At 38.2% G+C, this 117,102-nt stretch overlaps 3 protein-coding genes across 5 annotated transcripts in view; 2 read left to right on the top strand and 1 right to left on the bottom strand.

The window, feature by feature from the left end:
- LOC139689417 (collagen alpha chain CG42342-like) overlaps window positions 1-8,215 on the top strand; it is a 542,037-nt gene extending 533,822 nt beyond the window's left edge. For all 3 annotated transcript variants that reach the window (XM_071586532.1, XM_071586531.1, XM_071586530.1), the window contains 2 exons: window positions 4,050-4,210; window positions 6,327-8,215. In XM_071586532.1, coding sequence (XP_071442633.1) covers window positions 4,050-4,175 — 126 coding nt within the window. In that variant the 3' untranslated portion in view covers window positions 4,176-4,210; window positions 6,327-8,215. The remainder of the gene's footprint in view (window positions 1-4,049; window positions 4,211-6,326) is intronic.
- A 4,277-nt stretch (window positions 8,216-12,492) lies between these two features.
- Window positions 12,493-41,808, top strand: LOC139689405 (BBSome complex member BBS2-like). Its single transcript, XM_071586506.1, has 13 exons — window positions 12,493-12,626; window positions 20,600-20,824; window positions 20,986-21,174; window positions 21,800-21,982; window positions 24,856-25,078; window positions 26,210-26,424; window positions 29,255-29,311; window positions 34,119-34,301; window positions 34,537-34,686; window positions 36,856-37,071; window positions 39,654-39,820; window positions 41,460-41,608; window positions 41,684-41,808. Exons 1-13 carry the CDS (start codon window positions 12,510-12,512, stop codon window positions 41,782-41,784), a joined length of 2,175 nt encoding a protein of 724 aa, XP_071442607.1. The 5' UTR covers window positions 12,493-12,509; the 3' UTR covers window positions 41,785-41,808.
- A 7,839-nt stretch (window positions 41,809-49,647) lies between these two features.
- LOC139689437 (metal cation symporter ZIP8-like) lies at window positions 49,648-114,450 on the bottom strand. Its single transcript, XM_071586560.1, has 8 exons — window positions 114,193-114,450; window positions 73,164-73,323; window positions 66,791-66,960; window positions 61,660-61,779; window positions 59,447-59,626; window positions 56,936-57,101; window positions 50,873-51,057; window positions 49,648-49,782 (listed from the first exon to the last, which is right to left on the bottom strand). The coding sequence occupies exons 1-8, from the start codon at window positions 114,448-114,450 to the stop codon at window positions 49,648-49,650; spliced, it is 1,374 nt and encodes a 457-aa protein (XP_071442661.1).
- Window positions 114,451-117,102: the final 2,652 nt, after the last annotated feature.

Here is a 117,102-nt window from a genome sequence, read left to right as displayed (position 1 = left end):
GATGGTAGACCACTCAGTATGATGACCCCCTACAAATTCGTAATCGATGGGAGCACTAATACCAGCCAACTGTTGCATAGAACATTATCTCCATAGCATAAGATTCCAAGCTCTCATAGTGGTCCAATCTTACCCCAAATGGTATCCTTAGCAATCCAAGCCATTTGGTCAACCCCTTATCCTCCTCAGCTGCTGTAAGGCTATCCGAAGCTTCCTGAGACTTTTTGATGATCGTACATGAATCAAGCAATGTGGCATGATCATGAGGCAAATTTTTGCTCTTGCCCTCAGCTCATTTCTGCTCTTGCTCTCAAGAACAGTCATTAACTCTAGCAATCCCAAAAATCTTCATGTACCACATGAAGTACCTTGAGAAACTTCCAATTATTTTAGTTGCTGGTACCCTGAAGTTTTTCAATAATGAGGATTTGCTTGCTTTGAGGCAGGAGGCTATCTCTACCACACTGACAATCAACTGCTTTCAGTTGATTAGCATGCTACTGATTGTCTGAATGAAGGGAGGAATGGATATGTTTCAGATGAATTCGCGTGCCAAAAGCTAATTCATAATGATGTAATTTTTATTCAAAATATTATGAACAGCATGATAGTGGACGAGTAGGTGGGGAAGGTTTTCTGCTGCTTCTGCGCTGTTATTTTGATGACCCAGTTGTCATTGAAACCAGATTTTGGTATGCCTATGGACTGAGGATGTTGTCTCAAATTTAAGAAAGACCCTTTGCATGTAGCATACTTCCGGGCCCACAAGTTGCACTTTTTTATTCCATAATGTGCTCTAAAATCAGCCTGCATCTAATTGGTTCAGGGGTACATGTATATGACTTCGACCAATAAGCACAAGGCAATTCTACAGAAAAATGTTAAAAAGTATTTTTCCCCTCATCAGGCATAGAAAATTGTTGTCTTGAGTACAAATTTCAATAATGTTACTGTTTTGAGTAAGTGTTAAGCAACAGTGTTTTCATATTTTGTTGAAAGTACTTTCTAAAAAAATTTCCAAATAAAATGGAAACTTATACAATGTAATGTATTTAGTTTCATCTTGCATATTGTGCCGCTACAAAAAAATATTAACTGTGCTAATGAGGATGTTACCCTTCTGCTAATACATACGAGGGCGGTTCAATAAGTACCCGTGCTTGACAACAAAGGAGGTTCCTGAGGGAAGTTTATGTTATCATCGTGTGCTGCCATCTATCAAATGACGGTGAAACAAATTTTAGACAGATCTAAAGGTTAGGTTGGATTTGGCAGCCATTCGAGTAAGAGGTGTTTCGTGATTTTCGCAAAGATGGAAAAAGAGCAGTATTGTTCGGTAATTCGCTTTTTGTTTTTGGATCGGAAGAGATGCCTGGAGATAAAAGCAAAGTTGGATGCTGTGTATGGGGACACTTTGCCATCCATGACCACAGTTAGATGCTGGTTCAATGAATTTAAACGTGGGCGAACATCTGCTTTTGATGAGGAGTGACCAGGACGCCCGGCAGATGTGGTTACCGAGGAAATCATTCAAAAAGTCCACACCATGATTCTCACTGATCGACGAACGAAAGTGCGCAAAGTAGCAGAGGCCGTGGGTGTGTTGACTGGAAAGGCAATTAATATTTTACATGATAAGTTGGTGATGAAAAAATTTTCGGCCTGATGGGTGCCGTGATTGCTCACGGTGGACAACAAGCTGATCCGGCTGTCAACTTGGAACTAGCCGCCAAACTGCATTAACTACGTTATGAATTGCTGCCTGACCCCCCATATTCACCCGATCTGGCTCCCTGTGACTTTTTCTTATTCCCTAACATGAAGAAATGCCTCGCGGGAAAAAATTGAGCTCAAACGAGGAAGTTATCGCCGAGACAGAGGCGTATTTTGGAGAGTTTGACGAATCCTATGTTTTGGAGGGGTTAAAAAAATGGCTGGAACGTTGGGAGAAGTGTATCTTTCTAAAAGGGGACTATGTTGAAAAATAAAAAAAATGTTTTAAAAGAAATTGTTTCTTCATTTCTAACACGGGTACTTATTGAACTGCCCTCCTATATGCACTGTATCTCTCCCGATAAGCTCGAAGTCTGCTGGCATTCAATCCTAAGTACGAGACTGTCGTACGTACAAAACTGTCGTAGTATGACAGTTTTGTAAAGGCATAGAAAATGGTTGCTTTTATTACAAAGTTCAATTATATCAAAATAATAACAGAAACTAAGTGTTGCATAAAAAGTTAAATGATGATGATCTTAAGAGAGGCAATTGTCATACAATATTGAATTTAGACTTGAAGTCAATAGAGGTTAAACATGCACTTAGTAAATTCAGATGAGTGAAAAATATATGTTCATATGCTCTTAGATGGTCAAAGCTTCCACTGAAACTGCCACTTGAATACAAAAGGAAGGTTATTATGTATGAACTAATGGCATCATACCAATGAGGAGACTGAACTGGGCCTCAATTTCTACTGCTTGTGATTAAAAGTCCTGGCAGAAAGGTAAAAGTAGGCATCAGAATGTCTCTTCAAAATGTGAAATTGACAATGTGCTACATGGAAGTGGGATCACATTTTGTAAGAGGTAAGTGATAACCCCAGGGTAAATAACTGTGGAAATGATTAAGCAGCAGTGATGATGAATTACTGGGATTCTACATTGCATAATAGTGATAATACTAAACATTGATATGGCTGTATCTGTCTTATGTACCTTAAGTAAAATTTACCTGTGCAGTTTTATTCAAATTCTTTGATCCTTTTCTTTCTGATCCCGATATATTTTGTTAATTCTAACCTGAAAAATGAATGTGAATATAATGGGTTGGAAAATATGGTATATTACATGATTTATTGCAGTTGTGAAAAAATTCCTTCCAGCGTTCCCTCAATTTGCATCATGAGGTTTGCTCCTTATTTCTCTCTTCAATATCTATCTTTCCCAGAGTGCAGTCATTCCATTTTGTTCATATTTACAAGTTCCAAATGGGGATTATTTTTTATAAGTGGCTACTTGTTCATCTACTCCACAGTGAGGAAGATGATGAAAGTCCTCCGATAAAAAAGGGTTAATAAACTTTAACTCATATTGATACTTAATGAGAAATTCCTACATCATGCCCATTATTTTTTTTATTTCATTGTTATCCAATGCGTGATAAGGCTTCTAGTTTGAATAATAATTAAGAAGTACTGTAAATTAAAATATTATTTTACACACTTCATGTCATTTTTTCAATTTGATTAATCCTTTTGTAGAGATTAATATCAAAGAGCTGGAAACTACTCCATTATCACTTATGTGGTTTCATATTTCAAAAGTAGAAATTGCTATTATTTCCAAAGGTTTGTAGGCAGCACTGGTTCACTGAAAGCTGATTAAAAGCAAAAAAATCTGTTATGTTGGCATTAAATGATTTAATAGGATGTTGATCCTTTGGCTGCCCTCGTATGGTGCCCTTAGAGGCTGCAGTGCCTGCCAGCAATTGAATGACAGCATTTTGAAAGTTTTCTGTTTTCTCCAATATTTACTAATATAATTGTTATTAGAGGGTAGGGGAGGGGTTTGTGTTATGGGAGGACTTTGGTGTGATTTCATATCAACATTCATCATTAACACAGAATATATTTGGAGAGGATAGAGAATGAGTATTCACTTGCATTTATGAAATACAGGTATAGTGTCCAAAATGTCATAATTCGATGGCAAAATGGAAAGGATTCTGAGGTGGATTATATCCCCAATGATTACTTGCAAGTTGCAATACAATATGTTTCAAAAACAAACTTTGTTTGGATGATAATGGGTTTGTTGCAGAAAACATTTATGGTTGAAGTGATTACGAAATTAGTTTATCGGAAGTGAGGTTATTATAATTAAATGCTGTTCCTTCTGATGAAATAAGCCTTTGTAACTGACGCAGCTAATTTTTATTATTCCATAATTTGAGAATCATTTTATCTATCTGAAAGAACTTTCTGTTAGAAATTAAAACCACGTGTTATTTTTATGCTGTGTTACAATATCTCAAATATTACATTCCTTCAGGGCTACTCAGTTCCTGTCACTACTCCATCAACATATATTGCCACACCAGAGCCCCAATCAGAAGTGGATTATGAAGAAGATTATGAGGAGTATGCTGATCCACATTACCATTCCACAAACAATTAAGCAGCTGTGAGGGATAATACTTACTAAATTGATAAGTAAGTAATATATTTAACCTTATTTTTCTGATATGACTTTGCAGATATATATATATATATATATATATATATATATATATATATATATATATATATATATATATATATATATATATATATGTATATGTATATATATGTATATATATGTATATATATGTATATATATATATACATACATGTGTGTGTGTGTGTGAGTAATTTAATAAATATTGGTATTTACATGTATTAGCATCTAACCAGCATAAACGTTATGCCCTTCTAAATTGAATTCAATCATTGAAATAAATTTTTCTTAAATGTTGCATTTTTCTTTGAAGTGTGCATTATTTTGTATTCCATGATTACTCAATTTCTGAAATTTTCTTCTAATGAATAGATATGTCTCCTAGGTTTGAGAAGAGTTAAATAAAAAATTCAAGGTTGACTAAATAACATCTGAACCTATCCTCTGCCTAAGTTTCCCAAAGTTATCATCAGATCCAGAATCAGGAGTTTTGATTTGATTTTTTTTCATAATCATTACCAAAATGCATGATTTAAAAATATTTCTTGGACGCATTATACAAAGACCCAAAAACATTCAGTATTCTTTTATTTACTAATTTTGAATGTGAATTGTTGCCTTAGTTTCCAGTCCAGTAGTTTAAAAAGGGTGGCTATTTTTATCAAACCTTTTGGTGTGCTGCTATTGAAGCAGTTTTAGCCGTGAATTTAAATGAATGATATTAAATTGAAGTAGGTACTTCCAAAATTTTATTTTTGGCCTTCTTTTCAAAACTGATCCAAAATCTTAGGTCATGCTTCAAAAGAACCACCATGATTGGTTCATATACATGCAAGTAGGTATCATAGAAAGCCTTTGATTTGATACAAATAACAAATTATTATGCATTTAAAATCAAGCTTTGAATAACCAGGGAGCGTTGAAAAAAATATTCAAATGAGTTGGCATTTTTACTGCAGTAATTGGAAATATATCAGTAAAATTTCAGGAAGAACAAATCTAAATGGCATGCCATTATTCATTATTTAACTTGGTATATAAAATATGAAAGTGTTAGATTGCAATTTTTTCATGAGCATTCCCTTAATTATCATCATGCTAATTATTATTACCTGAATCCCTTTTTACATGAGGTTATCAATTAATATATTTGCATTTAATCCATAGTAGACTTTACATAATAGGCAATTGGAGTTACAAAGGTTTTGCTGAATGTCAATAAATTATCAATAATTGACTACATATTTACTTTAAAAGAGTAATGAAGTTAATGGCAAAAAGGGGAGAAGATCAATTAAGAGGATTAATGAAAATGAAAGAGGTATTGAAGGAATTCTGGCCTGGCTAACTTAAATTAGGATTGAGAATTCAAAGAGTTTTTGAAAGAAAATGAACATTACAGAGAACCAAATCTGAATTTACTTTTTAGAAGTTGTCCAGGAACATGTTCAGATAAAAAAAGAGTTTATACAAAATGCTCTCTCAATCTTGTGGGGTTTAGCCCATGCATTAATAAAATCTATTGTCATTCCATATTGAATTATCTAGGAAACCATTTAGAAGACTACTGATGCTTAGATGGGGCTGCAAGTTAATTCCTAGTATATTGAGATCCATCAAATATCTCTGCGGGAACTGTGGCATGTGGAATACTCATGGTCATTTACTATAGATGTCCTCTGGATTCCATTTGATTACTTATGAATCCCAACCCTGGGGAACATTTATTATCCTTGGTATTATGTTAATCATAATATTCCATTAATCTACTCGCTTCAATGTCATCCCCCTCCTCTTTAAACCACAGCCTTAGTAACCTCAAGTCCTGTGGCCTTTGTCTGATTTCAGTAATTCATTTGCATGGCATGAGATTAGTGCATAATCAATTTTTTTGTAAATTAGACTTTTGAATCATTTAGTTTATTCTGTAGGGAAAATAAACATCGTTTTCCTTGCTTTTTAAGAAACCTATGCTTCAGTTTTCTTATAAATTTTATGTTCTCTAAACTTTAATTGCATTGAACTCTCCAAGAATTTTCATTTTAGCTCATAAAAATGATTTTTATGCTCAGAATTTCTCTTGTGTGTAATGAATGTTATTCCTCATTCCAGTTCCTAACACAAGAAGAATCTGTTGAACTTGGGATGTGATTAGTGAGTGTTATATTTGTATATATGTACTTATCATAATGTGTGTACAGAATAACTTGTTTGGGAGTCAGTTTAGATTCCCTTCTCTTCATGACTATCATGAAGAAATGGAGACATTCACCATATTCAAAGGATGAAGAAACATGACATACTCCATGACTAATTAGTTAAGAAGGAGAAAGTGCTTTCATAATTAAACACACTTGTTCAGAGTGACTGTTCTTGAGTGGATACAGACCCTGGAAAGAGCTGTATATAGTTTCATATGTGGTTCCAACATTTTGCACCATAGCTTTAAAATTGAATTAACTAAGGGCTGATTTTGGATGCACATGTTGAGAAAATCAAGACTCAAGTTATTTCATGTGAACTAATGGTGTTTGTTCCTTATCGATACTCCAGCAGCTTGGTCATGCAGATTTCTGAATGGAAATTTGCAAGAATTAAGTGCTAAAACCAGTATTTACAAAGACTTATATTTATGAAATCTGGCAGAGTTAATTCATATACATATGTACCATGTGAATAATTTTAAGCACTAAATTGTTTAACACAAGCTGTGTAACTGTTATGTAGTTGTGCAAATGATGTGGATTGTGGATTGCTCTTGAATCTGTGCATTGAAGAGTACCTAGGTTAAAACCCCATGTTAAAATACTGTTGACGAAATGAATCTTTTGTCTCTATGAAAACTGAAATTATATATTTAATATGGACGATTTTCTTTACCTTTAGTTTGCTTACATATTTTTGAGGTAGTAAGCAAAGAATTCCTGTCAAATCAATATGGTATTGTTTAAGCATGGAAGAAAGAATTCTTTCAAGTTTCTGTTGGCATAAAATTTGAATTAGGTACCCCAACTGTGCATTTTATTTTAATGGATGTGACATGGCTCTTCACTGCCGTAAAGTAATATATTTAGTGAAGCCATAATTTGATACATCATAAAACCCTTGCATGCAGGATTTACAATTTTTAAAGAATCATCAAATCAATATCTGCCATAATATTATTTTGTTCAAATTTGTTTCACTGAAATTTGACAGATTGGAGAATCAAATAAATTTCAAATAGTTAAAGGTTTTCTTGGCTCATTGCAATTTGGTGGTATGTAATGATTGTTGGACAATTATTGCCTTGTTTTAGGATTGCCTCTAAAAGTATGTGCTGCTCATCTTCTCAAAATTCAGCCTTAAAATCAATTAGAATGTTATTTTTGGGGTTATTGGTATGTGTGTTATTTTTAATGTTGTGGAAATGCATGTTATTCTTCTTATTGTATTTTCATTTAATAGGGCAAGCTATCAAGCTCATGCTATAAGTCCTTTGACAGCTTTCTTATTTAGCATTTTACGTCATCTCATAAAATTTTACCCTTGAAATTTCTGATTAAATGATGTGTTAATACTCATATACATTAATCAGCATATACCTTTTTAAAGTTTGAAAAATAGTTTTTTTAGTAGGTACATCTCCTTTTTAAATGGCAGTAAAAATTCCCCAAAGAGATGCTGTCATCTCAAATTCTCATGAAGGGTATAAAAGTAAACATTGATAATTTTCAGTGCACATTTATTGATTAAAAATAAAGTTGTAGTAAGTATGTCATTTTGTGAATATATGCTACAGAGTAAAGCCCACTAAAAGAAGTGTCTTATTAGCTTTCAGCTCAGGTGCTTCAGATGTTTCATTTTTATTTCTTGACAATTCAATTGTAAATAAATAATTTTGGACCATTTATATACAATGTCATCCTTCATTATTCATTTTCATATGCATATACCTCCTACTTTCACCAATGCTGATAGCCAATCTTCAGATACAAATTGTCATACTTGGAGTATGTACAGCCAGGACTATCCAGATGTCAAGTAGTATGTTCCAATAGTTTTGGAATAAATTTTTAATCATTTATAATCCATATGAATTAAATTTATGATGCTGTAAAAACTGAAAAATAAGATCTGGTGACCTCATTTCCTTATCCCCAGACATCTCAAGAAGGCAGCAGTGCATAGATGGCCTATCTCAGAAAATTCAAAGAATGAATAAAAGAAATGCTTGGCCTGTTTTGTAAACAAAAATGCCAACCAGACAGACACTCTATCACTGAAATAAAGGACAGAGAATTAATGCTCTTGAGCAGCTAGCACATGTGCAAGTTTTTCATCTATTGCAATTGTGGAATGATTTTTAATATGATGCATTTTTGACTAATGAATCTTTGCACACTTTCCACTCCCGCTTCCTGGGCCTTCCACTTTTCATTCACTAAGTGCTTATAAAGGGGTTCCTCGACTTCCCTCTCCTTATCTTTCCTTTCAGCTCATTGGCTCCCCCACTAATGAGTTCCTCCTAATCCTTCCTAGAAGTTCCACCAATCTCTCCCTTTAGTGTGTACATGGATATAAGTAAACTTTCTGCATGCACTTTACCTGGTCATGATATCTTGCATAAAAACCTAAGTCATATTTAAAATAAAATGTTGGGCACAATAGCAAGTGCTTATGGACAAGTAATTTTACTCAAATAGACTTCCCACTGTTTTGCCTGAAATCATGAATTTCAAAAGGGCATCTTTCTGCCCTTATTATCCAGTCACTCTCCCAACTTCTTCTCAAGTTAATAATCTAGCCTTAATGCGTTCAATAGTATATTGTAGTAATTATCAAAGACTTTTCATTTCCACAGGAAAGAATTTATTATTGTTGGCTGGTTTCAAAGTCTGATTCTTTTCTTCGTACTTTGCAAATGGATTTCCTCAAGTATCAGCCTCAATCATCTCTAAAATATATTGCATTGGTGGGAGATATGACACTTGAAGTGGCTTTAGTATAATAAGATTAGTGCAATTATATTTCTCATAGTGATAATTACATTCAGAAATAAACACATCAGATTGAAATTTACTTCATACATTTATTTAATTTTAAACCTTTCATGCCTCAGAATGGAATTGCACAATTATGTGTACCTTTGTGTATAAAATTGCTTTTTGTCACTAACAACTTGCATATTTCAAAAAGTTAAAATGTACCTATCACAGATTCTGGTTAAACCTCCATGTATGTTATAGCTGTGAGGGTGGGTGCAACAGGATGAGGATAACATGTCTGAAGCCATGTGAGAAACACATTCCGGTAGTGAAATACTTAGGCATTATCTGACAATAATAATAATAAATTTATTGGTCCTGTTGATATGTTAGTACATATATAGGCCTTGTCAAATATACATTAAAATAGTAGTACATATTACAAGATTTAAACATCATACAGCAATATTAACAGTCATTTAAACAAGAATTCTTTTACATTGTAAAAACAATTGTCAAGTAAATATTTTTTTAATTTAATTTTAAAATACACCAGTCTTTGCTCATTTTTTATTTCTATTGGCAAATTGTTAAATAATTTACAACCCATATACGTAGGCCCATTGCTGAACATAGAAAGTTTATGAGAACTTGTTACATAATTGGATTTTTTTCTGGTATCATAGTTATGCACATTTTTATTTGTTTTTAAGTTAAATTTACCTTCAAAAGTTTTTACAAATAATATGGATTCATACATATAAATGCAGGATAGAGGCATAATCCTCAGCTTTTTAAATAGGCCTCTACAGCTCTCTTTTTGACTAGCATTACAAATTGTTCTTATTGTCCACTTTTGGAGTTTAAAAATTCTTTCAGATGGAGTGGAATTTCCCCATGCCACTATGCCATATTTCAATCTGCTATAGACATGTGCATAATATAGACTTATGGCTGTGTCAGTATTCGTAAGTTTTTTCATCCTTCTGATTAAATAACAACCAGAGGCAATTTGAGATGCAAGATTATCAATGTGACTATCCCAACTAAGACATTCATTTAAGAACAAACCAAGGAATTTAATACCTGTTGTACGTCCTAGACTGTTGTCTGTAAACTTAATGTATGGACTACAGTCAATTTTCTTCTGTGGCGTATGAAACAGCATATAGGATGATTTACTCTTATTTATTAGAACCTTATTATTAGAACACCAACTCTCCATGTTTGTGACAACTTCCTCAGCTGGTAGAACCACATTTCCTGCCTGCTTTAACAGATGATTGGTATCGTCTGCATACATGAATACCTCACCATTTAAAAATCTATGGTGTCTCAAAATTATTAAAAATATTTTTAACCTTTACTACATTTGGAGTATTAATTTTCCTAGCATGAATTTTAATGGCATACTCGTAATCGTTAGTCAAGAACCACTACTTGTATTGTGATGTTTCCAAGTTCTAGATCGTAGTCCAATGTAGTTTTTATTCTCTCCCAAGGTCTACTTGAAATGTCTGCCTCATGTAGTCCAAATCATCTGTTTGGCATTGGTTTTGTCCTCTGCCAATTGGGCCATGATGTTACACTTTCCATGTCCCCATGATATATGAAGGTTCTTGGTGATAAAACTCCTTTTGTTGAGGCCCAAATTCTAATTTCCAGCTCTTTCTTTAGGGGTTACTGTAAACCCTTGCTCCCTTATCCTAAGTGAAACCTTTTTTGAGTGCCTCAGGTGCTCTTGCTTGAATTTAATATACACCGCAAGACCATCCAGACTACTTAGCATAAATATTTGATATCATGGAAAATGTTGTCCAATTCTCTTTTCAGGGTTTATTATTTTTTGAAAAAATTTCAAAGGTGTATCTCAGTTCTCGCACAGGGCAATGAATACTAAAGGAATTCTACCATGATAAGGGGCATTTAATGGCATGTAGAGTTAAGATAATTTGCAAGATAATTTAAGAAATCAGGTATGAGCACATCTGCAGTATCTACACAATAAGTAAATGGGGAATTCCATGGATTTTGTATTCACCCTCTTTTTCTTGTATGTACTGCAGATTTTTCATACTTAAGGAAATTAAGGTAAGTCTGTTCACATTTAACAACATATAAATGTGACACCAAGGGATTATTTTCATCTTCAGTATCCTAGTATCCTTTCATATATAGTCTTACTATTATTTAAATCTAGATATTCCTGTTTTTCAAACCTACTGTTTATTCTAGCATTTCAGCCTTTCTCTAATTATTGATCATGGCTCTATCAAGCCCCATTCATTGTATGTATATTGAATTTAACTTATTTTTGTGTTATTGGAACTATTTCGTTTATAAATTGCTTTCTATTATTCTATTCTTCCCAATAATATTCCTGAATACTGGCTTTTACTTATTTCTTCATGGAAATTTTCTTTATTAATATTTTATAAGTTGCATTACTGTACCTTGTCCTCCAGTGAATATCCCCATGCCTCTTGTCATTGTAACACCTCCAGGAATGATCATCAACTAACAATTCATACAGGATGGGGAATCATTTCAAGGAAGTCTTATTTCCTGGCTGGGAAGTTATTTCCTGGAACTCCCCTATAGAGAGTTCCAGGGATTTCATCATGGGAGATATTTATTTCCCCACATGGAACAATGCTTTTCCTGCTTAGAAATTAATTCCCCTTGGGGAAATGAATGAGGAATCTCAAGCACCCAAGAGAGCATTTTCAATAGATAAGTAAAATGCAGTTTAAGCCATTTCAATATGCATTGATTCCGTTTCACTTTTTTGAGACAATATAAATGATGAAATAGCAATAAGACAAATATGACTGATGGTAGTATAACTCATTGTGCTTCAGTACTACTATGAACACATCCAGAATAACTGCCATGGGGTTGCTTTAATCTGATGATTAACTTAAATGAAATGCTTTGTTAACATTGGCTGCACAGTTAAATTTATTCTTCAGTTGGTGTATTCAAATCAACCGCATTTTCTGCAGGTACGTAAATTTGCTGCTAAGGGTGCTAATGGGCATGGATTTTATTGCCTTGCACGCGTATTACCAGTGCCATACTGCGCGCGCTTTGATGGGATACATTCGAGCGTAGCCAGCGATCTATTGCATCGATGGATATGGTCTAATTTGGCAACATTGCTTTGTGATCTTCTCTCAGCTGGTTTCTCTGGTAACCATGGTAACCGCTGGAATAACAAACTCATGTGGAGTGTGGTTGCTTTTATCGTAGGTAGTTACGTGCCCAAAATTTTTTCTGCATTAACTGCTCCCTTCTTATTGTTACAAGCGCACGCCTACGATTTGAAATGGAATCACCCAGTTATAATTTTCAACTAAATCAAAAAATCGTGCCTGGCTTTGTGACAATTGGAAAATATGATGGCGTTCATCCAGCTCTTTCCACGGTATCATCCTCAAATAAGGTGCTTCGCGTTTTTTTACTGCGTAATATGTTTTTGCACGTTCACAAGATGTTTAACATTTATATATGCCATGATTTCGTAAGTGGTATAGCAACGAACATTTTGTTTTACTCCTTCAAAGTGGTCAATATTGGTCGGGTAAAAACTATTTTCTGATTGTTTACTAATTGTATTTATTGTTTGTCATCCCAAATAATAGCCAAATTCTCAGTGACACTTAGTTTGTAAATATCAAGTTTAATGATTTTTTAATAAAAAAAACTATATTTAATAAATTTTAAAAATAAATGATACCTTTTATAAATGTCGCCGATTTTGCTGTCATTTTCGCGGTACGCGAAGAAAAACTCGTAGGACTGGCAAACATATCATTGATTTGTATTTTATTTCCTTTGAGGTGTAATTAGTAGTAATTGTAGTAGCCTCGTTGATTTCACGTTGAGTTACTTTTTTTTAAGACGCTTAAGTTTTAAGAAAGGGATGCGGGATCAAGATGAAAGTAGGAAAAAGACGGATGCAACTATTACTCAGGATTTCCCAGTGAATCGCGCATACATAAGAGTTCTTGGGGTTTAGTCTTCTCCCTAGAACATGTGTACTATTCATGCGACATGGCGTACCACCACTTCAGAGCTCTGGGTTCATGCATAATTTACCTTCATATTACCCCTTTCCAGAAACTGTAAGTAAAAAAGCCTAGTTCAAATCATTTTGGTAAAGAGCGCATTTTCATACTTATTTTTTGTTTTTTGCATACTTATTTCACCTCTTATCACATTAAGTCGTTGTTTCATACTTGCTCCTCTGCCTGTGAAACTTCCAATCTTACTCAGGTCTCATTTTCAGAGTGTCTTTGACTCAGTCATGATTTTCTGAGTAGACCTATACCACATAATTCATCACTCGTCTCATTCATGTTTCGTGATTCAGCTCGCCTATTCTTTCAATATAACCAGGCCAGCAGACGTCTGTTTGTTGAGCAGAGGGTACTTCTTTCATTTGTTTATTGTGGGGATATCCGGTTAATTCCTTCATCCTCCACACATTCCTTCTATCTCCTCTACCTTTATTACAAATACTCTTTATGTCCCTCATACCAATCATGTTATATGCTACATTATACTAATCCTGGCTTATCTTATTTTCGCTCCTATGCATTTATGTTGGAAGTAGCTTACCGTTATATATTGCCTTCTCCTTTAGGCAACAATATTTTTATATACTCCACATACTACCAATTACACTCTATTGACATTCATAACATTTTAAATCCCTACAGTTGTCATCATATTTCACAAGTATACTGTGTAAGTAACACATAATATATTTTAAAATTCATCTTGTGCAGTATTCACCCACAGTTGGATTCTCTCTGATACCTCACCAAAATTATGCTGGGCTACTTGTTAATCTTTTGGGCTCTCAGTTGGCAAAGTGCATCATCAGCATTTAAATGGATGGGTATATTTTCATATCAACTTTTTATGCCTACCTCATCCATGTATTCATCTGTCACACATAAACACACAGTGCATTGCAATACTTTTTACATGTGGAACTGCTCCTGATACTCTTTGAAATTAGAAACAGGAAGATGATGGGTCATGGAGAGGAGCAGGAATATGGCAGAGTCAAGCTATCAAGTGGAATGGTATCATGAATCATCCTTAGGTTGGAAAAGGAATAAACGCTGAGGTAATAAGTGTTGCTTCACTGAGGGAGTGCAATAGGGATGGGAGCTGGGGTGGTATTGGAACGTGTAAGTACATGGAGAAAAAATCCCATCTTGGTTGATAGTCATTTCAGAATGCAGATCACCATGAGAGGTAAAATCAGCAATTATGCCTCCCTTTTTGGAGAATGTTACATCATCCTGTCAATTACAAACCAAAGGCTTTTCTACCACTGAAGAAGAATTTCCAGCATGAGCAAAGTGATTAAGAAAAATTATGAATAGTATTGAACATAAAACTTAAAAATGACAGTTTTAATTGATTTTGATCAGGTATATTTAAAGAGGGCATTGTGTGCAATTCTCCACATCTAACTTTGGGAAACATATTTTAGTGCAAAATACATGTAGACATATTAAAATATTAGGATAGCCTGCTGTATCAAAAATAATTATGCTGCTAAGATATTTGAGTATCCTATTGCATCTGCTTCTCAAGTGAAATGCCTTCTTCCTGACTCTAAAAATTAACCTCATTTATTGAGATGCTTACTGATGAGGGTAGCCACTTAATTTATTTGGCCATTTGATTGGTGATGCCTTATTACGAGAAATAAGGATCGATATGACCAAATTCCCATTATCATACGCAAAATACGAGGGTCATCCGGAAAGTAGTACCCGTTCGTGCCGCATGAAGTGCTGACGACGCGAGTAGCCGCTGGACGAGGTCAGATAGCTTCAGTGGCTTGTCTGCCTTCTCTGAGCCAAGTTGCGTGACGCTAGCATTGCCTGTGTTGTTTCTGTGATTGTTTACAATGTTTAAAAAAATTGAGAACGCCGCCAGTTGTGAAGTGAGGGCAGTGATTAAATTCCTCAATGCAAGAAACGTTCGCCCATGTGATATTCATCGCCAATTAAAGGAGGTGTATGGAGACAATGTAATGGACGAGTCGTCTGTTCGGCGGTGGTGTCGCAACTTCAACATGGGGAGGGGGAACACACACGACGATGAGCGTTCGGGGAGACCGTCTGTCATTACAGACCAACTGGTGAGCTCAGTTGACGAATTCGTGAGGAACGATCGGCGCGTCACAATTGATGACATCTGTGAGCATTTTCCCAATGTTTCTCGAACAATTGTTCATGAAATTGTTAAACACCATCTGCATTATGCAAAAATTTGTGCAAGATGGGTCCCTCGCGTATCTCAATGAGCTGGCGGCGAAGGACTATGCAGCAGGAATACAGAAACTTGTCACACGTTATGACAAATGCCTTAATTTGCTTGGAGATTATGTTGAGAAGTAGTTTAAAGTATCCTCTTTCAAATAAAATTTTTTATGTCTGTTAATATTTACTTTTGTGTCTTTATTTCACGAACGGGTACTACTTTCCGGATGACCCTCGTAGTTTCCTCACATTTGAGCCTGATTGTCAATCTGTTGCATCGTAACAATTGTGGCTTTGTTGATATATGCCATAGGTTTGGTTGATGCAGGGAATTGATCATCCCACCCAAATAATTCTAGGGAGGGATTGCCCTTCCGACATCAATTTTACTATGGACGTAGTGAAATAAAATTTCTGTGCAGCCTTGTTCCCCCAAGATTTGGATGTAAGCCTAAGTGGCAAAATCCATTGCTTTGTGACAAAATATTAGGATAGTTGAATAAATGCTTTTCCTGGCATATTTTTTCAACTCATAAATATCAGTCAATCCCCATTGTGTGAATTCTAAAATTTTAAATCCATCACCCTCTTTTCTGCTCTCTTTAACATTGTTATCAGCATAGCCTTGGATTGCTCTTCTAAGAGCAATGGTTGACAACCCCTACGGACTAGTTTTGAATCCCCTAGCACCACATAGACTTTATGGAAGAATGAAATACAAGTATTACAAAGGAGAATTAGAGTTTTTCAATCTTTATCAATAATTGGTTAGTTGGCTGGACATATTCTCACAGGCTGATCCTAAGTTTGCAAGGAGAATTCCCCCTTTGGTATGATTGTAAATGACCTCAGCTCTTGGTTGAGTCCCCTCAAAATAAATGGGTTTAGGTGATATTTTGTGCTACTATCACGACCGTATCAATACAAAGGTTTTAGGTGAGGGTTGAGTTAACATTGAACTAAGCTGGAAAGAATAAGAAATTCACTTGTTAAGGTGAATGGGATTTTGATTTATCTGTGCCACCTGTCTATTACCATGAATTTATGGTGACCAGGAAATTAAATTTGGATTATTGATTAAATTTCCTCAAGAGAACCTGTGAAAATCTGATAAGAATCCAAATGCTCTCCCATCTATGCTGCCAACCTACCTGTTATATTATAAATGATATTTTAAGAATTTGGTTAAGTACCTAAGGTGTGGGATTATATTTACAAAGCCAATTGAAAGTTTTTAGTTTCTTTCTTTATGAAGCCTTTCTTTGTTTTTTAACAGTATGTGTACTTAAAAATACTTAAATTTTTGCTTTACAGCATAAGAAGAAATTAGTTGCTTTCAAGTCTTATCCTCTTAAAATCTACTGATACCTCTGCTGTCCTTCAAAATTTTAGCAAATTTCCAAAGATGTATCAAAAATAAATTGTAAAAAACAAATATCTTACTATATGTAATATATATAGTAAGAATATATAGAATATGCTTGCTTACGAAATGAAAATGGAGTGGTTATGTATGTTTGCTATTAAAATTCTGGTTTTTGCTAGTACTGTGCTTTGGTATGGGCTTCCTCTGATAAAACTGTGTCTAGGCAGGATATGTAGCATATATTCATTGTGCTAAACCTTTTTACCATGTTTAAAAACTGCTTTTCCTTATCCTGCATTTTTTCTCTGCACTTTGATTGCTGAAAAATTTCAAAATGCTTCATTCTTTGTGCTGGAGAACATTAAAATCATTAAACCATTTGCTGGGCAGTACCTTTTAATTGCCTGCATGTTTTTGAAGGGTGATTCTGTAATTTCTTTGATTTAATTTTAATGTATGTTTTTCTTTATTAATTTAAAGGTCATTTGCCCATTTTTGATCATTGCTGGATTCTAACCCATGACATTTACTCTAGTAAAGTATTTTTCAGGCGTTGAAATATACTCGTATATCATCCACAATGCCAGAAAATATATACTTATGAGAAAACTGAGGAATATTTCTATCTTTGTTGTAAGAATAACCCCAGGTAAAAGTTTGAAATATCATAGAAGCACTCACTTGAAACTTTGTTTATGCGTGAATTTCCTTAGGTGTTATGCAAGTAGGAGGTGCTTCTTCATAGTATCAGGTGGAAAGACATTGATAGTAATATAGGGGCAGCAGTAAGAGAGCAGACCGAACTGCTGATAAGAGAACTGCTTGGTTTCCACCTGATTTCCTTGTTTGGTACAATAAGATTTACAATCTGTCATGTATGCACCTTAAGTATTCTTATAAGTTTTATATCAGCATATTTTTAACCATGCAGGCAAGGACATTTCTCCTTTTTTGCTAAACTTCACCCTTTACTGATTCATCACTCATGACCTGCATCAACTGCAATGCCTAGTCTGCCTCATGATTCCTTGATTCTTCCTCTCAAACTAACTTCTGAAAATTATTATGACCAAAGTTTGGTTTGATAGGTGAAGGTAGTGCTTTTCATGGGCTACTTTTTGCAAATAGTTTGGAAGAGAGATTTCCTCAATAGATTTATCTTACTTCTGTGTGCCATTGAGACAATTGTAGGTTCGGTACATACCTGATATGAGCACTGGACCTAAAACTGCCCCATCAAAGGCCATTGAATTTAGATAGTTCCTTGCTCCATGGTATACCCTATATGAACAATCTTGAAAACAAAAATCTTTGCTTGGCTTACCGTACAACATAAAAGATACAAATGGTACAGCACCTAAATAAATGAATGAATAACTACACACTGTTGGTAAAGACCGAAAATTGGTGTGCATCTTATTTTTGTACAATTTATTTTTTACATATTATGTATTGTAGCACTATATGTAAAAAGAGTAGGTCAATTTATGACAGCTACACATGTTTTATATTTTAACCCATTACATTTTTTTATGTAGTAAGGAGATACAAAAATTAAAAGTTAATGTTGTATCAGATGGTGTTCATTTCTATTGGTGGTTTATTCAGCTTGGTATTACAAGTACTGATAGACACATTTAGTGGTATAGGTGTGGGAATTGAGCGCTGAATTTGAATGGAGGTTATTTTGATTGTTTTGAACGGTGGCGTTGTGTTGACTGAGATACCAATGAGGTCTGAAATTAAGCAAAAAAGAAGAAATGTCCATGTTGGCATGGTTAAAAGTATGTTAACTTGAGACTAATTATGTAGGGTTTTGGAAAGTAGATTAGTCTGTAGATGTAGTAGTTGGCTGTGAAATTTGGCATATCTAATTGAAGTTAAGTGTAGCATTTCATAAATAAGATACAATTTGGTTGGAAGCTTTGGTATAAAAGCAAGGCCAAACTGTGAGTGACACCTACCTGGTAAGTAATTATAATTATATGTCTTAAACAGTATCTACCCCATTAATTATGATTGACTGGAACCTTCCTCAATAGCCATTATTGAAAATTTGATCATAGGTTATGTTGTACAGTCCTTAACCATAGAATCAAGTTTTATAAAAAAATAACAGAAGAAGTTGAATTGGAAAAAATGATACCTTCCCATCCAAGATGAAGCATTAGACATCTATCCCTTCCCAGATACTATATTCATGATGTGGTGGAAAGGTTTGCTTGTTCCAATCAACCACTACAATTGAACTATTGGCATGATTCATCGATCCGAATTCTCATGCCGGATGGATTGAAGAATTAAGGAGCCATGCAAAATGTCCAAAGAGCTCCTTTATTTCAGTGAGGTAGCCGAAAAAGCTTCTTGACACAATGAGGAGGCTATAAAAACAAAGTGGCAAACAAACAAACAATACCATTCTTAATCTCGGCAACTTCAGTACTCTGCGCACTGGGGCAATTGCTGCTCCTGGCAGTGGGAAAGACAAATTCTTACCTGTTGTCATAAATTCCTTGCAAACCTAACTTGATAAGAGGCAAGAACTGAAACTTTTAGAGTAAGGGTATGGGAGTCTATACATATTAGGATGATGTTATGGTCAAGGAGGCTAGTGAACAATGAATAAGATTTGAAGAAAGGAAGGATGTATAAAATATATGTGGATTAAATAATGGGTTTTGTGTTAGCACTGTCTTCCAGAGCTCATTGCATGCTTCTTGGTGTGCATCTTATTTTTGTACAATTTATTTTTTACATATTATGTATTGTAGCACTATATGTAACAATACTTTTCTAATAGTGTAAGTCTTCTAACAGTAATTCTTCTACAGCTTTTTTCCAAAAAATGTATTTACCACTACCAGGCCATGTTGTATACTTAATTTATGCATGTAATCTCTCCACCTTTTTCATTTCACATAGCTAACCCCACACTGTCTCCTCTCTCTTCTTTTGGCCAACTTCTGGGATTCTTAACATGTCCTTTCTCGCTTCCACTACTTCCTCATAGATATGATAGCCATGAGGGCAAAGAAAGAATTAAGGTTATTGGCAAATGCTTTAAGTTCAGAAGTGTGGGTATGGAAGGGGGCTAAAGGGGTGCCAGTCCTTCCCTCCCTCCAAGCTTCAAAGTTTTTACCTCACAAATTTCACCAAGAACACCTCATTTTGGTGCTAATTTAGTGGGATTTGGATCTTTTGGCCTGGTCAGATTATTGACTAATTGACTGGGCCATTGATTTCAGGTAATTGAAATTTATATTTTACTTAGGTTTTGTTATTAAACTGTCAAAACTCTAAGGAACTAATCCTTAAAAATTGTCATTATTGAACTGAATTACTGCATAGTGTCAACAAGATTTTTTTACTGCGTAGCATTCTAGCAAATAGTTGACAATGATCACATGTTTTGAGGGTTGCTTAATCTCAACTTGATATTTTCCCCATCCTTTCACCCTGGCTATAGTATAATCCATGGTAATTTTTCTTGCATCAAGTTTAACCCAAAATACAAATTTACAAAGAATATATTACACATGCAAATAATATTTTACATGTTACTTCCATGAATTCAAGTGTACACGAATAAATAACCTCCATTTGCTCTCTGTATTCCTTGAAATGAGGTCAGAAATGAATGGGACATTTAACCATGATGTTATCCTCTGTCAGTAGTGAATTGCATTTTTCTTATTTTTTTGCTGTTTTCATAAGTATTTTTTGTAATTGATTTTTAATATACTAAAAATTATTTGTTCAAAGGTAATAATTTATCATCCAAAGAAGGAAATGAGAACAAAAAAAGGAAAGAACTATCTCAGTAATCAGGATAATGAAATGACCACAATGAACATTAATCAAGTGGTGACATCAATCTGTGCAGGTTGTTTGAGTGAAAGCGGAGATAATGATGTTCTTTTGGTTGGGACTGCATCATATTTACATGCTTATGATGTCCACAAGAATGTTGATGTTTTTTACCAAAAGGTGAGTTTTTCTTCTGTTGTCATTTCAGGTGCAACAATTATTCTTCATTCATTGGTTTATGTACATTTTTAAAAGTGTTTCCCGGCTACTTTTATATTATTGGGAAATTTTTCAGATTTAAATCCTGTTTTGCATATGTAATTTCTTTTTATTTGATCTAGGTAAAAGATGGTGTTAATTCAATAGCAATTGGTAACTTTGGCCAGAAAAGGTATCCATTGGCACTGGTTGGTGGAAACTGTTGTGTTCAAGGGTTTGACTTTGCCGGAAATGAAGTATATTGGAATGTAGTGGGAGACAGTGTCTGCTCGATGGCATTAGTGGATTTTGACAAAGATGGTGAGAATGAAGTAAGTAAAAATCCCATGTGATAAACTGGAATGTTCATGCGTAAACCAATGTGCACCTCGTCGGCCTTCATTCATTACTTTAGTCATCACATCAGCTAAAATCTTATCTGGGAAAATCATTTGTAATATATAAGGTCAGGCTGGGTCCAGCGAATGCTCTTTAAGTACCTCCCTATTTTATTTCATGAATGAAATAATTACCTCAGTGAAATTCTAAGTATATTCCCATAAACAGCAACTTCCCAAATCCATTTTCTGTCACCTTTATAGGAGAGCAGGACTAGAATCCTGAACAAGGGCAATCAGATTAAAAATGAATAAATTGTTTCCGTGCTGGTTTGGTCATTCTTCTCTATTATACAATAAAACTAAACTTAAGCAAAAACATTCTAAAGAAGAGGAATGGGTTTCAGTGCCATAAGAGTCCATGTATCACTACTTAGGATCTCTATTCATATAAACATTAAGTTTAGTTCTGTGTAACCCAATTCTCAGTTAATTAATGCTATGAAAAATTAATTTTAGGATGTACCAATGAAAATTCCTTGGCCTCTTTGTTAGCTATATAATTACTCATTGGAGGCTACCAGTATAGCTATACATTATTTTTATCTCGAAATTTCAGTTGGTGGTTGGTTCTGCGGATTATGAAATCACGGCCTTTAAAAATGAAATGATTGTATCCGAGATAACAGAAACGGAGGTTGTGACATCACTTGTACCATTGAATGGAATTTCATTTGCATATGCCCTGTCAAATGGAACTATTGGGCTGTATGATCAACTTCAGCGGTGGTGGAGGGTTAAGGTATTGCATTGTCACCGTAGAACTGAATATATATTTGCATTTATCATTATGATCTAAAATTTGGGTATACCTCCTCTTTGATAAACGTCTGTACAAAATTTTATTGTTGCTGGTTATCAATTCAAGTATCAGTTTGTGGAGCTTCTCCAAGTTGTCTGCCTATCTCTTGATTCCCTCAGAGCTCCTGATGGAGCTCTGAGGGAATCAAGAGGGAACCTGAGGGAACCCTCTGAGGGAACCATTTTCTCTTGCCTGCTTCTCCCAGTATCCCTCTTCTTTTTTTAAGTTTCATCCCTCCCTAGAGTACTTAGTCCTTTGATACTCTGCTTATCCATTTTATTTTCAGCATTATTCTGCAGAACATTTCCATCACTTCCAATTTCTTTTCCCTGTCGCTCCTATTACCCGTTTCACATCCATAGAAGAGTGCAGTCCATATATAACTCTGAACTAATATCTTCTTAATGCCTATGCTAGTACTGTTGCCACTAGTAGTCGCTTCTTCTTAGGAAACTGGCCTTATTTTCTATTTTTATTTGGCTTACTATATCTCTCTTTTCTTCTTTCATCACTATTAATCCTGCTTTCTAAATAGCAGAACTCTTCCAGTTGTTCCTGTGTGTCTTTCCCTAGTCTCACCTACTTTGACTGCTGAATTCTACCCTAGTTTTAATCTTTTTTATCTTGGAGATGGTAGTTTTTCTTCCCTATTCTCATATTTTCTGGTGTTATTGTAAGGTTCATCTCTCTTCTCTGTAACTATAGCTGTGCTGTCCTAAAATTACAGAAAACTTACCCTTTTTCCTTGAATTCATATGCCACCTCTTATCTTTTCCTTGATCTCATTAATTACCATCTCAACGTGCACATAAAATATCAATGACAATAATGAACCACCCTTTTTACTCCTATCTTTATGGTAGCTTCTTTCCTAAATTTGCTGTATCTGATCACTGGGGCCTTTTCTCTATGTTGAGCATTAACTCTGCTGTCCTTTTAGTTTATTCCAATTACCTGTATGCATCATAAAAAATTTCAATTTCAAATTTTTGTCAAAATATAAAGTTAATTATAGTAGCTATAGTATCTGCTGGTATGCTGGCCATGAGGTTTAGCATGTTGCCCTGATGGCACTTAAGGTAAAACTAATATTTATTTGCCAAGAAATCAAGATATGATTCAACCAGGTGATTGCAAAAGATAAAAAGCAAATTAAGTTGTAACACAAGGTACCTTGTGTAAACAAGAGGCTTCTTATTTGCCATCAGAAAGGTTTGCTATTTTGTTCCATTAACAAAGTAGGGAGTGAGGTACATGATCACTTGAATTTCATGAATACATGGGAAGGCCCAGAAGTACCCAGCCTGGCCTAGAGATGGCACTAGCTGTTTGAAAAATATCACTGTATTTGAAAGTATGCAATCTATAAAGCATATTTTTCATGTTTGAAGACGCCACATTGTTTAGTATTTGTTGGGCAGCCATCAATAGTGAAATTTTTCAGTGAATTTGTGAAAATGTAGAAATGTGGTCATCGCTAAGAGATACAATCCTTTTATTTGGGAGGCTTCAGCCCAACCAATATAAAAGCTGAACTGTACTCTACTCTGGGTGAGTATGCTCCTTTGTTTACAACAGTAAAATAATTGGTAACAGAGTTTAAACGAGGCCGTACGAGCTGCCAAGATGAGTCGCATTGGTCGACCAAATGAGGTGACAACTCCCGAAACGGTGAAGAAAGTCTACAAAGTGATACTGGATGATTGTCGACTGAAAATGCACGAGCTAGCAGACATATTAGGCATTTCAAAAAGGATAGTACATCACATATTAACTGAATATTTGGCCATAAGAAAGCTTTGTGCAAGATGGGTGCCACGTTTTCTCGCTCTTGAGCAAAACCAGTGTCATGAAAATGTTTCAATGGAGTTGATTGATTGCAAGGTTTCACAGCAACAAAGCAGAATTTTTGCACCGTTTCATAGCCATGGATGAAACGCCATCACTTCACACCTGAGACAAAAGAACCATCAAAGCAATGGATTCAAAAGGGCATTCAAAACATGCTCCAAAGAAGGTGAACACCGTTTCATCTGCAGGCAAGAGCATGGCGTCGATTTTCTGGGATGCGTGTGGGATGATTTTCATTGACTATCTTGAAAAAGGAAAAACTTGTCACGGCAAATATTATGCAAACTTATTGCAATGTTTGAGTTAAGAAATTAAGCAAAAGCAGCCGCATTTGGCTAAGAAGAAAGTTTTGTTTCATCAAGAAAATACACCAGCTCACAAATCTGGTATCGCAATGGCCAATGTTCATGAATTAAAGTTTACATTGCTGCCTCATGCACCCTATTTGCCAGATTTAGCCCTCTCGGATTGTTTACTTTTCGAAAACTTGAAAAAATGGCTCGGTGGTCTAAGATTTTCCTACCGTGAAGAAGTGATGTCGGCAGTTAATTGCTATTTTGAGGAGCAAGACAAAGAAGGTATTGATTCTTATTACAAAGAGGGTTTTGAACTTATTGAGTATTGCTCGGAAAAGTGTATAGAGATGAAAGGAGATTATGTTGAGGGAAGGAAGTATTGTTATATATAGCATAGCATGGTGTGACAAATGTTGTATGTAGGTATTGGGATATGCATGTTACCCTCGTGCACTAGCAAAGCCAAATGGCACCCTGACGTATGTATCCTATGTTATGTGTTTATATTTTAATAAATATTAACATAATTAAATTGTCATAACAGAATTATATTAATGGAAAAATATTTATCTAATTTGAAAAAATCAGTTATTAAAAGAGCTAAATTGGTTTTGGGGATAGATAATAATGTCATTTTATTGAATTAAATGAATTATTGTATTCCAGTCTAAAAATCAAGCAGTATCCATCATTGGATTTGATATTGATGGAGATGGGGTCGAGGAATTGATCACGGGATGGTCCAATGGAAAAATTGATGCCAGAAATAGCCGCTCTGGAGATATAGTTTTCACTGAACACATGAAGGATGGTGTTGCTGGTCTAGTTAAAGGAGATCTCATGATGTCTGGAAAGGATGATTTGATCTGCTGCTCAGAAAATGGAGATGGTAAGTAATATTGTAAGGGTTCTACACAAATATTTAGGTGTGGTTGAAAATTCAGTGTTCAAAAGTATTAGTAGTAAATGAGCCTAATAATCTAAGGGTAAAGGCAGTGGAGTAGTGCAGTTCACTGCTGACCTTACTGTGGGGTGGGGTTGAAAATAAGTGTGTGTATGCAGTTGAAATCAAATTTCAATAACTCACTTCCTCTCATCAATTTTTCATAAACTCCAATCCTGTTTAATCCTTAGGTGTTCCATTTTATATGCCAAATTTTGTCTGTATTATGATGTCAAAAAATTAAATGTTTCACTTACTTTAAAAAAAGTCCATCTTTGCTGACCAAGAAATTGAAAGTCATGGCACTTGGTGCTTCCTTTCATTGAGGTGACCTGCAAAACGCAGTTGATCCGATGCACGATTATCCATCCTTACTATTCATCATCTCAAGAGCGTTACCCTTTGACTGGCCATCAATGTGGATTAGAATGCAAAATAGACTGGCCATGGCCATTGTTGAGAGTGATCATTAGTGAGAGGTGTTTTTATATATATTTTCCATGAACTCAGTTAATGGAAAGAATTTCTTGCAGCTAATGTGGAGGTAGCTTGATAGTGAGTGTCCATCATTAGTGGTTTCACAATATATTTTGTTAAGATTGTTGCTAGATTAAGGTAGGGATAGATTTTTGGTGTGGAGAAAAGAAAATGATTCCTCCAAATCCTTTTTCTATAGAGTATGGCTGTTGGCAAAGGTCAGAGACCACGCACCTTGGCGGTGTGCTGGGTGTCACTCTCATGATTAAATCCTAGTCCTCTTCCCTAGTATCTCGATATTTGTACGTTTCTGTTTTCATCAGATATCTCTTCTAGATACAGACTTAATTTGATGATGAATTTAAGGTTAATCCCAGTTTCACTGCAGCTCCTGAGGAGAAAATTAGTCAGGGTTTAGTATAATATGTATCTAAGTTGTTAATGCTATTGTTCAGGTTGAGGTATTTTTTATGGTGCTGGATGATTATCCTCCAATTACTCATTCAGTTATCTTGGAATGATTAAATGGCTATAGTAATTTTATTGAGTTATTTTGACTATTAATGATGGTAACATTCTCTTTCAAACTCCTGCTTCCAGTGATGGGTTTCCAAGTGGGCCAGCCTACAACCTTCCTGCAGAAGTGGCAACCTGGCATTGAAGAAGAGACTGTTCAAGACATGATGCTTAAGCGTAAAGATTTGTTACAAGAGCTGAAAAATTATGAAGGGAATGCTAAATATGGTGACAACTCATTAAGCAATGAGGACAGAAGTTCAAGGGGAACTCCATTGGAAGAATATGGTGTGATTCCGGTAATCCTGAAACTCTTTATTTAAACTAAGTACTGCTGATACTTTGTAATCATAAAATTTGACTTAATATCACTTCCCCAAGCTCCGATTTTTGCTCATCTTCAGATTTTCGCCTTTGAAATAAATGTTATAATAGTGAAGTGGATCACAGGGTCAAAAATCTAGTTTCAATCATTTTCAATAAATGATTAATATTAGCTATCTTGCAGTGGATCCAACACAATTTGCACCTTAATATATGCTCATTTTATTAATATATCATATTATTGAAACTGGATTTTAAGTTTTTACCTCAGTCATTACAGTTGATCCATTCCCACATTTTCCCAATTTTTTAGACCCTTTTATATCCATCAAATTAGCTTCTAATGTAGTTTATGCTAAGTCAATCACTAGTGAATGGTATGGTTATATCCAAATTAATATGGTCAAATATTTAAAACAATGTTTCTTGGGATGTACAGTTCTAGCATAATGAACACGTCTACCAATAACATTTGGTAGTTTATTTAGTTTATACATTAATTGGCTTTTTTCAGACTGATCCTTTATCCTCAATGTCCAGCATATACGCGGGCTGCTCGACAGATGAATCTTATTGGCTTTCTGCCAATGCTGATCTGGGGATATTAATGCGCTCCCAATACAGAGCCTTTAGCTGATGAGACAAGTGAAATTTTCCCGGCAAAGCTTCGTTTAGGAAATCGGAAACAAATTCAGTGCCACATGAACTTGGCTCAAAGGTAATACTCCCAAACCAAATAATTTGAAGAGCCAGTTTTGTGTTTGGAAACAGTTTGGTTTGAGGACATGAAAATGGCTCTTGAAAATCTTAGCAATACCTTGCACATCGTGCTATCGGCATTAAGACATGCTTTTTAAAACAATTGAGTATAGGGATTATGTCTGAAAAAATTGATGGATGTCTTGCACCCAGTGGCATAGATGGAAGGAGTTGCCCCACCCCAATCTCCAAAGTCTGACCCAATGCACATTTATCACTGAGAGCCACTGATTTGCAGCGTAATTTAAGGGGAGGTTTGATGTCTTGGCCAAGTCAGACTGTTGATTAATTGGCTGTTCATATGGTTGAATGTTCAGATAAGAGATGATGTATAATTTTAATGGCAGCTCTCTTCCTTAAATTATGGGAATTCTTTGAAACCACTCTTTAAAAAAATTCATTTGTTCAATGAATGACTGGATAGTGTCAGCAAGGATTTTTAACTGCGTTAGAGTTCTAGCAGAAAGCTGGCAAAAATAACATGTTTTGTGGGTTGCATGACATGAGGTGTATTTGGCCCCTTAACCCTATTGCTAGGGTGATGCCACTGCTTCCAAGCAGTATGTATTTTAAATTGTTGTTCTGGAGAGACAGAATTCCTTTATATCTTTTATCTCTTTTAGTTTCATCTAGGCAAATCAATGTACGTTGATTTTCGTTCAATAAGTCCTGAGGAAAAAATAGAAAATAATTTTGGGTAGATTTTTTATTTATCAACGTTATTTCCTTTTGGATCATTGCACTTTTCACAGAGTTTCTTTAACTTTTTTCATCCAAAAAGTAGAATTTTGGAAGTTTCTTAAAATAAACATCTGTGTTGGCAATTGTCTCCTCATTTGATGTGAATCATTTTCTGCCAAGCCATAATTTTTATGTTGAATTAGAAAAAGCTCCTGGGAGCCAAAACTAGTGAATACAGTGGATGTTGTTATGATCTGAACTTTAAAGTGATAATTTTTGCCATTAAAAACCCATGCATTTCCTTGGAGAAAAAGAATATTTTTCTCTACCAAATGAGAAATTTTTTCATTTATTTACTCAACTGTTGCAATATTAATGGGCAATACTCTCCATTTATCGTTTGTTTTTTCAAGTTGTCGATGTAGATGATTCCACATGGGTCCCAAAGAACGTGCCCGTCACTTTGTTGGATGATTTTACCATCTTTGCCTTCTTCAACAAAATTTGATTCATCAATCACTCAAAACTATTATGTGGATTTTGTCAATCATTTCAGAGGAAATTAGGAAGGAGTGTTAAATCACTTCCGTTAATTTTTTTCCATTCTTCTAAATAAACAAAAGTTTGTTGCTTCAATTAACTATGAAAATGAAACCATTTGCTGGATATTGTTGAAACTTAAACAGCAATCTAGAGAAAGATGAGGCCTACTTAAAACAATCCTTTTCCGATAATTTGAGTGCCATCTCTTGGGTTTTCTAAGGAGTTATTGAAGGACCCATATATCCATTAAGTAATGTATTTTGTCCTTATATATCAGACTTTGACTAATTATTTTTTCCAAATACAGTTTAGGCATGTTTTAAGCATGCATTGCCATTGCCAGAAGTGAAACCGACTTCATGAAAAACCAATTGGCTCCATATGAAGTCGCTCCATCAATACTTTCTCTGTGGCTCTTCCTGATTTTAACGCGGGAGTTTATTCATTGAAACACATTTTAGTGAAGAATCATACATTTTTGCCATAATTGATTGCAAGTAGTATTTATCAATCCACTTCAATATCTACTCTAGCCTTACCTGAATTGCTCTTTTGTTTTTTAATTTGCTTATATTCTCTGGATATAGTGACATTTTGGTAATTTACCAGAAAATTCATCATACACCTAGGAAATAGGCAATTATTTACTGGGAGCTGCCCAAATAGTTGTGATTGCTGGGAGCATAAGAAGATTAGAATTTGGAATTCAGTAATGAGTAATAATTTTCTAATTTTTAATTGATGCTATCATAGTGAAATTTAATTTAGATAAAATATTTGGAGAAAGAATGTTTATTCATACCAATCTAATCTTTTGAACAGGCACACACAAGGCTTCAGACAAGAGTCAGCATAAGTATGGGAAATTCTCAGCTAAAGGTGAATAATATTTTGAAATCAGTAGGAGCATGTAGAGTAGAATATTTTCTGATGAATTTAATCACAAATAAAACACTACAAACAGATATACTTATCTATTAATAATTGGTGAAAAAATCTCAATCAAGCAATTATTTCTTGCATGGCTCATTCTTACTAGACTTTTTATTAACTGGTGTGAAAATGAAAGATCCAGTGAAAAACTATTAATATCTGTAATTTTAGGGTCACGAAGTTCAATCATAGTGATCTTCTACTCTCAAAAGTTACTCTCAAAACCAATCTTTTGTGCTTAGTGAGTCATTCAAGGGCGAGTATATGCAAAGTTTGCCGAGGCAGAGGATATTGGTGCGCTATGCAGCAAGGTAAAATCTTTATTGCGAAGTAAGAAAGGAAGATCTATGCTAAGAGTTAGAGATAAGGCGGGTAAGACACAGCAAAGATCCAAGAGATATGGGAAGAATATATAGAAGAACTGTATAGTAAAGAACTTAGATCAACAAAGTTAGACATAGAAAAGGAACATGAAAGTACAGGAAGATTGCTTAGGTCCAGGCATACTCGACGAGGAAATAGAAGGGGCATAAAGGGAGATGGGATCAATTAAGGCTATGGGGGTGGATAACATTCCTGTAGAACTACTTACAGGTTTAGGAAAATGTGGGAAAAAGAGGCTATATAGACTGATTCATAGTATCTATGAGGAAGGAAGCTGGCCGGAAGACTTTGTGAGATCAGTTTTAGTTCCTTTTCCGAAAAGGTAAAGCCTACATCATGTGAGGACCACAGGACAATAAGTTTGATATCCCATGCAGCTAAAGTTATTCTCAGGATCATAAACAAAAGGATAGAGAGGAGGGCAAATGATTACTTAGGGGATGACCAGTTTGGGTTTAGGAAGGGGGGTATGTGTGATGCCATTGAAGTAATGAGATCACTAATCAAGAGGAATATAGAGTACATTCAGGATGTATTTGCCTGTTTCGTAGATTTCGAAAAAGCATTTGATAGAGTGAATTGGGAAAAACTAATGAGTATATTGAAGGAAATAGGAATAGATTGGAGGAAAATGAGGCTAATCTGCAGCCTGTACACGTCTCAGACTGCTCAGGTGCGAGTGGGGAACGGGGAGTCCAGATGGGCAGTGTTAGGAAGAGGTGCAAGGCAGGTTTGTCCATTAACACCGTTGCTGTTCAACCGGTATGAAGAGGAAATGATTTAAGTGGCATGGGAAGAACTTGAGGTAGGAATGAAAGAGGGTGGGGAATTCGTAAAATCAGTTAGGTTTGCTGATGACCAAGCTTTAGTTTGTCAGTCAGCCAAGGGGTGTTAAGCATTGCTGAGTGAATTGGAAATTCAGTGTGACAGATATGGGATGAGAATATATTATTAAAATTTTATAATTATAAAACAAAAGTTAGCGATTTTCCAGAAAGAAAATGGCTAAGCTAAACATCAAAATAGGAGGGCAAAAACTAGAGCAGGTAGAACAGTTTACGTATCTCGGTAGTGTTTTGGACCAGCACGGCCAAAGTAGTAGGGACGTAAGGAGAAGAATTGCTCTAGGTAAAGAGGCTTTCACAAAGAGGAGGGAGTTGATGACAGAGTCATTGAGTAAGAATATTAAGGAGCATAGCTATGTACAGTGCAGAAACATGGTCACTGAAGCAGGAGGATAGACGTCGACTGGAGGCTTTTGAAATGTGGGTGTGGAGAAGAATAGAGAAGGTAAAATGGACCGAAAGAAAATCAAATGAGAAAGTACTTGGTATGATGGGCAAAGAGGTGGGTTTGTTGGGAGAAATCCTATGGAGGCAGGAAAAATGGATAATGGGCATGTTGATTGGTAGTGGGATGTTGAAGCCTGTAATAGAGGGGAGAATGTTGGGCAAACGAGGAAAGGGCAGGAACAGGATAGGGATGTTGGACGGGATGAAGGGAGGAAGGAAGTACTCAGAGATGAAGAGGGACCTGATGTAGAGTAAGTTGCTGGATTTCGTGTTTTGTTAGGAGTCACAAAATATTTATTTGGTAGTTTTGTCCATCCAAAAACCTACCTTAACCAGTAGATTACCTTATGATAAGTCACTAAAGTCCCAATATGGTAGAAGTAATGCTTGGTATACATCCTTAAAGGAAATTAATTGAGGCTTTACTTTTCCTTGAATGTATATTTCACACCATGTCTTAAACACCGCACCATTTTACTATTTTTGTCATACAGTTTTTCAGCATTTGCATGAAACATTCCTGGTGACCTACAGCATCATTTCCATTCTCCTCTGCCATTACTCAACTCTCCATTTAATTATTTTAATCTCTAACTGCTAATTTCTACTTTATATAAAATACTTTATGCCATCTCCTATCCTTCCAATTAACATCAATATGTGTATTTCAAAATGCTCATCAGTGAACTCCAGTTAAGTCCATGAATTTCTTTCTCAGTCAACTGACTGCATCTTGTGCCCTCTTTCTGTTAGAAAGTGAAACTATTCATCTTATTGAGTCTCTTTTATTTTATGTTCTATTCTGCTTAATAGTCTGCTCTTCTGAATCTATTTTGAATAATATTGAAATAAATATTGTATTCACATAAAAGAGACGAAAATTCATGAAATAGACTAAGTGGGTCCACCCTGAGGCCACAGAACTCTATTAAGAAATGTCTAAAAGCGGTAGCAGTGGACACACAGTGATGTTGAGAAGTATTTTGTGGACACGGGTGTCTGCTGACATGCTTTCTGAATACTGTGGTTGACACTTGTGTCTGCCAATTTTTTTTAAATTTGCATATAACACTGGAAAATATGAAAAAGCATGGCTAGTGGGTGCATTCAAAGGTTATAGCAGACATGAAAGTAACATCACAGCACTAGTGGTGGTCACATAAGTGTATCAGGAGAAGGAACTGTCATCAGACTCCAGTATCAGCTACAGTAGTCAACCTGTTAATACTGAACTAGTTAAGTATAATTGGGTGGGTGTAATTAAATGATGAATGGTTAAATTATGAAAGGTAATAGTTTTGGCAGGCTTGCAGTTTGAATGCAGGAGTATTTAAATACTCCCTAAAGGGAAAAAGAGGGAGATCATACAGCCTTGCATGAATGCATGCTTTGTATTTTGCACATTTATTACCACCCATGCTAGTGCCCATTCCATAATGACTAAAGGGGAAGCTTTGATTTGAAATCCTAAGGAAGAAGAACATTTGAGTTCTCGGATGAGAAATTTGCCTTGGACTCATTGTATTCAGTGCATCAGTGCATGGAAGTTTCATATTAACATCTCAATATAAAGCCGTAAATCCAGCCAATTTATAATGGTTTGTGTCACTGAATGCTTATGATGAATTACACTTGTAGAGATTGCCACACAAAAATCAACCACTTTCACCTCAAAATTTCTGTGCTTTGAATATTCTAATTTGGAACTCAAAGAGGTGGATTAATCTACTCATTAGATGTAAGGCTTTAGATCTGAATGAATGAGTGCTGTGAGTTACATTCAGTTAGTAGTGCTGTATTTATCCTAAGTTATAAAAAGGAAAACCATAGTGAGAAAGTCAAGTGTTGGCCACATCAGATTTGGTCTATAAATTTAAAGTTTTCTAGTACACTGTAATTGGGTCGAGATGGTGTAGTGGCTAATGTACAGGTTTCCCAGTGAGAGTGCCTGGGTTCAAATCCTGGAGACAATAAATATTTTTCAGTGGTATTCCGAAATGCTTTGTGGAGAGCACTTTGAGTGAGTATGACATCTGTTGGATGGTATTTTAAACTGCAGACCCCTTGGTACCTTTCGACAAAAGTAGGCAAATGCTGACACCGGGTTTCTCTCCACCCTTCCTTTCCCAACCATCCCTAATGGCGCGAGTGACCTTAGCTCTTGGTCACATCCCATAAAAACTACAACTACTCAAAACGCTGTTATTATCAAAACTTGTAATGAAGACAACAATTGTCAATGCCTGAGGAGGTTAAAATACTCAATGGGAATTATCTTTCCCGGTGAATTGGTTTATGACGTATAAGATGAAGCCATACCCATATCCCTTGGCCCATAAGATGCAGGCCACTTAATGAGCATCTTTTTGAGTCTAAAAGCGCATCTTACGGGGCAGGCAGTATGGTAACTCGTTTCCTTCTTGGGTTGTGTTACTGGTGCATAAGTCATGTGACCATCAGCTGTGGGGCTCTGGTGGTTGACAATGCTCTCACTCAATCCTGCTAAATGTATTTTTACCTCTGAATAAGTGTGCTGAATTGTTGCTGTTTCATGGACGGTAAGATTTTGAGCCATTCTAAGTAGAATTCTTATATCTATTTGAAGAATTTGCAGTTTTTGGGGAATGAAACTGCGCGGAACATGGCAGTGAATGACTACTATCACCATGCTGAAGGAAGTGCTCTCTGAGAATTTCATTAGGCCATTCATGCATAGAAAAAATCATCTGAACACAGTCAAAGCCTAGTTATACTTGAGTTCCTTGATACTGTTTGCTTTGGAGATGACTTGGTAAAAAGTATGTGCAACTTGTGAGCCTATTAATTGTTAACATACTAACTGAGATATAATAAATTGTGTGAACATGTGAACATGCATGCCTAATGTACAAGCACACATATGACATATATGCATAAAAACAGGTACATACACAAATATATATCAATGTTCTGATAAGTATGAATTTGTCAAATTGTGTGACTAAATTTACATAACGCTCTGTAATTTTCTTTGTGTGAATATAAATGTCCACCTCAATTTTCTTACCTTGAAACATTTTCTCTCTACTCAATTCCAGCCTCATGTGGAACTTGGACTCTCAACAAACAATGACACTGTTATAAGGCTAGTCCTCGTGTATGGAGAAGGGATATTTGATGGGGAGACACATGTCATTCATCCTAAAGAATCACAACTTTTCAATAAAGTAAAAGTACCTCTTTTCCCTCCAAGAGATGTCCCTTTAGATTTTCACCTTAAGGTAAGCTCTTAATTTTTGAGCTGGCCGAAAATCTTGTGACACTGTTTCAATGTAATATTTGGCTTTAAATTAGGTTTTCATACCCTTCTTTACTATTTGAATAATTCATGTAGTCCTATTTATACTTTTAATGTCTGTGGAAAAACTAATATATATGCTTTTATGTTTGAATTATTCATTGATGTCATTGTTGGTAATTTAGTGAATTCATGAAATTATCTCTTTCTTTCATTAGGCTCTTGTAGGTTATCCAGGAAGTGTTCAATTTCATGTTTTTGAGCTTACCAGACAGATTCCACGTTTTTCTATGTACAAAGTAATAAGCTCACATTACACAAATGTGGTCAGCTATGTGTCTTTTAACTTAAGGGAAAGAGTACAGAGGGTAAGTTTCTTGTTATTGTTTGACCAAAGTTTGCATATTATAATTATATAAATATTACTGATGCCTTTCATCCAGTATCTGCGAAGTCCTTTATAGATGTGGGGAATAGGTCTAAAAATTCTACCAATCAATTATGTCTCGATGAAAAATATTCAGCATCCACTTTATTCTACCTATAAATAGATGTTCATATCTTGTAATCTGTTTGAAAGTTCCGGTCATGTGCACAGAGACCCATTTTTAGCCTGAATTCCCTTTGGAGGAACCACAGTGAAAAGTATGCATGGGTGAAATTGAGGGTTGACTATCCCAATGACCTTAGACTGTAGTCCTTTCCCTTCCCTTCCAGAGTGACAAGGGGAAGGTTGCCCTTCCATATGATCTTCCTCACTCTAGCGAACTTTCCCCTTCTGCTTGCTGCCTTTCCATGCATCAAAGTGCAAGGAACTGAGGTTGTCAAACTGTCCCCATCTCATTCTCTAAAACAAAGCATGCAACCATGGAATATGATATAATGAAAATATTTGATGTAATGATAATTTTTACCATCATTTGCTTTTGAAATATTTTAAATGATAAATCATATTTTTATTTAAAAAAAAGGCAAGGGATGGACTACACATGAGAAATTTAGAGAATTGTCTGCAGACAAGTTTTATTTCATGACAAATTTAATACACCAAGAAAAGCATTTTCAATAAATGTTCAAAGTGAGTGTGAAAGACATATGCTTGCTCCACTTGCAATGGTTATTGCAATTGTTGAAGAGCATGCCACCAACCCCCTCTTGTACAGTTGTAACTCTTTGAGGAAAGGAATAAATTATGTTACGTTTGCACCAAATAATTGACTGGCAAAGAGAATGAAAAAGTAGTGTATCACTCTGAAAAGCTGGAAAGCTTTCATAGACTAAGCCAAAATGAAGTGAAATGCAATTGAGGAAAAATATCCATTGCTTTAAGAATTTCCTATGGCTTCCACATATGCACAAGGCTGTGCTGCTGGAGGCCTTTCCTTCTGACATCCCCTAGAATTTTTCATGCTCCCTGAAAGCTAAGTTTATATCATACTTTTCATACTTTGAATTACAGTGAATGTACACGATGGAGCTATGAATGAACGAAATCAAATGGGGGCAACTTGGCAACTATATCACACAAAAAAATAATTTTTGTAAAGTCTCTAGGCCTTAATTGGTGTAGAATATCATTAATAAATAAAATGAACTTTGTAATATTTCCCCAAATTGATCCTGACAGTTTGTGTCTTTGCCAAGCATCATTTCTTAGGGTAAAAACGTTCATATCATGAATGAATAAATGTTCAATACTTAAAAACAATCATCAAAAATTTCAAATATTAAATGGCAATGGAAATTAATAATTTTTAAAATTCATCTTAAGTGCGGTGTATCAAAATACAGCATAGCTTTCTCATCAATTTGTGTTGCATGTAACTTTGAGATATGCAGTGTCAATACTCAGCTGGAGCATGGAAAAACTCTGGCCCCTACCCTCAAGTGTAGATTTCATATGCAGTAAAACTTAGTATTACCTCACCTATCCATTGATTACTTCGTTGATGATGATACATTCCAATTGAAACCTGCCACTACATGCTTCAGGTTTCAATCTTGGATGCTTGGACCTTGGAGTCTTTCTTTTATTATGGTTTCAAAATTGGCAAACATCTTATATTCCATTGGGTATTTTACTCCGAAACAATTAAATATTTTTCAAAATTAATTAATTTTCAAATTTGTGTTGAACGTAAAATAATTTTGGGAAATCGACAATTTTTTTACAAATTGGTGATATCCTAAGGTTAATTTTCAAGGAGCCTATTTTTGAAGAAGAAAAGATTATCAAAAAGCTACAAAAGGTCTTCTCTGGTTTTAATTTGATTCATTTAATCTGATATGTAGCCATATTTGATAATATATTGGAAAGTTTCAAAAGAGAATTGGAAAATTTTTTTCTTTATAATCATGACTTCTTTGACTATGTACCCTGTGCATGGTTGTATTCATAATAGTAATTTAAAGTATGTATTCCTATAATATGTTTAATTATGTAGGAGAGCTTTCACTCCAAAGAAATTCTGCCTTTTTATGCAACCATTTATGAATACCTCAGTATAATTTATTACTCACTTGTTTCTATTACATAGATCTTAATGTGGATGAATCAAAATTTCATTCTGCCATCTGATATCCAATTTCAAGAGGATAGCTTAAGTTGCACATTTTCTTCACTGAGAACGAATGAAGAAATGTCAATGAATATGGATTCTGGCGGAAACTTTACCATAAAAACAGATGACATGGGTTTAGCTGGAGATTTGATTCAATCGTTGGCAGTTTTTCTGAACCTGGAAGACATGCAGGTCAGTTGAAATTAAATTTTGGGTTTATCTTGCCACAGTATGTTGTTGGTGAACATGGTGATTATTGTATTGTCCACCATCAATTCGAATCACTAGACTTGATTGGGTCATTGTAGCCTTGTGGGTAAAGCTTTGCCTACTGACTGGAAGACCTGGATTTCATTCGCAACGACTAGGAACATCCCCAGCTTCACCGGAGCTGTGTGATGTTGTAGGTGACTGGGCCTCCTGGCAAATCACAGGGTAGGGGGGCCAGTTCCTTTCCCTTTGCCACCTATGGTTTTCCAGGAAGATCTGGTACTGAAAATATCGAAAAACTTTGGTCAAGCAGTGGGTACCTGGAGGCATTGGATTCCAACTTGGCCCCTCTGGTCAGTAGTCCCACTCCAAATTCCTGCATTGCTTTCAAGTTGTTATTGGGCTTCTTATTGAATTAACTAGAGAGGTTTCACCAGTAATATTTACCAAGAGCCTCTCTTACTCGACTCATGCAAGACTCAACCTATTGAAGTCACTCTTTATTAGACCCCTTCATATGCATGTTGTCTTTCTGTGTGCCTTGTCATCCAGTGTTTTCTGAGTTTCATGGTGGTAAAAGAGACACCATAGTCTCAATCTCGCCCCAAAATAAAGAGGACTATCTATTCATCTCCTCTTTTCAAGACCTCAACCCAGAAGGATACCAGAGTTGAGGTCTTGAAAAAAATCACTGACACCTGTAGGTATGGCCCAAAGAATATTTTTGGTACAAGCAAGAATAATTTTGGTCCACCCCACTGTCTCACTTCCATTTAATTTCAGAAGGAAAATACTATAGCCCTTTCCAATAAATTTTCAGAGATATTTGGGTACTTATAATTGTAATGATCACAAGTCATGTTGCCTTTTTGTAAAATTACACTGAAACTTCACATGTTCTGTGGAAGTGCATTGACTTACTCCAGTTGAATACAAATGAGTGGGCTCCCAGCAAAATGGTGGTGACCAAGCAGCATGGATAAAAGTTTTAGACCTGTAGACTCTCCCCCTCAATAGCTCGACCTTCACGCTCCATCAGTGGGTGCTGGGTTTATTCCTGATATCACAAATGGGGTGTCTGTCAATGGTATTGAATCTTCATGATTACAATACGGGATAGCAACTGCAGGGTTATAGATAGCAAAAATTCCACTTGCCACCCTCAGCGTCTAAAAAATAATTAGTTCTACTTAAATGCATGCTCTTTCAGTAACCTCGTGTGCTTTGTTATAATAACCCATTCTTTCCAAATGACCTCATTCGTGTTCTGTTCATCTGTTTGTAAGTCTCCCTTTCAATCCCTCGTCCCTCTCCGCGGGGGGAAATTCCTGCTACCTGCAACGTTGGGTCGCATTCCCCGCCTTTTACAGTCTCCTCGGTATTGGTGTTTCACATTCTTGCTTGTTGTTTCCTGGCTTGCGTGTTGTAGGATGGCTTTCGTGCTGCATCCTGAGGTGCAGTTTTTTGTTGGTTTGCAGAATATGTGTTTGCATGAGTGTTGGATAAAGGGATTTTTGCATGAGTGTGTGCGCTGCTGTGGGTGTAATTTTCCATGCTGTTGTTTTTCATGTGGTATTGTTCCTTTTTACGGTTGGTGACCTGACACCCCCCACCACATGCCCTTGCAGCGGCTTGTGGGGTATAATGTAGATGTAGAAGTAGATTTAGATGTTCAGAACTTGGCTCTTAGCTTGTGGTTATGTTGGGGGGGGGGGAAGAGTGAAAATCAGATAACATACTTGTAAACCCATTCCATTAAAAGTGTAACCCCATTCATCCCTCATCTTGGTGCCCCTAGTGACTGCTTATGTTGCTTGGACCTCTGGCCACCCCTGGACACCTGCGACCTTCTGGAATGGCCAGCCATTTTGGTGTGGTATTTGAGGAAGGGGCATCGAGAGGAAATGGGAATGTTTCTGTGGGGCATTGGAAACACAATTTGTTGTGATAATTTCTATCGACTATCAAATCCACTTTGCAAATGATAACTAGTGCCTACTAAAATATCCTGCAGTCTTAAAAGTCATGCTTGAATAGTTGTTAATGAAAACGATTGCATTGAGGTTTTGAGAAAATAGCCTATAAACAATGAAATTATGTCTCAGGCTCCACTGAGGTGTTGAGTGCTAGTTGCTTCAATTTCTACCTTGTTGGCTTATTTGAACTCAGTCACTTTAATAAATGCAGTTAAGTTGTCAGAAATTGAAGGAGGAGAGCTTGCTAAGTTTCCAATTTACAATATTTTGAGTGATTTTGAGGTTAACCATGTGCTTTGACGTTAATCATGGTTTTTCGGCCAAAGAACTACCAGTCTCAGTGAACTATTTTCATGGAAACTTTTGCTTGTGATATTGATGGTTCACGGGCTGCCTTGCCATTCTGTTGGCAAGGATGCTCAGGTAGCTGGAATTCAGCAATTAAATGATTTATAAATAGAGTTTTTATAAAAGATATAAACAGGGGCTGGAAACCTTGATGTATGCTTCCACACTTGAGATTTTTAGATAAATCCTAGTAAAAGTCAATGAGAGTTTAGGATACATTTTGTCTTGGTTGTTTGGCAGGTTGTCGCTCACTTTCCCTTGGAGTTGGAAAAATTAAAAAAGTTATTGGAGCAAATCCCAAGCGTGAAAGAGGGAGAAGGCCATTTACTGAGGGATATGACAAACTCCTCAACGTTCATCCGAAAAAGTATTGTTCAAGCCGAGGACTCGTACCTTCTCAATGACTTGTAAGTATGAAGCATCTCCATTAGTTAGATTATTCTAGGTCAATCATTAATGCATTTAATTTTTGTTCAATAACGAGTTCGTCAAATAATCTCAAATGCATCATTTGCAATTGGTAATGAAAAGTGACATCAGTCATTCAGAAGTGACCTTTCTTTGTGTTTTTTGAGCATCATCCACTCTCATTCTGCTTTATTCATATCGAGACTTAAACCACTGAACTCATTTCACCATCCATCATTTCCCAATTATCTATCTATATCTAAATAGTTAGTGAGAAAGGCTGCATAGTTATACCTTATGATTGAATATATATATGTATTGTTTATCCTCTCTAATTTTGGCAAAATCCCAAAAATTGAAAAATTAACCTAGTCTCTCATTCAAGTGAATGCATGATTTTACACTTAATAGGAATTAGTATCATATATAATTACCTCTCAGCATTATAATGTACTTGGAACAGAAATGGGTGCAGATTGATGGAATATTTTTAAAGAAGCCTACTTGGATAAGTAACATTAATGGTGTCAGTTATTGTATACTTTGACGTACAAATATTGCACCATTTTTCTCAAAAATCAACTTAGAGCTAGCAGACTTAAAAAGTTAAAAATTGTGGTTAAAAATTATCATAGGAGTCATAAAATAATCAGTGTCATTACAGTCAGCAGTTAGGCTTAACTTAAGTCAAGTAATTTTTTGTGTGGTTTTGTTTGTTTGGGTATTAATGTTAGATACCTTTATCCTCTGATTTAAATGACATGTTCGAACCCATTAACTGGTCCAAAGCCCAAGAAATCTCTGTTGAATCAGCCAAATTGGTATTCAGTATCTTAAATTTATACATTTCCATCCCCCCCTAAAAACACATTGCTATTTAATGAGAATGCATTGCAGTTAAATTACCCATCAGTATTTATACCATTTCAGTTGTCAATCTCAAAATGTTTCACATCCCTTCTTGCATCGCTCAGGAAAACAAATTCTCCTGTGACCTTACCATCATTTCCTCCTTTTGTTCAACCCTGCCCCATACTTGTGAACCAAAAATTTGACGCCTACAGTAGGGCAGGCACAGTTTCTTCCTCTCCTCAAACCCCTCAAAGGCACTCATAATCACCTCGCCTCCCTTGTCCGCTGCCTTAATCAACTAGCATCAGCCTTTCTCCTGTTCCTAACACCCCCTTCATGTAAAGACATAAATTGGTAACTGATATATAACTTGCAATATTTTATATGAAACTAGGGGTATTAATAGAAAGAGAGGGTTTGCCTTTTCGTTTGCTTGTTCATTATCCCAAGTTGTGATGATATTGGAGGGTACTCTTGATGCATTAGAAATAGGTGTGTGGGGACTGGATTGGTGCGGTGGCGTAAGCACTGCTTTCAATGGACTGGGTGTGAATCTTGGTGGTGTTGATTTTTTCAGTGGTATCTCAATCCCAGTTCTAGTGATGTGATGATTAGAATTAAATAATGCTCTCCTCATATGCACCACATATGGAAGAATTGAAAACTTCAACTTAGCATTCCAGACTTCACTTCACCTCCTCATATGACCAATGTAATCATTTTGCCCAAGTGCTGATAATATCTCATTTTGATTATTTTCCATACTAATGTTTCATTCTTCTTCAGGGACAGTCTGAAGTCACACTGTTTTAATTTAAGGAAAACAACTGAGACATTAATTCATAATCATAAAATATACTGTGGTACCCATGAAGACATGCAAATGATATCTAAGGATGTCAACCTTATTGTCCAGAAGGCTTCAAGGCTAAGAGGTTAGAATTTTTTATTTAATGAAGTCTTCAGCAATTGTATGTCATGACATTTTAATCTTTTTACTTTTCTTTTAGTGGGTGAATCAAAATCTAACCTGATCCAACTGTGCCACATTGCCATTGAAAAAAACAATTTTTCTTCACTTGCAAAAATTTTCACCACAGGTGTTGCCTAGTTTCACTGAGAAGTCTTTTTGGTGTCAACTAGAGAAGACTCGTGTTGGTGATTAAATGGTTAGTATCAGTGTACGACACCTTTAATTATGGTGATACAAAATCCAATGGTACTTTTTTCTCAGTCATATAACGGGCAGGGTGTGCTGATCAACCTAGTAACTTATTAAAGAACTAATGCTCGCCGTCGTTATGATTCCAGACAATTATAAGAATCTTTTTCGGGTGGTTCAATGATACAAAGTTAAACCACAAAGTTCTGTTTGGCAATGGAGAAAGCAGATGTACCCACAGAGAGATATAATTTATGATCAAACTTCTACAAACCATGAACTATTTTTGTATGAGTTCCCTACATTTTCTTGGCTCTTGTCGTAGTGGGTCTTGCCCTCTTCATAAAAAGTTGCTACCTGTAATGTCAACCATGCAAGAACAGCTTTTCTCACATCATCATCATACATCTGTCCGCCAGGTTCAGACTAAGACCTAGGGTGTAAAAAGTGATGGAAATGACTTCCATGTGGACAAGGCCAGGGCTGCATGGAGGATGGCCAAATTGTTCCCGGTTTGCTGATGTACCTCCATTCCATTGGTTGTCATTTTGATCCAGGGGTTTTGTAAACTGCCCAGCTCTCGTTTCCAGCCACTGCCCTCCTAATTGTAATATATCAAATGCTCAAGTGCTCTGTCCATATGCTTCTTTTTGTGTTGCTGGGTAAGAATTTTCGGCACCAAGTGATTACAAAGTTTTCAACTATCAAATTTTTCAGAAATGATTAAATGAAGTAGTTCTATAGAAATGAAGGGAAATTCCATAGACAGGGTAGAAATTGTAAACCGATAATTTTCCTTAATCTTTTCTTCAACTGCATGAACTTAATCATTCATAGATGAGCTTCCACTTTGTCTTTCCTCATGCACACTTTCATGTCCATTATTGACCTACCTCACCCTTCTTCTTATCACTCATCACATTTTCTCCATCACCTCACTGGTGAATATTGACTGGCTTAGTGTACTTTTCATTCAGAAAATGAATTGCAGTCTGAGCTAACATTGGGTGGGACTGTGCATGCACCTGACTGTAATGGCAGGAATAAAACAGAATTCATTTTGTGGACATCCCTTGCATCAAAAGGAAGCAGGTGTACAGCCACTATATATCACTCTGTTGCTTTATTAAATATTAAAACGCTTGTTATGTTTTTAGGAGCCATGCGTCTCTTTTTCAAAAGTGACCGAATTTGTGCGTATTTGAAAGCTCTCATAAAAGAAACACATAATTTTACTATCACATCCGCAATATATTCAGCTAGAATAATCATAATAATCCCTTTATGTGGATACAGAAGTGGAGCAAAATTATTTGTCACCAGCTGGTAGTGGCTGGATAAGCTGCATTTTGCTATTCATTTGCATGTAATATCTTAATGACATTGTTCATGAAAATGTCCGACCAGCATTTCTTGGTCAGTTGAAATGAAACAAAAATTGTTTATAAATCAATATGATAAACAATCAGAAAAATGCCACTTCACCCTTAAGTGTTATGACTTTGGAATTAGAAACAATAAAACTTTTATTCTCTCTTTTACTAGCAGAGCATTTGAAATGACTTCCTTGCAACAACTTGCAATGGATATCCAGTCTGAACTTAAGGGATCATAATATTTAATGGAATGTGTCTATAACATTAAGACCATGCACGTTGGAACCCAGGATTTATCCCGTAAGATACTGTGTAAAAGTTTTCCATCCAGTGTGGAACATTATTGTTCTTTTTTTGCACTTTATCATTGCACTTTTCTCATTAAAATGCAAGAGAGTATCACCACATATACAAAAAAATTATAATTGAGTAGCTGTATTTATGTGATTGAAAGTTTAATATTGTTGATGTTTTGTCACATTCTATTAAAAATATGAGGAAGTGAATTTGAGGGAATTCTTTAAAATACCTGAAGCTTAACTCCTTGGAAACACTTCTTTCATTCTTGTTAAATTTATGCATGTAACAATAAGCCAGATTAACCCTTTCCCTGTAGCTACCTTTCTGGGACTTGATCATCTCTAGGTGTCAGAACCATGATAACTCTTTTCTCTATATAACTGTGCCTGGGTAGAAAAAATCATAAATAAGGAAAACGATCGTTTGATCTTCAATTCATTTCTGTCAACATTTTACTGTGGCATATATTCAAAAGATTAAAGGCTTATTTGTATGAAGTTGAAGAGTGAGGGAAAAAGATGCTACCTGGGGCACAAAGGTAAAAGTATGTTCATAACTTCCTATTGAGTGAACATTCAAGAACAGACACTGTCTATTGAGGCGTAGTCTCAGTGCTGTCTGTGGTTTCTCGAAATGATTTGACACCCAGTAAATCACATAGCCTGGGCTTAGCTTCTGGTTGCCAGAAACATCACCATGAGATAAGCATGATACCTTGTAGTCCATTAGCAAACTGATCTACCCCAACACCATGTTGGCCTCCTCTGCCTTATACTTTACCTTCTACTTTGATGATTTTTTGGTCATTGTTACTATGCTTGATTTTCAATCACTCTGCTTCAATGCTAATAATTTGTTGGAATTCAAGATTTATGTGAGAAGACTTGAGGCATAATAAGTTCATGAAATGAGAACAAAATATTGTATGCTTTAAAGGAGCGTTTTCTTTGTAGAATTTTTTTCAATTAAATTGTCTTTGTAGCCATTTTGTCATTGCTAAATCTTTAATCATTTTGAGTTCTTTAACAAAATTACTTTTGGAAAGAGGCCAACAGTCTGTTTAGTAGGAAATGAAAACTGGAAAGCTTGTGCAATATGTGATGGTGGGAGTTGAAGGGGATGATGTGGTCTGTGGCGGTATTTTTCCGGAAAATCGCAAATTCCAAGTCCCGTCCCTTTCTCAACACTGTGATATCTAGAAAATTTAGTTTCGTTCAAACCAATTAATGTGGAGGAAATAGGTTACAAATGGTGTAAACTCCCATATTATGGATTGATTTCACAAAAGTTAGCCAACCTCTTTCCTAGGGAAAAATTTCGAATAGCTTTTTACAATACGAATAACTTAAAATCATTCTTGAATACCACGAAAGACAAAATGGGCACACAAAATAAAAGTGGCATTTATAAGTTAATTTGTAAGGACTGTAGTGCTATATGTATAGGCCAAATTGGGAGATTAAATACACGGGTGGAGGAACACAAATGCCGTTTTAGAAACTGTGGCCTGAAGCTATCTCACTTTGCCAAGCATCTATGGGTGGAAAATCATGGGAGTGATTTCAACCCAGAACTCTTACACCAGATGGAAAAAGGAATGAGGATGGACAAGTGGGAAGAGCTGGAAATCAGGAAGAATTTAAAAATGGGTCATTTGGTTAACAATTTATTGTTTGAATACCTCTCCCCAATCTTGGAAGTACCCCTTTCCTGCACTGAAAGACCCAGCAAACCCCACCCACTGTGAACCCTTCAATCACCTTCCCTGATGCTTAACACCCCTCTCGCCCTTCCCAACAGTGCCCATGGCAACCCCAATTTTTCCCCCCTCCTCCTCCCCTCTCTCACCCACCCCTCCTCTCCATCGTGAATGGCATATAAATTGATTGTGATTTGATTAATTAGTACCTAATGATGATGCTTAAGCGTTGAAACAAGTTGTACGTAAATAAAGAACAGTGGAAAGATGCATTGTATTCTTCATTTAATGAACATGAACTTCCACTAAGTTGAGCTGGGACCAATTGAACATATAAAAAATAAGTTGTTTGATATGGATCACAAGTTTTGTCTCTTCCCAAACTTCCTTTGCTCCTTCTCTACCTTGCCCTGTTTCTATGAACTTCACGTTTGGTCCTGCAGAGATTAATGTAACAGGTTTGTATGCTATGACTAGTTCATATATTGCTTTACCTGCTTAGTAATATAGTTTATATATAGCCTATATATAGTTTACACTTGTTTAATTTTTGTCACATTTTCATGCTTGCCACAGGTGGCTGCAGTTTACATCCTTTTATACAAGTACCCTTTAATTTAAGTAAGTTTTATTTAAGCAATATGTAATAAGAGGGTAATTCAAAAATTTCTCACAGTACCCACTAGGTGTCCGCACCATAGCAATAAGTTCCCAGTGTAGCAATAGGGAATCCTTTATCAGTAAACTTCTAATGTGTCAGTGCCCTGGGAAGAGATCTGGGGGGTGGACACCTATCTGTTGATGTTCCTGTGTAATGATTTATAAAGATTGAAAAAATTGAGAATCAAGCAGTGATTAAATACTTGGTAAAGAAAGCTATGAAAGCACAGAAAATTCATCCTGACTTTAAGAACACTCTCCGGGACTCTGCTCCTTCATATTCAACTGTTGCCAAGTGGACAGATGAGTTTAAGTTTGGTCAGAACAGCTTAGATGATAATCCGTGTAGTGGTCGGCCAAAATGTGCGAATACCCCAAAATTATAAATTGAGTAGCTTCAGGCGTGATGTGGTGGAAGTCGAACATAATGAATAACTGATCGTAGCACTTTTCCACTTGATAAAAATATTTTTATTTACGACCGGGTTTCGATGTATTACATCATCATCAGGTTGTAACCTGATGATGAAATAAGTTTGAATTAATCACAATTGGTATTAAATCTGTGCCTAACCATAATATAATCTAACTGATATTCATGTGAATCTCAGGGTATTTTTCACGAACATATCTGTCTATAATAGTAATATAATCAATTGTTCATTATGATCAAACCCGGCCTCTTACAGAACTCAATTGTTTTCTCCCCACGGTCATTGATTCTTTCTAAACTGTCATACTCACTCCCTCACTCACAACTCACTCCCATGCCTCCCTTTGCCTGACACAGCATTTCATTCTTCCATAGCTATCAAATTTTTCCTAACGGGGACATGCAAATTTATTTGCTCTAATTGATCATATGTGGATGTGGTAGTCCAGGGGAAGAGCATTGGACTACTAAGTGAAGGGCCTGGGTTTAAGTCCCAGGCACACCTCTCTGGGTACCCTCAGCTTCATCTGAGTTGTGTGATTTTTCGGGCACCAGAACTTTCTGGGAAACCATAGGTAGCACAAGAATAGGATTTGGCCCTCCTACCATAACATGTTAATGTCACACACTTAGGGTTTGTATTGGGTGAACTCTACTGATGCCTACCTAACCAACCTTCAGGTTGATTTCTGTGCTTATGGTTTTAATTGATCATATACCATGTCTATTTCAACCTCACTAAGATTGTATATTCATTTGTAGACCTGAATAATGATGAATTTCATGGGTTTGGCTTTTCTTCTGCTAATCTATATACTATCCTATTCTATCAGAGAACCCACTCACCAACTCAGTGTTTAATTTTTTTCTATTTTAAGCGGTAGTCTGGTGGGTAGAGCATTGGACTGCTGTCCAGAGGGTCCTGTGTTCGATTCCTGGGCAAGGCACTCTGGGAACATGCAGCTCCACCCAAGCTAAAGTGATTTTCGGGTACCAGGTCTTTCTGGGAAACCATAACCGGAACAGGGAAAGGAACTGGCCCCCCTACCCTGATGTGTGAATTTCCACACCCCGTATAGGGCTTAGTACTGGGTGATCTCTACCATCACCTACTAAACCGACCTTCGGGTTGATTACTGTGTTTATGGTTTTTTCAATGATAAAAGCTACCACAAGGTCAAAAAAATGAGGCATGTGCTCCCTAGATATCGCTTTTTTTCATTTTCGAAAAATACATGCATAGGTTTTTCACCCTCTTTAAAAGATAATTTTTCTATTCTACAATTAGTGAATATCCTAAAAAGCAATGACAAAGTCAATGAAAAATAAATAATATTACAGTTTTCAAGTGAAGTGTTGAATTGACTAAAATATCTTCCAGGGAATAATGAGAGAAAAAAAGTGAATTGGTTTTTGTCTTTAATTCCAAATGGTCAGCACTGTACCAGTGTCTTCCATAATACATAATATTTATACAACATGTTAATTCTTTTCAACAATAAATTTTCACAGCAAATTTTTCAAAATGTTTATGTAACAAAGCATTCAATCACAATGAGACAATATTAAATAAAGGTTTTAAATTTAACAGTAAATGTTTTCAAATCTGTCGTAAATGCAATGTGCTCAGGCATGTTCTATTGGTTTAATTAATGCATAATTTACCTTATCTCAGAGTTGCATGAAAATACTCAGCAGCTCGAGTTTTTCCATAATTCATTAGACTTTCATTTAAATTCTAATTGAATTTGCCATTTAGGTATCGAATTGTAGATTTAAAGAGCTTTGAGAATCTATTTAAAGCTTTGTGTCTGGCCTGTGTGACACATCACCACAAACCAACCTTAAACCTTAATTTTACTACAAAAATGAGTAGTTGTATTCAATATTCACAGAGAGGCTATATATTATGGAATATTTGATTTAGTGTACTTTATATTATCTCTGCAAGCATTGAAAGGGTCCATATAAAACACAAATTTCAGAGTGATGAAGATAGCCAAAATTCTTCCTAAGGCCAGGAAGAGTATCTGCATGATCTAATAACAGAGAAAGGGATAAATATTGCACAGAATGAAAAATTTATATCTAATACTCTCTGTTATATGGAAGAGGAATTTTCTCTCAAGAAATGAAGCTTTTGTTGATATCTACCATGCTTTTGATAAATTATTAAAATAATATGATTAGATTGTCTAGGGTAACCTTTGTATCTTACTGAGCTAATTCATGGCAGTTACCTTCGTTACACTGCCTACACATACATCCTTTTCCTTCTTTTTTTGCTAAGTATTATTCACTTTAATAGTTATATTTGTATTTTAATATAGAATCTCTAGTAGTTAAATTTTATTTTCCTCACCAAATCTCAATTAAGGATTAAGGCTATCCCAAATAGGTAGGTTTAACCCATAAAGCTCCTTATAGGCATATAACATTATAAAATATAAATTATTATCTATAAAGTATTTTGTACAGATTTTTAAAAAGACTAGTAAATATGCAATTTGTTGAGTCACTACTCATATTTAAACTTGGTACAAATCAGCTGCAAAAATATGAGTTAAGTTGAAGTCTGATTGTCATTCAAGTATGAGTCTGAATTCTTGATCCATGCAGGTATGGATGATTAATTTGGATCCAATGGAATTTGAATGTTCAATAATATTTGCGTTAGCTGTGGCTTCAACATTTTCGATTTTGGAAATATAATTTAAAAATTATTTTGTTTTCCCATTTTGTTATGAGATTACATCATATCTGTGACTTCTAAGGCTTATGGGAGGATTTGGAATAGGTATTATTGCCACATAACTTCAGGACTGCCCTAGATACTAGATACATGCATCAATACCTATGAATGAAGTCCAACCTACTAGGTAGGCATAAAAAAATGCACTGCATTTAATAGTTAATACTCCTTCGTCAGAGCATTAATTTGCCCTTGACTTGGAGTAGAAATTAAAATTAAGCTTAAATTATATATGTGGTGGAAAATATAGGAACCAATGTTTATCCTCAATCAATTTACTATAGTGAAACTTTATTCTCTTGCTGTAAAAAACAGTAAGCTTGTAAAAGATCAACTATTGCTCTTTATTGCACATGATGTGTGAGTAAACACTATTCATCCTAATGGTCTTCAATCCTTGGCTGAACTTAAAGCTTGGAAGTATGGATGTCATCCACCAATAATCATAAATAATGCTAATGATATAATGCTCACAAATGAAGAAATACCTACTAAATATTTAGGTAACTTAGGGCATAGTTATGAGAATTTCCAGGAAAAATGTATTTACGTCATAACCCTAAAGAAAAATATGAGTTGTCTTCCTAAGGCATTATAAATATTTTGTAACCAAATATAGAGCAAGAGCACCCATTATCATTCCAAAATTTTGTAATAAATAGGCCACAATGGACTGTTTAAAACCCTTCAGTTTTTCTTCCTTGATCATATCTTTTAATTCTGGCACCTTAAAAAAAAGATTTGATGGTATTAATACCTGGTACCTTTACCTGTATATAAGTTCATTTACCTACTTTTATTTTGATTTGCCTTATTACAGCTTGAGTGGCTCCACTTTCATGAAAGCAGTTACACTTAGTTAATCTGCAATATGCTTGAATGGGTACCATCATTTTTGGAAGGCAATTCAAAGAGGAATAAATAATTTCAAGAAATGTGATTGCAAGGACTTTCATTATATATATTGTCAACTACCCTCAAATGAGTAGTTTCTCGAATGGTAATCTGCATAACAGTTTTCTTAAGAAATTCATTTGGTCAATTTCGATGATGGTGATTGAATTAGTCTTTTGATTAAACTTATAAAAAAAGAGAAAAATTTTCCCATTTGATTTCTTTGGAAGAAACAATTTTTTTTAATAAAATGAAATGAAAGAAATAAATTCAGCGGGTGGTTTAAACTTATATGATTGATTTATAGTTTCTTCCAGACTTTATTTTATTCTGGTCAACAGTTTTATATTTAAGCTTATCTTAAATCTTTATGACTGAAAGGCAGTTTTAGAAGCCTATCCATCAAAAAGTAACAATGTAGTTATGACTGCTGAGTGGGCCTCAATTGAGATAAATTTACCCTGTCAAAATTCAAAATGAATTTGTCATGAATTTTGTAAGAATTCTAGATTTAAATTTACCATATACTAGTTATTTAAACATTTGAATAAATCATTCCAAGTACAAAAATCTTACTCTTCTGTTTCCTACGTAGCAATTAAATTTGCTTCCAATTGCATTTCGTTTGAGAAGTTCATTTATAATATATTGACCATGAATGCTTATCAAGTCATTTTTCATTATATTCATTACATTTTTGGCAAAGTCCCTAGCTGTTTCAGTTTTTAAAATGGGGAATAAACCAATTTACTCTTAATCTACATACATATGCATTTCTCTTGAAATAGGATGGCTCTGAACACTTGACTCTCTTCATTTCATGAGAAGTGGTACCATGCACTCTGTATATGATCTAATGGACATTGTTAAAACAAGTAATAGTACTGATAAATTAGAATATCATTGGAATTTAATCTCCTTACCAGTTCTCCCAAAGAAATGTACAGAAATAATCCTCCTGCAAATGCATAAATATATATGCTTGTATCCAATTGGCCCAGTAAAATTCCTACAATCAGCCCCAGAAAGATGGTGCTCGCTGAAGCATAGTTAAACTTGAGGGCTCTCCTGAAGGAAAACCCTGATTTAATCAATACTGCAAAGTCCCCTGAACAAAAAATAAAAGAAAAAGATGGTTACTATAAATTTTAAGAAATTGTGTTTATCTTCTTAATACAAGATTTATGTAAAAAGTAGCGCTAACAATTTTTTTCTTGACATGTGCATGGAGTGTTGAATTAAGGCCATCATCTAAGTGTGCTCATAATCACAAATCATATTGCCATTGATAAGATGACAGTGTGCACTGTCATCTTATCAATTGCAAATTTTGATGATGCAAAAGATCTGCACTAAACTCGTTCCAAAGGTCTTGAAAGACAGCCAAAAGCAGAGTTGAGCATCTGCTTTTGTAGACTAATGGCATCGCGATGATTCCCCAACCTCCTTAAAGTCCCGACTTGACACCAGTACCACTATGCAACCTTAACATGCCATCGGGGAAGCTTGGACGCATACCCTAAAGGTACTTGCAAAATCCGCCTACCAGGTAGCTTTTGAGTTATGGAGAAGTGGCCAGCCAAAGTGTGTTTACGCTCAAGGGATGTACTTCAAAGAATTTGGAGGCATTGTAGCAATATCTGAAATAAATAATGTTTCAAAATTCTTCCTGATACTTTTAAACAAATCATGTATGTAGTTCTTGCAGCATAAGCTCACCAATTTGGCCCTGGCTATAAGCAGATGGTCCTTTTTAGTTGATGATTTTCTCTCAATTTACTCATTGTAATGTAATGCCAAACAACACATTTTTAGATGGCCAAAATATTACAATGCTTGCCTTAGCATTTGAACACTTCATAGTATTTCATTTTCTAATTGAAAAAAAATTATTTATTCTTTGATTATGCTATATAATAGATTTGAATAATTAGCAATTATTAATTTTAATTGTGTCTCGAGCAGAATTATACCTGTACCTTATCATTCTCACTCTACCTCCGATATCCTCTATCATCTTACCCCCCCCCCCCAATAGGATGCTGTGGAAGATTCAATCATAAAATAAGAGCTGATCACTGGGAAATCAGGAAAATCAACAAAAATTAAAGCTGGAAACTGGGGTATATGCACAGTTGAGTAGGTAAGAAAGTAAGGTGTTTTATGTAGTGTCCTATTAAAAATGGAAGTCTTTCATGAATAAATTAGGTGCTTAATAGTTGTAAAGACATTTGTGTCTAAGATGGGCCAGTCTGATAACTATCTCTTAAATTTTAATATAGTACTGTGGTAATATTTGTAATTTAGAATGCACACCCACAAGTTTCTTGTATAAATTACCATCATTTTCAGTACCCTTTTTGTACTTCAAATATATTTCATTTTTTTAGAGTATTTAAGTGCAACCGAAGGTTGATTAGGAAGAAAACTGGAGTTGAAACCTAATTATTTTTTAAGCCTTTTGTAAAAAGGTACCTCCATAAGACCATCCTAAATGTGGAAATGTGCCAATCCTTCGTTAATCTCTGCCAATATTCCAAATTCCTCATTAGCTGTGACTACAAAAACTATGTGCAGACTGTCTCCTCTAATATTTTTCTGGCCCCAAAAAATTTTGGTCCTTTATGCCAGTGCCTTTATCAATGCCGTAATCATCCTCAAATTTCCAAAGCACTCTCCTGTGGTGGTGAAAATGCAGCAAGATCAGAGAGACCCAACCTCTTTCTAAAATTATTTTCCAATTGCCTGCAGCCTGCTTCTAACCTCAGTATTACCTCTGTCCATTCCCTCCTTCCAAATATAAATATTTCCCTATCCCATATACAGATAGAGTCCCAGGAAGTATTTCAATACCTCTACAAAATACCATTTTACCGCTCACCTGGCCCTGATGGTCTCAGCCCAAAATTTATTCACAATTGTGCTTCACCCCTCTCATAACCTTTAGCCCTCTTTTTCAGTCACTACTTTTTCCATAGGAAACTTCCCTCCTCAATGGAAATATGCCAACATCATTCAGATACATAATACAGGTCCCAAGAATGATGTTGCAAACTATCACCCTATCTCATTGCTTCCAATCCTGTCTTCATTTGTGTTGATTAATTGTGTCTTCATTTGTGTTGACAAATCTTGCTGTCTTTCAGCACCACATTGTCATGGCAAGAAACAAATCAAATTAACTTGTTGCCATCTACCTTGACTTCTCCAAGAAAGGTTCCCAGTGTAGCAATAGGGAATCCTTTATCAGTAAACTTCTAATGTGTCAGTGCCCTGGGAAGAGATCTGTGGTGTCGACACCTCTCTGTTGATGTTCCTGTGTAATGATTTATAAAGATTGAAAAAATTGAGAATCGAGCAGTGATTAAATACTTGGTAAAGAAAGCTATGAAAGCACAGAAAATTCATCCTGACTTTAAGAACACTCTTCGGGACTCTGCTCCTTCATATTCAACTGTTGCCAAGGGGACAGATGAGTTTAAGTTTGGTCAGAACAGCTTAGATGATAATCCGTGTAGTGGTTGGCCAAAATGTGCGAATACCCCAAGATTATTGTACAAGTCCATAAAATGATCATGGAGGATCGCTGGCTGAAAGTGTGAGGAATCGCTGAAGTCATAAGGATGTCATCTGAACAGACCAATCACATTTTAATGGTGGAATTGGATGGGAGAAAATCACCTGCTAGATGGTGCTGCAACTCTTGATGCAGGATCACAAACACATCAGAATGAAAATCTCCAAACAATGTTTGACTCATTTTAAGAACTACCAACAAGATTTTCTGCACTGGGGTGTGACCAGAGATGAAACTTGGGTCCACTACCATACCTCAGAGACAAAGCAGAAGTCAAAGTAGTGGAAATATATACCACTGCCAAAGAAAGCAAAGGCAATAAGATCGGCTGGAAAGGTGATGGCTTCAGTTTTCTGGGATTCTGCTGATTGGTTATCATCCAGCTGGTTGAGCAATTACCGAACATTACTGCACTAACTTCCTGGACCAACTGCAGCAAAAGATAAATGAAAAATAGCCAGGTCTGGCAAGGAAGAAAGCCATCTTTCATCAGACAATGCATGCCCCCTCACAAGTGTCATTGCCACGGCAAAAAAACGTGAACCAAGACATGAATTGTTGCCACACCCACCTTATTCCCCTGATTTGGCTCAGTCAATTTACCATCTCTTCCGTGAGCTCAAAATGTTTCTCAGTGGATGGAGATACTCTTCAAACAAAAAACTAACGGCTGAAGTAGATGGGTATATTGCAGGGCTGAAGGAATCTAATTTTTGTGATGGGATCAAGACATTAGAACATAGCTGTGCCAGGTACATTGGTACATTAGTGTTCAGGTAGATTAAAGTGAAAAATAAAAAAGTTTCCCTGAGGTAAGTCATTTATTTCTATTCTATTCTGAGAAATTTTCGAATCATCCTTTCAATATCAGTGCCAAATTCTATACTATATACAGAGGCTGCAGATTATGAGAAAGTCATACCCAGCATTAAGCTGCCGGAATGTGGCATCCAATGCTAAATATATGCAAGCCGTGTACTTAGTCATCCAGAAACGGATCGGCTGTTTCCACAGAATGGACAAGTTGGTTTATCTCTTAAATGATGCAGTAAGAGTGGTTCTGTGATTTTCTCAATAGACTAATGTAGTAGAGTTATGTGGCAACTAACTTTGAAGTTTAAATCTTGTGATACTCGGAATTCTCTCAAGTTTCTTTCATTCTCTTGTTTTTTCACTCATAACCTGCTGTTTACTATTGTTTTGTCTTTGTTGGCTATCAATCTGAGAATAACATTTTCAATGAGCTTTTGCAAGACATTCCTCAATACTCTTATATCTGGTTCTATGAAATCTTTGTGGATTTCTTCAAGAAAATGTGAACACTTAATTAATCACCATAAATATCTTACTACCAACAGTGGAAATGGACTTCCTTCCCCAAGATCAGGAATGAAGATTGGGTCTTCACTCATGTGTTACTTGGAGCCTTTTTTTGAGAAAGTTCATATCTGATATAGACATGAAGAACCGGCTCAGTTGGGGGTTGTAATAAGCTCTGAGATTGAACTAGAGTCCATGAGTTTCTGTGTGACAGACATACATTGTAATTTCCTTTGGGAAAATCAAGTGATGATATAAAGTAAATACTATTGATCTGTGCTCAATTTTCTTTTATTCTGTATTTCATTTCTGTTGAACAGAGCTAGTTAGTCTAATGATGTAAAGTTGGTGTCCATTTAAAACCAATTATAAATGGTGGATACCATATAATAATATTTTCATTTATGCATTTATCCTAGATTGGCTCAATTTGCTGTTGGAGCAATCTCACAAATACGTAGTTTCTGTGCAATATTGCCAACTTACGTATTACATACCATCATGGCTTGTGATGAGATACTTTAGTGTTTACTCATTGCATTGCATTGAATTACAGGCATTGAAGCACCTTCCTTTATGCTTTCTTGATACCACTAATAGAAACATTCTTTCTTCATGTGTTAATCACAGTTCTGTCAAATACCAGGGCCACTTGAGACTAACTGTCCGTCCAGTGATCTTAAAGAAATGGGGTGGTGATTCCCAACCAGATGCTGCTTCATGGCTAGTGACTTGTATTGCATGACCAAAGTACATTGATCTGTGTTCTTTTGAGGGCTCTCTTATATAATTATTATGTACAACTTGGTGATCTCCTCTCCTGAACTAGCATCTGATTTTTTTCCATGAAAGAGCAATGACATGGCCTTGTCTATATTTGTCATATCTTATTTCAAACCTCTGTATTAATTGAATTTTAAGCATTACTTAAGTGAATATTTGAACTGGACTTCTCAAGAGTAAAATTATTTTGCTTATTTTATTTAAGAATTATGTTGCAATTAGGTAATTTTCCTGGTGGCAACGGTCAAGTATGGTCAATGATCACTCTTACAACGAAAATTACATACATACATGCACTAGAAAAACAGATAGGATACAAAATATTCTTACATACAATGACACTTCCACATCACAAGCAAAATGCCGACCGCATCACATGCAAACCATATTTTAATACTACAATGAAGTTTATCACCCAGTGGCTGCTTTACATTTATACTCTTGAGTTTTTTTAATGGTTTTGTTGTAGTACTCCGGATCCGTGTTCTGTTTCAAATTTTTTATGGGAACGTACTTCATTCGCCCTTCAAGAATTATTTCTTTGAATATTCATAATACATGCGTATATTTTCCCCGTGATAATGAATTTATACATTTTTCTTTGGATGAAATCTATAATGGCAAGCACTGCTCTTTAATGAATAAAGATTAGTCTAACAAATGAAAGTATATATTGGGGAGAACTGAGATTTTTTCCACTACAAATGAACAAGTATATTGAACAGTTTCAATATACACACCTGAATTTATTACATCGAAATGCCTAATAGCAAGCAATATCTTGGGGAACATTTCAAAGTTATAATTGTGATATACAGATTCAGATTGTAGTTTTTCATTCATTTATAAACATATTTCATTTTGTGTGTACTAAAAATCACACAAAGACCTATGCTTTCGTTTTAGAACTACTATTAGCATAGAATTACACAATATTTCAAGTATCATTGAATCTAAATAATGAGGCTTTACTATTTCGAAAACCTAAATCATAAGTGAGGTGAACTAAACATATAATATGCGTATATTACTGCAATTCCCTCATGCATAAAACATACTGTTAGTTGTGTTATAAATATGAGTGAGCAATTTAGATTAATGGAAAAAATAGTAATAGCAAAGTTAGAAGGGACAAACTTTATTAGCAGTAATATGCAGACAAACTATAAATTATTTGAAGTCAAAAGAAATTTTTATGTCCTTCGTATTAAATGCAAGTGATGATTCCTTGGTGACAGGCATGTGAAAATCATAAGTATAAGCATTTTAATTTAATTCTACAAAGCTATTTCTGATGTTCACCTACCAAATTCATGGGGAAATTCCTCACAGGCAACTGCAAGACTTATGCTTAGTCCTGTCATCAAATTCTGGCTATAGCCTGCTCCAATTGACATCCCATCAACAAAATTGTGCAGGCTGTCTCCAAAGATTATCATCAAGGCCACAGCACTTATTTTTTTTTGGTTGACCTGCAATATGTAAATTATGAGAAAGCTTATCTTTTGTAAGATAGTTATCAATATACAAGCATTCAATATACTTGTATACTTACAACAAAAAAAAAGACCTTTTATGAGCTAATTAAAGAAAATGAGAATTTCCTTATAAATAGTCAGTGGAAGAATGAATTTAAATGGAAATAGAAATAATCTTTAATAATCCCTCATTTTGTGTATAAATTGGTACTCCAAACCATGAATATCATATCTCAAGGTTAAAATGTTTATTTTCTATACTAACACATGCATATAAATAATTAATTTTCTATGCTTAGTTTGGTGCTAAGAGGATAGTTTTCTGATAACATTCACTTAGATTAGTCTTAAACAACATAAATGTGTTCATTAGATATAAGTAATGGAGAAGAAAAAACTCACATGAATAGAAAAATGAGAATTTATTTGCAAGTGATTTTAAAAAGGGCATCATCTTTGTGGGCTTCAAAACCCCATGTTAATGATATTGCTGAGAATTTCTTTACCATTTGTTTTCAGGTTGTAATTTTTGACAAGGTATACCACTAAGCAAACTTAGGTTCTGGATTTTTCAGAGAAACCTTGGGCTACCTTTCCAAAGTAGGTGTGACAATGTTGGTGGTTGATGATCTCTGAATATTTCTCAGGTTTCTAATGCATTCATTAAAATGGATATACAACAGTTTTGCATACATTTCAGCTGGTTTCTAAAATTTTTTTCTGCCTTTATGTAGGTCCTCCCATCTTTCCACTGCCTTCTGACTGGTTGCGGCACTGATGGCATCTTTACTCATTTTCCATCCTTTTCAGGGCCAAATCACTCTTGTAGCTATTCCTTGACTGAGCTGCTATTTCATATAGGTAATAGGGCCAACAATCTGATGAAGTACAAATACAAAATTCCACAATGTGTGCTTAAAGGGGTGTACTGAGTGCCATGCTTTGCAGAAATTCCCACAATAGTGTAATATGCAGAATGATGGGTGTCCGAATGATATAGCATCAGAGAGTAATGAAGAAAAAACAGTTTAACATATTATCCATCCAGAGCAAGAGCAAACCAGGGAATTACATCAAATGTGAAGTAAAAAGAGCATTAGACATAGAGAAGTGATACTGACAAAGATTGATACAGTAAGAGAGATGAAAAAAACAATAATATTTTAACTGAGAATTGAGTGATTCCATGAGTGGATTAGTGGGATGATTGACTTGACTAAAATATATCTTCGATTCACAAAACACTGCAAGTCAGGGAGCAAGTAGAGATGGAAAAACAGTATGGGCAATCATGAACACTGAAGTATCCAAAATTTTCCATCATAATCCCTGCTTTTTTGCTTACACAGTGAATAAATATGAGGAGGAATTGGAGATGAAAATGAAAGCGGACTTAGCAGTCATGGATTTGCTAAATTTTTTATTTTTTGCTAAATTGAAAAAAATAATTGCATTACTTTCAAAACACCCCCTGTTGTGATAACATGGTAGTATCAAACCCACATGCTGAGAAGGGGAGATAGGCAACACTAGGTCCTTAGGCTTGTTGCCAAAGGTCATTCTTTGGGCTTGCTTGCAAGCCCAAAGCTTGAACAAAGAGAATAATACTTCACTGGTCAAAAAGAAATTGTTCAAGAACTGTTGATGAAAAATTAAATACAAATTTAATTTCAATTTCCTCAAGATATAGATTTAGCAACAATGGAGGAAAGAGATTCAAATTAATGAAATTTTTGCACTTAAAAGCATTTGTGGGTTGTGAGAGATCTCTGAAATGGCTGGCATAGGGTGGGACTGGAATTCAGGTAATTGAATTCAGTATTTTACATAAGGCTGAAATGCATGGAACTTGATTGGAGAGGTATGATTGATGAAGGGAAAATTTTGGTGAAGGCAATGAATGGACCATTAAGGAACCATGATAAGATGTGCAGAGAAAAACCAAGGGCTACTGAAATCAAATCCTTAGATTCATAGACCTACACCAGTACTAATTGTATAAGCTTGGCTACCATAGAAAATATCATTTATCTATACCATTTCTTTTCCAAGAAAATCTAAAATAAGTAATCCCAAATTAAATCGAAAAATATATATTAAATTTTCTACATAGCTGTTTTGTTTGACATGCAACATTGACATCATTCACATAAGAATCAGAGAAAATTTAGTGGGTCACTTATTAAATGATTTTACTCCATCTCATCAACTTAAAGGTTTACATTGCCTATGAACCATGACATACATGTGTGACATGCCATTCAATAGAAAGGAAAAACAATGTTGAAATAAATTATTCTGTGTTGAACCAAATAATATATAGATTTGACAATACTTACTTTTCCTCCATCCCTGAATTCTGATCTCTGTGTTGGGCTCAGAAAAACACTATTATCTACATCCTCTGGAGTCCTTTGATGTGTTGTCATCTCCAATCCATTCTCCAAAGGGCGTTGCTCTATTGGTGAATTAGATCTATGTGTTTTAGTCGAACATGCATGACTATGGCTATGCCTGGTCTAAAGAAGAAATTCAAAATAATGTATGCTAAGATTTCAAATCAAAAATCATGTTTTTTTTTAAATCAATCACTCTGCCACAATTTATCACAGAGGGAGTGGATTTTTGAGTAAAGGAGGGTATAGATATCAGTTTAGTGGATTTCACTATGTTGGTTAAATTAATGATTTGTTTGCAAGTGAAGGATGAACAGTTAGTTACTGTTTGTCATCATTTTGTGATGGATCAGAATGGAGAAAAGGTCTTCGAGGATATGTTTGTGGGACTGAATCCCTTAGAAGTAAGTTGTGCAGATGGAGGGGGTTTGTAAGTTAATCTCTTGAGAAGGTTTGGAATCATGACATTTTTGAAAGAGATTTTTATTTAAACTGGATTCTGGGTAACTGCGGAAAGAGAGCATTGTGTGGTGAGAAATTTATCAAGGGAGTTTGGTTAGTGGGATTTTTATTAGGACAGAGGTATGAAATTTTCAAACAGTCAGAGATGTATTAACATTGAGGACAGTGATAAGATGAAGGAGAGAGAAGAGAAAGCATTGAGAGAGTAAATAAATGTTTTAAGGGAATCAATGCTGTGTGGCCAGAGAAGGAATAGGAAGGAAATCATTGACATAGCTAACCTTGAAGTGATGTTGTACGGGGTAGCAGGAAAAGAAATTTTCTAGAAGAGTCCAAGGTGAAGGTTTTCATATGAAGATGCTATGAATGAAGAATAAATGTGCTTCATTCTCATAGCCTTTGGTCTGGAGGTAATATTTATTATGGAAGAGAAGGAATTGTGGGTTATAATGAGGTGGGAGAGATTCAGAAGAATCAGTACTGGGAATGAGTGTACTGGGACATTTTTATACGAGGCTGAATCAAGTGAAATCTTTAAAAGTGCACTAAAATTTCTAAATGGTGTCCCACTGTTCCGTTAGTTTGGTATAGTGATGGCCATGGTTTTACAAGTATCCCACAGCATGATACAAAAAAGCAATAATATGAGGCAAGCAATAGTGTTAACATAGGAGCTGAATTTGCAATATGCGCTTTTGAGGAACATTTGTTTATTGAGTAGCTAAGAGGAGAAATATTAGCATTCATCGATGGATGAACGTTGGTGACTCATCTCTGTCACTTTGATGAGTTGACATGTGAGCGAGGCAGTTCCAAAACAGAATTACTTCTCCAAGAGACTCCCCTTGACCAGGTCAGGCACGCTAAGTGACCCCACTGGCCTTAGTAGCCATTAATTACAACCATTTCTTTTCCGGAGGCATCATGAACTTTCAAAGAGCTGAAATATTTCTATTGATCTCCATGGAGAGAAAAAAACTACAAACATAGTAATCAACCCAAAGGTCAGTTTGGTAGGTCATGGTAGAGTTCACCCAATACTAACCCCAATGGCATGTGAAATTCACACATCAGGGTAGGGAGGCCAGATACTTCCTCTGTGCTAACTGTGGTTTGCCAGGAAGATCTGGGACCCAAAAAATCACACAGCTTGGGCAGAGCTTAAGAGTGCCCATTAAGGTATGCCCGGGAATACCCTGGCCCTCCAGTCAGTAGTCCGACGCTCCAACCCTGGACCACTGTGGTACATATGAAAATAATAAAAACTGAGAGTATTTTTTATTCAAGAAATTTCAAGGTTAAAAATGTAAATGTTTCAAGGTTTTCATTTGACTCACGTCAGTTGATAGTGGTGGAGAGATGCAAGACTCTCAGAGTGAGGGATTGATGTGTAAAGGAATGTGTTGCCTATTGAGATCAGAATGATTTTAGGGTTCTGAGAGAGAGAGAGAGATTGAGTAGAGAAGGTTGAGGAAATGGTATATATTGAAATGTATCAACATTAAAAATGTAGCATATGTTTACACTGCAAAAGTTTTTAGACCAAAATTTCTTACTCATGGTAATATCTTAATGAGGTCTACCCTCTTTCTGAGCTCAGTAGAAAGGTAAAGAGAATTTCTGGCTGTATATTAATAGTTTTACTTGGTATTTATAGCTGCATGCCATATAATATTTATATTTTAGAAACTAACCTTTCCATTTACAGAGAGGATTGCTGTGAAAACTCCGATGTTGTAAAATATCCATATGCTACCCCAAGCAATTAATGCTTTGAAAAGGTATTCTTCATCAAACTCCATAACACCAAAACTCTGTAAAAAGTATTTTTGGTATAAGATATGCAAGTGCAGGAAATTTATGAACTACTTTTTCCATATCGGGAAATATTTAAACTATTTTTCTAATTCATATTTGGAGTTAATGTTATCAGTTATTTCAATCAGTCAAAATATATGTATATATCCTATAAATGGTCATAGAATTCACAGCCGCATAAAATCTTGATTCATAAATGGTTTTTCAATCGCCACCTCAGCTGTTTAAAATAAATTACCTTCAAATTGGTGTCAATTCTGCATGCACTTTGAATAAAATGATCAAATATACAGTGGTATTACAATTAACTTCAAGAGGCTTACATCTCAGCTGAATCATTATTAAAGATTGATGCTTGCTATCCTGTTAGATTCAATATGAAGCATTGCTATGCAACACAACTCACATGATATGTGAAACAAAGGCAATGATATAAAATGCAAATTGTACAAATCAATAAATGATAATGTCCTTCCCTTTTAGTAATATATATAAGTATTGCAATTGTTAGGTATGAAAGAAGTATTATTGAAATTTAAAATGACTAACAGGCAACATACTATACTTGTATATTAATTGGGAATAAAGAGTCAACATTAATCATACAACTTTTGAGTCAAAACAATTCAAGAAGAAGCAAATCGAAAAATGAATCATTTTCTCACAGAATAGAATCTTGAGAAATGCAAAGTTTAATCCCATCCACACAGAGTTACTGGATTGGATTCACAGCCAGCTTAACAGGGAATCGAAAAAAACAACCATCAACATGTTCACACAATAAAACACTCAATAAGTTCTTTCTTAGATAGCCCTTTAGGTAATTTGGAGGGTTCTGGAGCCTTGTTGAAGCTTTGAGCACTGATGCATTTTCACTTGATGAATACCCATGGCTCACCGGAGCTTGAGGTGCTAATCCAAGTCCATTACCACTGCAGGGGACTCAGATTCACCTTCAGAGATCAGTCCAGCTCCAGACTCACTCCTACAACACATGGGAGTTTCAGATGAAGGAAGGAAACCTTGGGGAGGGGGGGGGGGGCTTCACACAGTATGACTGGGAGAAAACCAATCCATGAGGAAATTAGGGAGAATGTCAGGGTCCCCTACATCACCATCATCAAATACAAAAATATTACCTGGCAACACGTCCGTACCAGTATTTTGTTCCTGAGATGCTGATGGGCCAGGTTGATGGACTGGGGTCCATCTACCCGGCCCATTAGCTGATCCCAGTAATGTCTATCATGCCTACCTACCTGGCGGCAGATCTAACCATTTGGAGGACTTTCCATTCATACAAGAGCGCCTAGAAGTCCTTACCTTCAAATATCTTGTTAGAAGCAAAGTGAACCTCTACAAATCATTTTGCAAATGAGGGCTTTGTCTTTTGCATTTCTTCTTCAACTCTTTTTGTGCTGCTTTTGGCCAAGCTTTCAGATTCAGTTTATCTATGGCTGTTTGTAGTTGTTGACCAATGAGCTCATATGAAAGATATGTGCATACTTGGATTTGTATGCTAGGCCAGAAGGATATTTGAATGCACAAATTGCAACTCTTATATTGAATTTTTTATTGATTTTACCACCCTTTTATCCTGACCATTTGTAACTTGATTGTATGAGGTCAAAGTTTTATTGATTGCTGTTATTTGTATAAAAACCTTGAAAATTCTTCAGGCTGAAATGATGGCTCAGTGACTACTTGTTCTGGAATGCCATTAGTGGGACACCAATTTTGCAAATAAATGATCTTCATGGATGCCATAATTGCTCCTATTATCTCTCCTACTTTAATGCACTTGGAAAATTCAATTATCATGCTTTTGCTATGGCAAATTTCTTCTTGAAGAATTGACTATTCCAAAAATCCTACTCGTCTCCTTGCAAACTGCCATTCTTCTAATCTCAGCAAGAAATTAGGACTTTATCTTATCTCTGTAGCACAACATATTCTTAGCTCGGTCATCAGCATTATCTAATCTATTTAACACCAGTCTTACTCGCTCTTGCATGATTGTTTCTCTGTGGACTGGGCATTATTTGTGTAAATAATTACCTACTCCTTCAATTCCATCCATAAGTAACTCCATTACAGTGTCAAAGATTACTGAGGATAATGAAAGGGAGACCTGGGAGTAAATTATAAAACACTTCGTGTGTAATGAGAATATGGAATAATATTTTATATACTGTGATATTTTTTCAATTCTTTGGTGCTCTCACAAAAGCATTTGCATAGTGTTCTCCTTCTCATACTGCTCTTCTTTCAACATGCCTTTCGAATATGTCCTATCTTATTGCAATAGCAGCATTATTTTCATGTGTAGACGATCCCAGGTGCTGCAGTCTCTTGCAGTGGCAGGCAGAAAGTCACACATTCTGGGACTGCTCATCAATGCTCCAATTTACCATGATCACCAAGGCTACTTATGATATGAATTTGCACATCCCTCTCCTGAGTGTTGGTTCTATGGATGTCATCATATTCTGGATTGTCACTTCCACTGCCAATTTGTGCAGCGTTTAAGTCCAGAAGATTGCCCAAAACCAAACCACCCCTGCTACCCTGAGGTCTCGTAGAATGAGCAAAACTTGGCCCTACAAAGCTTCTTCCTAATTTTCATCCACTTCTCATTACATGATAAAATAATTTGATTATTCCTTAAATATAGCCCATAAAACGGCATTAATGGAGGAAAAACTATAAATTGCCCTAGCCATGTAGTTCCTCGTTTTCAACAATGGTGGCTATATTTCAACTCAACCAATCCTTATCCCTTGAAGCTTTTTGTAAATAAATGTTGCCAAATTGTGGTCTTATCACTTTTAATAAAACAGCCAAATAAAACAGTTGTGGATTTTCAATTAACTTTCAGAGACCTACTCCCCAGCTGATCTGTAAATACACAAACTAATCCCAAGAAAATATATAGGATGTGAGAAACCTGTCATTTCTCTACTTCAATCTCTGGCACCCTCTACTAGTGAGGGTAACTCTGAAAGATGAATTTTGAGCCAGGGGGACGAACTAATCTGTTTTCTGTAAGCTATCCTCATCTGTCTGTAACAAGATTTTCCTCTTCAGCATTTCGAATTCCTGGATCTGTTTGTAACTCAGTTCAAATTGTTTATGGTAGTGCCTCAATTGGTATTATATTGGGTTTTACTTAATAAAATTGGTGATGATCAATTTTTAATAGTCCATTTGGTAATTAGCAAAAATATATCGGTATTTTGAATGAAATTCCATGACTGTGACCTGGTTTTCTTTACTACAATCTGATGGAGAATTTACAAAAGCCTATCTTCCCCAATTAATTACCCACATCCTCTGGTTGATTTCATCAGGAATCCATGGTGTTTCATGGACTTTTACCATTGGGATGTGGGTGCAAGTATTTTTAGTCCAATAAATATTGATTAGTTTTATTTGTAAGGAAGGAAAAAATGCAAGAGAATACGAGGGTGGTTCAATAAGTACCCATGTTTGAGGACAAAGGGCGTTCCTGAGGGAAGTTCATGTTATCATTGAGTGCTGCCATCCATCAAACGACGGTGAAACAAATTTCAAACTGATCTAAAGGTTAGGTTGGATTTGGCAGCCATTCGAGTAAGACGTGTTTCGTGATTTTCGCAGATGGAAAAAGAGCAGTATTGTTCGGTAATTCGCTTTTTGTTTTTGGATCGGAAGAGATGCCAGGAGATAAAAGCAAAGTTGCTGTTTATGGGGACGCTTCGCCATCTATGACCACAGTTAGATGCTGGTTCAACGAATTTAAACGTGGGCGAACATCTGTTTTTGATGACGAGTGACCAGGACGCCCGGCAGACGTGGTTACATCATTCAAAAAGTCCACGCCATGATTCTCGCTGATCGACGAACGAAAGTGCGCGAAGTAGCAGAGGCCGTGAGTGTGTCGACCGGAACGGCAATTTATATTTTACATGATAAGTTGGCGATGAAAAAATTTTCGGCCCGATGGGTGCCGCGATTGCTCACGGTGGACAACACATTCATCCGGAATTGTCGCCGCCAAACTGCATGAACTACGTTATGAATTGCTGCCGCACCCTCCGTATTCACCCAATCTGACTCCCTGCGGCTTTTTCTTATTCCCTAATATGAAGAAACGGCTCGCGGGAAAAAATTTAGCTCAAACGAGGAAGATATCGCCGAGACAGAGGCGTATTTTGGAGAGTTCGACAAATCCTATTTTTTGGAGAGGTTAAAAAAATGGCCGGAACGTTTGGAGAGGTGCATCTTTCTAAAAGGGGACTATGTTGAAAAATAAAAAATATGTTTTTGAAAAAATGGTTTATTCATTTCTAACACGAGTACTTATTGAACCGCCCTCGTAGAGTCAATTGCACTTCCACAGGTGAGAGCAGTGGTATGAATTGTTTCCACAAAGTAATGACTGAAACGATCAATCTGAGAAGTACATTTTACAAGAAAGTATTTACTGCTAACTGCAATTTTGTAATATTCCATCAAAAAAGAAATCAATCAGTTGACTCCAACCAATATGCCATGAAGGTTATATGTTTTGTAAATAATGTATGATTATCTGTCTGATGTCTAAGTACAAATAGATGTCATAGATAGACAAGGCATTGAAACTAAAAGTTATCTGGCCTATGTCACTCTAGGGTGCCAATAATAAACTGCTATCAGTTTTCTTAGGGGTCAAACCACAGGAGCAATCAACTTTAGGCCAGTATTTGGGCTACCCATAAGGGTACACGAGCTGCCAATCAAATTAGGTAACATTGAAATGAAAATGTCAGTTTTTTGAATGTTGTTTGAAGCCTTGATATGATGCTAAGTTGTAATATCTTTTCATAAGCATGCCTACATAACATGAATATGGAATTCATACTTCTTATTGATTAAGGGGGTTATCAGATCAATTTTTCCTTCCCTAAAAATAATAAAAAAAGGATATTTTGTTAAACAACATTTCTTTTAGTAATAGTCATTAAATGGTGGGGTCAACATATTCACCTCTGGTAAGAGCTGGAAGATTGATGTTGTTGACAGAGATCCGAAAGATAGACCAATCAAAAAATTCATAATTTCTACGAAGTAGCCTTTGGTCATTATTGGATATAATACAAGTCCTCCAATCCCAGAGAGGCTAATAAGACCCGAGGATAGAATTCCATAGCCCCAAACTGCAAAGAAAGTTATAATGTCATTACTATGAATAGGTTTAATTTGATAGTTATTGATAAGTTTGTGGGTTGAAATTTAATGGCTCCAAATATGAAGAAGAGAGCTTTCAATTGACAAATTATTGAAAATCCTTCATGAGTTAGGTACATACATTTTCATACATTTTTCCTTGCGGAAGGAAGAGAAAATAACAACACTAGCCATGAAAAAGACATAAGTAAATGAAAGCATGGAACGGAGTTCATATTTGCAGACATTTTTCCCAGCAGCTACATCGTTTTTGTCTCCAAGAAATCGCAATGGCAGGTATTTTCTAAAATGAAGGTAGGAAACGTAAGCAATAAATTTCATGGTCATATTACGTTCTTGAGTTCCAGACTTATAGAATAGGAGTGGCATACAGGGGGGCCTAGCTTTGCGGTGCTCCTGAATTGTAGACAAAGACTGATTCATTTTGCAACAATTTTACACTGATCAGGATAAATGCTGGTGAGGAATGAAAATCAAGTTCAACGAGCAGGTTGGGAAAGAGAAGGTTGCTAAAGTTAACATTATTAGTAATGATATTCGTTGGAATGTTGACATTCCTACTTCCATTGCCACACAGATTTCTGGCCTTCGTATAGCGGAAGAAAATCGAAATTTATATGCTGGCCAAAATTAATATTTTCATCTTTTGACCTAAAATATCGGAATTTATTCATCTGGTAGTCATCAGTTTTATATATCATAAGATGGGTTTTGGATGGACATAAACTCAACACCCCTACAATTCTCGGGCTGGTTTAACAAGACAACCTTCTTCAGTTCCACAGATTTTCTACCTACATTCAATAGGTCCAACAATCCTATCCTTTTCCCCCTCCTACCGCCCTTGCTTCTCCCCTCAATCAGAGTCTGCGTCATTCCATCGCCAATCAAAGCGCTTTACATTTCCCTTAGATTAATTCGTCCATATTCTACAGTTAAAAGTTCATAATAGAGACCATCACATTGATCTTGGAAACCATATACTGCAATGCGGGAACCACTGAAATTCGAGTGAAACGTGTTCCATATGCCTCCACTACTTCTCCACCAAAACTTTTCAAATCACAATATTACATCAAAATTGATGTAATTCAGCGATTGATATAAAAATATTGTAATTAAATCAATGATTCAGCAAAATACCTTTTTTTGAAAGCTAAGCTTTGATATTAACGATTAATTTCATTTGTTTGAAATATAGCTAAGCACTAGCTACGGAACGCCTTTTTTCATCGGAGGAATTATAGCGATTTTTAGTAAGCTAAAAAATTCCGGACCACCAAACTGAAGTCGATTTCCGATTATTTCTTTGTGATGTAAAAGATATTATTTATTTCCAAATGATTGTCTATATGTGTCACCACACATTACGGTTCATAGAAAAGGTAAAGGCCCTTGCATCTGAAAAGAGATGCCAGTAATTCTACAATCTCAGAACGATCTCTTACCATGCCGCACGTCATTTGTGCAATCCATCTTCAACGTCACCACGCGTCAAGGGCACAATGAGGACGACGAACAATGAATCATCAAGTTGTCCCTGGGCCTAGAAGGATTCGCACATGTCTAGGATCCTATTAGTGTTAGGACAATAAAGAATCACCCGAGCCGACTCGACGGCCCACTGCAGTTAGTTGAATGGGTTTGAGATGAGGCTCAGGCCATTTTACTCGGGCCCTGGGAGACACCGGTCAGGGCGGTGATGTCGCACGCCAAATGCCGATATTCCAGGAGAGTGGTATCAACGTGCATTTGCTAACGGTTATCGGTTGTTTCATTATTCCCCACTTTCACTGGTCTCTTTAAAATTTTCAAGGGTGAAGTTTATTCCAGTGTAGGTCAAAGTATTTCACTCATGCCTCATTGATTTCCAATTAGTTTCCCCTTTGTAAAGGTACACGACATCCGAGTAAATTCAATGATTGGGTCAAACAACAGCTACTGCATTATGTATGTAGGCATGTGTGTATGCATAGGTTTGCTAGTGTATATGATCAAATAAATATCCATATTTTTGAATAAGCTCATAGTTAGATACATAATGGCTGGTGGCCTAGAACTCTTTTGATTAGTATGTTAATATTCTACAACAAAAAGCTCATAGGTTAGACCATATTGATCTTGGCAACTTTGCATTGCTGCCCCCCCCCCACATGACCTCGCAGCTACGTGCGGGGTGTGTATTTGTGGATATATATTTTTGTTTGTGTATATGTTTTTACCCTTGTTACTTGGCGAATATTTCCTCGTCAGTCTTTACCGCTGTTTCCGTGGCGGTTTTCCTAAGAGGGATGCAGTTTTAGATTATGGCGTGATTCGATTGGGGTACCAACTCTGTTAGAGTACCTCTATGAAGCCTCCTTCCAAACGCATATAGGAAGCTTCATACGGTAAAAAGACACAGGACGTACCATTTTCACTGTTACGTCTTCGTTTTTATGAGTAACTGCCTCCAGGTAAGATAATTACGTGAGCATAATAGACATGCCAAATCAATTACTTATTTTCGTGGACCATGTGCCGATTATTCTTTCGTCTGAATTTTGTGCCTCTGTGATTCAAACACTCGTTTGACAAAACAAACTGACGCCGTTTTAACAGTGAAAATATTTCCTCTTGGTTATACATTCAAATTCAATCCAAATTCATAATACAGCTATTTAAACGCACCCTTCTCCTATTTACTTTCCACGAAGGCCGCTCACTGAGGAATAATCATACAATTTTTTATAGCATGTTCTTTAATGACAAAAATATATTTTGTTATGTTGTTAGTTTAATGTGTAAGTCTACATATTTCACGGTTTTGAGTATTGCCTAAGCGGCAACCATTGCAAATTGAAACATTTTCAGTTCGCCAACGGCAACGGTGGATATAACGCGACAAGCAGTACGTTGCATTGCAATTTTTCTTTCCTATGAACATATTACAAGCCGAGGCCTATATAACTGTATTAAAAGGCTTGCGAAGACTCTGTTATCACCTGTAGTACAGCTGAAGATTAAATGTTTAAAGAAGTCTTCCGGCCAGATTCCTTCCTCATAGATGCTATGAATCAGTCCATATATCGTAGATTCTTCCTCCCATATTTTCCTAAACATTTTAGTGGTTCAGCAGGAATGTTGTCTACCCCTACGGCCATATTTCATTTAATCTCCTTTAAGACCTTTTCTATCTTTTTGTCGAGTATGCCTGGACCTCAGCTACTTTCATCCACATCATGTTCTCTTCCTATGTCTGAGCTTGTTGGTCTGAGTTCTTTACCATACAGTTCTTCTATATATTTTTTCCATCTCTTTTGGATCTTTTTTGTTTCAATTATCATCTTACCCAACTTATCTATAATTGTAAACACAGATCTTCCCTTTTTACTCCCCGATAGTGTTTTAACCTTCTTGAATAGCGCACTCATTTCACCCTTCACCGGCAAACTTTACACATCCTCGTACTGCGTCTCCCACCATGCTTCTTTTGCTTTATCTGTTACCCGTCTCAATTCACTATTTAACTCTTTTTATTTCCTTCTGCCTAACTCGGTGTTTACATTCTTCCATTTTCTTCTTTAATCTATTTTTCTAATCATCTCAACCGTGATCCGTGGTTCCCTTGACCTTTTCCAATCAACTCTTTCAAAATCGGCTCCTAACCATAATATAATCTAACTGATACATTTCTGAGTCATCTGGCGTTTTCCATGTATACCTGCGTCTTTTGTGGTGTCTAAACCAAGTTTTGGTGATGACTAACCCCTGTCTCATGCAGAACTCAACTGCTTTCTCCCCGCGGTCATTCCTCGTACCTAAATCGTAGCCCCCCCACCTCATCACCATCCTTCCTTCGCCTACCGTCGCATACCAATCCCCCATCACTATCAAATGCTTTCCTGCAGAAACACAGATTATGTCTTCTACGATTATCTCGTCTAACTGATCGTATATCCTATTAACTTCTCCCTCCTCATAGTTGCTCGGTGGCATGTATACCTGAACAACGACCAAGATCGTAGGTACTGCTTATATCTACCACGAATATTCTATCCGTTACTTGTCCCTGTTGCCTCAGGTCATTCCTACCTCTTTATTCAATTTTATGGCAGCCCCTCGGTGGCACTCGTTCCCTCCGCTGTATATTACTCTATTAAAAATTACTCTATTCCCTCGCCAAAATATCTATTTTCCTCTTTCCATCTATTGCTTAATATTCTCTAATTTTCCTGTCCAGCAGTGTCCTAACATTCCAAGTTCCTATTCTAAATAATTCGGTCTTCTTCTTCTGTATTTTCTGTTATGCTGCTGTCGGTTTTACCTTGCAAGTCTTTAGTGAGATGACGACCGCGGAAGCCTTGCCTCTCCCGCTGCCGGGCACGACACATGGCCGATTGAGCTGAGTCCCGTGGCTACCAGGACTGATATTATCTACAGTGTCCATCATTAAAGTGGTGGGAATAATAATTGAAGTGGTTTCGCGACACCTTCCTCAATAGTGTTTTAGGGGGACACAATGGCTGCCCCTCTGGAGTCAGACGTCTTCGCCGCCGCCTCACTGAGGAACAGACGCGGCGTGGACAACCTTTCGTCTGGTAACCTTCGACATATCTGGCATGGGTGACCCTACCAGGAGAAATTACCATTGCTCCCAGCACAGCTCTAAGGGTCCTCGGAACGCACGAGCCCTTCTACCACGTCAAGGTTTTAGTTCATGGCAGAGCATACATATATACATCATATTTACGGATTGAATTTCATTTAGGAATGGGTCAATTATTTGAAGAAGTACACTCTTAAAGAGTAAAATACATGTTAAAAATTATAGATAATTAAAAAAATCAGGAACAAGATAATGTTTGATAGTTTTACTATCGAGAAACTTCATTATTTATCATGTTATTATGTCTACATCTGCATAAATACCCCGCAATCCACCAAAAAATGGTTGTGGCATGGGGTGCATGCTCCAAGTAAGATTGATACGGGATGAGGGAGAGAAAGGGTGTTTAATGGTTTAGTAAAAGGGTAAAATTCTCTGTATGAACACACAAAATACGCGCCAATCAATCTATGTACTCGTACATGCTGGCGGAAAGCTTAGTTCCAAACAAGTGTTTGATTTCACCCTCTTAAAAGTCCTCAGATATGCCAAAAAGTAAGCCATTAACCACAGCCACTTAAACGACAGACTACCACCATACCAAGACATGTCATTCAGAATTGGAAACTACATCTACATAATTCCTTGCAAGCAACCGGGAAGGAGTGTGGCAGAGGATTTATCCACTTCAGTCAGGCACAGGACACGAACCGACAAAGTCATGGCACATGCATGAGACGCTCCTCTAGAAACAATTCTGGCATGTATATGACCCTGTAACTCTTATCGGATTCAAGGGGAATGCGCACAGGGCACCACCACTATTTACAGTAAAATCATGCAAACAATAATTAGTTGATTATAAAATTTAGCCTCGACTACTTGAGCAATCATTGCGGTGACGACTTTAAAACTAGTTTAAGTGTTAACTCTCGTAGTTAGCTACTGCATTCACGCAAATTACATGAATGCATGTTAGTTTCACCAAAACGAAAACAAATGTGTGTGTGGGCATGCATGTTTATGCATAGACTGCTCACATTCACTTCTACATACATATATACACGTACTATTTTATTACTATTTATGTCCTAGTTGATGTAAGTCGCAGCGATTGCTGTCTCTAATTGTTTTCGGAAAAAACAATATCTTAAACCTACATCTACATCTAAATACATGTATACCCCACGATCCACCATAAAGGCGTGTGATAGGGTAAAGCACCATATTGGAAGGGTAAGGGATAATGGAGATGAAGGGTGTTTAGCTGGTTAGAAAAAGGTAAAAAGATCCAATAACATTCTCTAAAAAGACGTGCATTGAAGTGCAAACCAATACACGCGTTAGAAGAAAACATAGCTTTAAGCAAATGTTAATTTTACCCAAAGCTAAAGTTCTCGACTTTGTGTAAAAGAAGGAAATAAAAATTAACCAAAAAGCGATGCATCTACATAAATACCCCGCAATCCAGATCCTTTTTCTTGCCCACCTCTTTTGTTTGCTGATAAATAGGTACATATGGAATTTTTGGAATGATCTTCAAGAAATGGTGTTAAATTCTTATGATGAAGTGAAGGCTCTTACCTTCAAGGCTTGATGGTTTATGTTTTTCTTGATCTGCATTGTTTTCCAATTGAAGTTCATTAAGCCAATACAGCAAAATATCACATTCTTTCTCTATACTGCTGTCTCCAATAGAGTGGCCTTCATTATCTCCAGAAACGATCGATGCTAAGTTTTGGCACTATAAAAAATATTCGTTCATATTAATACAATGCTAGTAAAAATGTTAAATTAAGAATAATTAAAACATTTTGTTTGAATTTACTCATAACTTTGGGCTAAAATACCAATTATTGATTTTGATCGTGGTTGTTGCCTTAAGCACAATTTCTAAGAAAACAGCAAAAAATAATTTATTGAATTTTAATTTTAATAATTTTGAAAACGAATTTGCCTAGGATAGAGTTCTTGAGCAGAGAAAGGTGAAGGTAACGTCTTCACGTATGTCACTCATTCCCCAAAGAAGTGTCTTGGTGGCATAAAAATAATTATACACACACATATACATATATATATATATATATATATATATATATATATATATATATTATATATTTATGTTTCGGTCAAAGTAGTAGGGGCGTAAGGAGAAGAATTGCGCTAGGAAAAGAGGCTTTCAGGAAGAGGGTGTTGATGACAGGGACATAGAATAAAGATGTTAAAAAAAGAATCGTTAAAACTTGTATATGGAGCGTAGTTATGTACGACGCGGGAACGTGGTCACTGAAGCAGGACGATAGAAGTAGATGGGATGCCTTTGAAATGTGGGTGTGAAGAAGAACGGAGAAGGTGAAATGGACAGAGAAGAAAACAAATGAGGAAGTTTGAGGCATGGTGGGCGAAGAGAGGGGTTTGTTGGGAGAAATACTATGGAGGTAAGATATATATATATATATATATATATATATATACATCCATGCATTATTTATTAGGTAATCTGCCGGTTAAGGCAGGTTTTTGGATGGACACAGCTACTAAATAAATATTTTGTGATTCCTAACAAAATACAAAACCCAGTATCCCACTCTACATTAGACCCCTCTTCATCTCTGAGTACTTTCTTCTTCCCTTCATCCCGTCCAACATCCCTATCTTGCTCCTTCCTTATCCTCGTTTGCCTAACATTTTCCCCTCTATTACAGTCTTCAACATCCCACTGCCGGTCAATCCCCTTCATCCACTTTTCCTGCCTCCATTGGATTTCTCTCAACAAACCCCTCTCTTCGCCCACCATACAGAGTACTTTCTCATTTTTTTTCTTCTCGGTCCATTTCACCTTCTCCATTCTTCTCCAAACCCACATTTCAAAAGCCTCCAATCTACGCCTATCCTTCTGCTTCAATGATCACGTTTCCGCGCCGTACATAGCTACGCTCCATATCAAAGTTTTTACGAGTCTTTTCTTAATATCCTGACTCCACGTCCCTCTCATTAACTCCCTCCTCCTTGTGAAAGCCTCTTTGCCTAGCGCAATTCTTCTCCTTACGTCCCTACTACTTTGACCGTGCTGGTCCAAAACACTACCTAGATACGTAAACTGTTCTACGTGCTCTAGTTTTTGCCCTCCTATTTTAATGTTAAGCTTAGCCTTTTTCTTTCTAGAAAATCGCATTACCTTTGTTTTATTAATATTGATTTTCATCCCGTATCGATCGCTCTGAATTTCCCAATCACTCAGCAATGCTTGCAACCCCTTGGCTGACTGACAAACTAAAGCTTGGTCATCAGCAAACCTAACCGATTTTACGAATTCCCCGCCCACTTTCATTCCTACCTCCAGTTCTTCCCATGCATCTTTAATTATTTCCTCCACATATAGGTTGAACAGCAACGGTGATAATGGGCAACCCTACCTTACACCTCTTGCTAACACTGCCCATTCGGACTCCGCGTTCCCCACTCGAACCTGTGCAGTCTGAGTACAGGTTGCGGATTAGCCTCATTATCCTCCAATCTATTCCTATTTTCTGCAATATACTCATTAGTTTTTCCCAATTCACTCTATCAACCGCTTTTTCGAAATCTACAAAACAGGCAAATACCTCCTGGTTGTGCTCTGTATCCCTCTCGATTAATAATCTCATTTCTGCAATGGTATCACGCGTACCTCTCCCCTTCCTAAACCCAAACTGATCATCCACTACTCTATATCCTTTTGTTTATGATCCTGAGAACAACTTTAGCTGCATGGGATATCAAACTTATTGTCCTGTCGTCCTCACATGATGTAGCCTTTATCTTATTCGGAGCAGGAAATAAAACTGATCTCACAAAGTCTTCCGGCCAGATTCCTTTCTCATAGATACTCCGAATCAGCCCATATAGCCTCTTCCTCCCACATTTTCCTAAACATTTCAATAGTTCCACGGGAATGTTATCCTCTCCCACGGCCTTATTTAGTTTCATCTCCTTTAATGCCCTTTCTATCTCTATGTCTAGTATGCCTGGACCTTAGCTATCTTTCTCTACGTCATGTTCCTTTTCTATGTCTAACTTTGTTGGATTAAGTTCTTTACTATACAGTTCTTCTATATATTCCTTCCATCTCTCTTGGATCTTTCATGTGTCAACTATTATCTTACCCGCCTTATCTCTAACTGTTAGCATAGATCTCCCTTTCTTACTTCCCGATATAGATTTAACTTTGCTGTACAGCGCACCAATTTCACCCTTCCTCGTCAGACTTTCCATATCCTCGCACTGCTTCTTCCACCAAGCTTCTTTTGCTTTATTTGTCGCCCGCTTCAATTTATTGTTTTATTCTTTGTACTTCATTTTGCCTGACTCGGTGTTTACATTCTTCCATTTTCTCCTCTCATCCGTATTTGTAATCATCTCATCCGTGATCCATGGTTTCCTAGTCCTTTTAGCGCTCACGGTTCCAATAGTGTCTTTTGCGGCTTTAGACAACCCTTTCTTGATACTTTCCCATTTTTCTTCGATAGTACTTAACTTTTTAACATCCTCCATTATTTCCTCTCCCAACTGTTTGTATTCCTTCCTCTTCAAACCATTTCATGCTTCTACATTCCATTTTCTAACTCGCCGCCCCTGCCTTATCTTTTTGAAACAGACGCCACATTTCATCACAACTAAATTGTGGTCGGAGTCCGCATCCGCTCCCGGGAAGCTGTGCGAATTTGTCACACTTTTCCTAAACCTGTGTCTAACCAGGATATAATCTAGCTGATACCTTTCTGAGTCACCTGGCATTTTCCATGCATACCTGCGTCTTTTGTGGTGTCTAAACCAAGTGTTGGTGATGACTAACCCTTGTCTCCTGCAGAACTCAACTGCTTTCTCCCCGCGGTCATTCCTCGTCCCTAAACCGTAGTCCCCCACCTCATCATCACCTTTTCCTTCGCCTACCGCCGCATTCCAATCTCCCATCACTATCAAATGTTCCCCTGTGGGAACACACTCGATTATGTCCTCTAACTGATCGTATACCCTATAGACCTCTTCTTCCTTATGGTTGCTCGGTATACCTGAATAATAATCAATTTCGTCGGTTCTGCATTTATCTCTACCAATAATAATCTATCCGTTACCTGCACTATGTTGACTACGATCCTTCCTACGTCTTCATTTAATACAATGGCAACCCCTCGTTGGCTATCGTCCCCGCCGCTGTATATTATTCTATAGTTATCACTCCAGTAATCCCCGCTATCCTTCCGTCTCACCTCGCATAGACCTAAAATATCTCTTTTTTCCCCTTTCCATCTCTCGCTTAATATTCTCCAGTTTCCCTGTCCTCATCATTGTCCTAACATTCCACGTTCCTATTCTAACTAATGTGGTCTTTTTCTCCTGCGTCTTCTGTCCTGCTGCTGCCTGTTTTCCCTGGTGAGGTTTCGTGGGATGACGACCGCGGAAGCCTTGCCTCCCCCGCTGCCGGGCACGACCCACGGCCGATTGGGCCGAGCCCCGTAGTTGCCAGGACTCAAAAACTCTGTAGTGTCCATCATTTAAATCTTGGGAATGATAATTGAGGTGGTTTCCCGTTGCCTTCCTCAATAGTGTTTTTAGCGTGACACCATCACTTACTGGCCGCCCCACTGGGGTCAGACGCCATTGCAGCCGCTTCACCGAGGAACAGACGCTGCGTGGACTACCTTTCGTCAGGCTCCTAACCTTCGACCCATGGGTGACCCTACCAGGAGCAATTATGTATATAATATATATTTATAAAAGCGCATAAATTTTATTGATTATTATTTTAATAGTTTTATGCATAGTTCTGTGCTATATAACCGTAGTTTTTAGTTGGGATAATAATGTCGTCGCAGCCATCATGTAAACTAAATACAGGGGTATATTCAACAGATTCAGGCGGGATATAGTGGAAGTTCTCCATTATGAGAAAAAAAACAAATTGGCAATATTACACAGGTTTATTGGTAACAATCAACGCTTTTCGGTTCACAGAACCATCTTCAGGTGCAAGAACTGTACCTTGTACTTGAAGATGGTTCCGTGAACCGAAGCGCGTTGCATGTTACCAATAAACCTGTGGAAAAGTGCAAATGTTTTCTCATAAATACAGGGGTAGTGGTTTCGGTATCCTACTCGTTTTCGAAATTAGACACAACGCAGGGTTCGAAATTCTCTGACATCAAATTTACTGCATGTAATATACAAGTTCTGTTCAAAAAATTATGCGACTGTTTGAATAAATACTTGTCTTTATTAGTTACCCTATAATCATGCTTATCGCCTTCACAACACATCCCTAGGCTGCCATTATAACGACCCCAACGTTTATCCCAGCTTCCAAATGCCGCTTAGAACGGTTCTTACGGGAGAGCCTTTATGTCTGCTGTTCTTAGATATCTTCCCTAGTTTCAAATCGACGTCTTTTCGAGGTGGACTCCAAGTTTAAAAATAGAAAAAAATCTACTGTAGCAAGATTCGGAAAGTTGGGTGTCTGGGGGATCACCCGTGTGCTGTTTTTGGCCAAAAACTCAGTAAAAATCAATGATTGTGCGCCGTTGCGTTGTCGTGATGAAAGCACATAGACTTATTTTTCCACATTTGAGGTCTCTTCCGCAACAAGGTGCGTCTCAACCTTCTTTCAACCCCCTTATAGTGCTGCCCGTTCACCTTTTTTCCTTTGGGGGACATATTCATAATGAATAATCCCTTCCCAATCGAAGAAAACGATCGTACCGCCTTCACATTCGTTCGTGACGTCCGTTTTTCGGGTCGCGGGGAAGATGGCCCCTTCCTCCAACGCAGTGCCCGACTCAGAGAGCCATTGAATCTTTGCTTTGGTTTCAGTTACTTTTTCCTGATGTTGAAACAAAATTCAATGCCCACAAGCAACACCTTCATTCTCATCGACACAATAATTTGTAAAGCAAGCGTGTGCAAGCTCAGACAAGAATCGCTGTTGTACGGAGACGAGTTAAGATAGAGCCACGGGAAAGGCGGCGTTTTACTCGTCACAGGCGCCGCTAGAAGGCAATTTTCATTGATTGTGATCCGTTGAGTATTTCGCGCATAGAAACCTCACATTTATTTGAACAAACTTTGAGTATATCCACTTGCTTTACAAGTTTTATTCAGTAACTGAATGAGGAAGTTCGTTCAGTGTACTCAGCTTTTTTTTTGACTGACTTCGCATGAATAAAATCTACACATACACCTAATGAAACTAATAGACTGTTTCTTTGCCTTACTGCATGAAATACTCTCATAACGCATAATGGTTCTTACTCACATTACGCATTGTTTCCTGGAATTATGTGTAGTTGATTCGATGCTTATCTTCTTTGTATCTTCACCACCATTTCCTTTTTATTTGCCTATGCGTACGCTTCCTCGCCTTTTTGTTTTTTGCTAAGGATTGATTTTCGGCTTCTCATTTTGATCAGGTGCTTTCTACGATTTTGTCTCCATTGTTTAAGCATGAATGTAATAGTTCCACTTGAATATAATTGTTTTCAAGCCATAATTAATAACTTTTCCCACTTGTACTTAGAATATAAACACTTTTACTACACTCACTTTCGGCTTTTTGAGTATTATTGGCACCTCCCATTTTGGAATTCTAAAACCACTGTGAGAAAAGCAGTCCAGAATTGTTTCAAGGGCAAAATTGAAGACTTTCGTACCCAAGCTAGTGTCACCAAATGGTGATGGCTGCTAATGTATAGACGGTCATTTTTTCCCTGGAATGACAATTTTCAGCCAGTACATGACGTTAAATAAGTAAAAAGTGGAAATATCTCAAGTTGTTAAAATAAATGGAGAAAAAGGATTACCCCTTTGGAGGAGAAGGAAGAACTTAATGAAGATCTAAATCATAAATTAGATGATATTGTTGCACGTGTACCTAGTGTTCACTTACTATTTCATTTGAATGTTTTTTTAGGGTGATTGGTTGTTCCCTACCTTTAGAGTAATATTCCCGTAAATCTTGGAAGGGTGTGCTTGAGACTCGTGAGGGTCAATGTGGATCGCCAATTCAAGCGGGTAAGGGCTCCAACCTGCATCGCCAGGTGCCCACGGACACTTCCCGGATAACCGCCTCGAATCTTTTTCTTGACATCTTGTTTTGTTGATTAGTCACGGCTGTTTATGTGAAGGGATGTTCGTGGAGTGTGGCGACAAATCGGATCCGCGGAAATGAGCTCCTTGAATGAGCAGCGTTGTTCAGTGAAATTCTGCGTGAAACTTTGCAAATCCTTCACAGAAACTTTTGAGTTTATTACCAAGGCTTATGGTGAGGATGCTATGAGACGTACCGCATGTCATGAGTGATTTACCCAGTTCAAAAAGGGCTGGCAATCAGTGGAAGGCAATGAGCATTCCATCAACGTCGACTGATGACTCCATATCGAGAAAGTGAACGATGTCGTTCGTGAAAAACGAGGTTTGACTGTCAGGGAACTCGCGGAAGAGTGTGGCATCTCGAAAGGTTTGCACTACAAAATCCCAACTGAAAAATTGAGGAAACATCGAGTAGCCGCCAAATTCGTGCCTCGCTTGATGACAGGAGACCAGAAATAGTATCGAGTTCAAGTCTGCGAGGAACTGTTTGATCAAGCTGAAGAGGATGAAACCTTCTTGCTCAGGATCAAAACAGGTGATGAGTCATGGGTTAATGGAGATGACATAGAAACAAAAGTGCAATAGTTGCAATGGATTTGCGATAATCCTCCCCCCCCCCCGCTCCAAAAATCTGGACAAGTTCGCTCGAATATTTAGGTGATGCTAGCTGCTTTTTTCGGTGCAAAGTCCATCCTAAAGGCTAGGCATTGACTGGGGGGTTATGGGTTATGAAACGCCCAAGGGACGGAATCAGGCGAAAGCGGCCCGAACTTCGGAGCAGTGGTGAGTGGTCACCACGACGAGACAGTTCATACGTCTTTTTGGAACTCCTGAGCTTTTGGCCAAGTACACGAACGTTGTGAATCCCCACCCATCCTACTCACCTGAATCGGTCTAATTTGACTTATTCTTGTTCCCCAAACTAAAAACACCGCTCTGGAAAATGATTTTCCATAGTTCCAGAGGTAGAGAAAAATTTGACGGACGAGCTGATGAGAATTCCGGAAGAAGCCTACCAGGAATGTTTCCAAACGTAGAAACACCGCTGGGATAAGTGCATACGTACGTTGGGGAGGAGACTACTTTGACGGGGACCCTGACCTGAAATTTGTTGGTGAAGTATATTTTTGTAATAAACAAGTCCAGGAAGTTTTTGAACAGACCTCGTAGATCAGGCTTACAATTGGAAAGGTAAATCAAGTAGGTGTAAAGTATGGTATGCTCGGAGGTTCCTTCTACGTAAATTTCTCGAGCCTAGTGATTCTAGCCGGGGAGTGAAATGCGAACATGGTTCGTTTTAAGTACATATGTTCCACAGCCATGCGTGGAAATGGGCTGAATCAATCGCATGGGGATCTTATCGAATGAAATCAAACCATATGCTGTTTTTAAAATGTTACTTTGTTCCATGGTATCTCATTACAAACTCATTCTTATCCTCAAGTCAAGAAGAAATATCAGAGCATAGAAAATATAAAATAGTCAACATATCCCTGAGTGTAAATCACTTAAATGTTATTAAACCAGAAATACATTTATTAGAACATCCTCATTACTCTGACATGTATTACTTTAATATTATTGCAAATATGATAGAAGTTATTTACATCTCATAACGTGCATTTCTGCTTTACCGAAATGTAATATTTCTCCTACTTACAATTTCTCCATAAAATATCAATGATTGTTTATTTTTTTCGTGGTGGTAATATTTGGGTTGATCCAGCAACAAGGAAGACACACACGAAATTTTTGTGCTATCTTCTAGCCAGCGAAAAATTATTTAAACATCTTGCACCAGGGCCTTCGTCCATCAGCATATATTCGCCCTCAATTTTGAGATTGCAGTGATAGAAGCGACAGCTGATTTTCCGTTCGTCATCATGCAAACTAAGAACGTCCTACGTAATCGCCCAGTTCCTGTGCCCGGTGTTGGCGTTCACTCAGTCCGTGAAAAAAGGCGGCGCTGTCAAGGGCAAGTTGGGCGCGAAGAGCTGCTACCGAAGCGCGAGCTCGAGAGGATAAACCCTAATCCGAGCACAAGACGAGTCCATATTATGGCTGCTCCTCCGCCGTCATTCCCCTGGCCACAGCATACCAAAGGGTCTTGTTGAATTTTTCCACGAGTGGCCAGGAGTTTTAGGTAAGGATTTGCCGTTCATGTTACATGCTTTTATCGGTATACGTTCTCCCATTAACGCCCATAAATAAGTGCCGAAAATTACAGCCTAATCTTGAAGATTTAGTGCTTTCATTTATTTCGAGAGTTTGTACAGACTTGATCCAAAAACCTAATGGTTCCGAGAGGTCGCGTGGTTATTATTCGTGCCTGCTTGAGATGAGTCGTTCATTTATTTTACCTCTGTTTAAATCTACGACGAGGTGTTTAAGTTTCAAAGGAAAACATTAAAAGAGCATTCGGTAGGGAAACACAATTTGATTAGGTTATTACTCCATTAAATGCATCTCGAGTGAAAAATAATTGGAGCCATAGATATGCTCGAACCTCCACAAGTACTCCGCTGCTTCTGTCTCTGACTCTCCCTGACGTATTCATCTCTCCACTCCCGACGACTCAGACTTTCTTCACAGCATTGAAGATTTGTCTCTCTTCCTCCCTTCGCTGAGTTGACGGAGGGCGTGAAGAGCTCATAGGTAGAAACCAATATACTCTCAGGAATTCAAATAATGAGATCCCATTTCAAAATTCGTTAAAAATTAGAGATTGCACGCTTACAACTGCAATTATTTTCACTCAAAACCTGCTGCCACTAGGCAAATTCACCCTATCTTAAAATCCAATAGGACATGTCACTCTTCAGCGCGTAATACAAGATGCGCAGGGCCAAAAAATACATTCAAAGACATATCAATGAAAAAGTGAACTTACAGTCTCACGGCCCCAAACTGTTAAGCTGTTAACCAACCAGTTTAGTGATTTAAGCAAGCGTAAATAGCGTATACCAGGAATGAAAGAATGAAAATATAATAAAACAGGTAATTAAATAAATTTATCTTACTCAGAACTAAAGATCAAGTAAATGGCAAAGTGCTTCAATCCGTAAAAATGAGCATACGGAGCATATGAACAATGGATTGCAGCTGTCGCATTTCACTTGATTAGTGAGGGGAACGACGAGAAGCAAAATACGTCCTCAATGAAAAAGCAATTTCCTCAGTGTTCACCAATTTCGTATTTCGTTTACGTGGGTATCTTGAGCGGGTGCATTTAAATTATCAGTAAATGCTTACAGTTGCAAAAAATACTTCACAGCATATTTGTAGCCACCGGTGACTTAAATCTGCCGACAATTATTTGGGACGGTTAATGTGTAGGAATACGACGATCGCATATGCAAACAATCGCCATTCCTGCAAGAAAATTCTCTGTATAGTCGCCAAACTCTAATTAAAACAAATAGTTAAATCTCTAACAAGAGATAAAAGCATGCTCGACGTACATGCGAGTGATACCCCAGAAATTATTGAAAATTTGGGTATAACTTAGGGAATTTACGATTAAAAAGCTATATTAGTAACAATGAGCAATTATGTCGTGGAAATGAAAAAGAAAAAGCGTAAAAAGGGAACTTGAATAGTGTTTGGAAGAAACTCGCGATGAAAATATTCCGGTTGGAAACTCACAGCGCCCACACCAAGCACAGTTGTAAATTCTATTAAATATGATACGTGGCGGGATAGAGAAGTTTATTCTGCACCAATTGCAACGCGATGATAAGGAACACCAATGGTACAAAAGAGAGGTTTAAAGTGGGGTTGAGGAGACAAAGAAAAATATATTAAAATTTTAAAAACAATTTATAAAGTAATTACGAAAATCTCCGAGTTGCCGCTGGTGGAATGTCGAGCAAAAAAGGAATAAAAATATGCGCCAAGCCTTATGTATCTTTAAAAGCAAAAGGATATGCGAATATACGTATTAAGAAAATGATTCCAAATTATTTTGGTTGCACGTCAGGGAAATGCAGGGTAAGCGCCGAAGTATACATTATTAAAAGACTGAAAAAGGCGAAATTATGACAGAGCGTAAATAGGCGAATATCATGTATAAGCTCTTTTAGAGGGTATAAATTCTGGTGCACAAAACGAAGTCCCTTTTGACTCGGAAAGCTTTGAACGACGTACGTTATCATTACTACAGCAAAGTATAGAAATACAGCTCCAAAATATGAAATCAAAGAGGGCCCCGAATTCGGGAGAAATCCCCGTTAGAATACTGAAGGAACTTAAAGGAGACATTGCACTATATTTTTAAATCGTTTCCGACAAGTCGTAAACAGAAGGTTGTGAATGCCGCGCGACCCACAGCCAGCTCACATAACCCCTCTCTACAAAGGCGCCTATAGCGAGGACCCCAGTCATTAAAGACCGATTTCTTAAGCATCTAAATTCTACAAAATTTTATATTAGCATATTATTGCTGGCACTCGAGAGGTACTTGGGGGTATTGTGTAGAAGTGAGCATAGACAAACCGAGCGAGCATCTGTAATCCAGTCAAGGTGGCTAACGGAAAACAACTCCTTTCAGCTTTCGATAGCCCTCTCTTGAATATGCTTCTTTCGGAATCTATAGAAATTGTCTTTCTGAAGGACCTCGTCGCCTTTAATCTATTCTCGAGTGGAGGTGCTCTTCAACCACCCTTCTCTCTCTCTCCCTTCCCAAAAAAATCACAAATTTGGCTCATCTACCTGAAATTTATCCATTTATGAATTTACACTTTCTCCGATGAGTGCCAATTAGTATGTCAGGCTGATCAACCTATTTTCTCCAAATATTCATTTCTCTCTGATTCTAAAGATCATCGTCATCATTTACATTTGTTGGATCTGTTTTCTTAAACGCGAGAAAGTCGTTCCATTTCCAGTGGAATTATTTCTCTCAATTGCCCATATTGAATCTACTTTTTCTCTTTTACTGGAACTCAAATGACTTGTTTTTTCATATTTCAGAAAAAAACCTAAATCCACGTAGCCTTTAGAAATACATAGGTAACTGTCACCATCAAACTTTTATTTTCCTTCAAATTCCTTTCATCTCACCCGAAAAACATTCTGCATTGAAGTTTATAAAATACCTACAAGGTCGTGGCAGTCCTGTAGTTCAGCTTTGGGATAATGCGAGTAACTTTAAGGTTCGATTCCTGGGCATATTAGCATTAACAACTATATATATATATATATATATATATATATATATATATATATATATATATATATATATATATATATATATACACACATTTGAGAAATTGGAGATACGATGTGATGGAATCACTTTTGTAGTTTAGATGTATTTTGTTGTCTCGTGATGTTGGTATTTCCACTTCCATGTCAATTTTTCCAATCAAATATTTTGGCAAAAGAACATACCTAAAATGGATCCGTTCGATTCCGCCTTCCCCACCTTTATTGTGTTCGTCCTTTATGTGTGTTCCTATCCCTTTTCCTTATATCTGTTTCTATATAAATGAGTATTTATTCGCCGTTTGGCGGGATTTCGTGTTTGAATATATATATATATATATATATATATATATATATATATATATATATATATATATATATATATATATATATTCCCAATATAATTCCCAATACATCAGAAATTTGTCTAAGGTTTTTCATGTAAAAAACTGTAATAAATCCGTATAAATATCCATAGAATTCGGTTTGTTAAACCTTTGCTCCCATGTATAAGATGTAACCCTCTCATGAATATGGTAAAAGGTAGTAGTAGTAGTTTTTAGGGGAGGCGACGGACAGCTAAGGTCATTTGCGCCATAGGGGATGGACAGGAAAGGACGAAGGGTGGAGAGAAACCCGGCGTCGGCATTAGCCTACTCTTTACGAAAGGCGCCAAAGGGTCCGCAGCTTAACGTCCCATCCGACGGACGGCGTACTCACTCAAAGTGCCCTCCACAAAGCACCTCAAGTAGGGATCGAGATACCTCTGAAAAATATTCAACACCGCCGGGATTTGAACCCGCGCCCTCAGGGTGGGAAGCCAGTACGTTAATAGTAAAAGGTAAGTGGAATTCTATACCCTGGATATAATACAATGAGCAACGTAACACACTGAAAAAAACTGATCGCTAACTTCTCAATTTTTTCAAGAAATATATTCCACGTGTGAAAATATATTTACGAGTACTTGGCTTTATTTATTACCAACCATAGATACCTTTTCATTCGAACCACTAGATTGGCGTGACGTAGTAGCACGGTGGGTGAAGTGTTGAGCTATTTGCCATTAGTTCCCAAGTTCAAATCTCGAGTGGTAAATTCGGGAAACCCCATTTGAAACCCAAGCGGTGCGATTGTTCGGAATGCAAAACTTCGGGTGGAAGTCCAGGCGGTCGAGGGAAAGGAACCTGAATGGCGGGTGCATGCTCTGACGTGGCATCCTGCCGGGAAGCAATATGACGAGCCTCGATGAAGTCACCGCGGAGACCCAAACAATGTGTTCGGAAGGTTGGAGGTGGTGTGGGTCAGGCGTGGAATTCGACTCTGAGGGAAAAAGAGCTTCCGGCTACCGACTCCTCCTTGGTTTTATGACGCGAGAGAAGCGGTCTTCCCTCCTTCCAAGTTGAGGTCCCTCTTCCCTACGATCCGTCCCTCGCGGCCCGGAAGGAGGAGGACCCCTTCCCGTAAGGACCCTTCCCCGCTCCCCGTGAAGACTCATCTACATCTACACAATACCACGCAAGCCGCCGCCGGGGCTGAGGCGGGGGGGACACCACCCTCAATTGGGGGGTGTTAGGACACCACCCACAAAACAATAAAAACAAAAGCATATCCATTCTCACCCATCCGGACGCGTATATTCATGAAAAACCCATGTTTACTTAAACACATGCAATTACGTATATTAGCAGCCAACATACTCAAGCACGTGCACCTGCGAATTCACCAGATATCCACGCGGCGTTTAATCATGCCTTCGCTTGTAATTCGATTTTCTCCAGTATTTCTAATATGACTTTGATTTCTTATATTATGATTTCTGATTTTCCGAGTAGAGAAAGAAAATTTCTATCCATCTGTACTGGAGTCTATCTCCCTTATCTTATCTTTGTGGTCTAACCTAGTCAATAACGTGGGGCCAATAATTTCCTTCGTGTCACTGTTCAACTCGTGTGTTCTGAACCTTACTATAAGTCTTTAAGTCTCGCTTGCTGCCTTCGCATCTCAAGCGGCTCCCGCCCTAATTTCTCTAAAAGGCATGCCACAATCGTCCTCTTATCGTAACAGTTTTTGACCAAACCGGACAGAATTTCCCTGTACTTTATTTGATTCTTTTATCAACGCTTTCTCCAAGCATCCCGAAGACTTTCGGCGTGTTCCAAACGTGGGAACTAAAGGGAAACAACACTTCTCTTAAACCACTATCGCATTTCATTTTCTCACCATTCGTTCAATGAAGCCGAATTTCTTTAAGGCGGATCAACATGCTCGACTCAACCCTCGGCCGCCCGTGGCCCGAAACTTGTGCGCTTGCTGAATGGTTTTGGACAAGCCCCGCCCATCTATTCTGCTTTCAATGAGCCAACAACTCGGCGCCTTTGTCATTTATACGATCCTGCCCCTGAGCAGTCGTCTTCCGGGAATATTTTAAAGTCCTCGCCTCAACAAGAAAGGAGAGGACGCCACCGACTCCAGTTGACGAGAAAGTTTCTCGACGGCGAGAGACCTCTCAGGAAAAGAAAGAATGAAACGTCGCATTTCTAGAAAGTGTTAATCACCGTTTCTTTTTCGCCGCTTTTAACACGTTCACCTCCCTGCTGTTTCGCTGGACTTCAAGCGTCGACTTCGTTCCGTCGACACCCGAAAACCTACCAGAATCCTTTCGGGGTTGACACAGATCCAAGTTTAAAAATTGTTCGCTTTTGCGCTTCAGAGAAGAATAGAGGCTTTTGAAATCTTGGTCTGAAGGAGGCAGATCGAGCGGGTAGATAATGTAAGGAACGAGGGCGTATACCTGCCCGTAGATAGGGGAAAGTTTGAGTCTCGTGGAGTACTACAGAGGAGAATACGGTGGCAGAACGAATTTCAGATGCTTCGTATGCATCGAGCAGGCATTTATTATGGCCACGTTTGTTTTCGGTACTTGATTCTGCTTTTCTTGTTGTCACATCGCTCGTTTGTAATTCGGTTGTTTGAGTAATTTTCTTTGGAGAACGAATACTCTTAGACTATCCAGGAAGACTGGTCCAGAATATATCCGCCAGGTAGAATTTTTGAAAGGAATAAAACAGGGAATTCTGAGTTCGGCAGTTTCAGTTGCATTTCTTTTAACGAACGAACATTTTCCATAAGTTTGTAGGCACCTGCTGACGCGTTGAGAATCGGGAAATAGCGAAAACGTTCGTTATGCTGGCATTTATTGCCCAGCGTTTGGCCCCATGGTCGCACTACGCCTCCTCCAAGTGATGCGTATCTATCGCAGCCCAAGTGCCTGCTAGCCAACAACATAATAACCATTTTCACTTTTGTTTTTTTCAATTCTTGGCTCATCAGAGACTGGAGACGGACTTCTAGAAAGAATAGTACGCCATTATTATATTTTGCTCTCCGTTAAATATCCTCGCAGAATTTCACTCTCGGACGTAGGCTAAGCTTGGCGCATAATATTTGCTTGAGAACATACCAGGGCGAAACTGGTTTTATCCGGAGCATAAAGGGGAGGAGACCAAGGCACGAAATACGTGGGTGGGCCAAACGAAGTGGGATGCAGGACGGAAGAGCCATCCAGACTGAAGCATATTAACATTAAACTAGGAAGAATGAAGGGGGGCACTCCAACCATGTTCGGGTTGAAATATTAATTAGAATTAGCCTCGGGGAATGGAGACCAGGGCCAACGGTGTCACAACCCAATTGAGCAAGGCGGTTAAAAACCCCGCGATTGAGGTGTGCGAATCCCATCATTGTACTTAATTGCTCGAAACCCTGTGTGCTCGGCTTGACCGGTGGGCTGGAGTCGAGAATGAAACGGGCCTGACCGGAAGAGAACGAGCAGTCCGACTTCACGGTCTGAGACTCTCCTTGAATTGCACGCTAATACGACACAGACAAACGGCCCGCGCACTATTCATGCCAATACATTTTTTTGATTCTTTCGACGCAAATTAAGAAAAACGTTTCTAACAGGCACCGTTTTGTAGCTTGTGTCCATGGATAAAAACATACCTTAACCTACCGTATAACAGCTTACCTTATATCGACCTACGAATAACCTACCTTAACCGGGAGATTATCGATATCCTATAGATGAAAACGTAATTGTGATTATTTTGATGCATCCGATCAAAGCAAATACTCCTGGCGTAGATCCATATGCGATGCGAAAAGTTTGCCCTTGAGCTTTGGATTGCCAGGACCTATGCATTATCAACCCGGCTACGTCGTTCAGCTGGCACTGACGTCACTATTTCTGATTTCAAGATTACTTATCATTAAAATCTCATTCATTCTAAGCTCTTATGAAGCGTTGACATTGAAATGTATATCAGCAAGTAGTTTATCCACTACTCGTATGATATAGTCTTTCATTAAATGTTAAATGAAAAACGTGATAATTAGACCGTAGATTTGTGCAAGAATAAACATATCCCAATAATCTTAACTTCGCGCGATTCATTGATCTCTCAACTGCTCGAATGACGACATCAAGCGATGGAAAACTGATCCATCATTCAAGTTCATCGTGAGGGCGCGCAGCTGGGGCATTAGGGATCCCGTACTTGGGTGAATGAGGAAGAATTCAACCCTCCAGGCCGGGGAAATACATTTTTATAAGTTAGCGTTTCTCTCTGTTTGTGTCTTCACCCAGCACTGCTTTAGGGGATGAAAAAAACCTTGAGTATACCTCTTCCGGTAGTGAATTTCTCTCTCACCCTAGTATTACTATTGTCTGACCTCCCAGTAGGGAGCGGAGCTTGCAGCATCCTCGACGTCGTAAAAGGCGTCGAACATATTGATCTTTTGAAATAGGCTGATGAAGCTTAGTTTTATCGTTTCCATGGACTTAAATTCCGAAATTGGTAGTATTTATGCGACGGTCCGTTTTCTTTCATCGCAATTTAATTTGAACTCGGTAAATTTCTGACAGAGACTTATGTATGATCGTTTCAAATTTTGGAGTTTTTCTTTACATGATTTCCTAAGAATAAAGACCAAACGCAGCAATACCTTCTGGAAAACTCTGCATTTCCGCATTCATTTTTCAGTACTCTGTTTGCTTCTAAATATTTTTTCTGCGATGAGGACATCATTACAATATTCTCAAGGAAAATTTGATTCAGAATCCTGCTATTGAAAAAAAAATATTTTCCTGCGCTTTGGTGCAGCTGAAATTTTCACACGTATCCAGATATTCTAAACTGAAAATTGCAATGAAGTAAAAAAACAATGTATCTTTCCACTAGATTTTTAATTAGGTACGACTAGTTTCAACGCATCTTCGTCGTCATGCGTTGAAACTAGTGGTCCCAAATTAAAAATTTGATGGAAAGATATTTGGTTATTTTTACTTCAGTGATAATGGACTTCCACAAAGTTAAGCCTGAAAACTTCAAATGTATGAAAATGACATATCTAAGGTAAACTGTGTGACTTGAAACACTGGGTTCGATCGACTTTTCCGGAAAATATCTTAAATAGTTGAAAACGTTTGGTGCCATTCTCAAGAAGCATTGCCCTTGAACTTTATTACAGGAATCGGCAGCAGCATTTGCGAAAAATGCCTCAATTGTGTGATAACTCACGGACTTGAGCAACAGGATAGGCATTCATGCATCGAATCAAATCGATGTCAAAACTTAATAAATATTTGCAAAGAATTTATTCGGGTATGAGTGAACGCATGTGCTTTTGAAGGGGGTAGGAATTTATAACTTCGCAAACTCGGCTACATCAGAATCACAGGCAAGTATGATAATTTTTCCAAGATAAAATGAAATCAAATTATGGTTCGAAAATTTAGGTGCATGTTAATAGTCGTCAACGCTTAATGGGGGTGGATGAAAATCAGGGTCATAATTAGTTAAGCACTCAACAAAATATACTTTAAATTCCAGAAGATTGAAAGGGGAAGGAGGGTACGATAGTAGAAGCTTTCACTGGAATAAGAAGGAAATGAAACAAGAAATATTAAATAATTTTTTAGGTGAAAAATCTGAACTTCGAGAATAGTGAAATAGTGCATGTTTCCCAAAAGTTGTGGTCATACAGAAAATGTATGGACAAGATCGGATGGATTAGAAGGAAGACGTATTCCAAGTGGTTTTGAAAGGAGGGGACTGGGGAAATGGAAGGGGAATCGGCGGGCAGTAATGGAGAAGTTGATGACGGGCACTGGGATGCTGAATATTATGTAAGAAAGGGTGAAAACGGACGAAACAAAAATGATTGCAGCTATGAAAAACAATAAGCATATTTTTCGGCAAAGAGAAGATTAAAAATATGATGAACTACGTAAGTGTGTGGCTGACATATTTGAGGGTAAAAGGAAGGATTTCGAGGACCGTTTACAACCTATTGTCAAATCGGTAGATTACCTGGGATTATTTGTTATTATCATCCTGCTTATCAGATTCCTTTTCTCATGCCATTTGTGCGTACCCGACACTGAGTCACGAGAATGAAAAATTCTTTTGTTAATGCACGAGGTTTGGTACGCAACATTATACGAGGGTCATCCGGAAAGTAGTACCCGTTCGTGCCGCATGAAGTGCTGACGACGCGAGTAGCCGCTGGACGAGGTCAGATAGCTTCAGTGGCTTGTCTGCCTTCTCTGAGCCAAGTTGCGTGACGCTAGCATTGCCTGTGTTGTTTCTGTGATTGTTTACAATGTTTAAAAAAATTGAGAACGCCGCCAGTTGTGAAGTGAGGGCAGTGATTAAATTCCTCAATGCAAGAAACGTTCGCCCATGTGATATTCATCGCCAATTAAAGGAGGTGTATGGAGACAATGTAATGGACGAGTCGTCTGTTCGGCGGTGGTGTCGCAACTTCAACATGGGGAGGGGGAACACACACGACGATGAGCGTTCGGAGAGACCGTCTGTCATTACAGACCAACTGGTGAGCTCAGTTGACGAATTCGTGAGGAACGATCGGCGCGTCACAATTGATGACATCTGTGAGCATTTTCCCAATGTTTCTCGAACAATTGTTCATGAAATTGTTAAACACCATCTGCATTATGCAAAAATTTGTGCAAGATGGGTCCCTCGCGTATCTCAATGAGCTGGCGGCGAAGGACTATGCAGCAGGAATACAGAAACTTGTCACACGTTATGACAAATGCCTTAATTTGCTTGGAGATTATGTTGAGAAGTAGTTTAAAGTATCCTCTTTCAAATAAAATTTTTTATGTTTGTTAATATTTACTTTTGTGTCTTTATTTCACGAACGGGTACTACTTTCCGGATTACCCTCGTACATGCACTGTCCGTGGTTCCCTCAGCAAAGCTTAAAAAGAATTGAATTTCTTCTCTCCAATTACCTTCGTTGCCAATGGATCCAATCCTCCGAAATTCTAAATTAACTCACCAAGGGCCTTTTTTCTCCTCTTGCCAAATGCTGTAACCATTGGATTCAACCTTTACCTCGTCAGGTTACCTGCTTACTAATTTTGTAATTTCTCCTGCAAATTTCTTTGAGAAGACGAGTACATCGCTGAGGATATTAAGTAAGGTAAAGGTGATATGAAATATCAACACCGATTTCACAGGAAAGAGCAAATCAAAAGAAGTATTAGGTGTCAATAAAGCGGCCACGACCAGAATGGAAGCTAAACTCGAGAGAATGAGTCAGCTGATCCCATTCATGATAGCGTGGAATACGTGGCGACGCATCAGCCTAACGCATGAACCAGCGCTTCCACGCATCCGATTCTGCGCGGACGTGAGTCGTGGAGCCAATGAAAACGGAGATCGGCAACGCAGGCTAAGGCCCCCACAGGAGTTTTCCAATTGACCGTCTACTTTGCCCCAATTTTGCTGTTGTGAACGACAAACGTCGCTCGCCCTCAGTCAATGGTTCATCCCCCGTCATAACACTGGGGGTAATAGCCACCGCCTTCGTGTTTCCTTCGGTCGCTGACGCGTGCGTGAGAACAGCCAGTCGGCTACTAACGACGTACTCACTCACAATACTAAGTTGGATGCGTGAGAGCTTTGCTCATGACTCCAACTCGGCCGCCTTTGGGTTTGTCCACGACCACTTTTGATTTCTAGACGAGGGTATTACTGTTGGCATTTCCTCACATTAGACGTGTACGCTATACCCACGTAAAGGGCGAAGAGCAAGTCTCAATTGAGCACATGACCTCAGCAAAAGAGACCCTCTCTGGGTGGCTCCTCCCTCTTTTCCCCGAGGGTTGGGTGGTGTCCGCGGCAACTTCGTATGTCGCCTATGTATCGCAAATGTGTCTCCGTATGTAGAGACATATTTGCTATTGACACATTGCAATCCACTAGAGTGGAGAGCGGGGAGGCGTTTTGGAGTGGATGCTTAAATATGCACTTGTACCCTTATGTTAGTGGCGTATTCCTTATAGGCATGTTGAATAAAACAAAATATTTAAAGGTTATCGGGTAATCCCTACCTTCCTTCGCCTATCAATCTCTACGGCAAAAAACTTGAACGAAATTAAGTTCTCAAACTCTTCACAGAGTAGTAACCATGTTTTGCTTCTCTGAACTGAATTGAATTAATATTTTCTGGACATTTTGAGGAGAATATTAATTGAATTGCCCGTAAAAGACAGGCATACTTTTCAGCGAAGTTTAAACAGGCAATGAACATGTATTTGCCCCATTGGTGCGTCATATACTGAAAATAATATGCATAACTTCTACACTGTAATTTATCGCAAATCTTCCGACGTTATGGGTAATTTAAACAAATGAAAACTATTAGAATAGGGCCTCATAATCCCACCATGTCGAAAATAAAACTACTCTAGTTACTTCCGTGACTTAAATGTCAGTTTCGGACCAGCGCAGGTTTTTGTAATAAAAATATTTCATTTATTAAAGACCGCTAACGATTTTCAAAATATACGCTTGAAAATGTTGTACTCATTCATATAAGAATTCATTAAGTGCAAAGGTATGGTAAGAGGGACGTTTATGACAAGAAATTTCTATAAACACACACATTACTTCAAGGGCCACCATTCATGGTTGCCAAATAGGGTACAACTACTAGTACCAAATGTTGATTAATAAAATTCTGTAAGTATTCTTTAGCACGCTGTTTTCTGCACGTAATTACGTATTGCACATCGCAATAAAGTAATTGTTCAACAATTCATATAGGGCAACGTTCAACTAATTAAGTTAAACCGGATAGCAGTTGTTACTTAAAAGTAAACATTTTTACCGCTGTTTGAATCAACATGATGAAGTTGTACGTCAAGCGATATTCCAAACTTATAACAGGAGTTATTTCTTCCAAGATATGATTCCAAAAAATGAGCACGCCCTAGTAAACAGGTGCGGTATGTTAGATGCAATCTTCCACGAGATACAATCACAGTCAAAGCTGGTATTCAGCAAGCAATACAGAAATACACGTGACGCATTAATACTCTTGTCAGAAGCAGTAAATTTGCTCTCAATAAAATATAGTCATAATCTAAGTTCATAATATTAATGCTGACTTTAAGAGCATTTATTTCTAATTAAAAACTTCTTTTTAACTCCATCAATCAGAGACAAATATTGGAGAACCAAAATGTGGGAGACTGTTACAGGGAAACTCAAGAGATGCGTAATCAAGGAGTAATACCATCCGTGTTATGAAAGTCCTATGCACTGATAAACCAAAGAATTTTCAGAGATTCAAATGCCCAACACGAGGTGCACAACTCACATTGAAATAAAAGTTATATATAACATCAAGATCAGAAACTGTTACCAGCAGTGGGAATATTGTACTATCTACAAAAAAAGTCTTAATGTGATAATGAGTCTTGCAGAATAATAGTATTTTGCATTTCTGATATCCTATCCAGATCATCGTGACTCCGTATAAGGAGACTATTATAATGTCTTTATTAAATATTTCTAAATGGGGGTAGAGCGTATTTGAAATAAAAGTAATGGATGGGAGAAAACAGATCGAATACTCCTTGGTACAGTTACAGTTATCAAAGTACATTGTTCCTTAAGGAAAAAACTTCTCTGAATAACGTAAGTTTTTTAAAGTTTTTAAACAAAGCACCTAGCATTTCATCCTTAATTTGCAACAATCATTATAATTCAAGTAATAAGACTTATTTTGTAAATAATCATTAGGGAAAATGTCTACATGTAATCATTGTAGTGATTTCGGCGCCAATTGTTTTAAAGTATTACATTTGAATTTATTAGGTTAGTCATGAAATATTCCTATCTATTCAAGCAAGTTGGCAATACTTATGCGGCATTCGACCGAACGCGAGCGTCTCTATTCTCCAAGAAATGATATGCTGCAAGCAGAATGCGATTTTTTCGCCTTTGTGTAATTTCAATACAATCGTAAATAGTTTTATCCAGAAACAGCAAAGGAAAGGATCGATATTATTATTAGGTAATCTACCGGTTATGGTAGGTTTTGGATGGACACAACTACCAAATAAATATTTTCTCTCTCCTAACGAAACAGAGAACGACCCAACATTCTACTCTACAACAAGCCGCTCTTCATCTCAGTATATGTCCTTCCTGCATTAATGCCGTCCATCCTGGCTATTCTATTTCTGCCACTCCCTCGCTTGTCTAACATTCTCCCCTCTATTACAGTCTTCAACATCTCACTGCCGATCAATTCGCCCTTCATCTCCCTCCTTAGGATTTCTCCCAACAGTCCCCTCTCCTCGCCCGCCATACCTAGTAATTCCTCATTTGCTTTCCTTTCTGTCCGCTTCACCTTCTCCATTCTTCTCCACGCCCACATTTCAAGAGCTTCCAATCTACTTTTATCAACCTGCTTCAGTGACCACGTTTCCGCGCCGTACATAACTACGCTCCATATCAAAGTTTTGAAGAGCCTTTTCTCAACATCCTTACTCAACGTCCCTGCCATCTATTCCCTCCTCCTTGAGGAAGCCTCTTTGCCGAGTGCAATTCTTCTCCTTGCATATGTAAGGAGAAGACTCACTTAAATTGATTGGCTTGATGGAATTACTTTGACCATTTGTCGGTACATTTGCCAAGAAAGTAGAGAAGTGAAGAATTGGATGAGCACTTGACCGTGGAAAGAGGTTAGTGCCGAAGCCCTATCTCTGATCTAATGATTACCAAGATAGTGACATCAACGAGGCATTTCACGGAACGCAATACAACTTCTATCGGGGCTCGTACGCCTGGGCAGAGGAAGCGTGAGGAAGAACACAGGGCGCTTTTTCGGAACAACCGCTTCGAACAGCCAGTGGTCTCTAAGCACATCCTTGAAACGCGTCGCCGGAGAGAGTGAACCTTGTTAAACCTTGTTAACCTGCAAAAATATTCGAGCCCTTTCCTAACAGAGTGCATACTTTTAAGAAAATATGTAAGGAATATATGTAATAATTTGATTGATGAGTGGTGTAAAATTATATGTAACAGCTTATTTTTTGAAATATATCTTTTTTCTTGCTGATTGATTGATGTTAATGAGATGGGGATTTTCTTGCTTTGTGAAAGAGATCTGTGTTTTGAAGTTCCCTTTAAGTGTACTTTAATGCAAGTTTAATGACTTATGAATTAATAATGTAAGTTTAATGACTGATTTTACCTTTGTGATTATTTGGGGCTTGTGTGCCACCTGACACTGTCTATTAGCACATGTGGATTTTTAATAATAATAGTGAGAGTGGGAGTTTTAATTTCGACGACGGCGAAAGCCAACATATGCACCTACATCAAGATAGAAATCATGAAAATCTAATCTAGTACAGGCACGCCACCTCGTATCAGTACCAAATATAAATATCCTAGGCATCACAACTGAATTGAAAATTCTCTCCCCTTGGTCGTCCATTGCTATCTGTTCGAGAATCGGAGATAATGGAGAGCCCTTCGGTTTGCTTGCATAGCTAGTGTTATTCAGGTAGTGGTGGCCTTTTGAAAGGATCTTGAACGGTTCACGAGAAGCCTTCGCATTGCATTTGGGAGTGAAACCGGTGTGTCTTTAAACGTAGGTCGCCAGTTTTCTTGATTGTCACTCTGGAAACAACCGGCCTAATGTGAATGCCTTCTTAGGGGAACCGGATGTTGCGGTAGCTAGCGTACTGGCTTCCCACCCAGAGGGCCCGGGTGCAAATTCTGGAGGCGATCCCTTCTTGAGGTGCTTTGTGGAGGGCTCTTTGAGTGAGTACGCCGTCCGTCGGATGGGACGCCAAGCAGTTGGACCCCTTGGCGCCTTTCGCTAAGAGCAGGCTAATGCTTACGCCAGGTTTCCCTACACCCTTCCTCCATGCGCATCCCCTAAAACTACTACTACTACGACACGCAATAGGAGTAACTTAGATAGCAAAGCAGTTGCACATAAATAGGGTTTTTATTGCTAATTAGATAATGTTTCATTAATATACGACGGGCTTGCAGTATTAAAGCGCGGGAGGCATTGCTTAATTTACATATATCGTCGCATGCAAATATTTCCAGAAAATACACCGTATAAACAAATTGTCCTGTGGTCGAATTTAACCGCAATTACGGTTCCTAATCGTAACCGAAGAAAAAGACAATGTAAGCTTCTTTTGAAAACATTTCCCTCTGATCTTATTTTTAAGATCACTCTAACTGTTAAATGTTTTTAGATACCTTCAGAAAAGGATCCGGCTCAATTATAAGTGGGAGGTTTATCACAAAGTCTACCAGGAATTACTAACATAATTATTCCAACAATTCATACCTTCTGCTAAATTTATAATGTCATCTTTTAATAAACTCAGGTGTTCTTTGATGCACGCGATCTAATTCGGACTTAAAACCTACTTCATGAGGATCGAACATAATAGCAGCCTATCACATTTGGGTCCCGACTCGTTAAAACTGTATTGAATATACATATATCCTACATATTCCCCTAGCATTCATTTAATAAAGCCTAGGTTTCCGTTGTTTTGGCCGAATATTCCCCTTATAAATAGAAATCCATAATGACTTGAATTTGCATAAAACTTATGTATGCAACAGATTCGAAACCTACTATTTCAGCGCCTACAATTTTAGCTAATGTTTGGGGCATATTAAATCGAATCCTGGAGACGACTGAAGCATTCAATTACTGATGTCCGAATATCTGTCTCGCCAAAATTGCTCCTGCATGCGTCCTCTAGCGAAAGAGACTCCTTCTCGAAAGCCATTTATTTTACTCGATGTTTTTTCAGTTGATTTCCTGAGCGACTTCAGATATTTATCTCATTTCAAGGAGCTCTCGAGAGAAATCACTTCTTTTATTGGTTCGGCGAGTCACTATCGATAATCAAATGTGTTGCGGAATTCACTTGATGCTCTCATTATTTACACTGCCTACGCTGTCGGTTATCGTCACCGATGAAATTATCTCCTGCCTACACGTGCGCACATCGCTCCTCTATGACAAGAACGCGGGAATGAAAAGGCATTTATTGCTACACGTATTCCGTATGAAACTCGGTGGTCGTAAGTAGAAAGCCGAAGCTTTTATTCCACACTTCGTAGTTCAAGTAAGACGCGGGTGAAGATTTTTAGCGAGGGAGCCGCGCATTTATTTCTTTTGGATAAACTAATTATGCTTAAAAAATTTTCGTTATTTTGAAAAGGGTTAAGACGGGGAAATCTCAAATTCACTTCGTGTACGAAATGCAAGGACTTTATTTGACTGCAAGTTCCCGAGGAGAACCAAATTTCGTTTCTTAAAATAATTAAACAATTGTAATACCGTAAAAACACGTCGTTTAATACAAATTTATCTTGAAACAAGTAAGAGGAAATGTATTTTTTCCTTCAAACCGTGAAATATTTTTCTCTGCCTTTTTTTTAGGGAGGCAGTCATCGGCACTCCCATATGCATATAGTATATCGGCCCCTGTGCCTTGCCTGGAAATAATCACCCTGGAACTAAATTAGTCTCTTGTGTTTTTCTTCAATCTATTTTTCCCTCTGACATTTAGTTATCTCGTCTTCACCACCCTTTTCGCTAACACTGGTCAAAAACTGTTCCTACAATTGACCCTTCAAAGAACTACACACTACTACAAATGTGACGTTGGCGTCATACAGAAATGAGGGAGACCACCAACTAACCAGATATATCGAAACAAAAGAAAATAAATGAAGAAAAGAGTGAGGAAAGCACGATGGGAGGCTAACTTCCTTAATGGAAGGGTAGATGAAACTGAAAGGCAATACCTACTCTGTCCATTGACTGTTTTAAAAAACTGATGCTTAAATAATCCATTGGTGGGATTGAAGAGAGAATTATACCGTGTTGAATGAATATGATAGATGATGACATCACTAGAGAGTGCGGCTTAGATAACGAGAGGAGAAAAATAAAATATTTACTCTAAATAAAAAGAGTAATTAAAGTTGGAATGAAATAATAACGACAAATGGAAGTCAAAGCAACATTCAGATAGTAAATCAAAGATTTTCCCTCAACTGCACCTTATCCAAACGCCCACGAGCAGATGTGCGAGCAGCTGGAATCGACATGGTCCGGTTTTCAATTATTTCTAAATGCCCTCAGGGCATAATCGGAATGGGCGAAACAAATCTTATCAGAAGTCCATATCAATAATCTCTTCGTCGCTTATGAGGTAGGCCCATTGAGAATTATCAAACCAAAGGGGGATAGGTGTTTTAGGTATCGCAGAGATAACAAGGCTTTAGAGAATGCCAACCAGCGAAGTAGATTAATGCGACCACAGGGAGACATTTGAGCTGAGAGTCCTAATAAACTGTAAGTTCTCATCTTTAACTTCATTTGCCGGACATTGAAAGCGACTTCCATCGAATGCGACGGTGATGAGTTAGGTATGATTTTAGGTCTTCGTTTAAAAAAACTGATAAGAAAGTTTTCAGAAACGCTAGCGAGTGTTTTGTGTTTCTTCTGGGCTCGAGTACGCGAGCGAAAGCGCCAGAAGGGCACTCACAAAAACTGCACGAGGCCAGTGGCTATGGATCAAATTGTTGCCCATGGCCAAGTTTGGACGAGGAGGATGTGGCGTCCGGGAGAAAATGCCATAATAACCGAAACAAGATTTCCACGTGAATAGCTCTTCGCTCCCGAAGTCACTCTGAGCAGAGTAATGTTAGGCCGAATGGAAAATTGGCGCACGCAGCAGCACTCGTAGTCCCCCTCGGAGTGGATTTGGGTTGAATGCTCAGTTGACGTGCAATTAGGTCGAAAGTTCATGCCGATGGATCCCAGTATGGTCGCTGCCTGGCAGCCGTCGCGATAGGACGTTTTTGTGAGTCACCCTATTTCTGACCTTATTTGTTGTCCTAGTTGAACTGGGCATGGAAAATCGTCCCGAGTGATTCATACGGCAAAACTACAAAGCGTTCAGGGAGCAATCTCCTCTAGTGATTGCAATAAGAGGTTTCATATTCTGTGTTAACCAGTGCTTTTAAAAAGTGCTAAAATCCCTTGCGGAGCGTCAACGACTGCAGACCGACTACGCCCGCAATACAGGAGTCCTGAGGATCCTCTTAGGTGCGACGGAGAGTGAAGAAACTCAAGTCGGCGGTTCCGGTCACTTCATGACTCCCGTCTGATAACTCATCCCTTGGCTTCGTCATAGGGTGAGGTGCAGAAAAAAATGCGAGACCTAATCAAGGTATCATCGTGAGCTGCAAAATTTCTTTTTCTATAACTGATTCAGAAATATGCGTGTGTACGCGTATGCATGGAAATTATGAAATTCCCAGAAAATACAGAGATATAGTTTCACGGGTAAATTCTTCGGTTGGTGCAGTTGCTATGGTACGAAATACTTGCATGTGTCCATAAGAATGCCGGGGATAGAAACAAGAAATAAAAATATTCAGCCCAAAAGTCGTATTTGCAGAAAAAATGGAAATACTTGTGCGTTGCTTTCCTCAAAATGCTAGTATTGACATGTGGACTAACTTGTTTGATAAAGTAGTTCATAGTGATATAACGAACAATAAAATAATTACCCTAGGTGACGAACTCTCCGGGATGCAGATAATCGATCAAAACAAAAGAAGCCGAATGCACTGAGATAAGGATGCTTGTATATCTCACGAGTCTGAAGCAGAGAACATCCGCAGGTAGCAATGGAAAGATACTTGACTTGATTCTCATTAGCATAGATAGCATCGACATTTGCATTTAATTCGTTCACATTGATATTACAGTATTAAACGTAGCTCATCATAATCCTGCTTTGGAATTCCATCATTTACGTGATATTTTGAGAAAATCATCCGAAAGGTTCAGAAATTCGTGTAATTTTGAAAGAGGAGACAACTTGAAAATATGTTTAAGAAAAATTTTGGAATATAATAAAATTGATTACATATGTAAACCCTTGACAAGAAATGTTCTATTATTATCTTTATGAAGGAGTGGACTCAGTTGTTCTTAAATACAAATAATCCAGGTGTAAACTATGTGCATAAACATGTCAGCTTTCATTTAAAGAGCCAACTAAGTGATTTTCGACATGGCTTAGTGACAAATGAATATGTAATTGATAATGTGACTACCTTCAGAGGTAAAAATGTGACAATTAGGGGTTAGGTTACGGAAGAGACTCCATAGTCTCAATCTCACCCCAAAATAAAGAAGACCATCTATCCATAATGAGTAGAAGTTTTATGGTAGATTTCATATTTTGTCCTTAAAGAAGTTTTTGAGAAGGTCAATCGTTGTACTCAAACAAAGAGACCAAAAAGTACGAGTTACCTGTTAAATTTATTACGCTCAATTTTGCTGGATGGAAATCAATGCGTAGTGCGTAGAAACGCAGCTTCAGATGACATAAAGTTTTATCTGGTCTACCCAATCCTAAAAATTTACGTCCACTTTTCTATTTGATATTTATAATGACTCGCCACTTAAAATTCATGACTCCAATTTTATTTCTCGCAAATGATATAAAACCGTACCGTAAAGAAAATAATATGATCGAAGGATCTTGATCGTGAATCGACGTACATAATGGTCATAAGAATACTTCTTATATTTCAGTGTTAAGGAATGCTCTGTTGCGTCTTTTTCAGGGAGGAAAACAATTCGTGGACTTTGTATTCAAAGCAGAGCACTGAGTGCCATGCTGTTTTGGGAAGACTTGTATCGCTGAAATATGAAGATCAATTGATATCCGAACGAAAGAAGGCCGGAAAGCTGTGGACAAAATAATAGTTCAGCTTATCCGAGGCCACCGAACATGCATATAGCGAGCCAGGAAATGAAATCAAATATGAAGAGGCGGGAGTAATGGACAAAGAGAGGCGTTAGAGAGAGTAGGACGCCAAAAAGCTTCCACTGAGAAGACGGATATTCACCACATAGAACATGGAAAAGAGTTCTCTGACAATGGACCAATCCGAGGGCAGCGACGAGACAGGATGTTAAGGCGATGAAAATTGCAGCCCCACTCAGGATAGGATTCTTAACCAGGAAGCCCATGGCCTTGCCGTGTAACTGCTCCATATATTATGTCATTATGTAGCCTGTTTTGATCATGAACAATATCCGTTGGCGGAATGAACAGCTTTCCACTTTCGGTATGAAAATGACTGCAGGAATGGTTTGGATAGTGATGTCTATTCAAGTCAACGAACGAGGTGAGAAATCAAAAAAGTGCGGAGCCCATGTTTCTTATCTCTTTATCAGAAAACCACATCTGATGACCGAGTCACATGAAACACAGATGTCCGACATGTGTGTATCAAGCGCACTCCAGAAATCTTTCCACGAGGGTACACGGTGTATTAGAAATAGGCTGGCCGAGAAAATAGACTTCATTACGGCAAGGAAATATGTGCGTGTATTATGAGCCCCGTCGTGCAACGAAGGGGAATATCATGAAAATAAGAGTAGAGAGATCATGTGCAGAACAAATAGCTTAAATGTGTCATTTTTTATCACCTACGATAAGAGATCAGAATAACTGTGCCCGACCGCTCTAGAGGAGGGAAAAGTACTTGTTTTTTCATTATAAGATGCCTAGTACGTGGTCATTATCATATTTAATTTTATTTCTTTTCCTCGTTACTAACAGCCCCTCCATAATGCTTAGAGAAATGTCTTTCGCATGGATACCGTTGTGCAAGTACCTGTAGTTGTCATTACCAACATGATTTGGATTATATATATATACATAAGATATATATATACATATGTATATATATATATATATATATATAATGGGGTGACACAATATAACACAAATAGAATAGAATAGCAACATTTAAAAGGACACTCCTTTTAATTGTTGCTATTCTATTCTATTTGTGTTATATTGTGTCAGCCCATTATTGTGCCGCTCGTGAGAGTTTTTCCATACAATCGTTATATATATATATATATATATATATATATATATATATATATATATATATATATATATATATATATATATATATATATAGGGATATATATATATAGGGATATATATATATAGGGATATATATATATATATATAGGGATATATATATATATATATATATATATATATATCCCTCCCCGGACTACAACCTTGGCGTGGTGGAAAGGCTTGTGCATTCCGATGACCCCTAGAGCTGTGCTGGCGGGAGTGATAATAATTGTTCCTGGTAGGGTCACCCATCCTAGATAGGTCGAAGGCTAGGAGCCAGACGAAAGGTAGTCCACGCAGCGCCTGTTCCTCGGCGAAGCGGCTGCAATGGCGTCTGACCCCAGTGGGGCGGCCAGTAAGTGATGGTGTCACGTTAAAACACTATTGAGGAAGGCAACGGGAAACCACCTCAATTATCATTCCCAAGATTTAAATGATGGACAATACAGAGATTTTGAGTCCTGGCAACTACGGGGCTCGGCCCAATCGGCCGTGGGTCGTGCCCGGCAGCGGGGGAGGCAAGGCTTCCGCGGTCGTCATCCCACGAAACCTCACCAGGGAAAACAGGCAGCAGCAGGACAGAAGACGCAGGAGAAAAAGACCACATTAGTTAGAATAGGAACGTGGAATGTTAGGACAATGATGAGGACAGGGAAACTGGAGAATATTAAGCGAGAGATGGAAAGGGGAAAAAGAGATATTTTAGGTCTATGCGAGATGAGACGGAAGGATAGCGGGGATTACTGGAGTGATAATTATAGAATAATATACAGCGGCGGGGACGATAGCCAACGAGGGGTTGCCATAGTATTAAATGAAGAGGTAGTAAGGATCGTAGTCAACATAGAGCAGGTGACGGATATATTATTACTAGCAGAGAAAAAAGCAGGACCGACGAACTTGGTTATTATTCAGGTATACATGCCACCGAGCAACCATAAGGAAGAAGAGGTCTATAGGGTATACGATCAGTTAGAGGACATAATCGAGTGTGTTCCCACAGGGGAACATTTGATAGTGATGGGAGATTGGAATGCGGCGGTAGGCGAAGGAAAAGGTGATGATGAGGTGGGGGACTACGGTTTAGGGACGAGGAATGACCGCGGGGAGAAAGCAGTTGAGTTCTGCAGGAGACAAGGGTTAGTCATCACCAACACTTGGTTTAGACACCACAAAAGACGCAGGTATGCATGGAAAATGCCAGGTGACTCAGAAAGGTATCAGCTAGATTATATCCTGGTTAGACACAGGTTTAGGAAAAGTGTGACAAATTCGCACAGCTTCCCGGGAGCGGATGCGGACTCCGACCACAATTTAGTTGTTATGAAATGTAGCGTCTGTTTCAAAAAGATAAGGCAGGGGCGGCGAGTTAGAAAATGGAATGTAGAAGCATTAGAGGGTTTGAAAAGAAAGGAGTACCAACAGATGGTAGAGGAAATCAAGGAGGATGGTAAAGAGCTAAGTACTATCGAAGAAAAATGGGAAAGTATCAAGAAAGGGTTGTCTAAAGCCGCAAAATACACTATTAGAACCTTGAGCGCTAAAAGGACCAGGAAACCATGGATCACGGATGAGATGATTACAAATATGGATGAGAGGAGAAAATGGAAGAGTGTAAACACCGAGTCAGGCAAAATGAAGTACAAAGAGTTAAACAATAAATTTTCATCAGTAAATTGTCAGTATTTCAAACCTAGGATTGTTTTACGGCAGCCCTCTTTTCTACTGCATTTAGCATCACTGCCCTCAATTCTTGATACCTTCTCTGTTTTACGCCCTTCTTAATTTGTCCTATGTACATATCTTATGTGGGTCGCGGTAGTCCAGGAGTAGCGTTGGACTACTGACCGGAAGGTCACGGGTTCGATTCCAAGGCAAGCCTCTGGGCACCTGCAGCTCCACCCAAGCTTTGTGATTTTTGGGGAACTAGATCTTCTGGGAAACCATAATCGGCACAGGGAGAGGAACTGGCCCCCCTACCCTGATCTGCGAATTTCACACGCCGTCGGGCTTAGTACTGGGTGAACTCTACCATCACCTACCAAGCCGACCTTCGGGTTGATTACTGTGTTTATTGGTTTTTTTACACATCTTGTGCACATGTCCTATGTACATGTCCTATCTCTTGGTCTTCCTCGAGGAATCTTCCCTTATATTTTTTTTCCATAACATCCTTTGCTTTGACCCCGAGAGTCTTGATTTTTTCTTCGTTTATTTTGCCAACTCCTGGTGGCTTGTTGTTTCTCAGCTATGCAACGGCTATCTCGAATCCGCTTCTTGATATCTGCGGACCCCGGTCATCTTTACCTATCAGGCTTTCATCTTTAATTAAGCCTTCTTCTAGTTATTTGGGAGCTTGATAGAGTACTTCAATGAATTCTTTCCATCTACTCCCCGTGTCGTCATCATCTATTAGTATTTTTCCATTAGCGAAACGGATATTTGGCGATTTTGTTCTTCTTTCTCAGAATCGCCTCTTTGCTAGTTCATTAGTCATTTGGCTATTTTCCTTTTTCATGTTGTCATTGATTTCCTCGCAGCAGCTTTCCATCCATTATTCCTCTGCCTACTTGCTTTCTCGTTAACCTGATTCCGGAACTCTTTATTGAGATTTTTACGCTCTGAAATTGTTGCATTGGGACTTCACTTTCATTTCTTAGATTCTTGTATTTTCTACTTTCGTCTATGAGACCTCTTATTTGAGCTGTTATCCATGGCTTCTTAGATATTTCCGCCTCACTCACAAGGAGCTCACTTGCCGCTTTGGCAATTATAATCTTCAATTATTTCCATCGACCGTCAGTGCACGTACTATCATTATTTTCTTCAACTTCCCTTTCGATATCCGCGGTGAACTTTCCTCTTGCGTTCATTTCTTCCAGTATACTTGTATTCCATCTGGGTTGTTGTGTCTCTTTCTTCATCTTCTCGTATCGCAGCCTATCCATGATCGCCAGGTTGTGATCGCTATTTACATCTGCGCCGGGATAACTAACCCATACCCTTCTTAACTGGATTCTTATATATCTCTTCCTGACAAGGATGTAGTCAATTTGGTATCGTGCTTTGTCTCCAGGCATCTTCCTTTCAAATCTTCTTCTCGTATGTTGATCGAAGATGGTATTTGCCGCGACCATGTTTCTCTCGTAGCAGAATTCCATCCGTCTCTCTCCCGCGGCGTTTCGTTTTCCACATCCGAAGTATCCCACGCTACTTCCCTCTCGCCCCTCGCCACACCACAGCATTCCAATCTCCCATTACCATGAGGTTTTCCTTTCCCTTTACTGTTCCTAGAACCTCTTCCAGTTGTTCGTTTACTTCTTCTATTTCCCCATCTGAATGGCTGGATGTCGGCACATACACCTGTACTATCACTGCATCCGCAGATTCTGCCTCTAACTTTATCATCAATATCCTTTCATTATTTTTCCAGCACGATATTATTTTCCTTGCCCATTTCTTCGTGAGCATGATGCCTACTCCTGCAATTTTCTGTTCATCTCCCGAGTATAGCACCCAGTAGCCGTCGCTCCAGAATTATCTCATATTTAAATATATAGCCAGCAGCCATAGATAATGGAAATAATAAGGGGGTATCGAATTATTTGTATTTTTCACTTGTCAGGCGGATAATGTCTGCGTCTACAATAGGACTTCTAGGCATAAAAATGACTTGGGATGGTGACCTCCGTCACCTTTTCCGTAAGTGAGCCAAATTTGAAAGTGGCCCTCGAATTCACGAAGGCCTTCAGAAATACGCATATTTGTTGCTTTCATGCTGTATCTTTAGACCCGGTTGAATTGCCACTCATTTCGTGGGCTCGGTATCTTAACCAAATCACCGAATGCATGCTAATGAGTGCGGCTGAGAAATTGTATTTGAATAACGATTTAATTTTAGATTGCATGAAATACTTCAACTCAATTGTTAGCGACTTATTCACACGGGTTTTCTCACATTTACGTAAGACTTGAGTCAAGTGATCATTGATGAAAACAAAGCAGTCAGTCATCATTAAAAGAAGCTCTACTGAATAATGAACAAGTTGCCATTTTCCAATAGCTATCCATTTAAGCCACGACCCGGGACCATGTACTACATCATTTTCGGTTGAAAACTGCACTCACGTGCCGACTTATTGAGCTATTTTAACCGGGTAGGAAAAGGAAAGGAAAAAGTGTCAGGGTGGTGGGTGTGGCTTGAACGGAAGAAGGAAAGACAGGGGAAGGGGGGGGGAATTTTGGAGTTGTAGTATATCGAAACCGGTCGTGGTTTAACTAAATAGCTATTGGAAAAGTGTTTCTATTGAGTCCATGGTTATGTTCAAATTCGACTTACATTGGAAACTACGCAATTTGAAACTCTTCTTATTGATGGTTCGGAAAACTCCATAGTATAAGATGCATGTGGGTTGGAACTCATAAATACTCATCAATAAAACGCCGTGCATTCTTGTCGGGTTACTCAACGAAATGTCTTGTTTCTGTTCGATATTTGATATTTTAGTACCCTGCAAGCCAGTGCCAGGGTGTGTGGCCGGGGGTGTATACATACCAAACTAATTGTGACCCGAATATGACCCCACAGCGGTCGGACAATGTTACTCTGATCCCTAATCTTTCGTGGGAAAATGACATCTTAAATCTATCTGTTCTACCCTTGATCTCTCTCATTTTATTGACATGATCTCTTCTGCCCTAGTACGATGGGGGTAATGATACATTTTCAACATCACTGCTAAGGAAATGCCCTTCCAATTTACGCAAGAGCTTTAATCTGTAATTTAACTTATTAATAGTTAATTAGAAATTGGCAATTTTTAATTAATCATGATATGCCACCATATCACGCCTGAAACGTCTCTTTTTATTTGTAATTACTCTTCTCTCCGGGGATGATTCCCAGCCCAGCTGCTCTAATATTTTGGATACGCTACTAAATTTATCATAACAACGTTTTACAAATATAACTCCTCTACGCTGCACGCGATCCAACTCGGCAATCAATTCAACTTCGTGAGGATCCCATATACTTGCAGCATATTCTAAATGAGGCCTAACCAGGGAAAGATAACCTCTCTCTTTGACCTTTCCATCACATTTACCCAGCACTCATCTGATGAATCCTAAGCTTTTGTTAGCTTGTCCACATATTCCCCGTACATATTTCACGCAGGAGAGATCGTGAGTGAGGGTAACGCCTAAGTATTTAATCGAGTCTACACATTCCATCTCAGAGTTCCCGATGCAGGAGGCGTTCGGGAAGGAATTGCTCTTTTTCCAAAAATTTATGACTGCATACTTTTTTAGTTTAATTCCAATTGCCAAGTGTCAGCCTAACGTTGTTTAGCACTAAGATTATCTGATAAAGCTTCTGTGTCGTCAGGATCACGGATATCACGGCAAACCACTGCATCTTCGGCAAGTAAGCGTATCTTACTAGTGACTGTTGTCACTGCTGTTAACGCGAAAGTCAATGCTGTTAACGCGAAGTAGGAAGAAAAGAGGTAACACCTCCCTAGGGAACACCTGAAGTAACTTCCACTGCAATAATTTCAGAGTGTAAAAATCACTTGCCATGACCGGGATTCGAACCCTGATCCCCAGGATTCTTTGGAACTTAACTTCCACTGCATTTGAGCTAACTCAATTTAAGACTAATCTTTGTATCCCACTAATCATAAAGTCTTTAATTCAACCCAGGATATTTTTATCTCTACCATATTTTTCTCCTGCATTGTTCGCGAACTTAATGGGGGATATGCAGTCATTTTCATTAGATTTGCACAGCTCTCGCTCGTCTCTCTCGCACACGCCATCCGAGGGTCTGTGATGTACGGGATTTGAGCCGTACCATAGGCGAGGGATTCTCTCTATGAATGCTATCCATCTGTAATGCCTTCAGCAGTGAGCGTAATCGAGACCGTTAATAAGATCTTCCATTCAGTAAGTCGGACATTCGCGTGCAACGTTCCATCGACGACAGTTTTAAAGGGCTCGGACGCATTTCCTCCTTAGCCTAAGGGAATCCGATCACCTCAGGTCATTAAGATTGGAAAGCTGACGACAAGGTAGGGGTGGGAATACGTTCAATTCCATTTTCGGCAATAACGCCGAAACGTCACGCAGGCATGCGTCTCTTTCGACGTCGGGTCGAAATTGTGTGTTTAACGGAAAAATACGGTGCAATTCTGAGATGCTCGTAAAAAAATGAGACCACACTATGAGTCCAGATGGAATGTTATGATACAATTATCCTTCGTCCGGGGGCCTGGAAATCATTGAATCAATTTTACAACGAACCACTGCTACGAACCCGAAAGTTGATTTGATGTGTGAGATCAGAGTTCACCTCGTTCAAAAGCGTTACGTTGCTCGGGGTTCACATCTCAGGATGGGTGCAGTTGTTTTTCATTTCTGTAGCGACTTGCGTTCTCCCGGGAAAATGTGAAGTCTGAAATATCACACGGGTTGGCTCGAGCTGGGGTTGGTCATTGGTGTCGCCCGGATTTCACCCGAGGGCCTCCGGTTAATGGCCGAATGCCTTTGTTATTAATCGACCACGACTACTTCATTTTAAAATGTAGTTTAAGAATTCCTACGGGTAGATATGTTTTGCCTTGTAGCAATACAGGGTCCGTTCAATTAGTATCGTGACTGATTCGCTGTAGCCTCAACGGAGTGGTGGATGGGGGCGGTGGGGGGTCTGACCGGTCGGCTCGGTAGAGGGGTCCCCCACCACTCAGGCGCACTTTAGTTCAGTCGCCTCCGGGCATGCGTTGAGACAGGTGGATTTCTGTGACGTGTGATTGTTTGTGGTGTCGTCGCGCCTGAATGGAGCGCACCGTCGACCAACACTACGCGGCGAAGTTATGCGTCAAACTCGGGAAATGCGCGTCCGAGACCCTTGAACTTTTTACACAGGCTTATGGGGATGATGCCTTAAGCCGCACAAGAGTTTTTGAGTGGCACAAAATGCTTAAGGAAGGCCAGGAGCTCGTCGAAGACAAGCACCGCGTCGGACGCCCGACGACCGCTCGAACCGATGCTCAGGTGGCCTAAGTGAAACACGTTTTGGACTCTGACAGGCATTTAACCATCGCCCTTATCAGTGAGAAGACAGACCTTTCAGTCGGAATCGTCCACACCATCGTAGCTGAGGATCTTGCGATGAGGAAAGTGTGCGCAAAGCGGGTGCCGAAAGTCTTGAGCGAGGAACAAAAACTGTCGCGGGCGGAAATTTCGCAAGAAATTTTGGACTGCGTCCAGAAAGATGAAGATTTTCTCGTCAACGTTATTACCTCAAAGGAAAGCTTAAAAGGAGCTCAAAGGATATCAGTTCGACTCCATCGAGGCGGTTCAAGCGGCGACGACAAAGGCTCTCAACAGTATTCCGGAACCCGACTTTCAGCTGGCTTTTGACGAGTGGCAGACGCACCGAACTAAGTGTATCGATGCAGGAGGAGTGTATTTTGAAGATTATTAAGTAATTGTAATGATAACTGCGATAAATTTAGATTTTTGGAACCAGTCCCGACACTTATTGAACGGAACCTGTTGTTGTAGCCATGTTTTCTAATGTTATCCAAATTCGCCGATTTTGCTTGGCAAATCTATAATATGAGCGACAAAGTGATGGAGGACCATAGGACTTAAAACTCGCACGTTGAAAGAGTGGTTTTCCCCGGCGGTGCATCACAATAAGTCTCTATCCCGAACACACGAGTAATACTCGTACACAATATCGACTCATTCATTCACGCAAAGAAATAACCACCGGATACAAAAATAATATTAAGTTTCTATTAGTCGTACATTATTAAAATTATTATGGTAATCTATCGCTTATGGTGGGTTTTGAATGCATCAGTAGACAAGCAACCGTTGCATTTCATAGACTCACGTCAACACGGCACAAATCTTAATCCCTTCAATTCAATTGTATTCTTGAATGCTGCGCACTTTCTGCCTCTCTTCATTCATCCAAATATGCCCATTCTGCTTAATGCACTTGATATTCTTCCTTTTGCATATTGCTCATTTTAGAAACCCAGCGTCCTGCATCCACTTTTCTTACCTCGTATTAATATCACCCAATTCTATTTTCCGTGACATCAGTTTATGTGAGGTTTGAGGAGACCAGGGTAGAATCACACATGAATGTAATGGAAGGGGATTGGACCGCGCACGCACGGCCTACAACCAGACTCTCACTGATGGACGCCCCGCGCTGTGTGCCGTGTCGGCCCTCTGTCACAAGACATCCGGTAGCTCCCTCGCGCCCTCTCCGCCCGAGCATCTCTTGTTCCTTTTCATTTCCATCCACGTACTGCACTCCATGCCGAGGTTCGTTTATCAATAGCAAGACCCTCATATGGTGCATCTCGGAGGCACGTGAAGTTAGGAATAAAAAGCGATCGCACCGAGATACTTGAGATGCGCTCATGCGTACGCACAAAAGCAGCACCAATGGGACCTTCGAAGAAAGATTTTGAAAGTGCAACACCGGGCTTTTGCCGAAAAGGGGCATGTTTATCACGGCCACGAACTAGTTAACAATCATTATAATTTGCCCATACTGAGCCTGCTGTAAGTACTGAATGGTACGAAACTTGCCACTTGCTGGTTTTTCACAGTTTGTGACTTTGACTTTATGTTATATTTAAGACTGCACTCCGAAGACGGAAACTGAGGGCCCTTTTCTCAAACCTTGTAGCTTTGAGGAAAGAGCACCCGGAAAGTTGAATATCAATCGATCGCATCAAATAGAAAGTTGACGTTAATTTTTTATTTGTTCTTGCTGCTTGGGAAGGTTTCATTTCCTGACAAATATGAAAGGCTCCCATCCGAGTTTGCAACGCGAGTGGCGAGAGGACCCGCGGGGTACTGTGTAAAACGTTTATGCGTTATGTTAATAAGGGATTTATCTTTTCGAACAACTCTTGATTCAACCCTTTAATATATTACTTTGTGAAACAATTTAATGCTGTAGGTTTATTTTGTTGAAAAAATGTTGACGTAAAACATTACGCGATAAAATTTGATCGTAAGCGACTAAAAAGGATATGAATAATAAGAATTTTGGGTTTGGGCCAATGCGAGGCAAACGGAGAAAGAATGAGAGGACTACTCAAGCAAGAATCTTCTCCTCCATAGTTTGGAGAAATCCAATTACTCATTAGGCTCTACTATGACTTATTTATTTCTCTTAGAAAATACACGTTTTTTTGAAAGGAGTTTTTGCGGAAGTAAAAACATTTATCCATATTAAATGAGTTATTTGAATCATTTTTCCACAGACGCTAAAGTCATCTAAAATTCCACGGGACAGCGAACAATTCCACAAAGTGAAGCCTGAAAGTGTAAAGTATATTTACAAAGCTATTTTTTTAGATCTACTCAAGGGGTACCTTAAAACTTGTTTTCGGCTTGACTGAACTTTTGTTATCCTCGCGCCATTATGTTTTAAGCACCGCGGTAGTATGTATAGTGATGGCCCCGCTACGACCGGAGGGCCGATATTCGATTCCAGGTGACCGCTCTGGGTACACCAGCTGCACCCAATCTATGTGAATTTTCAGGCAAAATCATAGGCGCCACAGGGAAAGGAACCGACCACCCTATTCTGGTGCGTACATTTGACAAATCGTTTGACGAATAATTCGGTGTTCTCAGGAACCCTAACTATTAAACCAACCTTAGTGATGACCTACTGTGGTTTTGGTTACTTATATCTTAATGCACTTTCAAATACATCAAATGTGACTTAATTGAGTGAAATTGAACAGTAAACCTCTCCCCAAAGCGAGGGCGAAAGCTCCGGGGCTGCCGCCTCGGACGCGGGCCCGCTGTTGCCCCCGCGGGCACCAACACCATCCCGCCCCTCCGACGCCCATCACCAAGCGTCACACGAGCGAGCGATTCCCTCCACATGCGCCCCGACAACGGACATTCACATAAGTCAGCTGGCTCCAGCGAGTACTCGCGCGCCCAAACTTCGTGGGCTGGAGCCCAGCGCTCCTCAAATGTTGTCGAGGGGACCTCGAGCGCGCCGTCAATGGCCGGGGAAGCATTGATATGCATATTCGGAGGGGGAAATATCGCGGTCGGTTCAAGAAAGGTCTCCTGCCTGAAACTTCGCCGGATTTATTTTAGCGTGTCCCGTATGTGGACAAAGCAAGTCGAACGACTATTCCCATTTAAAATTGGTTTTGCCGCTTTGCCTGTAGCGTGTATTTCAGGACGTCAATACAAACACATGGGCACACGAACATATATGATGCTTGTGCGTGCATGTGTATTTTTTGTATTTGTGCGTATTTCTGTAAATACACCATTGATGTGCACACATGTTTCCGAGCGGAAATGCAAGTCGGCTCAAGGAGGAGTGCCAATTTCCTGAGGTGCAGCGTAATCACGGTTGGGTAACACGAAACTATATTTCCTCGGGACGATTGGCTGAAATTATTAGCATTAATAAAATCGGCGCCGACTTCCCGATTACAAGCCTCAAAAAACCTTCACACCGCGAGCACGACGGAGAAGCTAACTGATGTGAGCGACACGCGTCGAGGGAAAAAATCGGAGAAACGCATGGGTCGCCGAATGAAACTGGCGAAAGAGAGTGAGGGAGCGCACCGTCATATGCAAGTACCTGACGGGCGCTTGTGGGCCACGAGTCCCCACCGGGAGTCACCCCGCTCGAAATGCGACTCCGCTCCCGGGAGAGGGGGGATGCGAGGGAGGGAAGCGTGATATCTGGCTGGCAGCCTTCGTGGGCAGCCCCCTCCCCCGGACGTGGCGTCCGCTCCCCCTCCCCTTCCTCGAACAGCATTCGCGGTCCTCGTATTAAAGCGATGGGGGAGACGGAACACGGGCAGGCGAGCGAGGCACCATTCAAGGACCCCAATTGGGAGCGCTGCCCCCTCTCTCACTCACCGGTGCAGACGCCCAGCACGTCCCGACCCCGCCGGCCCTCCTCTCGGCGGCGCACACGGCCACGCTGCGGTTGGCGGCAGGCGACGCGGCCGCCGTCGGATGGCGAAGCTGGGACCAGAGCGCCCGGGCGTCTCGCGTCGGGAGCGGAGGGTGCACCCCGGCGGGGAGGATGAGTGCGGCGTGGTGCCTCCGGCCGCCGGCACCGCCGTCGAGGTGCAACACGAGGAGGGAGAGGGCCAACGCGGGGAACCTTGCCATCGCGGGACTCGCAAGAGCCCTGCCAAAGACGTCTGCGCACTCAACTCTCGAGGACTTGGGAGGTAATGTTTTCACCCTTCCGTCCCCCACGAGTTTTATGTGCCAAGTCCGGCGTGTGGGTGCTCCGTGATTGGTGGTCGTGATAGGGAAGGGCGATGTGGCGGCACGCCCTCTGTGACGCCGAGGACGACAACGCCGAGTGGCAGTGAAACTAGAAGGACTGTGCCGTGAGAATGACGTCACACTCATTCGTTGTCAGGCTTCTGTGATGAACTTTTTATCTTCCAACCTCTCCCACTTTTGTCTTGCGAGGAAAGCAAAACTAACGCTGTATTTTGAAGCTTGTGCAGTGCCCATTTCGGAAACGTTTACTAAATTTAAATTTTACGAGGAGACCCCTGATTGGGCTCCCGTTTTACGCTATATCGCATTGTACGAACTCGTATTTTTGGCTCCGATTTCACAACATTTAACTTTAAGCAAAAGTATTCTGATATTTAAATTTTTACTGGGTTAAATTTGTCGGCTCGAACAATCAAATCAATAAACGGTCAACAAAGTATCATTAATAATATTTATCATAGTGATTGGGGTAATCGAATCCATTTCCAGTGAAATAAAATAAGTGTACTTGCGTCAAATGTTCAAGAAATATTACACGGTTGAAATTGCTGTGATCGCATCTAATCATTACAATTCGTGAACATGTGTTATTTTTTAATTACAAAGACATCATTTATCCAAAAATAAAGGAATCCATCCACATAATTTTATCATTAAGCTCACGAAATTGGGTACCTTACCTTTTTGTTAGAATATAGTACAAATAATCTGAATATCTTAATCGAATCGAATTAATATTTACTCTCAACGGGGTTGTTATTCCCAAATCCAATGATTCACCAAAACTCACTCTCTATATTGATTGTATCAGAGCAAAATTCAAATTTATTTGCATTCGTATATGAAGTATGTTTGCGAGTCATCGTACGCGTGGGTTTCGAAACCGTCCCGTCTTCCTCTCTCTCTCCCCCCCCCCCGGGATCCGCGGGACGCATCTCGGGGCCGCTCCTCGGAATCTCGAGCAGCCGAAGGTTTTTAAGTGTGGTGGCGGGCACCCATTATCGTCAATTGCCCAAGCTTTTGAGCGGCGAACGTGCAACCGGGTCGCTTTCCCGCCACCCGCTCCCGTCCTCGGGGGGGGGGGTGTGGATCGGCCGGCCGCGCCGTGGCACTGCACCGTCAGTGGTCCAGTGGGATTCGCTCATTACCCCCCCACCCCACCCCCACCCCCCTTGGGGCCGCTCTGCTTGTAGATGGCTCAGACGAGGGGACGTCGGGGGAATCGTTTTTAAGAGGGAAACAAATAGTTCTGTTCATCCGTGGTGGTGGGGCGCCGGCCGCCACGCTAAAGGAACGAGATCCGTGCGGTCATGAGATCAAGCGACCTCGGCTGCATTGGTGCTTGGTGTCAGGAAGGGTGTCTCCAACCAAATCTGATGGGATTGAGCGCTAATGAGATTCTGGGAATCCTGATGAGAACGTCCTTGCGCGTGAAGACTCGGAGGGGAAGACAGGAATGGCAGGCCATGGACAATGCCTTGGAGTCACGCTTGAGCGGATCCAGATTTCCTCCGACGGGAAGGGAGTAAAGAGTGAAATAAAAATTAAGGCAAAGTCAAAAATAGCAGCTATTGCACTTACAATTACATCAAATAACGGAATAATTGTTGTATTCTTTACGATTTCTGCTTGTTCTGGAGGATTTTCTTCTTGCAACATTTTAAATTACATACAAATCCACAGTTAATAGAAATTAGGATTTATATCTTAAATCTGCTACAGGTCTCTTTGCACATATGGTAACGTATACTTTTATTAGTATTCATTATTCATAGATTTTAATACATTGTTTCTTAACGATGAGGTATTAAAAAGGCAATCACTTCCTCTGTTACTCAAGAGGTGTTCATACTGTGCAGCCCTTACCAAGCAACGACTTACTTTTCCAAATTGAGTATGCGATTCAGGCATGCACAAAATATTAATTTTTCGTAAATATGGATTCAAAGCCATTTATATTTTCCAGCATAGCACTGCATGCGACCGTATTACCACGGCAGGTAATAACAATGCGGCCAATCAACTTGATACTTGCAAAATAAAAATTTGGTGCATCAGAAATAGTCTGGTAAACATAACAGGTATTTTAGGGGGAACGATATCATTTGATTTAGATAGTCCTGAGTTGGGACACTTGGAAATGCAAAAATACGTTAAAGGGATACCCACTCCGCAAAAAGGGAACGACCTTAAGAGTGATCTTCTGGAGAGTATCTTCATAAGACTATCTTCAATCACACCTCCCCTTTACCCCCCCCCTTCCCCAACTGAGCCCGAAAAGGCATTGATGAACCAATCGTCACAGTCCGATGAAAGAATCTGACGGAGGTGAAGCAAGGGAGTCCGGCGAAGAGTCAAGAGAGAGAGACTGTTCGGGAGTTCAGTCCAGTCATCTCAGTCCAGTTGGTTTGTTGCTCACTCGTTGAGTGCCAACGTCGATTGGGTCATGTAACTCATTGTGCGGGGCACTCTGCGGACGGGAAAAGGCTGCATTTTCGTGAGCAGGCTCAACCAATCAATAATCACTCG

The sequence above is a fragment of the Hetaerina americana genome, unplaced genomic scaffold (genome assembly GCF_022747635.1).
Source record: "Hetaerina americana unplaced genomic scaffold, ioHetAmer1.1.p SCAF_23, whole genome shotgun sequence".
Taxonomy (NCBI): Eukaryota; Metazoa; Arthropoda; class Insecta; order Odonata; family Calopterygidae; genus Hetaerina; species Hetaerina americana.
Note: the sequence above shows the minus strand (reverse complement) of the source record. Positions and strands in the feature narration are given on the sequence as shown.

Excerpts from the sequence above, each read along its gene's own strand:
- LOC139689405 (XM_071586506.1), top strand. The coding sequence starts at position 12,510 with ATGGAATCACCCAGTTATAATTTTCAACTAAATCAAAAAATCGTGCCT. Across the intron at positions 37,072-39,653 it reads TGAACCTGGAAGACATGCAG|GTTGTCGCTCACTTTCCCTT; the intron begins GTCAGTTGAAAT and ends GTTGTTTGGCAG. Across the intron at positions 39,821-41,459 it reads TCGTACCTTCTCAATGACTT|GGACAGTCTGAAGTCACACT; the intron begins GTAAGTATGAAG and ends ATTCTTCTTCAG.
- LOC139689437 (XM_071586560.1), bottom strand. The coding sequence starts at position 114,450 with ATGGCAAGGTTCCCCGCGTTGGCCCTCTCCCTCCTCGTGTTGCACCTC. Across the intron at positions 59,627-61,659 it reads TCCTCTCTGTAAATGGAAAG|ACCAGGCATAGCCATAGTCA; the intron begins GTTAGTTTCTAA and ends TTTCTTCTTTAG. Across the intron at positions 49,783-50,872 it reads ACATTTCTTTGGGAGAACTG|GTGCCAGAATTAAAAGATAT; the intron begins GTAAGGAGATTA and ends CTTTTTTTTAAG.